We start from the raw sequence: 144179 nt of genomic DNA, 5'->3' as shown, positions 1-144179 counted from the left end.
GTGAATTCTAGAATAAATATGAGATCACGATTAAAACAAAATATTAATTAGATTCATAACAGTTCCACATCGTAAAGATTCAATTATAAGTTACGAATAGATAAAAAAAGACAAACGTATGTGATTCTTACCTCCATGATGAATAAATGTTGTTTCACACCACTGGTCGATCTTAGTAAGTGTTTAATAAGTAGACTTTTAAAACACTGGGTTGGATACTAACAGTCTGACACTGAATAAACTTATGCCTTAAAGACTTTTAAAACACTGGGTTAGATACTAACAGTTGGACACTGGATAAACTTATGGCTTGTATGGTTGAGTGAAACGTTTTATACGCACATTTTTATAATACAAGTTTGTTCTTGTCTTTAATTAATCATTTAAACTACCGTTGCTGTTTATTGCATGTAACTAGGAATGGACAATAAAAATACTTTGACAAAGGAAAGGTTGGGTTATTTATTACGGTGTTTCGTATAGTTAAATAAAAAAAATTCTTTAGATAATGTTCCAACGAACAATATATATTTTTTTTTTTGAGTTGAACAAGTAAGTTCTTGTCTGCAATCAGGTAGGTTTATTGTTTGTAACGAGGAATGTGCAACAAAAAATACTTTGGGAAAGGTTACTTGCGTGTTATTTATTACAGTGCTCCATAAAATAGAATTAAAAAAACTTTGGAATCTTTCCGAGACGAAAATAATTTATTAACAATACATTGTCTTATTTTAAACGATGCTCTACTAAGAAATTCTCTGTTTTTTGTTATAAATATTCTAATGTTTCAAACATGATGTGCATATCCTTTGTCAATAAGAATTATCGAGTCTTTAATACACTTAATCAAACCAAAATCATTTTGATAATGCTGTAATATGTTAAACCTATCGTAATATCAAATATAGAGTTCTTAATAAACTTAATCAAACGAAAATCCATTTGATAATGCTGTAATATGTTAAACCTATCGTAATATAAAGTCCTTAATAAACTTAATGAAACCAAAATCATTTTAATAATTCTGTAATATGTTAAACCTATCGTAATATCAAATATAGAGTTCTTAATAAACTTAATCAAACGAAAATCCATTTGATAATGCTGTTGTTAAACCTATCGTAATATAAAGTCCTTAATAAACTTAATGAAACCAAAATCATTTCAATAATTCTGTAATATGTTAAACCTATCGTACGTAATGTTTTCATAAATCTATTTTAATAAGTTGTAAATATTCTTATTTTCCAAATATTATCTGCATATACTTAATCAATATCACATATTGAGACCTTAATAAACTTAATCAAAACGTAATTATTTTGATAACGCTGAAATATGTTAAGTTTATATATTTTGGTTTCATCTTATCAAAGTATGAATTTACTAATTGAAATTACGATAATTTGAATTACTAATTTAAAGTACGAGAAAATCTAATAATAATTAGAATAATAGCTTTGGTTTTAGAAACTTGTTAGAATTCGAATATACCTATATCGAATAGTAAAGTTAATAAAAAAAGTTATATCTGCTATAGTGTAATGCGTATTGGAACTTATCCCAATACGCATTACACTCATCCAGGAACTATATTCCAATATGAATTAGAATCCACAGACTTAGGTAAAAACCTGAGGTAGTGAGGTAGAGTCGGCGCATATATGAGTGCTATGAGATAGTATTTTGACCTATATAACGCAATTGGAATTAGTTAGATTTTCATCAAAATCCAATAAGAATCTTATTAGAATCCTCAAAAAAATTTCGAAACCGGGCTCCGCCCGGTTTCAGGATGAGGGAAACCGGGCTTCGCCCGGTTTCAGAAGTGAGGCAAAAACGGCATTCTATACTACTAACAATGGAAGTTTGGACTTTGACTTTACTCTCTATGTACCTATTTTTAATTTTTACCTTTTGAATTTTGTCTTTACCGAGTACGATTTAACAAGTTTCGATTCAAACTTGTCTTTAATGATTCTCAGTGATTTTTAATTAAAGCAACCATAAAGTAACAAAATAAGTAGATACAATCATGCTTTATGTAAACACTATATGTAAGTATTCAATAAGAAATCCAATAGGTAGGTAAATATGCCATTTACGCAAATCAATGTTTACAATATTGTGAAATAAGTATGTGAGACACATAACCAATCATTTATACATTATTACATCGTCATTTTCAATTTTATAAATAAACCTACTGTACTTTACCTTCACAACATAAAGCATGGCTTGAATACCCCTTTATTTTCATTTGAATGGAAGCGTTTGACTATTAGCGTGGCAACGCAGCGTAGGCGTAAAATCAAGGAACTTGTAATTTGTACATAGCATAAAAAAAATGTTCGTAAAGAGGTAATTCGTAATACTCGTACATGAGAACGGTATCAAGGAATGGAACCCGGTTAAAGAAAGATTTCTTCGATAGTGTTTTCTGGGTTGATTGACCGCTCGTGTTCGATTTCGCACTTAAGCTGCAACGCGATCCCGTTGTGCACGTTCAGGAACGTTCGGTTCAAAAGCGGTATCATTCCAAAAAAAGTTATACAAACGTTGAGGCCGGTTTAACCGAGATTAATATGGATTATTTCGAATCCGGTTTCAAGCCTGCCTAGGAGCTTCTCCTGGATTAAAAACGATTATCACCAGGTATCCAATGATAGCCATTAATTTTATAAATTAGTACCTACCCGAAAATAACGAGATTGTACGAAACAATAAGGTTACTAAGATGTGTTTTTTTCGCAAAATAACGCAATATATTGAAAGAAATACCTAGTGGCAATTCCCAACTAAAATTACTAACTTGGACTTATTTTAGGGTTTGTTGTTTTTACGCGCTTTTTATTATTAGCTTCCCCTGTATACAGTATGTTTGTATTTTGTAACCAACTCCTTTGGACTTGATTTCACGCTCAAACGTTGATTGCGTTCATACTTTGTAGACATATCGACAATGCACTATTTTGAAACTATTATTCCATTTTTCAAATAGTAAAATAATATTTTTGTTAATTTATATAATTGTCATCTATAGTCGATATGGCAGGAATGACGTAAATTTTAATTTACAACCCGATTGTAACCTTTAACAAATTTCTCTAATTAACAAATTTGATGGTGAATGGGTTACCGATTAATTCTGCCTAACTAATAAAATAATTTAACCAGGTGAGATTGCCGTCAAGTGCAGTGCAATAAAAAAAATTAAAAAAAAAAAATGTTACCATCCCTACTGCGGCGCGTACGCTACGTCGAACGAAAAGCAGCATCCTATTAGCTAAAACTACCATCTACTCTAATCAGCACACTGGGCAAATGGGTTGGTGCCATCTGCCCAGTGTGATGATTAGAGGCAAACCCTCTTGTCGGACGACACCTCTAGTCCAGCAGTGAACTAAATACTATTGATAACTTGTAGACCATTGATGAGATTGCAATTTGGGGCTAATTTGTAGTGGAATACTAAAAATGTCTGTGTAATGTGGTTTTTGTTGAGTCAATATTTATCTGATCCCGGAAGTGCCAACAATCCCACTTTATTATTCGCAAAAATGTGATAAATTATCAGCAGCCATTATCGGCTTACGAAGATAAGACCGGGATAGCACTTTTGCGATACGCTTAATGCTTTAATACATTAAATACTTTTATCTTTGGTAAACAATTAGCACATTACATAGTATCAATACACTCTAGCAGTACTTCGACTCCTTGTTATTGAATGTATACTGCCACCTCTAAGGTTTCGATATCTACAGGAGCTCGTTCAGGGAGACCGGGTTTTCAAAGTTTAAAAAAGTTATTAAAAGAGGATTTATTTATGTAACTGCTTACAAAATTGGTATGTCTTATAATGATTGCAGAGATGGCAGCCATGCCTCAGTGGAAATATATATATGCGATCGAGACGCGTTTTCATCGATGTTTTAAATTTAAATTCAAGTGGCCACTTTTTGACTAAAATATATCAATGGGTAATCGTTGGCGGTGAACATTGAATCATAATTCGAGAGTCAGCTATGTATATACGAATCTACATGAGTTTATAAAGTTTGCCTGACCTATATTTTATCTTTAAATTTCACCTTATCTTTTGCTACAAAAACACAAATAACACACAGCACACACCTCGAACGTTACTCGCCTTCGGAGTTAAGATATTTCTCGCCGATCCTTTCCTCGCATATTAATATGTACCATGATGATCGTTCACGTAGTTAGTGTTAGTCGTTAATAATAATAAAACTGTAATTAGTATGCGAAATACATTACAATAAGACAGGTGCATAGCTAGGTACACAGGAAAACAGCAAAGCGTGTTTTTGTTACAACCAATTTATATAAAAACTTCTGAACAAGAAGATCTTACTCTTAAGAAAAGTTTCTGTTTAAAATGGTCATTTTATTCAGAAACTAAGTATCATTAAATTTAAATTACAAAAACTTCGTATAAACTAAACAACGTGTAAATGAAAACCGAAATAATACTTTACTTCAGGCTGTAGAGGTACATTATGTACTGTTTCTGAGACTTATCTGTGAAACCGCAAACCTAATAGTTTTTAAGGAAACCCTAACATCACATGAAAAATTAAAATCATGTGACACCTGTCACTTCATTAGGTACGCATCGCGTAGCGTAGGTACTATGCGCGTGACGGTATTTTATCTTTAACAGGGTTGTCATAAATAAACACTTATTATATATGCTTTTTTGAGTTACTATTTTTACAGAGTGAATTCTTATGAAATATACTTATATATCCTTTAATATTATTTCGTAATTCTTTTACACGTTGTATATTTGAGAACAATTAGGTAGTTCTAGGTACATAGTTTGTATCGCTAAAATATATGTAATGATATAAATATTTTGTAAATAAGCTAAAGTGAAATGGTTGTGATGTGTCAACCCTGTGCCTCTAATACCCTATTGTATTTAAAAATCACGAAAATTTATAATTATAGGTACTTATTACCAAATCGTAAACACAACTATTATCACGACTATCGTGAGTTACTTTATATAGGAGCTAAATCTGATCAAGATAATGTCAGTATTAAAATAAAAGGTAATTAAAACGTAATATTATGCTTGTATCATGTACATACTTAAGTTAATATTATTATAAGTAATTGAATTAAAAAATTATATAAGCTTGCAAATACCTCATCTATGCAAGCCGCTTTAAGGGATGTTTTGCATGCCATTCCCAATACTATACTTGTGACACTATAAAATTTTACAAAATTTCTTCAAATTGTACCTCATACAGGGGAAAAAAGCATGTGTCGAACAGTTTATGGATCCGTAAGAAATAATCGATTAAATTCAACTCCAACTTGATTAAATTTAACTACAAATTTTCAATGATTAGATTTGACTTTGAAAATTAAAATTATTGAATACGAAAATTTAATTTAAAAATGCAATTAAGTAACCTGAAAAGTATTGGTCATCTTGTGTACTGTTGAAGACAAGGATAATTGAACTAAATTAAAACTAGATTCTTGTAGAGGCTTCCTTCTTAAATTTTGATATTTATATATAATATAACCGGTAACGTATATTATAGAATACTGAATTATTTATATATTCAATATTCTATAAATTCAGTATTCTATAATATAATACCTAGACAATGTATAGACTACCTAAAACGTGTGGCTAATGTATGTAAAAGACGAGAGGAAGGAAGGAGAGGACGAGCGGGCAGGCATAACAAGACCTAATTTAACTACATTATATTACTTATAGCCAGAATAATTTTTAGTTTCATGTTAAATATATTGTGATTTTACTGTTGTAACAGAAAGGTACTTTTAGGTATCATTTTTATTAGGATTATTTTTATGGAGCTCCTTAATTGTTCATTTGAATAAAGTCAATTTTACGTAATAGAACCTTTATCATTTGCCTATCATTTTATAGGCAGGCCAGTTAAGATTGATCAATACAGAAAATGATCTATTTTTTTTACATTACCGGTGCAAAAGCAGTTACTTTATACAACTACTAGGAATAGTAATAATTTTCATAATATTTAATACATTGCCTGGGCGGCACAGGTGTTCTTTACATTGTCTAGTTATTGCATAGAATACTTGAATTACATAGATTGCCGGTGACATAAATACAACCGCGTATACCTAATACCTACTTCAAATCCGTCATGGAATAGAAGGATCGACAAAATTCTGTGATCAGAATTACAAGCTACTTCGAATTTACCGTCTCGAATAAGAATTTAAGACAGGTAGAGTACGCCCTGTGAATTTTACCACTGCGATTTCTGCATGGCATACTCAATTTTATACATTTTCCGCAGTATGACGCACTCCTGTTGGGCCTTTTTTATTTTACTTTGTCGATGCAGTAGCGAAAGTAAGAAATACCACAATATTTTCTGTAGAATTTTGCCCAAACATGCCACAGGAGCTCCTCAACTATAGGTACATTAAGTATCCCCTCTCGTTTGGGCTTATTCGTCTGCATCACTTGAGTCTTTCCCAGACGTAAACTCTTTGCTAACTGTACATCGAAATTGCTACTCCAGCCATCCATCGTCGTTTCGGAAACCTAGCAAAAGTCAGGGTTTTCGAGGAGTCTCGGAAACTTTGCTTTTGGAGATCCCAGGTATACATTGCTGTACATCGCTTGTTGGATTAAATCTTGTTGATAAAGTTTAAAAAAAATATACCGTTTGTGGTTGCAGTAGAGAAAGTTAGAAATACCGTAATATGAAAGGCTGTGAAAAAAAATTGTTGTTCTTTATTTTTTATAATATCAGTTCGAGCAATGCTCAATGATTTTGCTCGTGGAAACGTAATGGAAAAGACAAGGAGATTAGTGATTGATGGTGATCAGTCCATTAATTACAAAAGTTTCTCATTGCGATCTATATTAAACGATTTTTTATTTATTTACTAGTAAGTACCTACATCGAGGGTTTTGGGCGAGATTTGTTTTTTTCATTAAATGACATATTAGGTACACTTGAAAAAATGTTAATATAAAAATCCTAAAATAATATTTTAGGATTTCCCCCGATATTTTTCCCTCATCCTGAGTTCTTCACTTGGTGACACTGGTATCATTTCGAGATCTCTCACCCTTTTAAATGAAATAGAATTTTCATAATCAGCACTCAAGAAGTGATCAAAAATTAATGAATACGTATGGTCGAATATTCAGTTATATCCTGTAGCAGACTTAGGTTTTACTATTGTACAGTTTGTGATCCATTTGGTATGCTCTGCTACGACTTCAAAAGCGACTAAAGTCATAAAATAAATTTTATTCGTAAGCGTATTAAAGTCAAGTCATCGTAAATTCGTCGCGAGACATCATAATATATACCTACTTATATATATGTAAAAATAAATTCCAATACTTCGCCATCTGAAGTGAAGCAAATATATTTTTTACCATGATCGTTCAAGTGTTATAGGAATAGGCGAGTAAAATAGCGTTAATTTGGTACCATTGTTCTAAAGTAATTTACAAAGCAAAATTCCAAGGACTTTCAACAAATTCAAACTAATGCAAATAATCTCATTGTTTGGTGGCAGATTTTCGTAACGCGCTACGCAGTTTGTTCGGAATGATGTCATTCATACTCGAAACCGATTCGATCCACATCAACTATCGAGCATTGTTCTAATAATGCCCTTATGAGTGCTTCTTATCAAGATTTTTAGACAAATCTCAAATTCCAAAAAGAAACGAGTGTGTTCTTATGTACACGCGTTAGAAGTTGTACTTCTTTGGCGTAATAAGAAAAAAATCTTTTCAAAAATTTTATCTTTCGCCTTATTCTACGTTTGTAGAAAAAAACGACACGATATGAAAGTCAACTGTCGAACCTTTTTTAGAAAAACTAAAATGTTGACTATAGCTAACTTCATGGTGTCGGTTTTTTGTGACGGTGTGCGTGCGTGCGCATCGTAAAAATTTGCTCACACCATTTTACCCTAACGCGCCAAAAGAAGTATAACTTCAAAAAATGAAAGTTCTTAATTTTGACGTGTATCTTTTCTTATTGACTAGCTGTTTCCTACGGTTTCATCCACGTTACCTTACGCTCGTAACGTAAAGGTCACGCGGATACCTTACTTATACATGAAAAACCCTCCCGTATGCCTCGTAAGCTATTATTATCTCTTAAACTTAACGACCAAACATATTTATTATTTCAAAGCAAAGTGAATTAAAAACATACTGCAAAGAATGCTGTAAACATTGATAAAAGTTTGAACCAAAGGTTTATAAAATACATGTACAGAGTAAAAGCCATTGCAGTTACTGGTATTTTTAAATATATGAATAAAACTTTTACGAATAAGACTGATAAAAAAAATCTAAGTATTGACTTTGCAAGAGCGAGAGCTAGCAAATTTTGTACTAAGGCGACTCTTGTTGCGTGGAAAGAACAAACACAGCTTTGCTCTTATAATATAAGTAAAGTTTAATGTTCGTCACATTAAAAAAAACATTATATTAATTGCACTAATTCTACCATTGACGTTCTCTTAACGTGACCCTCAATGATATTTGTTGGATATTTTATTACCGAACATTATTTATGTTAAAACAAACTGGAATAAGTTTGCAAGACTCAATAATATTAAATGAATAACTTATCTCGGTGGTATCTTGAAACCTGTCAACATAATTATAAACATTAAAATTAAACTGATCTTGTAAGTATTGACAAGAGTTAAACTCTTATCGGAAATCCAATACAGTGTGTGCAATCGACCAAAAAAAATTATGAATACTGAATTCCGAAACGAATCATGTTAAGTACATGATTCGTTTCGGAAGGCCGCTCTCTCAAAAAAAAGTAAAAGAGTTCAACTGAAACAGCTTTTTGTCGGTACTTATGAAGTAATTACCTACTTGCCAAGAAAGGATAAATCAACAAGTGATATATATATCAGAAGTGACTTTGTGTTTTTATTTTAATCTTCCTTATCATCATCATCAACAACAGGGCACGGGTCTTCTCTCAGAATCGAAAGGCCCAATGTCCACCACACTAGCCAAGTGGGGAGTAGACTTCGCACATCATGGCGAACTCTCAGACATGCAGGTTCTCTCACGATGTTTTCCTTCACCATTGGACCAATTGGTATGGCGTTGCATAAAACACACATAACTTCGAAACGTAAGAGGTGCGGGCCGTAGCTCGAACTCGGTCCCCCGGAAAGGGCAACGGAAGCCATACCCATTAGGCTGTCACCACTTCTTACAATGCCTAACTAAAATTATAAATGCGATAGCCAATAAGTGCATATAATGTCCTTGAATCACGCCGACTGCCGTGCTTGTGGTGCTACGTCACTCAACTAGCCCAAAAAAGCTTAAAGGGATTATAAATCGAATCATTTTACCTGTGATGAAAAGGGGACCCTGTACGATAATCGGAAACGCTCATCGCTTTCAAATGGCTGAACCCTGGCGAACCAGCCATATCCTGCCCTAAGCGAAAGTAGTGTATGTGTAGTAGTAAGTGAAAGGACCGAAAAAACGCCAATTTCATATGTAAGGACCAAAATATGTGCTTTATAAAGCTAAATGACTCGTGTTCATAATTTTTATAATTACTTTAAATAACGTGAAAGTGATTCGTCTGGGGTTAGCGTGAGGTTTGTGTCTTGGGTCAAGAAATAATTTGTAAAGCATTTTATGGTCGTAAATATAAGTATTATTAGGTATCATTGGTTACACATACATTGATATTACTACAATAATCTTGTTTATCTAAACTTATATTACATCGCGTAAGACGTCACTAACACGTATTATAAGTAAAACTGTATTAATTATATTTATAAGTCGACATATACCCTGTATTATTTATGAGCGCTGCGAACTGGCATGCATTGTCGTAGGTTTTCCTGTCTGCAACATAGTTATGAGAAAATAGCATAATACGAGTATTTTTCCATTCCATGATTAAGATCATTTATGCATATACCCATCCTGAGAATGTTAGTCAAGGTATGTTAAAAATAGCAAATTAGTGGATTTTTATCAGTGCAATAAGAGCATCTACGCGGCTATGGGCAAGACTAAACCGCGGCGTTTTACAGCGTTGATTATTGCGTCCTCCATGGGGCCAATATAAAGACACGCTCTATAAAGCAAGGGATGCTCTATAAAGCAAGAGACGCAAACATGGATGAAAGTTTAACTCTGCTTCGTGAGCTTAAGGTGGCACCTTAAGCAAATGTCACAAAGTCCTGCTGAATGCGGCTGAATCTAGTGCATATAACTTGTAAGTAAAGATAAACTAAAGAAGCGGTAATAGCCTAGATTTAGGGGCTTCGGTTTCACTTTCTGAGTGCCGAGTTCGAATTCCAGCTCGAACCTCTAACTTTTCTAAGTTAAGTGCGTTTTAAGTAATTATATAATATCACTTGCTTTAACGGTGAAGGAAAACATCGTGAGGAAACCTGCATGCCTGAGAGTTCTCGATAATGTTCTCATGTTCTCAAAAGTGTGTGGAGTCCACCAATCCGCACTGGGCCAGCGTGGTGGACTACTTCCTTAACCTGTAGCTCTGTAGTAGCCGGTAAGTTGATATGATGAAAGATATACCAACTGAATTCGACATGAAACAACTTAAAAACATAAAAGAAATATGTTAAGCTCCTAAACCTGTATGGTTCAATTTATTATGCCTAGCGATCATTTTGGTGACCTCAAGTAGGTACAGCTAACTTTAAATGACCAAAAAATAATGATAGAACTGGCTTAGTTGTAAAAATAATTTCCCGCGACTTTGTCTTCGTACAACTTCTGAATACACGATATACCCAAACCCAACGCGTCGCATCGACCGACTAAGTTTTTGACTTCGTTTGCCCACCTCCTTAAATTGAAGTGCGTAAAAAAGTTTTATTATTAGCTTACTTTGTAATAATAATATTAATTATTATAATAATATTGGTTTGGTTCCTATATTAGACCATATACGTACTAGAGGTCAAAGTTTTTGTGTTAGGGTCCAAAGGTCTAAACATTACCACCATGGTAATATGGTAATATTAACAAAAGTTTTATAACGTTCGAATGCTGTCAGTTGAAGTATGATAAAACACTTTATATTATAACTATTCTCACACACCTCGTTTACACGGGGGGTACAGGTTTACAAACATATTGGATATATTACGAATTTAATATCGGTCATACAATGATAGCATACTTTTAATTCCTCAGCTTCCTTACATAGCAAAATCCACACTTCGTGGGAAAACCGGTACGTACGCTAATGGATCGCGTTATTTGAATTCCTTCATAAACGTCAATATCGTCATGTGTAAACAAATGCTATGCTTGATTTTGAACTATTTATAATACAATTTGTTCTTCTATATCATCATCATTATCATCATTTTAGGTCCCACTGCTGGACACAGGCCTTATCATAGGAGATACTTTAGAAGAGCATAGACGTTACAGTATCAATGCGGGATGGTGGGTTCTTCTAAATACTTTGTTATTTTTAACACCCCGAAATAAGAGGGTTATAGCGTTTCAATTAAAAGCGGTTACTTAATTCGAAGGTGTTTAATCGCAATGATTGTTAGCTATGTTTTACTCGAATATCTTCTCAGCTGTTAGAGAATTATGAGATATTTCTCAACGAATGTAGCGATACTACAAATATAAACTTAATTTAGGTACCTAGTTTGTAAACTAATGTCACTTAGTGTAGTTTAAGCTCAATCCCGGCTTGCATCCTGGGGACCTAGAGACTGATATTGGATACATTTTTGGACCGGAACAATAACGACTACGATTTAAAATAAAACAAATCGGCCGAAGTCACTGGCAACAGCCAGTATAGGTACAGATAGTATATAAATAAAGCAACATACTCAACCAATTTGTGATTTATTTTATATAAAATAAATAATATAATAAAATTCCACACGGATGGAATTTTGCGCAGTAAACAGAGTCGAATGAATTTAACCACCCATGCACACGATAATGAATTTAACCAATTCATCGATCTTTTAGCGACTTCCAAAAAAGGCGCCGATCCTCAACTAAGGGCGTTGTTTTTAAAACGCTTAAGGCTTGTGATCACGCCAATAACCTTGAGAGTTCGTACTGTACTGATTTTAAGGCCGACAGCGGGTTTTTAAAATCGTAATCCAAATCAGGCACAGATTTTCCGTTTTTTTAGAATATTATTGAATACTAGCCCCGTATTCGCGCGGGTGCAATGTTGATACGTGGAATGTGGAGAGTGATTACAATTACTATATATCAGCTTTCATGGTGATAACAAAAAATAACCCCCTATTAAGTTTGTTGTGGGCTTATTCTTAGACCAGGAGGCGTAACTTTAGTTTTAAGTTTACGAATATGGTTATCGCCATCATCTCACTATCGTGTACACGTTTCTCATGTACGCATCATAAGTGCCATCTATGTGCCTACTTTAATAAAGATATTTTATTTTAATTTGTTATAATAATTGTCTTTGGGATATGAACAATGTAAAAAAAAAAATATATATATCCTTTATAATAAAGTATAAAGGATATATTTATTTTTGTTTTGAGAGTTGAGAGCTTGCGATCGTTACGCTAAACCCAGGCCCAATGGACCTCTTCCAACCCTTACGGCCCACCCGCGCCAGCCGCTCTCCTCGCTTTTTGAATCTCTGATATCCTCTAAGATACTAATTTTAATGATCAAAATTGTCCTTAACAGCATAGTTAAGGACAATTTTGATCAACACGAAATGCACATAGTATCTTATGTATTTAACACTTCGTTTGCTTTAAAATAGCTTGTTAAATATTTTTTTGTAAAACGTAAATGATAAAACTGGTTAGTGGGTTATCCTTTGGATATAAACATATATATACCATTACGGACTTTCTTATTGTTTTTTTTATGATACACAATTCTGTAGTACATTCATTGAGTAGTTTGTAACGTAAAGCCTTCTACCAGATCCGCAATTCCCATTTTGCTTTCCGCCGAGAATCAAACCCAAGACCGTGACCTGCCACTGGCCTCGAGATCCGAACAAGCTCACTACTAGACCAATGAGGCAGAGACCTTAAGTTTACTCGGTCCTAATGAGATTCAGGTCGTATTCAAATCGGCGTTCGAAGTCAATGTCATGCTTATATTAAAACTGGAAATTATATTATTGAATATCGATAGAATACATGTTTTGTAGTAAAATAACTTGTTTTTAATTATTTATAATGCAAATACGTATAACTCGTAATTGTTTACATAAAAAGTCTTGTTTTAGATAAGAACAAATATGTAGGGGTGCCTCGTAATAAAAATACCAATTTTGATCCACATAATATGCACGACGTATCTTATGTTTTACTTTGATTCGGAATAATACTGTTTTGAAGTGTGGGTAATCCTTTGGAGAAAAACTTATACCATCGTGGATTTTATTGTTGATCTTTATAAGTTACCTATACAATCCCGTTGTACACTGATATGATATATCTCGTAAGGTTAAGTGTTGTGCAATTTAAAAGCACGAAAATATTAGGATATCACATTACAAACCTCAGAATTTCTTGGCTTTTCTCTTCTATAATTTGCATTTATACTATCAATAAACCTTTCTCTTGAATCACTCTATCTATTGCAGAAAACTGCATTAAAAATTGAGTAGTTTTAATTCAATTTCAGAATTCATTTCATTATACTATATTGTTATAAATATATTGTGAAGCTACTGTAAGTATACCTATTTCTTTAATTTTTTTACAGACGAATTCGCGTGATTTAAGTTTATATGTTGACCGGACAGCTCTTTTCTGCAATATGAATATAGTTTCAATGTTAGCAGCTTTGCTCCATAGTAAGATCCCGTAAGATTTTACACTCTGAAAGTACGCAAAGTAATCTAGCCTAGCTGTTTCTACGTTAATCTGTCAGCCGAGCTTATTTTACGCGCTTATGTATCTATATGGGTACCCCCACTGAAGTTTAAAATCCAAGGTCATCCCAGAAAAAGTATGTGAGTGTAGCTCTAAGTGTAGACATAAATTGAACTTTCTGGACGGCCGATGTTTTTCAGTGTCTGGGTGTTTATATGTGTATTATAAGTTTTTATGTATATTAGTCATAAAATTATGCATCAGTTATCTTAGTACCCATAACACAAGCTACGCTTACTTTGGGGACAAGATGGCGATGTGTGTATTGTCGTAGTATATATTTATTTATTTATTTATTTATTTATAAATGGTGCGACGGCGGGAGTGATTTCGTTTTGTAAAATGTAAAGATAAAGATACTTTAAACGCGCTGGTTATAAAGATATGGTTACTAAGTAATGGAATGGGTGAATTGAATCATAATTACTTAAGTCTATTAATGCCCCAGTGCTGGGTACGCGCCTTCTCTACCATAGTAGAGTTCCCAATCATTCTTTAAATACGCAACACCAATACCAGGTTAACTTATCAAACGTAGACAAAACACCTCTGAATCGGCCGACCGCCACAAACGCATAGCGTTTTCGCCTCGACCATTGCCAAGTAAATATATTTGCATTCAAATGACGAAACAACACTCACGTACGCGGTATGGATTCAATGTATATTAGGGTTTATTAATAAGGTTGGCATAAACCAACGGACTAACATTAATGTATTGTTTTCTATGCATCTTTAATTTGTTGCTACTAGGCAATCATAAATAAAGCACAGTATAAACAACAGCGGTGATAACCTTGTGGTAAGGACATCAGCCGACCTACAGCCTATAACTTCTTTGCAGAGTTATGTGCGTTTTGAGCAATTAAATGTCAAACATCGTGAGGAAACCTGCGTGCCTTCTCCATAATGTTCTCGAGGGCGTGTGAACTAAGGGCTAAACCTTTCTTATTCTATGAGAATACCGGTGCCCAGTTGTGAGCCGGTACAGGGTTGATAGTGAAGATAAGGATGTTTATATAGTCGTTCGATGATTATCGTGGTAAATGCCGACGTTGCATCGTTTTTTTTAGACTGATGCATCTGTTTGGCTAAAGAAGATTGACACATTATTGTCACAATTCTTATTATTTAGTTTCCATTATATATCTCTGGGCCTACCTTCGAATAAGATTAGTAAAATTTCTTCGCATTTGAAAGCCCAATAATTGAGGAAGGTTAATATAATCAAACATCAAGCTACGACTTGGGGCCGATTAAAATCTTGGTCGGGCGATAAGACGCGTAGGGTAGGAGTATAGGTTTTAGAAAGGAAAGAGGAGGAAAGTTTGTAAATTGACTTATCAAATGTGTACGCGAAAATGTCCGATTGGAATAAATAAAAAGTATTTTACTATTATATACATACTATATTATATAAATAAAAACGAACATTGCGATACAAATGTAACCCACTATTGTTACTACTGGCGATCTATTAAAATTAAGAACGCAACATCTGCGATTGCGACTTAACTATAACAGTTAGATGCATTCCCTCGCGGATTTTTTTTTAGATAATTATTATTTAATCATGTAGTACATATTTTCTATTTTTCAGCAAAAGTTTTTGGAAAGAACGCTTCGTGTTACATTAATATTGGGTTACATTATTGCAATTTTCAGAAGGTTCTCAAATGGTTTAGAAATAATTTATAGCCTATGTTCTTTAGGAGCCTATTGGGTACAAACAAACAAAAAAAAATATCTTTCCTCTTTGTAATATGAGATAAGAGAGATGATAATCATTATTAAACAGCTATTCTTTATGTTATAACTAGTTTTTACTTTTAGCTTACGTATTTAAAAAACATTTGAGAAGCACATTTCACGACTGATTTTCGCATATATCGCATGAAATATAAAGAGAGATGATAATCATTATTAAACAGCTATTCTTTATGTTATAACTAGTTTTTACTTTTAGCTTACGTATTTAAAAAACATTTGAAAGCATTGAAGCACATTTCACGACTGATTTTCGCATATATCGCATGAAATATATTTAGTAATAAAGCAATGTATTATTTAAGGTCATTTGTGTGATAAATAAGACTAATTACATTTTTCTTTATCTATAGGTTATCTTTATATAGTCAAAAGGGTATATCAACAATCCTGGAACTTCAGTTGACCTGTACATTGCACAATGATGAATAAGTAGGTACCTATAAATTAAATCAGCTTATAAGAGTGATTCTACAATAAATGTATAAACTAAGGTCTTAAGATGCAGAAAAAGATCCAAAGTCTCAAGAACTTACGGTAGACTGTAAGTGGATATTATTATCACAACTTAATAAAAAAAATTACTGAACACATTTTATAGTTATCGTTTTTACGGTTTTTTTTAAAGTCAAATAAAAAGCAAATGGAGTGGTAACTTTTGGGTTTAAGTACATTACTTAAATACGTTTTTATGATATGATGTACCTTACACGAATACTGTTCAAAATTCGAAGCAATACGTTCAGGATTATTTTTACCGGCAATGTACAACAGCTGACCTTTATACACTAGATGTCAAGTTTACTTCTTAATTGATGTTAGTTAATTGACGTTACTTAACTTGGGTACACGAAACACTTATGTATCCTCGAACATGTGTTGTAAGAAATATATAGAAATGTATTCGAATACAAGGTTAACATATTAGATATAAGCCTTGGCTTCTTAACACGAGATCACGTAATGATCAACCTAGAAAGAAAGAAAGAAATAATTTTTTATATTTGCTTACAATTGTATACAAATATGTAACTAACAAAAATACGAACGGAAGCCATGTGGACAAATAGGGTCTCGCCTGATCACGATGCCGCAGCGAGCTGCAGCGCTAGTTTTCAGGAGGACCAAAACATGGTACGAAATATAAAATTTACAGAGCTAAACTAAGAACTTTTTTTATTTAGGCGCGTGATTTAAAACAATTTAGTCCAATTGTCTGCCGATATTTTTTATATGGATATGCAGAGAAACTTCAGGTTACTGCTTGGCCCTTAATGTAGTGTACTTGTAAAATAACCTTCCTTGTTCTTCAATAAAAGTCATAATATAATGTTGGGAACAACGTACATAAGAACGTCACATTTCACGATGTTTACGCTGTGCAGTTTTACGTTGAAGTATAAAAGTGCTTTTTAAAGATAAAAAGTAAGAAAGTGTGTCACAGTATAAAGCCAAACGTACACGCCGTTTAATAGCAGGCCGGTCTTTACGACGGTAATAACAGTAATGATGGAAGTGTCTTATGTAACAAAATTCGTTTTATTATCTCCATGAGGCGAAGTCGGTCGTTTACGATGTATTTAGGGATACGTCCGTACGTACTTTAATGCCTTAATTGAACCTCCATTTTGAGAGAATTAATCCTTATTGCATATAAAATCGCTATGAGTGTGAGCAGTTAATCTAATGGACTTATAATGTCCAAATAATCTTACTGCATTGTTATATTCCTCACGATGTTAATACTTTAAACACTGTATATCTTTGAAAAGCTAGAGTTGTGTGCTGGGATTCAAACTCGGCCCCCGAAAGTGAAGCCGAAGTCCTAACCACTGGGCTATCACGGCATGCTTGTTAGTTCTCCATAATGTTCTCAAAGGCGTGTGAAGTCCAACAATCCGCACTGGCCCAGCAACGTGGACTACGGCCTAAACCCTTCTCATTTTGGGATAAGACCCGTGCCCTTTAGTGGGCCGGTAAAGCGGTTGATATGATGATGATGATGATGATGAAGGATGACATAAACCTAATCATTACAACGGTTCGATTTCGGTCTGATCAAAAATGTATAGCTATAAGGGTTTTTTTTTGTCAGGGCTGGTCGGGTGACAGGCTTAAGAAGGTGGCGTGCCGGGTAGTGCACGCCTCTCTGAAGGATTCGGCAGCGATCAGGTCATTGACGATGGGGCCCGCCATGCATTGGGGGGGTCAAAACCTTGGCGAGAGTGCGGTGAATACGCAAGTGAACTCCGTGCTCTCACTTATAGGTCTATCGAGGGACACATTGAGTTTTTAGTGGGTGGAAGTCCAGTATTTTTAAAATGGTTAAAAATTACGTCGTCTCTTAGCTGAAAGGCAAGCTAGTATATACCACTACCTACTAGTAAGTACTACTATACCTACATATAATCCGGAACAAAGCCGAGCCTAATATATCTAAGTAGAGACAACTCTAAATAGAGGATGAGCAGCAGCGATGTAGAACAGTGGATATAAACAATAGCCATCGCTGCAAATAGAACGCACTGAAACAGAACAACTGTTGTTGGATTTGAATTAATATTTATTGCTCGGTACAACAAGGAAATGAAGCAAAATTCTCCAAACAAGTTAGCCCTCAACAGCAATATCACGTTGTGGTAAATGATGGTGCAGTCTACAATGGTATGGTAGGAGGTTCTGCCATACGGCAGTTATAAGCCACACCCCTATTCCCCTATTCTACATGGTACCGGAACGCCGAAATCGCTTTACGACACTTCTATGACGGTAGGATGGCAAACACGGTCAACTACCGGCAAATACGGTCTCTGAGGCTCACATCGAGCAACACATCACGTACGAATGAATAAAAACGAAATTGTTGTGGCACGTTAAAAGTAAGCTAATTAGCCAACCTTAGCTGTGTCTTCCCTTGTAGAACGTCACGATGCGTCGCGTTTATAGTATTCGATTGTAGAGCGCTAAAGAAGTGTGCACTCCGTACGGTGTGAGAGGTTTTTCTTTCATGCTGAATTTACGGTTTCGGTAAATAAAACAAAATTACAGAGGACAAAAGCCGCAAAAAGGAAGGTGAGACCACACAAATACATTGTACTGTTTTATGAGCGTAAACAAGACTGTAAATTATTATCAGGCCGCATGACGACGCAGGTACAATTAGGTAAAACGTGCTAGAGTATGATGTGAACCATGTGATAGTAGTGCAAATAGTTAACGTAAAGAAAAAGAATTACGTTTCATATTTAACTTCTTTCTCAGTAAGTAAATTATATTCAAAAACATAGACTACGCAAGCAACTTAAAAATAAAATAAGTAATCAATTAGATTTTTTACTTTTATCACTAATTCAATTTGGTGTACAAATCAAATTGACAAGGACATATATTATTTTTTAAAATCAAGAAAAACATATTTTTACTTTTGACTATTTTGGTGCAAACAAAATTTATTTCGGCTCTTGTCATTTCATAAAGTGGGTAAATAAATAAACTTTTGATAAGTATAACTTGATAAGTACCAGATATTTTATTAAATTCATTGTCATTTTCACAAATATCTTATTTAATTAATTAATAATTTTCAAAAGATAATTAAAATTATTTTTCATTCACAACCAATGTTCATGACATTGAGCAGGTAGGTATATTGATAAAAATGCGGTTGCATTTTCGATACAATGTAGTCTTGCATGAGACTCTAGACGATGTAAAGATATGTCATGTTGCCTAAGTCATTATCACTCTCTTATTTAAAGTTGACGTCTGTATGGCACAACCACCGATTTTGACGAAAATCGGAAGAAACTCCTTGCATCCTGGAGACCGACATAAGATTTTGTCTCTATAAAACTACAAATCCAGTCTGACAACATTTTGCATTGAAAGATCCTGTGTTTTCGCAAAAATAACGTGCATTCTAAAGAAAATCCCAGGATATTTTAGGAAAACAAAAATCCACGTTTCCTGTGGGTTTTTTAAAATAAGAAACAAACGCTGACGAAGTGACGATTATATTAGTAGTATTTAATGCAGTAAAACACCGAAAATGCAGTCAAATAACTTTTCGAGAGCTTTCCGAATGGGAAAATAAATAACGCAAGTAAACAAAGAAAATCTATTGAATAGGAAAATACAGTGCTAATATGTAATTTTATTGTATAGTTTTAAATATTTAGAAATGGTAAATAGATTATACTATAATAGGTTTAAATTAAACTATCTACCTCCCAAGCCTACAGACAAGTCCATACCAGTAACACCATCATACGAATATCTCTAGTAAAAGATCTACCTATGTACAATATAGACTGAAATCCATGGGTTTAGAAGATGTATATAAACAATACAATACATAAGGATATATTATACTCGCACAGGTATACATGCGCACAGATAATTATACTCGATTTATTTAGCACTTTTTACTGAAAAATCTGGGTGGTATGACGAAAAAATTCACACTTAAGTAGATGCCTACTTCCGTGGCTTCGAAATAAGGGAATAAATGTTTTGAACCGTTATTAAAAAAAATGCATCACGACGTAGGCTTCTTTTAATTTTCTTGTAGATGTCCGCTGTTTTGGGAAAAATCTGTACTGTCATAAATAACTGAAAATATTGTACTATTTTATTGAAATCCCAAGTAATATTACTATCCAAATTCGATCCGAAATAACATCATTTCCCTGCGACATCTCGTAAAATATTATTGAAAAAAGCTGACCCGAAAACTCTATCACGGCCAACTTTTATGAAAGAAGATATGAAAAGTAATCTTTACACGCGGGGACAGAAAACCAGCCCGCAGCTTTTTCGAATAACGACCTCAATCGTTATTGGTAGTACTCGACCTACTTACGTTTTTATCGCAAAAAGTTCGATAAAGTTATTTGAAAACCACTGCATCGTATGTTTAATTCTTTAGTTATTGGCATTGGATCGATAATGTACTAGATATATCCCATACATAATCAAGGAAAAATTGTGCGAGACTTTTATTTTTCACTCATGCATATTTGTTGTTGTTATCGACATAGCTCAACGAGTCGCGAAACTGAACTCGAATTGGACGGAACACATAGCTCGGAAAACCGATGGATGATGGGGTCCCCAGGAGCTAGACGGGGACCCAGAACTGGAAAGCGCAGTGTGTCCCCACGAGGTGGAAAGACGACTTAAAACGCAGGTAGTAGCTTGATACAAGCGGCCCAAAACCGTAGCGAGTGGAAATCCCTACAAAGGATATATGTCTATATATCCTGCCCACTGCGCCAATCGGTTGTCTAACCGATTGGCGCAGTGGGCAGCGACCCTGATTTCTGAGTCAAAGGCCGTAACTTCTATTCCCACAACTGAAAAATTTTTGTGTGATAAACAGTGTCTGTATAATATAACTATTTATATAGATATGTTATTCTTAAAAATATTTATCAGTCATCTTAGGTAGCAATATCAAAAACTACGCTCGGGTCTAGTTGACTTTACAATGAATAATTATTGTTGTAATTCTTAACAATTATTCACCATCAAGTCAACATCTCCTTAGGATGTTCCGGTTTCGGAGCGAAACGTGTGTAGAGGGTTCATTGCCGAACATCTGTTTGGTGTGGAGTATAAGGATTGAAGAAATAATAAATTACACCATACAGTTTCAACTGTTTTTCGCGAAGTATAGCAAATTATGCTTAATTTTCTTAATGTATCATGGAATTCCGCAAAGTAACGCGTGCTTCTATCCAATATATAAGTACTATGTTTACCAGGATTACTCATTTATATCCAGTTAATATTTTTGAGTCTATGTAAATGTACTAATTAACGTTATATGTTCACAATCTCACAGTTGTCTTGATAAGTGAGATTATAATGGACTAGCTTTGTCCGCGTCTTGACTTATTACTTTTTATACTCAATCTATGCTTTACATACTTCTAAACATCTATCTTTCTATAATTGCACTCGGAGAACGATTTCTAGGGATGCCTGCACAACGGCCTTCCGGGACTCTTGTTAAGTAAATACAGTGAGACACCCTGCGCTCTCAAGAGGATTTTTGACTACCAGAATATGTGAATATTACCATTCTCTACTCGCTGGTCTACTAATGGATATCATGATATAACTACGGATCAAGATTTCCTAGATTGGAATCCCTGGTTGTACCAAAACTTGTTGATTATTGGGATTTTCTGTTAAAAGAATTCTCAGTACATGCCCGAAGTTATGAAACGTGCAGTTTCTACCCGTTATAATCACTAACTTGTGATAATAGCTGTAATGCTCACCCACCCGCATTTAAGTAGCGTGGTGGGTCGGCCCGGAAACCATCTCTTCTATGAGAACTAAACTCAGCAGGTGAGTCTGATAGCTTGAAGGGCTTACTCTATGTAAAATAATAATAATAAATATACTCACATTCAAAACCACGTGGAAAAAACTTAATATTGCGTTGATATTGAAGAAGTTATCAGCAAATTACTTAACCGATTGTACTGATAATATTAATAATTACTGGATGCATATCACATATTTTCCTACGCACGTACTTATTTACATATATTATTTTTTTTTTTTTTTTTTTATTATTATATTACAGAGTTTCTAAACAGAGTTATATACTCTGGGCATAGTAGGCGTTGCTAATAAACGTAGTATATTTTTGTAGGAATAACTAGCTGATACCCGCGGTCTGCGCCGCGTTAGTATGTTTATTTTATAAATCCTATGGGAAAATTATGTTTTCCTGGGATGAAAAGAAGCATATATATGGCTTTTCAACTAACTCTATGCCAGAATCAAGTTGATTGGTTGCTTAGTCAGGGAGTAACGGCAGGACAAACAAACAAACAAACTTTCGCGTTTCTATTATTAGTAAGGATTGAAGGAACAACAGAAGGCCAATTGATGGTAAGTGGAATCCCATCGCCTATAAACAAAACTTAAAATCCCTTTTTCAATGTTTTTATGTACTCAACTAAACACATAATTATATATTTTTTACTTAAAATTATTACAATGCGTATAAGGCTTTCTTACAAACTTCAATAGGGTAGATATTCCTCCATTTTACTTATTTCTTTTATACTCGTATGTACTAACAGATCACAAATGGCGACCCTATCGACATTTAATATAACCACGTATAATATTACCACATTATATATTATAACATATTATTTAAAGTCTTTGTTTGTCCATTATGAAGACAATGACCTTAAAGTAATAAATGAATGAATTGTCGACTTTGAAATAAACTGCCACTACACAGTAGGTAGGTACTTTAATATTTCAAACAGGTTTACTTTGTTTTCTCAACCTAAGTTCAAAATTATATTCATATGTAACATAGTAAGTTGAAATCCAATATTAAAACAATACCTGTAGCTTTGTTTATAATAAAAAAAATATATACTACAACAATATACACAACTAGCTCCAAAGTAACCGTAGGTTGTGTTGTGGGTCCTAAGATGACTAATGCATATTTTTATGAATAAGATCCAAAAATAATATATATATAGATAAACACCCAGACACTGAAAACAGTCATGTTCATCAAACGAACATTTTCCCATTGTGAGAATCTAACTCACAGCCTTGGACTCAGAAAGCAGGGTCGGTGCCCACTGAGCCAATCGGCTGTTTATCATACAGCAACGGCCATAATAATGTAGTCATTGATACAATTATATATCTGTTGGATAGAAGCAGGTGTTACTTTGCGGAAATCCATGATATATTATGAAAATTAACCTTAATTTTCTATACTCCGCGAATACCAGGAGAATCTGTATGGTGTTATTTATAATTTCTTCAATCCTTATACTCCACACCAAACAGATCTTCGGCAATGTACCCTCTACAGTCTACACACGTTTCGCTCCGAAACTGGAGCATCCTCAGGTGATGTTGACTTTACAATGAATGATTGTTAAGATCTTACATCATACAGATTCTCCTGCTTTTCGCGGAGTATAGCAAATTAATCTTAATTTTCATACAATATATCTGCTTATATTTATTGTTATATGACGAGGTATAATTCGTTTTACTTCGTAAATAAGAGGTATTCTGAAACGCCTGAGGGCTGTACCAACATTCAGTTCGGTAAGACAAGTGCAATGATAAATATTACCGTGCCCTGTTGTGGACTGGTAAAGGGTTGATGTGATGATGTTGATGATGACTTTCATTTATTTCAACTGTATAAATGAAGTTATTTTTTTTTTTTTACTACAATACACACATCGCCATCTAGCCCCAAAGTAAGCGTAGCTTGTGTTATGGGTACTGAGATAGCTAATGAATATAATACACATAAATACTTATAATATACAGATAAAAACCCAGACACTGACAAACATTCAGGTTCATCACACCAACATTTTCCAGTTGTGGGAATCGAACCCACGACCTTGGACTCAGAAAGCAGGGTCGCTGCCCACTGCGCCACCAGGCCGTCAATTTTAATTTTGTATATATTTAATATCTGTTTTAATATTTTTTTTCTGCATTTTCTTTTCGTGTTCATTTCATTTAGCGTCGACTTGAGTAGTTATTAAGCATGAAGAAGCTACTTATCAGTTGAATAATGTGGCGTAGCGGTGAGCGCTCTGGTTTTAATATGAAGGTCTCGGTTTCGATTCTCGCCAGGGGCAAGGGCATTTATTATTTCTGAATTGTTGTCTGCTGGTCTAGTGGGAGGATTCGACCGCTGCTAGTTACCGTTACCGTCAAAGACGTGGCATAGAAACGGGTTTAATATAACTTATGTTAGACTGCATCATCACTTACCACGAGGTGAGGTTGCAGTAAAGGGCTAACTTGTAATGGAATTTAGTCAAAAGTTAAAGTCAAATATTTCTTTATTCAAATAAGCACATAGATGGCACTTTTGATGCGTTATTAACGACATTAATATACAAAATGTGTACATAGCAGTAAGTAGTGATGGCGATAACTACAATCGTAAACTTAAAACTAAAGCTACGAGGGTTCCAATCGCGCCCTGGTCTAAGAAGAAGCCCACAACAAAATTAGCCGGGTGTTCTTTTTGTTATCACCATCTCACATTGTCATTAGAAAATATTTAAGAAGCAACCTGGTTAGAGCAATTGTTTACACCCAAGCTTTTTTATCGTTTACGTAATCCTTTATACTATAATAGGACTTTTCTATAAGCTTTCGCTTAATACAAACTTTGAACTTCTTTAGTGACATCCCCAAGATATCAACCGGTAATTTATTGTAAAATTGTATACAATTTCCTTTAAAACGGACAGTTCTCAAAGCTAGCTAAGATTTTCTATTTCTTATAATCCGGCTCCTCGCAACCGTCGGAGGCTTTTCGCAAAAATTCAATGGATTTGTCTAATTATCCTACAACCCACGCAAACATAGCAGGCTGACAAAGCCTTCCATTGCTTAGTCGTAGCCGGGTAAAAATAGAGTGCCTTGTTGAGAAGTAGACACTTTGTACGAACTAAATAATATAAATGCTCACTGTCACCTAAGTACACTAGAACTATTGAAATAGGTCATGTCAACCGCAACTGATGCAAGTTCCGTAAATAAAGACAACGTTTGTAGATGGGAAAATGTTTTGTATTCTAGCCAAAAGCCGCAATAATGAGCGCGTTCTATGACACGGTCTGCGAAACAAGATAGAATTCAATATTCGTAAAAAGTTGGCGCTTTGTCAAAATATAGTTACAGCTGTCCAGGGACCAGAAATTTTCTTGCGAACCTCGTCCCTTGTTAGCTCGAGAACGTCTATAAATCGACGCTAGCGAAAAATAGAGGATTTTAAAAAATAAAAACAAAATCGATTTCAAAATATTTCTTTGATGATTGTAAGCTATGAGGTCTTAGTTAACCGATCGTGAGGTAACCGTATTACTTGTTGAAAAATACCGTACGTACTTGTGTACCGTTCTGAACTCTTTCTTGAAAAATATATTTTCTCTCTTGCCTTGAAAATAAGTTACTCAATGTAAGAAAATGGGCAATGCTGCCAGCATCTTAGGAACTGTACCTCGCTGCGGTGGTTTCGAGGACGTTTTAGTTTTTATTTAGTTTTAAATAGTTTATTTTAGGTTATATTTATAAAACAATTATCGTAAGAAATACATTTTATATCCCATATGTTTGAAGGTAATAATCTTCTGTTAGCAAAACTACCTTTGCCTAATGCTTGTACGTTATATATAATACAATGAATCTTAGACCACGACTGATGGTCAATATTATTTATAATCTGTGATCGATCTGTTGGAGTGGGATTTTTTTAAGAAAATAGCGGGAATGTCAAAGTTCAAAGTCAAAGTCAAAAATATCTTTATTCAAGTAGGCATAGGTGGCACTTTTGATGTGTACATAAGAATTACACGGTAGTTAGATGATGGCGATAACCACGTTCGTAAACTTAAAACTAAAGCTACGAGGGTTCCAAAAGCGTCCTGGCCTAAGAAGAAGCCCACAACAAACTTAACGGTGATACGTACGTATGGGATTGAAGTCACTACTCACTAGGTAAGACCTCGACTTCGCTTTCGCGGGGCAGAGTTTGAATCCCAGCACGCACCTCTAATTTTTTAAGCAATTAAAATATCACTTGCTTCAACGGTTAAGGAAAAATCGTGAGTAAACCTGCATGCCTAAGAGTTCTCCATAACTTTCTCAAAGGTGTGAGGAGTCCATCTATCCGCACTGGGCCAGCGTGATGGACTATGGCCTTAACCCCTTCTCATTGTGTTTGATATGACCATCGTGATGATTAGTGTTTAAACCTAAACCTTATAGAGTTTACTGTTGCAACAATTGCTCTGATTGTGATTAATGTGAAGCCGTCTTTTGAGAAGTTCCCAAGATTTTACTGACATTTAAATGGCACCAAATAGACCGCTTGAAGCCTCCATTTAAAAAAACATTATTCGGTTTAAGATAGATATATGGAGTTGGTAATAAAACCAAGAAAATAAAATCAGATCGATATATATAATTCTCTTCTTTTGAGAGTTGATTCGAAATTAATGGATCAGGCTCGTATTTTCTTACTCTTCTCAAAAAATGTTGGCCATCATTACTTAAAGTTACGAGACAAGTTTTTACAAGCTATAACTGGCTTTATAATTAACAGAAAATTTTACTTTGGGAGACGAAGTTTGCGAACCGATTATGAACCTGTACTTCTTTTTTTAATAACCCGTGAATTTTGAGGAACAAATCAAGGATGTTAATTCTCGAACATTAAACTATTCAGGCGTAATCGCAGATGTCTGCTTCTGTAGAGAATGCCGCCAGCTTTAGCATCATACTCATCTCTACAATAAAAACCAGCTAAATTGCGGGTTGCGTTGTACACGGAAGGTTACTGTAATGTAGGTAGTTTAATAATTAGCCCGCACTTCATTATGTTGTTCTACCAATAAACCATTCTGCGATAGTCCGTCGTTTTATTAAGTACATTACATTTTGGCGCAGTCGGTTATTTTAATTAAAATCATGCCTTTTGGTAAAATCGAGCCTTTTGACGTTAGTTCCCACAACTGGGATGCATATTGTCGTCGGGTGAAGCAATTTATTGCGTTAAATAACATCAGTGAAGATTTACACGTGGCCACGTTGGTAACACATGTCGGCATTGCATGTTACGAATTGATGTGCGACTTGTGTTCCCCGGATTTACCGGAAGACAAGAAGTTTGAACAATTAGTGAAGATTGTCAAAGACCACTTGGAGCCACAAAGGTCGGAGATCGCAGAGAGACATATGTTCCGGCAAAGGAAGCAAAAGCAAGGGGAGATAGTGAGTGATTATTTGAAAAGTCTAAAACATCTCGCCAAACATTGCAATTTTCGGGATTCTTTGGAGGTAAATTTGAGAGACCAGTTTGTTTCTGGCCTTCAAAGTGAAGATATGAGGTCACGATTGTTTGCCGAGCGGAACATCGATTATAAGCGAGCAATAGAACTCGCATTGGCGCTCGAGGCAGCGGAGAGACATGCAGCGGAGGCAGCGTCCGGGGCGAGTTCCAGCGCCATCTCGGAAGGGCTGCATCGCATCAGATCCTCACCAGCGCGCGCGGAGCGCGGGCGCATGAAACGGCGCGAGGGAGCGGGTGGCGTGCAGGCAGACGCGGCGGCCAGGGCCGGTGCGCTGAGCCTCGAGGGCTCACGGCGCGGCTGCTGGCGTTGCGGGCGCAGCGGGCATCCGCCGTCCCGGTGCCGCTACAAGTTCTACAGCTGTGATTCGTGTGGGCAGAGGGGCCACCTGAAGGTCGTGTGCGGTAATGTTGATAAGTGTAGTGATGCGGTTATACGGAAAAACACAAAAGGTCAGTTGTTTTTTAATGATTCCGATGACAGTGTTTTAGATTTTTATAATATAATTTGCGAGGGTAATGACGGCCCTTACACAGGTAGTGTTATTGAACCTCTGGGATATATTATGGTAAATGTACAATGTAAAAATCGTTTGTATAAATTACCGTTGTATGTTGTTGAAAACGGCGGCCCTCCTTTACTAGGCCGTGCCTGGATAAGAATTTTACAAATCGATATCACAAATTGCCATAATTTATCCGAAAGATGCGAAAATGATAATACTATAGAATTATTAAGGAAAGAATTTCCCGAGGTTTTCGCTGATGGGCTTGGGACTTTTAAAACTCGAATGCAGTTGCATTTAGCTGACAAGACTCCAATTTTCGTTAAATCGCGCCCGCTTCCCCTCGCACTTCGCGCGCCGGTCGAGCGCGAGTTGGAGCGGTTGCAGCGAGATGACGTCATTTATAAGGTAGACCGTTCTGATTACGGTACGCCTATTGTTCCTATAATAAAAAAAAATGGAGACATTCGTATTTGTGGAGACTTTAAGGTCACTATTAATCCGCTATTAAAAGATTTTCATTATCCTCTTCCACAAATTGAAGATATATTTGCTACCCTTGGGGGAGGCGAACAGTTTTCTAAATTAGACTTGTCCCACGCCTATCAGCAAGTGTTATTAACGGAGGACTCGCAACCCATGACCGCTATAACTACACACATAGGCACCTTCGTTTACAAGCGAGTACCTTTTGGAATAAAATGTGTTCCTGAGTATTTTGAAAAGTTGATCGAAGAAACTCTGTGTGGCTTATCCTCTACTGTAGCTTTTCAGGACGATATTTGTGTGACTGGCAAAGACAGAGAGACTCATTGTAAAAATTTACGTGCCGTTTTAGCCCGATTAAAAATGGCCGGGTTGCGAGTAAATTGGTCTAAATGTGAATTCTTTAAGGACAGTGTAACATACTTAGGATACAAAATTGATAAAAAGGGTCTACACACTGATGCAAATAAGATAAAAGCTATTGTTTCGGCGCCATCACCGAAAGACGTAACGCAATTAAAAAGTTTTATTGGTCTCGTTAACTTTTACAATAAATTTTGTGTTAACATGAGTTCTGTATTAAAACCTTTATACGATTTACTAAAGAAAAATGTAAAATGGTATTGGAGTTGCGAATGTGAAAGTGCCTTCAAAAGAGTTAAAAACATTCTCAGTAGTTCGCCTGTGCTAGCACACTACGATCCCAAGTTACCGTTGCTGTTGTCGGTGCGCGTATGGACTCGGCGCGGTTCTCACGCACCGCTACTCCGACGGATCGGAACGTCTTATCAGTTGCGCCTCGCGTACTCTTAATGAGGCCGAGCGTAATTATTCGCAGCTAGATAAAGAAGCCTTAGCCATAATGTTTGGAGTCAGCAGGCATGATAAGTATCTGTTTGGTCGGCATTTCATTTTGCGCAGCGATCATAAGGCTTTAAGCTATATCTTCGGTAAAAACAAAGGTATTCCGCAAACGGCGGCTAGCCGTTTACAGAGATATGCAGTTCGCTTAGCTGCGTACAACTTTGACATCGAATTTATTTCTTCGGCTAGAAACTGTTTCGCAGATGCGTTGTCTCGTTTGCCTTTAGAAGAAAACGTTAATCGTCAAAGTATCGTTTCAAGTAATAATAACGGAAATAATAGTTATTTATTTTTTATAGAGGACAAATTGCCTATAACGTTTCACGAAATTAAATATCAAACTGCTAAAGACACTACTTTAAACAAAATTGTAGGGTATGTTAAGTTCGGATGGCCCGAACAAATTGAATCGGATCGTTACAAACAATATCATTTAAGGCGGGAAAATATTTTTTTAGAACAGGGATGCTTGGTTTGGGGATATAGAGTAATTATCCCTGCCAGTTTGCACTCCGCTGTGTTAGACGAATTACATTCCGGGCATATAGGCGTTGTTAAAATGAAACAGCTGGCTCGGAACTATCTGTGGTGGAGCGGCTTGGACGCCGATATTGAGCGCGTGTGTCGCGAGTGCACCGCATGCGCCGCGCTGCGCGCACAGCCGCCGCCCGCGCCGCTGCACTCGTGGGAGTGGCCGGTGGAGCCTTGGTCGCGGTTGAATGTTGACTTTTTAGGTCCGTTTCGTAATAAATATTATTTAGTTATTTTAGATGCTCATTCCAAATGGTTGGAAGTGGAACCAGTGCCAAATACTTCGGCAGCTACCGTTATATCTTGCCTGCGCAAAATATTTGCCCGGTTCGGTCTATGCAAGGTCATTGTGAGCGACAATGGTCCACCATTTTCTTCATCCGAATACTTACATTATTTGAATAAGAATGGAATTAAGCGAATATTAGTCGCCCCATATCATCCATCGAGTAACGGTGCAGCTGAAAACGTTGTTAAAACTGTAAAGCTAGTATTAAAGAAGGCTATAATCGAAAACGTGAATTTAGAAAAAGCGTTATGTACATTTTTATTTACATATAGAAATACAGAACATTGTACCACTCAAAAAGAACCCTCCGTAGCACTTTTGGGACACAGGTTACGCGGCAGGTTAGATCTTTTACGACCGAATACCAGAGATGTCATTCGCGATAAACAATCAAGTCAAGAAGAACGTCGCGGTGGCTCATTGCGAGAAATGAGCACTGGAGACCGGGTTCTGGTCCGGAACTATAATAATAATTTAGTAAAATGGAAGGAAGGTGTAGTGTTGGATAGAACCGGTCCCGTCTCCTATGTTGTCAAAACAGACGATGACAATCGTACTAGTAGAAGACACGTTGATCAAATACTTGACAAAAATTATAAAAAATCTAGGTATACTTTAACAGGCATGGTGGATAATGAAAACTCGGGAGAAAGAGAGATGAATGATGAAGCGTTCAAAAGTTTCGATAATTCTGTTGTCGGTTCGTCTCCTGTAACAGATACAGAAAATCAGCTAGTAAAGGCACCTTCACCTTCTCAAGCGATTCCCAATACGAATAGTCCTCTTCGTATGGCATTAAGACCGCGGGTCAAAAAGATGATGAAATTGTAATTAATTAAGTGATGTAAATATTTAGTTTTTTTTTATTGGCTTTTATGTAAATCCAATAGTTAAATTTGGAGAAGAGCAGTGTAATGTAGGTAGTTTAATAATTAGCCCGCACTTCATTATGTTGTTCTACCAATAAACCATTCTGCGATAGTCCGTCGTTTTATTAAGTACATTACAGTTACCAAGGTACAATATGAAGCATTACAACTGTATAATAGCGGTAAAAAAGGAGTAATAGCCTAGTGGTTACACCTCTGGCCTCTCTTTCGGGGACCGAAAGTTCTGAGTTCGTTCCCCGGCCAGCACTTTTAACTTTTCAGGATATGTGCGTCTTTAATTAACGCAATTAAATATCCTTGCTTTAAAGGTTGCCGTGTGGTGACGGAAGATCGGAGATGACGAAGGATATTCAAGGGAGAACGGGAAGCATCGTCATCACCTCCCAGCGTAGTGATTACGGACTAAACCTGCCGTTGGGAGAGCCATTTAGTCCATCAGTAGATGTCCATCATTAGACTATTATATCCTATTGATGTTATTTTTTTTTCTTTTATTACACTACAAGTTAGCCCTTGATTGAAGCCCCGCCGTGACCCGGACCCGAGACCTCCCACTTTTAAGACGTAGAACCAATGCGACATGGAGGTCGTAGATCATCTTATTAGAGAATGCAATCTAGGTACACCACTGCTTTAAAATTAGCTGAACTGCCCCCTACCGAGAACAACCATATACCTCGAACGGAATATAAATCTCAATAAGCTAAGCATTTATTATTATGCGAATAAAAATACCAGATACCTATAGGGTGATATGAACTTGATAAAACATAATACCTACAAGCATCTGTTCAGGTTGAGACAAACAATTTGATTGATGAAGGCTGTACAAATATTTATCAAACAGGTAAATGTTAGTTAAAGGTACAATCAATTTATAACGCATCTTTTATGGGTGTATAACCACACATTATCTCACACGAGTATAAACACTTTGTTATACATGTATATACCTACATACTACGTAGTATAAAGGGGTCTATTGACAAATTTCTATTTATTATCAATAATATTGCTGTGTAGGTGGATTGTAGGTGTCGCGTAAAAAGAACATGTGTCGAGTGTCAAACAAATGAGTGCGAAGCGAGTGGGACATTAATTGGGAAGATAAAATAAAAACGAATATATGAATTAATGGATGTTTATTCAGTGTTATAAACTTAAGATACTAAAGGTAAGTAGGTCGTATGGTAGGTATACATATTGCTTGTATTATTTACTATTGAGTCAAATATGACATCGATATCGAGCATGTATTGTGATTAATTGCGTAAGATTTTCATTCAATAGATATTGTGGATATTGTGGATTGCGGTGAAAGTCTGTCATATTAAATTAGCGAGCCATGTGTATTTGTGACACACAAAATATTGACAATATTTTGCATAATTTCAATAATATTGTTTGAGTGCGAGGCATAGAGGACTGAAATAACGGAAAAAAATATTGACGATAATATTAACGGTGTGAGCAGCCATACACTTAGAAATCGACTTATAATCCTCAATTCTTGTTATCTCTTAAAAAGATAAAAATACTTATTACTATTAGTACACTTCAAGAACACTTCCGTGTGCAAGTTTAAGTAAGCGCCTCAGAGTCATTCATAAGCAGATACTGAAGTCATAACACAACACAGCCTGACGCAATTGGTCTAACTTATGATTTTCTGCTGCGAAAATCAGCTACAAGAAACGAGTTTTAGGAGCTGCAGCCCTGTTTGCTTGTCTTAATATTTGAAAAAAAAAATCCTAGGTCCTAGTTAATTTTTTTCTGACTTATCTTATTACGTAAACAACAGATTACTTCTTAATGTAAATAGGTAACACACATTAATAAACAAAGTCCTTTTTTATTTTACTTGATAAAACCTACCTATTCAACTTAACGCTTTTTACGAACTGGGATTCGGGAAAATTAGGAAAACACGTATTGTATTGCTGGTGGTAGTATAATACTAGCTACCTATCTAACTGAAAAAACAAAAAGAAAAACAACAACAATAAAAAATTATTAAAATTTGTAATTCTCTGTGAAGACCTACAATGAATAGTTAGGTACAATATCGTCAACCGAATGTCATCGAAAACTCATTATCAGCAAAGCGATTAGTTCACTACGTATTAATTAAAAAAAAACGTGATAAAAACTTACCTTACTGTATAGTCACAGCAACAAGTTCACGGTCTACACACACACAACACAAAACCAAACAACAATGCCAACTTTGTAAACACTTGCACACACACGCGGTTGCAACTGAGATCCCGTTTCGGGAAATAAAAATCTAAAACCTGAATTAAAAATGGATAAGATCAACGTTCACTTTTACAACAATCACTTAGTTCACGCGTATTTACAATTTGCCAGTGAAAGTTTCCCGATAGCAACTAAACAATGAGGTTATGTTATTGTTATGTTGCGAAGTAGCGTCGACACTGCACGAGCTCCGCTTTATTACTGAACGAACGGATCAACGGACTGAAGTGGATTGCGATGTGCGGCCTGCGAAACGATTCCGAACGAAAATGAAATAGGATTGCGATTGCCGCGCCTCTTTTCCCGCGTCATTGCGACATTATCACAGATAAAATAAATAATGAATTAGCAAAGCAATAAACACATAATGTTAGTAAATAACTATTTCTCAGTACTTAGTTTAGTCCTTCAGTCTTGTAAAAGTGCAGTAACCCTTATTCTACCTGTTGCAATCACCATCTGCACAGTATATTACAAACAGCAGTTTCTCTGGCCAATTTCGTCCACGGTCGTCCTTTAGTGCGCAAGTGTGGGCGATGCACACAGGTGCACTCTATACCTACTCCTTCACTGTCTGATGGGACGGTAGATCCACGACCGGGACAGTGATGAGGCGCAGGAACAGGACAGCTTAACGTGCTCTCCGAAGCACGTCACTGGGTTGAATCACCGCTATCAAACTCCGGGCTGGTACTTACAATTTTTTTAAAGAGAAACCCAATTCTAACAACTTTGGCCTTGCGGTTAAGAGAGGCAAATATACCGAATTTCATGTATCTGAAGAAGTAGGTGTAAAAAGTAACATAACAAACATACTAAATAAGTAATAGTACTCATAAAAAAGACTTTGCAAAATGTACAAACAGCACTGTTTTATAAAATAATTATTGGATACCTAAAGTTGTAACAGTACGGCGATAATTCAAGCGTGAAAGAAACCGTTTCATGGTTTGCCAAAGCCAAATAAAATAAAATAAATAAATATACTACGACAATAAACACATCGCCATCTAACGCCAAATTAAGCGTAGCTCGTGTTATGGGTACTAAGATGACTGATGAATATTTTTTATGAATAATACACATAAATACCCAGTCACTGAAAAACGTTTATGTTCATAACACAAACATGTTCCTGTTATGAGAATCGAACCCGCGGCCTCAGAAAGCTGGGTAACTGCCCACTTTGCCAATCGGCCATCAAAAATTCAACTTAAGCACTTGAAAAACACTGAACTATTTGATTTCATATACACAGATAACGCGCGAGAGAACTTTAAGAGTTTCGCACGAAACGTTGCTGTCACATACTTTACACTAAAGGTAATAAAAAAAAGTTATGGTCAAACGGCAAACCATAAACGATCTACTGAGAAGCGAATACTCAGATAAACAAGTAGGAAATTTCTCGACACGCGCGCCAGTGTGAGAAATCACCAATTGATTATGCCGACATCAAGCTGCGCCACAGTGGGTTTATTCTAAACTCTTCATCATATCAACCCATTACCAGCGCACTACAGGGCACGGGTTCCTCTCACATTGCGAAGGGGTTAATGCCATAGTCCACCACGCTGGCCCAGTGCGGATTGGTGGATTTGTAACTATAGTAACGAAAATCAGTTGATATAAGCGGTTATAGCCTAGTGTTTAGTGCTTCGGCGTCCCTTTCGGGGTAACGGAGATCGATCCACGGCACGCACTTCTAACGTTTCGGAGTTATGAGAATTTTTATTTTCAGAAATAATGAAATATCTATATCTAACGGTGAAGGAAAACATCGCGAGGAAACTTGTATGCCTAATGGTTTATTTTATTTTATTGTACAGGAAAACTTACAGCTAATAACAGAAAATAAAAAATTAAAGTAAAGTAATCAAGCCATGTCATATCATAGCCACAAGTTTTCACAAATAGAGTTCTCCTAATGTTCATAAAGGTGTGTGAGGTCTACCAATCCTTACTTGGCCAGAATGGTAGACTATGACCTAATCTAATTCTGACCCATGCCCTATTAGTGGGCCCGCATTGGGTTGTTCATGATGGTGATGATAACCGGATACGGTATTTTTTTCAAGCAGACCGCCGCGCTGCCGTTATTTACAAACCTGCAGACATTACCGCGACTTTACCCGCACATATTGTCTTTTCACGTTCCCGCAGTGGATATATTATAAAGTAAAAATAAAACTCTTAAAATTGGTTTCCGCGGTAAAAAAAAAGTCTTTGTTAGGTAGGCCTTGCGGAATACATGATGTGACTGAAAAGTCCCATGAAAATTGGCTAGGCCTTACAAACAGAAATTAAATAATCTTTTAACATATTAAGAAGCATCTATCGTCCGCAGTAAATTCATGTTTAACTCATTTATTGTATCTTTCTGTAATTTATCCTGTTACAATGATTATTTCTGGGTAGTCATCAATCAAAATCACCTCTTTTGCGTTGACATATTACCACATACAGCCTACAGGACATACAATAAAATAATCGTCCTTAAATCCCTATCCCCACTTCCCTAGCCCTATCCCTACTAATATTATAAATGTCAATGTAAGTTTGTTTGTTACGCTTTCACACAAAAACTACTAAACCGTTCCTCATGAATCTTTGTACATATATTCTTGGAAGTGTTAGAAGTAATATAGGATAATTTTTATCCCGACATTGAGCTCGGTTCCTTTGGGAGAGGGGATGAGTGTTTGACGATTTTACACCATAACTCCGACAAATTATATCCGATTTAAATCATTATTTTTACTATAGAGATTATAATATGTGTTTAATTTTGCCCAAACTGTGGTTGGAGGCTTAGTGATACTGAATACTTTAATTTTTTTTAGATCTACAACTAAATTTAATGCCACATCAAAAAACAAAATCAAACGCAGACGAAGTCGCAGGCAACAGCTAGTAGTCATTTAAAACTTGAAGAGTATATCAATAATAGTCACAGAATATTATGATAGATAGAACGTTTGTACATAAAATTATAGGTATATAAATTTGTTACCTTGTCCTTATATTGTAATATAATTTAGAAAACTAATTCATGTGTAGGGAAATGGTACTATTTCTTTTATTACAGCTGCTTAGTAATGACTATTGAGTACTTACAGGGTTTTAGCGATGTCTTCTGGATATTATGAATTGTACCCTCAGTGGCACCTACTTAGTATCAATTTTATAATTTAAATCAGTAACATATTAAAACAAGGGTTTAAATATCAGCAGGTTAAAATAGTGGTCTCTCATAAACACAGTCGCTATTCCTGCTTATTTACTTTCTACGGCGAGTATTTCTTCGGTCGAGTGAAAGCTATTTTTTCTTCTTTTTCTAATTAACGTGCAATTGTAAAAGCGGCTCATTAACTTTAACTCCGAAATAAGTAATAGGTAGGTACTACAGTTGACAATGAATATTACAATTTTACCGCTATTAAAGATTTGTTAGAACGTAGCTAGATGGCGCTAGTATCACATCATAAAATTTACAGAACTGCAATCTAGAATTATTATAGATCTTCCAATATTCCAAAATTATATATGAAAATTCCGAAATTATTTATATATGGATGTACTTTTTTTAAGAACATAGTAAATTAAACCATTTACCATGTTCCCAGAAAAAATATCTGAGTTGGCCTGACTTTAGTACTATTTACTGGTCGGTGCTGTGTATTCAAGACCACGGTCGTTTGTCTTTGCTCCTCTACAGTTGTAACTTGTCGTTGATGATGATGGTACTAAATCGATATCTACATCGATTATGTCATCAATGTACATGTTTGATTAAATAAAATCTATTCTCAACATTAATCGAGCAAATAATATTATTATCGTTGATATTTATCCATAAAAATATAAACACCTTAAGTAGATACTAACTATTAAGAAAAAAATTAAAAACTTTGATATTCAAATGACAAAAAATAAATGATAATAATCTTTCATCAATCAATATATCTTTAAAGAGGAAATGTGACTACAATAATTTGATTAGGAGAAAAATTAACTTGCAGTGCAATAAACTAGCCTAAATAAAATAAGCAATTCATTTGAAGAAATTATTATTACCTATAATTGACCTTGATAAATAATTATAATAAAAATAGTTTAATAATGTATTCAGGGGCTGCCAAGCTGGAGTTGGAGCAAAACTTTTCAACCAGTTTTGCTGCTAATATAGTGTTGAGCTAGTATTTGTTTAGAACAACTCATTATTTTTATATAATTCAGTAGCAATTTTGCTCGAAGTTAGTCACCGGGATGTCATCTTGACATCGATGTTTACATTATTAATCTGTTAAATTTTTACATCGATGGTTATTGTTGCATCCCTAAGATTAATAGTCTGTGATTTTCATTTGTCAATGTCATATTTGGCCGTTGTTCATTTTAAATTGTTTGTTGACTGTATTTTCATAAACAAGCTCGTTTTATTTCAATTTAAACAATAACTGGTGAATTTAGTAAAATGATCAAAACAGAACCTTGGACTGGAGGTACCAACGAAGAGTATGAAACACAACATTTCGGTTTCGGCGCTCAACGCTTTAAGATTGCAGTGCGTCAAATGGTCGAGCAGAAAATACAGTCTTGTATTAAAGAAATGGAGTTATTTCTTCAAAAATCCGTGAAAGTTACCGATGAAGACAACCTTGCAATAACAAACGCTTGTAAGAAACTCGTGCGTATGTACTGCAATAGGGCTGGACCCTCTCTTGCTAAAATAGACGAAGAAATAGCGCTTATGTTGCAAGTGCCTCATAACGTCTTGTTACCTGAAGATGAAGTGCAGCTGGAGCAGATAACCGATGAGGAATATGACAAGCTTCAGGAGGAGGTGGTTGGTTTACGAAGAAGGGTTGAACAAAGTACCCTTATGGCGGCATTACTGACGGCAGAGAATGAGGAACTCTCATCCATTGATAAGGTATGTGAAATAGCCAAAAAAGATATGGAGGTGCTTGATGTGTTGCAGAAGAAACTTGATGGCAGTGGGAATCTCAAGAATCTTCTGAATGAACTTCAGTTTCTTTGTGCTAGTTTGCCTTTTGAACAGGATTTTGATAAAGATGTTAAATTTGATGATTAGTTATAAAGCCGTAAGAAAGTAGTTCTTCCATTCAAGCAACAGTGTTTAACAAGTCTAATTTGCTGAATTTTATGAAGTAGTTATGACTTTGTATAAAAGTAAGAAGTTGTTAACTATAATATATGTACCTGCAGCTTTGCCCATGTTCTCTCTACTCTACTGTTCTATGCCCTATAAAATAATTGATTCAACAAATGTTTTTACAAATTCTGTAAGTACCTTATAAATACAGATTTAAAAGCAAATTTAAAAAAAAAAAAATCCTTTCACTCTGATCTTGCTTGATAGTTGGTGCCAATGCTGTTCATGTTCACTTACTGCGAAGTAAGGCAGTTCATTAAACCTTATATTTGGTTCTATAAGACAATGTGCTCAGGTGTGGTTTTAAACTAATTAATTCCTTTAATAGAGAATGAAACATAGGAAAACCTGCATGCCTGAGACTTCTATTATGTTCTCAAAGGCTACCAATCTGTACTTGGCCACAGTGGTGGACCTCAGCCTAAACCCTTCTCATTCTGAGACCCATACCCTGTAGTGGGCCTGTAATGGGTTGGTGTTGAATATAAGACGATAAATTAGTACCATTCAAGAGAACATTTAACTCTATAAGGCTTAATACCTATCAGTTATTATTTTTCTTTTTTTTTTTTTAATATTAACAATGCTTAAAAATAAATTAAAAAACACTATTAAAAATTCATAAAAAAATAACTTCCACCCTCCGCTTGCGGGGCTTTTGAATACCCAAGAAACCGGTGGTCAGGGCTCCAGAGTGAGGAACCTCCTCACAATACGCGCCGTTTCAAGGACTACTGCCTTCTGTATCCAACAACTTGATCAATGTGGCGGAAATCTCGTGAGCAAGGTCCAAGTATTTAGATACTTTTTCCTTTTCAGCTTTCACCAGATTATCGTCATGTGGAATAGTTATGTCAACAATTATTGCACGGCGCACTGATCGATCTACTAGCACTATATCAGGTCTATTAGCTGTAATATACCTGTCAGAAATCGTTCGATCCCAGTAGAGCAATTGATACCTTATTTTTACTCTCTGCGGATATGTTACTGTAATAAAATCGTAACTTACCTGGAGTTTTGTTAAAGTATAAAAGTTTTACTTAAATAAAACACCTTCATGTAAATAAAACAGCTTCACTTGGTATATTTGTTTCTAATTAGACAACAATTTTCTTAATTATATTTTCCCACACTGATTTTGCTACTGGAAAATTTCAACATAATGTTTAATCACAGGAAAACCAGGTTCTACATCCAAGGTAGTGTTTCTGCCGAACCTACCTACTGTATTTACCTACTTTACAAACTACTAACCAATTATTATGGAAATTGTAAAGATTTGAGGGTACACCAATTTTCTTTTTTTCATAGTATGCACCTATCAAGTGGGTAACAATATCAACAAGCCAAGCTTAGTATAATCTTGATAAAGTCCAAATATTGGAATAGTTTCATGGGTTTTAGCCACTCTCCCTCTTTTATTATTTTCCACTGGACAGCTGGCTGCCATTTTGATTTGTCTGCAATTGACTGAAACTTTGAACTAATAGTACTATATTCTTAGCTCAGACATCAGGGTGTCAGCCAATCTTGTGCGTTCTTAATAGACAGAGCTCAATGGTCATTGCTTTCTAGGAGATTAATAGGTTGCTGGCTTGATATATCTTGCCTCCTATTATAGTTGAAAAAAAATCCAAACAGTTATTATTTTAATGTAAAAACATAACTTACAGAATATTTTTTCTAGAACCATTTATTGGATGTCACATCAAATTTTTTTTACATAGTATATAGTCTGTTTCAGTAAAATTGTTCAAGTTTATTTGCATGTATAAAATTGTAAAGATTTTTGATTATTAGTAGAAATTAAAATGTAAATAATCAACTTATAAAAACAGATTGATAGGGACATTTTTGAGTCATAGTAGACTTTATTATGCAAGAGTATTTTAAGTTTTGGTGTTAGCATCTGAGGAAATAGGTACATATGATAATTTTCACCAAGAAAGTGAAGTGGAAAAGATGTTTTATAATATTTCATACTCACATGTAACAGACTTCTTCTCTACTAGCAAAACCTCTCACATTAAAATGCCACCTTGATTAATATGCAGGTTTTAGATGTGACTGATATTTTCGAAATAAATAAAAATGGCATCAAGTAGGCAAGCCAAAATATTGAAATCTGTTAAAAATTTAGTGCAGAAATTTGAAAACAAAATTAATTGTACTTACTTTTATATAAGTCTTATAAAATGTAAGCATTATTTTATTGAAACAGATCATAAAATACGCATAATTTGGGCAGGTGTATTCATTTAACTTTGGTAATATATCTATCTTGTAATGAGGCCCGGCGCACTTCAACCCTCCAGGATCTTTTGTGCTCCAATGCCCTTGGTAATATATACATTTTAAATTAAAATATTGGCACAACAGATCTTAAACTATCCACATTTAAACATTAAGATTTTAAAAACTAGGCATTAATAACAGATAATTATTACAATTTAAACTATAATACCTATAACTATTCTTTACTTGATATCACATTTAGACTTAAAACTAATATGTTTTGGTATTAATGAGCATGGCTTCGCCAGAATTTTAAAATACATTTTATAACAAACAATAATGAATGAGTGTAGGTTATTTGAATTGCACCAAAATTATATTATTTTTATTTTTATTACATTCAAATATTCATGTCACAAACATGTCACTGCAAATTATGGTGTTGTAATTTCCTGTATGAAGAGCTGCCATCTTGTGGCACTATGAAGACCTGTCAACTTGTGGCTTTGATTGTAATAGAAACTGACACTTATTTAGCAGTATGAAGTGTTATTTTAAAATTTCATTTTTAACAGATTGTAAATGCATATGAAAAATTCTTCCACAGTTCCACAACCACAGTTCTCCTATCTGAAATTTTGATAGATATTGTACCAGTCAACAAGTACATAAATATGTGATATTTTGTTGCCTGCACTATAATAAGTTGATTGATGGGTATTGCACATAAAATAATTTGATTTGGATAAAATTGCATTTTTACATTATTTACAATTCACAAAAGCTATAACAAATGCAAACAAAATTAATAAGGTACCTACAGGAGTTTCTATAATATCTTATATGTATGAAATACATTCATAACAGTTACTTATAAGTTATTAACAAGTAACATTTTCACAATAGTATAATGCTAGAAAAAATAACACTAGCTAGGTATTCCTATTAGATTTAATACCAATATTTACTGGAAGTTAAAACTACACATTCATAATAATTTTAATATCAGGACAATGGTGCAGAGACATTCAAACTCAATTCCTAATCCATTCTTAGCTAAACAAGACTATTTCGAAAGATTTGAAATAGATAGAATTTGTAGACTTGTCTCACTTTTCAAAAGTTTGGGATTTGTGTATATGCTGAATAAGCACAACTTATTACTAGTGATTAATTTAGAGAGCTTTTATTTATTATTTTATTATAAATAAATGCTCCTAATATCTATGGCATTACTTGTAAACAATAGTTAAATAAAATAATTCATTAATTAATTTTAATTAATTAACGTTTAGAAGTAAAGCACTAAGAATTTACCAGGAATTCAAATAATTAAGTACTAAAAGCAATGTTTAAACAACAATATTTATCACAGAAGAAATAAACAAAAGCTAACATCAAATTTTTATATAAACATCTCTTTAGAATTTATGCTTTGTGATTTTCATTTACAATTTATTTTATTAATATCTAAATATAAAATATCATGTAATTATTATTATTTATAAATAACTTTTATAAAATATAAATATTATGTAAATGAAAATTAAATATACTTAATAAATCTATCACTCCGACAATGCCTCTATAATTTTAAACATAACAATATGTAGGTAATAAATTACTACATACTAACGTTGACTACCTTGCTCAAAATACTCTCCTGCGTACTCAAAGATAGTGAATTAGTCAAGAAATGCAGGAGAGTATTTTATAATATTCTGAAACAATTAGCTTGGTGCTCTCAATGTTTAAACAGCCAGTTTTAGTCAACTTATCATCATCAATTCATATGTATACAAATAAACTAAGTATTAATGAAAGAATTATATAATGTAGTAGTAATTAACATTTTGTACAGTGCAATTATAAAAATATTAAATTCACTCGAATGCGGAATATTTATATACATATTTGTCTTTCACTATTTTTATCTCTATGGAATTCAAAAAATATAATTATAAATATAAGATTATGTAAATAAAAAATATTTTAAATATCTGGCGGTGTGCTGTCAAAACTTGAATGGGTAATTTTTTTGAAAAAAAACAATGTGAATATCGTATAAAAATGGCGGGGATTCGAATAACCTACTCATTTTTACGGCGCGCGGCGTTTTACATGATACGCGTATGAATGACAATGTTCTTTTTTTTAAATTTATACCACACATCCATCAGTAGCTATCTGTAGGATAAAACATTTGCGCTGAAGGGATTGAAAAAAAGTGTGTAAAAGAGTGTTGAATGAAATTCAGTACAACATTACACATATATCAAATGATATAATTGTTATTAGAAAATTGGGTGTTTTAATGTTGACAATAAGCTAATTGTTTTAGAATTTTTTATAGACGATATAAAGTATGGGAGTAGATAAATATACTTATATGCATCATTTTATGAAGTTTTGGACACCCGTGTATCCATCAATGTGCATATATAATATGAGTATATTGCTGGACATGACTGCTTTAGCATTACTCAATGATAACAATGTGTAATTTTATTGTCTGTTCTAACATGAACACTTATGAAACATTTATATTTTAATGTATCCTAATATATTATAACAAGGGTATTTAAAATAATAGAAGTTAACAAAACAAAAAAAGGAATTTAAATTTTTACTCCTAAGGAATTTGTTTTATAATAATACTTTTAATTCACCAATCTGTACCAAACTATCGTCTATAACATACTTACTATGTCTTATATTATTTATCTTGTTTTGTTTATTTCATTGGTATTCATAATAATCATCTGGAGACAATAAAAATAAGTAGTAAAATGTAAACGTTTAAGAAATCTGTTTGATATGATTTACTCTCTCACATCTACATACCTACTAATTGAATAGGTCGAATCTCTGTACCTTTTTTAAAGAAAAAGATTCTTAGTTAACATATTGACGCATATATATTATTATTTGATGATTGATGTTATAGTGTACATCATTGGTAATATTCATGTTTAAAACTAATATGTTAATATCATACAATTTAAAATGTAGTTATTAAATTACAATAAATATAATTACAGACATCAGCATCTATCTATTTAAAGCATTATTGACTAGAATCAGTTTAAGTTATACAGAAAACTTTTGCTTTAACTTCTGTTCTATGTTTCTTCTGTTTTCATTTTTTCATCGATTTACATTGACGCATAGTCGAAACAGTCGGAACAGTCGAAAATTGTAAACTTATGATTTCGTTTACCTATTACATATTTGTGCATTATTTTCCGGAAATGGAGAACACAATGTTAAGTAAGATTTTGTAGTGTCGAATAAGCGTCAATGTTAATGGGCCGCTAGGGTGCATTCAAATTAGTAGCCATTAGCTGTGCAATTAAAATATTGTAAAACAAACAGTTGATAGATTTTAAAAAAAATACATTAAAAAGTATAACGTTCATAATTTCTTCCACTCGGAAGAAACTTTGCATACTGTGTCACGTAAACAAGTCCATCTATCACAAACACAATTTCACATTTTAATGTTTTAATATGAGTCGAGTCGATATGATGTGCGAAGGCCTTTAAACTTTGTGGAAAAGCGATCAATCTTTTAACATAACAATTTATATTATTAAAATTTCCGATTTTTTGAGGCACTTCTTAATAAAGAATTTCTTAACGAGACATTGTTATTGTACCTCAGGATAATTTTGCAAAATAAATTCAATATCTGATTTCGCACGCATTGAACTTTTACATAAAAGTTATCGACGCAAGTCGTATTATGCCATATCTTTGGCTAGTCTGTATTTCACTACGTTCATAAACTTTCACCAAATATATTATTTAATTACATATAAGACTAGGTGCATACTTAATGGGTGTTTGGCTTCTGTATCACCATATAATCTAGATATAACGTTCTGTCTGAACTATCGTGCGGCAGTCCTATGTTTAGAGCACCTTTGTTTTCAATAGATATCTTTCAAAATCCAATTATAAAATTCGTATAATACTCTCAAGTAATCTAAAATAAATAGTATAATAATTTTTGATTGGTTATGATAATAAAGTTCATATATATAATTTGGCTGTTAATTTTATTTGTACGACGGCTAATCAATCTTTATAAACGTTCTGAAGATAAATTATTAATAATATTGAAAAAATTCAATAAGTGACTTTTAAACACCACAAGATCAGCATAATATTGTTGTAATATCATCTCAGATACTTAGTTGTGCCAGAAGTCCGAACTTCGAGATAGTAGATAATGTAAAAAAAAACGTAGGTAGGTAGGTAGGGATAAAAAAAAATGATTTTATTTGTGTGTAAGATACTGTGCAACCAAAAAGTAAAATGGAAATAATGGACATAGTTTGAAAGCTCAAATTCATTCTAACATTTACATACAGCAATATTGGCAGAATATTCTTACTATAAAAATCACTAATACAGAATTATGCAACTCTAATGTCTTTGTCATAAGGTCTATTTTACTTTGACGTTATAGTATTTCAAACTCTGAAATGACTACGATTGCGAGCATACTAGTCTCATACTAAGGGTTCTGTACAAGTTAGGAACTACTTATAATTGCATTTTCTTCCTCTGCTTGAGTTTTACTAAGATTTTACTGCTTATCAGATACATGTTTCTATAAAACAAGCTAGACAAGAAGCACGGGAATTACCATATCTAACTATTCATAAAAGTGAAACATTTACGTGTTTGCGTACCTAACAAATATTTGTATGAAAATATGCGAATTGCCCTTCATTTGACGTGTTATGATTTCCTGGTCCCTCATTCGCTATTACATTTAAATCGTATTTCATTCTTAATCGCTGTATGACCCTTATGTATTAGGTATGACTAGGTATTAATTGTTCAAGTATAAAACAAAGCTGCAGCCGAACAGTGCACGATCTTTACGTCCGATGGGACCTACATAGTTTCAAGAAAATCGCTAATGAGGTTTTCAGGTTCACATTTTAAGTGTTGATTTCTTAGTACTCCGGTAAGACGAGGTAAGGGTGATAATACTATTGTAATATAGAAATCATAACAAATCATCATGCGATTCATTAAATAATATACGTCACAATTTTTGTTGGCTCTTTTGTCAAAATTGTTATTATAGTTCGATTTCAACGTTAGAGAATCAGGTGTCAGGACCCTGGCATTTTCGTGCCTATGCACAGTAGTAGGTTCCTTTTTTACGCGCTTTAAAAGCTTATCATCGTAACCAAGATGAGTCGAATACAACGCAACCTGTTTTAGTATTATGTATTAGGTACCTATTGAAGAACGCCTTTGTATTAGACGTAAACTCTTTAGTATATCAGTTGCGTGGTATATACAAAAATACGCGATAATTCAGTATTCGTATCGTAACATTTGAACACTCGCAATCGCAAAGTCGTTTCCGAGTGCCAAGAATGGGTGCACGCGATAAATTGTTATTTGATTAAACAGGGATAATTTATCCTTCTCCCTGTTGCCGTGTTTTGGCAGGTGAACAGTTTTTTATGCCTTGTCAGGGGATAGAATTTTTATCTCCTGCCCATGCTAGCCTTGTTGTTTTTGTTTGCTGGCTTGCTTGTACACAGGCCTCCCCAACGCTGCTTTGTTAACTGGTTTACTTTGTTCCGATACTTGAAAACGACTACGATTGCTTGCGTAGACAAATGAAAACGAGCGTTGTTTTTCGTGGAGAATACTTAGTCTGCATAAGTCCGAAGTCGTAAATAAGTTAATTTAAGCTAAGTAAATACACACAAAGGCTTAGTTACACGAAGGCAGGCGAACGAACATCGACGGTGGTGACGATACGCTTCCCCGCCGGCCCCGGCCAGTGCCATCCGCTATCGCTGAGAGCCACCCGTCACACGGGCCCTGACCACTCTGTGGTTTCCTGTAAAACATAAGTTACATTCAATTAAACCGCAAAGATCCCTCGATACTACTTACCGCTTCTTTATTAAGCCCTTCTACTATTACCTAATTGATGATGACCTAAAATGCAAGTAAGTCGATGTACCTATTATTGTTGTCGTTAGCCTATTGATGTTCAAGGCATATCGGGCTCCTCCCATAGGAGATAATCATGTAGACCAGACCCTCCATCGGCTGGGTCGAGTTTTCACCGGTGAGGTATCTTAAAATCTGGACCGACACGACTATGACTTAACGTGCTCTAAGCAAGGTCACAATAAGCAGAAGGGAAACGATGAAAAAACATTCGAAACGTCACATCACACATAAATGCACGAACCGACGAGGCCCTAAAACTATTCTCGTAGGATTTTAGTCGCGGGTACTAGCTTTGGCGCCTCGTCGCGCATCGGTGCGTGGGTGGTGATGCGAGTGTGTTCTTTCGAACGTCTATTCGTAGTTTCCATACTGTTTAATATATTTAATGTGGCAAGGTTGTGGATATTGCTTTCCTATCCTTGAGAATTTTAGACAGAAGAACTCTATACTTGATCTGATACTACTTGATCTGGGAATCTTACCCAGTCATTTGGAATCCGTAGATGCTATCTACGGATTCCAAATGACTGGGTAAGATTCCCAGATCAAGCTACATCAAGCTAGCTTTCTACTACTATTACTCAGTATCTACATGACAAACGGAATCATTTGCAAAGTGTGCAATAAGCGGTACGCGCACTCTTATAATTTAAAATATAATAGTAGATTTAAAAAATAAAAAAAAATAATTAATCTATGACATTACACACATCACTATCTAGCTCCAAAGTAAGCGTAACTTTTGTTATGGATAGGTACTAAGATGACTGACGAATATTTCTAAGTATAATATACATAAATACACACATAGTATAATACATATAGTAACATATAGTAAGTATAATATACATAATTTACAGGTAAACACCCACTGAAAAACACTCATGTTCATCGCATAAACATTTTCCAGTGGTGGGAAGCGAACCACACCAGCCTTGGATTCAGAAAGCAGTGTCGCTGCACACTGCGTCAATCGGTCGCCAAGATATACTCAAGTTCGCAACAGACTGATTGCTTTCGTTGCAACCGACGTTCATAATGAATAGGTTCAATAGGCAATTGTTGCGGACGAATGGCCTCTCCCAACGGGAGGGTTGGCCGATAATCATCACGCTGGGAAGACGGGTTCGTGATCGCAGTAGATGTTACTAGTTACATTCCCTTAGTCGCCTCGTAAGAAACCCGCGGGAAGAGAAGACATGATGGGAACTGTATTCTGATCTGTCGCGATATCCTCCCTTCTTGATAGGTGATGCTCTGTCATTCTACTTACTTGTGAAATGTTGACAGTCCTCGCGTGCATTGGACTCGCAAGAGCGTTGCCAGCGGTGAAGTAGCCACCAGGTCGCGGCTTCAGGTGACGATTGTGCATCTCCATTTGCACTATCTTCATAAACTCGATCTGCGCTGCCAGTTTCTGCACTTCCTCCTGAAATTAATCATTTCAACAGACTACAAATAATAATAAAAACTTTCTCAATCTCAAAATAAAGCGATTTTGAAGAAATCTTCGCAGAAATAAGATGGATCTCCTCAATGGTCTCTAGAAAATTACTCGGGATTGGATCACTAATTTATAAATAAACAGTAAGATGGTGAAGCCATTAGCCAATAGTTAGTATGATAGGAAACCTATCTACCTCAACATTTTATAGGGTTTTTTATTTTTTACTGAATGGAATTGGTTTTGTCACCTTTCGTGTTTGTAGGTACCAATTCTGAAAACTTTCTTATAATACTCGAAATCACCTGATGAAACTTGAGGAGTCAAAAAATTGTATTTTCTGATATAGAAACACAGTGCAAATCTCGGTAATTTTAGCTTTGACGTGGCTATACATCTACCCGCCATTACACCCTAGTTTCGCTTAAAGGTTGTGTATGTATTATGTTTTGGTATGTAAAAAAGAATTTTTATTATTATGATTATCTGCCATAATTTCTACTTATGTTAGACACTTTCTTAAAGTTAACCCATGGCTAATGGCTTTAGCATGAGTTTGCATCAATGAACGCCATTTGCGAGCACATTGATTTAAAACTCTTGAGTTTCATATAAACAAAATAATTATGGATAACATATTTTACTCTAAATTAAATTCAAGTGCATCCTAATCACTTACTAAGGCTATTAAATATTTGTGTATTTCGTACCTTAAGTTCTTCATTTTCCTGGAAAGGATCAGGCGGCTCATCGGGAACTAGACCTATGCCATTGAGCGAGGAAGACGCTGGCACGCCCCGAGCACGCGCCCTGCTATCCCAGGTATCGCCCGTACCACGGACTACTCGCAGGACCTAAACACCATATATTTTATCAGTACTACATTTGCTCCGAAAGTAGCTTATAAGCAACACAATGGACATTGTTTAATATTATATTGTGTATTATACCGGATGTTTGGTGCATCGTGTGCCAAATCGAATCTGATGATTGGAGGGGTCTTTGGCTATCTCTTCAGCCCTCGTAAAAAAATCTTGCTCAAACGGTTTTTTTTATACTGATTTTAAATTGTTTTTTTAAAAATTGTAAAAATTCTACATTTAAATTTTAATAAAAAATAAAGTTGTTAAGTATTAATTAATTTTCTTTTTAATCTTTAATTTGTAACGTTTTACGCTTCTTTTGAAACTAGAATTACACGCCAGCAACATCTAGTTTTTGTTTTACAGCCCCGCAAAGTTTTTTTTACGTAAAAAAATAAGCTTGAACGTCAACTTTCGGTTTTAATAAAAAAAAAACTAAAAGTGATCATGTTCTTCCAATTTTTTTAAAACATCTCTGGACTGTCCCCTTTCTAATGGTGTGCAATATGCCATGAAAAGTAATTAGTAACATCACTAATTTTCAAATTTTCTAAACTTAGTCACAATTTTCTAATATTCAACAGATGAAAGAAAAACAAGTTTTTGCGTAAATAAAACTCACAAGCAGGTAAAATTTTTAAATTTCGTAGGTTTTACTTGAAATAAAAATAATACATTGCATTTGAAACATTTATTTCATAATTTTTACAAATTCTGCTCAAATTGTTCACCCCTGTTTCGAATGCAGGCCCGACATCTTTGACGTATTGTTACAGTTGTAGTCCGAAGCCGTATTTCGTTCTTAATTGTACCGAAGGCCGCTTCTATGCGTTGTATTAGTACCTCCCTCGTTGGGACTTCTGTGGCGTATACTAGCTCTTTGGCACGTCCCCAGACATAAAAATCTAACGGAGTTAAGTCTGGGGAACGTGGAGGCCATGCAATAGGCCCATCGCGCCCAATCCACGAATTGGGGAACACATTATCGAGGTATTCCCTCACAGTTAAACGCCAATGCGCGGGACAGCCGTCATTTTGAAATACTATGGGCACATCTTCATTAAACACGGGCACCTCGGCCAATAATTCCGGCAGATCATTTTGCAGGAACTCTAAATAATTATCGCCATTTAAGTTATCAGGCAGGTAGTGCGGTCCAATTACCTGATTCCCAATCACTCCTGCCCAAACGTTCACACTAAACCGTCTTTGAAAAGATTGCTGTCTTTTGGCATGTGGGTTTTGCCGTTTCGGTGCCCAATGGTGTAAATTGTGCAAGTTAAGAATCCCTTCTCTGGTAAATTTGGATTCGTCAGTCCACAGTATTCTTTTTAAAAAATCAGGATTATCCACATCTGTGTGTAACAAAAACCGACAAAAGTGCATTCGTCTGTCAAAGTCGCCACCCTCAAGACCTGCAACAACCAAAAATCTTTTTAATTCCCCTTGAGCAGTAATTAATTGCACTAGAAGATTATGGATACCTGCTAAACAAAGGCAACGTCAAACAAAGGTTTTAAATTACGTACCTTGAACCGGAGTCTCGTGGAATGGATATTTTTCGTTTTGTCGAAGGACTTTCCACACTTTCCATATTGAAATATCAAGTTGTGCCGCCACATATCTAATGCTTCTTGTGTCGTCTTCCTCAAAAAGTGCCAGTATTCTCTCGTCCACTTCAACATTATGTCGCACAACATGTCCCCTTGGTTCATGAAAATTGACACTCCCAGTCTCGCGTAAACGTCGGTATGTGTCTTGGAAGACTCTGCGGCCAGGTAATCGTCGACCAGGAAAGCGTTCCTGGTAAAGTCGTTGCGCTGCACGAGCGACACCACGGGCTGCACCATAAACCATTATGATGTCCGCATATTCCTCGTTAGAGTATGTCGTCATTGCAACAACAAAAAAGTCAACAAAGTTTAACAATAACACCAAAAGTAAATAAAACGTAACAAAAAACAACAAAACTTAACGAAAACTAAATAAAAGAATCGTGGAGTACAGTAAGCTAGCACACACGTTAGGCAGCAGAGGCAGTGATGTCTCGACTAAAAAATAAGATGGCCGCCGTGTCGACGCGACGCGGGGCCCGTTCGCGATTGGTTCAAACAGGTTTGCACTATGCAAGAAAGGAATAGAAGATAGATTTCGCTTCACTAGAGTGAAAAAACTATTTTTGCCTGTTTAAACGAACAACGGGCGTATAACTTTATGAAAGAGACAGAAAATGTCATCTGCCTTGTGAATTGTGAGTGTTATTTACGCAAACCCTTGTTTTTCTTTCACCTGTTGAATATTAGAAAATTGCGACCAAGTTTAGAAAATTTGAAAATTAGTGATGTTACTAATTACTTTTCATGGCATATTGCACACCATTAGAAAGGGGACAGTCCAGAGATGTTTTAAAAAAATTGGAAGAACATGATCACTTTTAGTTTTTTTTTTATTAAAACCGAAAGTTGACGTTCAAGCTTATTTTTTTACGTAAAAAAAACTTTGCGGGGCTGTAAAACAAAAACTAGATGTTGCTGGCGTGTAATTCTAGTTTCAAAAGAAGCGTAAAACGTTACAAATTAAAGATTAAAAAGAAAATTAATTAATACTTAACAACTTTATTTTTTATTAAAATTTAAATGTAGAATTTTTACAATTTTTAAAAAAACAATTTAAAATCAGTATAAAAAAAACCGTTTGAGCAAGATTTTTTTACGAGGGCTGAAGAGATAGCCAAAGACCCCTCCAATCATCAGATTCGATTTGGCACACGATGCACCAAACATCCTGTATAAGTAAGTATACCTACATATAAAGCTGAAGAGTTTCTTTGTGTACTTGAATACGATGATCTTAGGAACTACTGGTCCGATTTGCAATATTATTTCAGTGTTGGATAGCCCATTTATCGAGGAAGGCTATAGGCAATATGTCATCACGCTAAGACTAGTAGGAGCATAGCACCAATGAAGAATGTTACAAAATCGGCATTTTGTAGGACGTATTCCTTGTATGCAATATTGATTTGTTTACAGGCGATAGCTTTCCAGTTACCTTCAAGTGAGCCATCTACTTGGTCCGTCAATTTTTAATCTAAAAAAAAAACACTGTCACGGGGTGTTTCCCGTGCGGGTGTTCCAAATACCTACTTAAACTCATAACGCTCGTTTTACCCCGATACCGGAGAAGGAGGTTTTTGCGTGACAGCGGTGAGATTGTAAACTTATCTTGTAAGTAAGTGGAAGGGCGGGCGGATGAATCTTTATAATCGGCTTACCTTTGGTAGAAACACCAGCAATACTGTGGTTGAAGTGGACAACTGTGTTCTGATGAACCCGAGGAGATACTTTATATCAGGCCCAGCACGTGGTAGGATTAGTAAGCTGGAAACAATCAATAATTATAGCCAGAGACGAAACCTATCTACATATACTACGTACCTACCTACTACTTTGCAGGTACTTATAATATCTGAGCCTTATAGTTAGGTGTGGTATCAAACATATTTTCAAAATGAAAATTGTATGAAGATTTAGTAGTCTCATAGGTAGATTACGGACGAAGTCAAAACACACATTTCTGTTTTGCGCCAGTCTGTATCATCACGTTAATTAATAAATGCTAGCTGAACTCTGAATACTAGGTGTATTATATATTTCTCAGAAAATAAAGTACCTAATAAAGCCTTAAAATTATATCCCGAAATATGGGTAAGATTCTATTATCAAAGAAAAGCAGCAAAAACCGAAGGGTACCGTTTCATCTATCAGCTGTCCATTGCAGCCTTTAAAGCCGTTTTTTTATAAACATTCGACGTGGATACTTACTGAAATGCAATCATTAGAGAATTAACTGTGAATATGTTGTAAATGGCGATAGAGATGAGTCTCGCTTCATTGTAGAGGCTCTCTGCGTGTCTCACTCTGTAGCATACCCTCACGCCCCATAAGAGGAACAGGATTTCTCCTGAAAAAAAGGAAACTTACTTAGTACCCACTTATTCTAAAAAATAATGTAAGGTATATAGGTAGGCGGTGATAGCCTAGTACCCACTAGGCTTCGTCTTTCTTTTCAGGGGGGATCGAGTTCGATCCCGGACACGCACATCTGACTTTTCGGAGTTATGTGCGTTCTTAATGTAATGAATTAAATATTACATGCTTTAATTGTGAAAAAAACATCGTGAGGAATCCTGCATGCCTTAGAGTTCTCCATGATGTTCTAAAGGGCATGTGAAATCTACGAAACCGCACTTGGCCAGCGTAGTGGACCGTGGATTATGGCCTAAATCCTTCTCATTCTTGAAAGAGACCCGCCCCCTGTAGTGGGCCGGTATAGTGATTATGATGATATTTAGGTAGGACCTATTCTTTCACCCACTATGAACCCGCCAATACGATCGATTAGGCTGGAGCCAAGCTAAAGTGAACATTGTCCTTTGGAATGGAGATAGCATATAATATATACTATGTCTAATGAAGATAGTTGTCCTAAATAAACACAAAGGCTTTATCACCGAAAATTCTAAAGTTACCGCAGGAATAATTATAACCGTATTGCACGCAGGTGATGTTACGGGAAGAATCTAGAAATTAAAAAGATTCTAGAGATGAAATGATTACCTATGGCTAAACTATGGTCCCACCAGTTGTACGTGCACTGTTTGAACTTTAGTCCTCTGTTGTCTGTAATCTGGAAGCAATGGAAATCAATAAATACAATACCGTTAAGTAACTAAGTAACTAGTACAGTTTGGTATAGTCGCTATACTCCGCGAAAAGCAGAATAATCTGTATGGTGTAACTGTGTACATACGCAATCCACAGCTGTGGGAATATATTATAGAGTTATGTAGAAGTTAAGTACCTAGATCATCATCCGGACCATTTATGACGGATCCATGGTGCCAATGGTGGAACGAGTTCGTGGCTCCACGAGTAGTAAGCGGACCTAAGCAGTAAACTTGTATTTTAACGTATTTATTTTATTTTGTACAAGGCTATTGGTACATAGTCTACACCTATAGTCATATATGAGATTTTGAGATTTTTTCACAAACATTTTTTTATCTTACGTTATTTTATTTTTTCAATGAAATTTATACTATATTATTTCTAATACTTCCAAGAATATGTATAAAAAGTTTCGTGAAGATCGGTTTAGTAGTTTTCGCGTGAAAGCGTAACAAACAAACTTACATTCACATTTATAATATTAGTAGGGATAGGGATGTAAGGAAAACTTACATCGGATATAAAAAGGAAGGAGAACAAATAAAGTAGCAGAGTCATAGCCAATTACAAGTTTTCACAATTATAACATAAATAGAAAGGAGGGAAATGCTCACATAGGAATGATAGTGTTAATGAACAAGGAGATAAATCTTTAAGAATCTTAGACCTATGTACCAAAGACGAAGAGATACCTACTTGGATTAAGTAGGTATTGCAAGGAAAAGCATGATTTTATTTACTTACTATAAAAAACGGCTTTTTTGCTACAAATTTTGAGATAGAAGTCCTCGCTATATCTATTTAGACGTGTTGCAACAGAAGGTTAATCAATTACATTCATTCTCATTCTCCTAGTATTTTTAATAAAATAATTATCACGCAAGCCCCATTGAATTAAACTTCATATCATCGCACTTAGTACTATCCTCTGAACAGTACGTTTATACCCCAATGACTCTAAAATCCAACATAAACTTGGAACACGGATTAGTTACCCAAAGAATGCAAGATGACAAGTAGTTTAGGTATTGCAGTGTATTGTTGTAACAATTGCAGCGTTACACTTGGATTACAGGCAATTGCAGTTACACGTATGTAGGTATGTGTTTTTCACGCGCTAAATAGTTGTCTTAAAGCTAATACGACTAATAGCACTCTTAAAAAACACCACAACAGAAGTTTAAAATTCAAGTTTTACTAACCTAACTGTCACTTGGTTTACATCGACGAAAACTTTTCTTACGCACTTTTAACACTAAACTATTAAATGTATACTACTATTTATTGTATAAATTAGGCGATTACATTGGATTTGGGCTATTAAAACACACTATACAAATTAAAAATACATATTAAATAACAGAGATCTTTGAATAGCTGTTATAGGCGGTGTTGCCACACCAAAAATCCAAGAAAACTCTCGGATCGCCCACTGTGATCTAGTGTAGTTATGTGAATAAACTGGGTTACTATAACTCAGACGATGAAACTACAATTTACTTACAACTTCAGCGTCAGGCGGTGCGGAGAGTGTCCAGGTGCCGAGATACACCAGCATGATAAGGAGTATAGGAGCCATCCACTGCAGCAACTGTTTGTCTGTCAACTTAAGCTTGTGGGCTGACTTGACGCGGTACGTGAGTGAAACTCTGAAATATCGAAGAAGATTTTCTTGGATTATTAATCCCACGTTGATCTATTATCTTCCTTTTTGGTCTATTAGCTTAATTTTTTATGGATCAGAATACAGTGGTCACCCTAGAAAAAATCCTACTGTTTTAATTTAAAATACGCACCTCCAAGTTTTCATAAGAAGAGCAGTGTAGGTAATGCAGAAGCCCATATGTCGCGTCCATTTAGTAGCGATACAAGAATAACGGTCCAATACAGGAAATATAGCTGCCATCTGCAATAGTAGATAATATTATTTCTATTATCTTAAAATCTTAATATTAGTAGCGTCGAATGTTTGACGCTAAAGTTCGAAAATAATTTGCTTTATTTGTGGTTACGCGTCCTTTAAGTAAAAATATTTCCACTCTTAAAAACTTTTACCTTCCACTGAACAAAGTAGCGGTAACGCTGCTAAATAATACCTACCAAATAGTACCTACCTACAGAAGGTACATTTTGTCATGAGATAGTTACTCTAAAATGCTTTAAAACTAAATACATCCGCGTGTAGGTCCACTATATTTCGATATTGCGATTCAAATACAAACTAAATACAACACCGCAAGGTTTCCAATATAACACATTAAACTAGCCGAATTTTTAAAGAATGTATTAACATAGTGCCAGGGCTAGCTCTCGCATGGCGCTGCTAACACCATTTAAAGTACAGCGCTGGCCGTTTCCCGCTATTAAAATCTCTTTTCTTTGTGGTCAGAACGTGTGGTTATACCCTGAGGAAAAGAAACACGCCATCAAAGAACGTATGTGGCGATTCGACTTTGTATTTAGTGTTATTTAACTAGCAACATTATTGTCTATGCTTAGACAAGTTCAAACTCGTTGTTACAAATAGGATTGTTATTGAGAGTTCCCCAATCCTATACCGTGCATCACTATAAATAATCATCATTTGACCAAATTAGCACCTTAGTGGGGTATTGTCGCTGTAGGTATGATTCTGCGTATAAAGACTTTACTTGTTTACTTACCTCCATGTACATAATGGCGCAGCCAAGTAGCGTGATAGACAGAAAGACGGGGCTAGCAACGCGAAACACCTTTACTCGTCGGTGATGCCGAGTGTATATAGTCAGCAGTACCGTCATCACCGCACAGCTCACGGAGATCACCAATAACGATATCCTAAAAAAGATTGTCCAACAAGTGCATCAACAAATAATTTTATCCGAGACTTTTATCGACCCAGTAAGACGATTTAAGTGAGAGATAAAATGGGCTTTATGACAGAGTTATACATTTGCTTTTAACTTTAATTAAACAATGATGTTTACCAGAAGTTGTACACAGAATAGATAGGTAGGTATAGTTATCTACCACTACTACTTTAAGATAAAAAAGATTGAATATAAGAAAGTTTTTATCGAACGCTTATGCAACGTAATTTGCATAGCGTTTAAGAATTGTATACCTACTACAAAAAAAATACTTTCAAAGAAAAACAAACCATTTTGGTTGTAACTACGGCACAGTTAGTTAAATATTTAATCGTCTGCCATCTTGCTTCATGTTTACCTCTTTCCATCTATACTGAAAACTAATTAGAATTCACACAGCTCGATGGTAGAAACTACACGTAGGTACCTAATTGCTCTGTTCGTTGTGACTATAATAGCGTCATAGGAAATTCGCAACGGATATTAATTTAACGTTTTAAATAAACAACTTTGTATACGTAGCCGCGCGCCAAGTAATTGCTAATAAACTTCATCCAACAGGGAATTGTAAAGCACAAGGGCGATATCTAATAAAACCTATTATTGCCTTGTATTACTGCGAATCCAATCAAGTTAATTAAATGGCTTCTAAGTAAACAGCTTTCAAGGCAAGTCTTGTTGGTGTTTCTTTAAAGCAGAGTGTGTTTTCTGAGTTCAATATTGATAAGAATTTTTAAATGGCGGTCGCATTTCAAATCCAAAGCCACTTCGATGTATTTATATAGAAATTGCTGCCATAAAAGGGTTTATTAAAACACAAGTGAGGTGTTATGCGAGGTTTTTGATGCTTAATTTCGTGTTGCTAATTCCAAGCTATGTTTTCTGGTCGGCACCACACATCTCCAACTTGAAAACATATTGTAGTGGGTTTGCCTGTCCTCAAACATTCCTAAAGATGGTTGACGTCAACTCTCATTCGAAACTTTTAGTATCTGGAATAACCACCATTATTATTTTCGAGAGTAAGGTTTTAATCAACTTTAAATCGCAGAAGTGGGGAACAATATTAAATCATCTGTTCAATTTAATAACATTATCCACCTTGTGAGTTTTATTTTATTCTTGCCTAGTCTTTATTTTACTAAGTCTAGTATTTTTAAACCGGGGAATAGCACGGTGTTGTTTCTATACGTATTACCTACATTTATAGTATTTCTATGAGTACTAATAATATAATAGTAACATATTTTGTGCAGGTATTGGTATTTTGAACGCACTAGATAATTTGAACTTATGTAATAGTAAAAACATTTATTAGTTTTGTAATTTATTCAAATTCAAAGTTTATCCTGAGCATATAACAATCATTATTTGCGATGCAGATTTTTTTTAAATGTAGATCCTATGCATACCTAGAAAATTGGTTAAAAACCTTAAAAGTGACTACAATAGTTTTTGTTATAATCACCGAAAAGGCCAGTTGTATGTAGCTAGACAAGGCTCCGGCCCCCGACAAGTCTCGCATCCGGGTTGACACATCAAACAGTCGTATGGCTCGCTCCAATTTTCTAACCCGTTCTCTTCGTATTCTTGATACGCAACTATAAATACAAGAAAAAAAAGATGAAAAACGATTTTCCGCACCGCAACCTATTAGCTGAAAACCTGCCCATGAAATTACTACAAAACATATGATGCAAAATTCCATGTCATGGAAAATATTCCGAGACAGACCGTTATTACCGACCGGTGCAGACCGGTATTCGGGGTTTAATAAATCTGTCATACTGGTTTTCCTTCTAATATAAGTGTGTTTTTTTTCATTGCAAAAGGGGCTGAAACGAAATGGGGAAATTCGAAATTTTTAAATTTGGCTGCGAGGTCGGTATCGTATTAAATAAAAGTACTACATTTGTACGTTCTAAAGTAAGTTTTAATGAAGTATTTAGTTTCACACCTAAACATCTGAGATGGCCCTTAGGTAGCTCCGAAGGTTGTAAAACGATAAATCTATAATAATATATACAACTAAAGGAAAAATACAAATAGCTAGGTACTTTTTAAAGTTTTCGTAATTTTGGCTTACCTTCCACAAGTGATCCATTGAACCCTTCTGGATGGTGAGGGGAGTAATATCCTGGTCGACATCGGCAGATATAGGAGCCACGAGCCCAGCCGCCGTAACGGACGCTTATTTCCCGATTCGGTTTATAGTCACACTAAAAAAGAACACTCAATAACATTTGATGGAATTAGGAAACATGTAGGGAACTAAATATTGGACACCTTGTTCTCGCACATTTATGTCCAATCATAAAATCTAGACGGGATTACCCGTATAACTCTAGATACCTAAACCAGAACGTGAAATACTTTGCGGATTTTCATGTTATATTATGAAAATTAAGCTTAATTTACTATACCTACTCCACGAAAAGCAGGAGCATATGTATGGTGTAATTTTGAATTTTTTCAATCTTTACACTCCACAACAAACAGATTTTCGGCAATGAACCCTCTACGCACGTTTCGCTCCGAAACCGGAGCATCCTCAGGAGATGTTGACTTTACTATGAATAGTTGTTGAGACTTAACAATGCCTTACCCCCTTGAATGATCAGAGGCATAGCAGTATAATAAACAATATCATCATCAGCCTTACAAGGCACGGGTTTCCACTCTCGTAGTAGATGTATAAACACTTTAACTACCAAACCGGAACCAGACTCTCTTAATATTACACTTTCAAATGTCAATAAATCAACAAAATTGTTTTGACAAAATTTGGCTGAGATCTGAAATTACTATGACCAAAATTTATATAAGAGTTACTTAGTCGAATGAGGAGATTTCTTACTAAGTTCATAAGTGCCTGTGATAGCCGAACATAAATAAAGAATAGTAGATTTGATTTTATTGGTGCGTGCCCGGATTTTAATCCACCAGTATGATAATAAACACGAGTAGGTAGGCATTTATTCGGGAAAAAGCTCATTAAAATATCATTCAAGACATTCTTCATGTAATTTGCTCAAGTTAAAACTACTGGGACTTCTTTAATATAACTAAATTTGAATAACGTACGAAAGTTGTTTCATTAGGACATTTGTGGGTTCCATGGAATGAATAAATTTGATTGTCGTTTTCCTCTAGGCTATCCATTTCGCACTGATTTATCTCCAGATTCGATATGTCAACGTCCAGCGAAACAACGCCTTTTAATCTGAAACAGAAGATTAATGCTGTATTTATCACTTAGTGAAAGTCCCTTACGTTCGTGAATCTTATCTCAGTCATGCTGAAAGCTTGAAAGGAAAGTTTCTTCGAAGTTTGAAAAGGTAAGTAAGTAGGTGACTACATCAAAAGAGGATAAACTTAGGAGCTGGGACGACGATGGGCCGCGTTGAGGCCGCACTATGCTTTTTCAAATTAAGAATGATATTTTGACTCACATACAGTAGGGATGAGTAGTGTAAATACCATGTAATTAACCTAATTGATTATCAATTATTACTCAGTAAACTCGGCAACGATAGTTGCATAGTTTTTATTTACGAGTAGGTTCGTGTTATGTAATCTTAAAAGTTCACATAAATACGCAAAAAGTTTAGAGTTTTTTACAGAATATTTCAGAATTAACGTACAAAGTAAAATTAACTTTTGTGCGAGCGTCACCGACGCCTCTCGGACCACTAACAATAAACGAGAGAATCAGTTTTCGCAGCTTAACTATATATTTTCCACTATTTAATAGTGGAGTTAAGCCTGTTATAGAATTAAGTAGAAACATCATATCAACACATTACCGACCTACTACAAGGCAAGTCTCCTCCCACAGGGTTTAGTAGTCCAACACGCTAGCCCTGTGCGTATTGGAGGACTCCACACGCGTTTGAGATCATCATGGAAAACTCTTAGTTATTCAGGTTTCCTCACGATGTATTCCTTCACCGATTCCTACCCACTAGGCTAAGACCGTTTCATAAAGTAGAATAGCGGCACTGAATTATGAAACCTAATGAATAATTCAGCCTTACCCGCGGATGGTTGACACGGGAACAGTGTAAGACAGCAGCCAACGTTTCGACTCGCAACTGTAGTAAGGGTATGTCCACCATCCTTCCATAGTTGCTCCGGGTGGTGATGGCATAAACTTGGGCGACCTCACCGATTCACTTTCTTGGGCGGATACGTACCTGCAATTAATCTTATAGTTAAATGGCCTTTCAAATTAACTTCCAAACTGCAGAATTTATCGCGCTAGTAAATTGTTATTTCGCTTAATTGAAAAAAAATATATTTAATTGAAAATCTCACTATTTTCTCTCGAAAAGGAGCGATGCCACTAATCTTATATGTAGAGTAGTACTAGAGCTCATTGTGACAGAGCTCGTCCTGGAAATACCTACTACCGCCATACTTATTTCTGCCAAACAGCATTGTTGCAATGCCTTTGGTCTTAACAACGCGGTTGCTGGTGTAATTCGTGGTTGATGTAGGCACGATTCAGGACGTGTTCCTTGCATGCCCTGCGGAGTGTTGTTCTATTTATAAGCGATGGTTGTCCATTTTTGGTGGTCCGAATTATAACTATAAAAAAAGGCCCGTTACGAGCTTGCTAGTATGAGCGAAGCATCGGATTCTGAAGCGTATATTTAGCCACTTACCAACAAACTCCATTTAAGTTGCCAGCTTGCCTCAAGCTAGTCACAGGGAATCCTTAGGCACAGGCGACAAATTACCACAATAGTATAGAAATTCTTACAAAATACCTAGTTGTCTAGCAGATGAGCGTAAGCATAGTATTTTTGACAAAACTTCTGGAATAATTACTTTTGATTCAGCTCTATTCTCACCACATCATAGGAAGAAACTCACCACGGATATTCAGGGTCGGGGGGTTTTTCTAACTGTGGAGAAACAACAGCTGCGGGTTCTGCAGCCCCAAACCTTTCCCACGCCACTGCACTGTTCACCAACCCATCGGTTCTGAGGGCTATCGCTCTAGCCCCCACTGCGCGTTCTGATGCACTTGAACCCATCACCAAGCCTTGAGAAACTGCCATCAGGACTTCTGCAAGAAAACATTTTCTCATCCCGATTACCTATTTATTAGTTTTATTAGAAACTTTTTCCGCGTTACGTTAGGGTATTTTACACACATTTATGTTGACAATTTGTTCATCCATGTAAACCTGTTTTGGCTATTTCGCTATCGTATACAGGCAGCTTTCTAAAAAAAATAAAAATGTTTTAATTACATTACTAAACATTTTTATGTAAAGTAATTCGACGATTACATATTTGTCATAAATTGTAAGGACAGTATTTGTCAAAAATTGCTTAAATTACACCATCACAGTCAAGCACCAATATATTACGAATATAAGCTCGAAAATGCAAAACAATTGGAAACCATGTACAAGATCCCCACCACTAAATTAAAGTAGTTACTGGTGCCATATTGGTGCTTACCAATGCATCGATGTATAGGTACATATATCGCAAGGTTGGGGTTCTTATTAATAAACGTGACATAATATAGGGTGGGAAAATAATCACATCCTTAATAATAATCTAGCGTAAGGTCGAAATATTATTCAAATTTAATTAAAACTAAATTGAAAGCACGTTTAGTGTGAACGTTTCAACTCCATAAGGCTTTGCATATTAAATGTAGCTATTTGAGCGCAACTATGCCGCATTCAAATCTAGTCTAACTTTGACTGCAAATATGATTTGTGGTAAATTTTAAACGAAAAAAGGTTCACTACAGAGTCACTACAGAATACAAAGATGGATTATGGAAGATTTGTATTAAAATACTTACATATTCTCAACTACATTCCATAAATGAATTGTTTCAACTACGCAAACATAAGTGTAACGCCACGTGTATAGAGAGGTAACGCTTTCATTAAAAAGAAACTTTTGAATTTTCCGGGATAAACATTATAGCCAAGGTCTGAGCTGAGGCTACTAAGGTTCTTTGTCTCACCCCGATACAATGCCAGATTCTCCATTTCTTTTTTATGTCTTTCTGTCCACATGAGATCTATGAGATCAAAGGAACGTCGAACTTCTATATCTCTTCTTTATAGTGAGATATTAGAGAGATATTTGGCGATGCATGTTAAATGCTTTACATATTTAAGTTTAAAAAATATTAACAACTGAAGGTTGATATTTAAAACACCACGATTGATGCACCAATCATTCGACTGTTATTGTAATTGTCGATTGAGTAATGTATGGGTTAGAAAGCTGATATGCTTAAATGGGATAGCCCCATATCTCTAGGGGTCTCTGGCGTTTGGGTCCTATAGTGGTAGAATGGTGACCAGCCAGCCTTCATACATTCCCGCCATAGATAGCCTCCCCAGAAAGTGGACATCGCATAGTATTAACAAGGAACTCGCTGATATACCCCACAGGACTGTCCATTGCGAAAAACCTTATAAAAGACGTGTCTAGTAAAAGATATCCATCATCAATGCCATATCAAATAGAATATATAAGATATAATGCTGTAAAATAAACTAAAATAGGCCAGCCTTCTAGTTCTCTACATTTTTATAAGACAGCAGAAGATAGAAAGAATATTGACTTTATTGAGTTAGAAGAAGTCAGAAACAGTTTAATAAAGATAATATATTATTCTACTCAACTATAAAGAGAAATAAAGACAGATAGAAACTTAATTACATATGCCTCGCTGCGGTGGTTTCAAAGTTATTTTAGATTTTATTTAGTTTTATTTTAGTACATAGTTTTTTTTTCCTAAATATTCATTAAGTTGCAAAAGGGGATATGAAAAGAGCCTCATCTTAAAGCATCCGGCATCCCTGCGTCAGGCATCTCTGGAAGCAGCAACACAAATCCACCACTTTAAACCAAGCTCGCTAAAAAGGGCCCTATTTAGATCCTGCTTTCGTTCCATCTTCACGACGATGAGCTTCACCAGGCTTCCTGTATTTGAGGTGACCGTCGACTCGAAAAGAAGAATCAATAATAATTTTATTTGAATAGTCAGTATGTCATACGGCAAAAATAGATAACTTACATATCCTCCGCCACTAATCCTAAGATTAGCTGTTTTAAAATCCTACAATAGTGTGCATAGCATCGCTTTTATCTCACTAATTAGATGAAGCCTTTAAAAGGCTCTGTGTTCCTGTGTCGCATTAATTAGCTACTCCGTTAACAAAGACCGCTATCTGCGAGCAACCTGAGGAAGGTATTTTCAAAAGGCGTCTGTATAAGCTGTTGCTTTAATCCGCCTCTGTTGTTTAAAATTAGCTTGACGAAACGTTTCGCAACAAAAGAGTAGTTATTAATTAATTCTTCATCACAGGCTACTTTTTTTTAACTTTCTCGAATATTATTATAACACGCTGGCCAAGTGGATTGATAGATTTCACACACCTTTGAGAACGCTATGGATAACTCTCAGGCATGCAGGTTTCCCCGCGATGTTCTCCTTCACCGTTTAAACCAAGTGATATACAAATTGCTTAAATAAAAAATGCACAAAACTCCGAAAAGTTTGTGGTGTGTGCCGGGGCTCGAACTCAGTATCCACGAAAGGAAAGCGGAAGCCTTACCCACTAGGCTATCACTGCTTTGGCTTTGCTATATTTGATGTTTAATAGAATAGAATAAAGAATAGATCTCTACCTATTTGCTTTAGGTACACACGTTTACATAGGTGCCATTTAAATATCTATGACGAAGTCACAGTATTGCCGTGCAATTATTAAGAAAATTGATTGCGATTGACACATAAAATCAATTTAAAAAACAGGCAATGTTATTAGGTAGGTACAATACAATAAAGTGAAATTAATAATTACAGTCAAAAATTCATCAAGAAGGAAAGAAATCTCCCGATCTGTCAACAAACTGCTGGCGCCATATTGAATTCATAATGACAGACAGGTAGGTACTTTAAAAGTTTTCATTGCAAATCACTCATGTGATTTTTAACAAAACATGTTTCTGAAGAACAGCTTGGGAGATATAACAAAGAGAGAGAGGGTATATTTAATACTGAGCTGAGTGTGTGGAAGGAATTTTCTTTGAAATAAATGCTTTTAACTAGAAGATGAATATCGCCATTAGAAAGGAATGATAACGTAGCGGCGCACGAACTGACAGTGTTGTATGCCGTTTGATGGATGAGATTTGCGGTCGTATTATGTTATGTGTACCTTGTTTGTACATGTCTTATAACTTTCAGTGCTTCTGTTTTCCTTTTAAATGAAGTGTAAAAACTGTTTTATAATGCTATTCTCTTATAGGTAACAATGTTATAGATGTAATACGTGAAAAAGGACACACGGGCATACAATGGTCTCTAATATGCTTGGTCATCTCTAACGACGCACAAGCTCACGTAGCTCACAAGTTAGAAAGTAACATAAGCCAAGACCGCACCTCGGTCTGCGTCTTGCTTCTTTACCGGCATTCAAGTCTTGCGTGCGACCACAATCACAAGTTCATAAGAAACAAAACTTGCTCGAATGAGCGCTTTTGAACTTTTTCTGAACTCTTCTTCTTGAACGCAGGTTGTACGCTATACGCTGTTTCGCCTAGCGTTTAACCTGTCTTTCTTAAGGTTTCAATTTAAATTCTAATAATCTTTATCCATGTAGGCCTATCACAGGCGCTTATGAAGCGGTCATATGTTTACATAATTGTAAGGGGATGGTGATAGTTTCGTTCGCTAACTTAAACCTAAAGCTACGATGGTTCCAAACGCGCCCTGGTCTATGAAGGGCTCACAACAAACTTAGCCGGGTATTTTTTTTTGTTATCACCATCTCACAGTAATATTGAGCTATAAAGTTAGAGCAATAAGATAGGCCTATATGTGCCGCAAGCTTCAACGCGTCATGTACATGGGCACTAACACCATCATCTTCATGAGCAGCCCACAGCGGACACAGATCTCCTCCAAGAATAACAAAGGTTTATGCGATTTGCATCATGTAGTCCACACTGCCCAAGTGCGGATTGGTAGAGTTCTTCATAAAATTTCCAAAAAATTTTTAGCGTGCAGTTTACTCACAATATTTTCTTGCACCATTAAAGGGAGTGATATTTGATTGTATAAATTATAAAAAAAACAGCGCGTTCTTCGTCTGTGTTTATTACGGTTTTTTTTATAATTTCCAGTTGAACCGTTCTTATTTCTGAGATAAAAAGCCTATATATGTGTACTGTAATCTCTCTGTCAAGTGTAAGTCAAGTTGATTGGTTGCTTAATTAGGGCCTGAAGAATGTACAAACATACAAACAAACAAACGCACTTTCGCATTTATAAAATTAGCAAATCCAAGTATACGTGACATTGGCGAAATAGAAATATGCCGATTTGGCACACCTAAAAGCCAAAGAAAGCAAAAGAAGAAGAAGAATATTAGTTAGGGAAAAATAAGTCCTTACCAGCGGTTTCTAAGCCGACTTGATGTAGAATGCTTGCGGCGAGATCTGCTCGAGCCCTCGCGGCGTTCCAGCGCGTCGTGTGCATTGGGGCCCGCAGACGGCCGTAGCGGTGCGTGACGCAGAGCGCTCCGGTCGCACCTGTGGCGACTGCGTGTACGAGTCGAAGTGACGACTCCAGTTTCTCCTACGAAAGGAATAGTGACATGATTTTTTTTCTGTTATCGTAATAATTGATGCACCAAGTAGATGGCCTACCTGATGGTAAGTGGAAAAACATAGCAAGACTTCACAGGGCATGCAAGGAGCACGTCCTGAAAAATGCTGTGGCCATCAATTTGAGGCAAAGGTGTTAAGCCTCAGGTGCCTGTAATTCCGCCGAAAGAATGAATAAAATGGAAAATTTAAAAAGCCCCGACACAATAACTATTTTTTAGTTTTAATTTATGTAGTTAGTAAGGTAGTAATATAGTAGTAATATAACGTGTAAGTTAGTAATATAACTTTGGGGTTTAAATACGATTTAAATTTAAAGCAGTTTTTTAATGACGATTGTTTATAGTTTAAGAAATGTCAGTGCATTATGTTAGGGGTTGCGGGGATTTCTGTACTTTTGGTTCTTTTATCGTGGTTAATTTCGGTTAGCTAAAGGTAAGGTAAGTTAAGTCAGCCGGACCTCAAATTTTGCTATGTTAAGTGCGTTTTAATCAATTAAAATATCACTTGCTTCAGTGGTGAAGTAAGTAAACTTGCTTGCCTGACAGTTCTCCATAATGTTCCCAAAGGCGTGCGGAGTCCACCAAGCGTGGGAAAGCGTGGCTGGCTAAACCTTTCACATAGTGGGTGGAGACCCGTCACTTGTAGTGGGCCGGTAATGAGTTAAAATAATAAATAAATAAAAAGCCTCGGAAAGCACGTTAAGTTCCGGTTATTCATAATAACAGGGACTTAACGTGCTTTTATGATTATTTTAATTTTTTTTGTATCGCTAAAACTTAGAGTAAAACAATTAACGTAGCTCACCTCGTCTCAAACCACACAGGGTTTATATGACAAGGTAAAGCGAAGGCATAGCAAGGTAATATGCATTTTTAAATTTATAAAATTGATAATTCCTCCAAGTGTAGGTAAAAACCGTGTTAAAAAAATCATAAAAAAGCAATGTGTCATTTCTTGTTTCAAACGTGTCTCATTGTTTTACGGACCTTTGAAAAAGTAGATCGTAAATGCAACGTTACGTGCAACCTACTAGATGACTACAGTCGCTATGAGACTGATGTGAAAGGCATATACTATATTCGGCATTTACGGTAGAAGAGCCGTAGCTTAGTTGGAGAAAGCGCTCAGGCCGCGATTGCCAGAGAGTCGCACGTTCAAGTCCTGTCGGTTCATATTAAAATTTATAAAAAGGTATAGTGAGATAATTTTTAAAGCCCACCAACCCGCATTGGAGTATCGTGGCGGGTCTATGCTCTAAACACCGTTTTTGGAGCCCAACAGTGGGATGTGAAAAGGCTGCGGATGATGTTGATGATGACAGGCCTAGCCTAAGGTATAGGTTTAAGGCATGAAAGTATATAGTATTTGCCAATCTAGCTAGCCAATAATTACCAGTCAACCAAATCAGTTAGTGGTAGACAATTATGTTCAATTTGGCCATTTATTAGTTCGAATGCAATTACGCTACAAAGCTCTGGACCGTTGGGCGATGAATAGAAATGCCGAATCAATCTGAATACGTTGGACTTAAATCTATGTGTGGCATATGATTAATTCCAAGTTTAGAAAGCGTTTTTGTTCGTTAACTGTTATAGAGACAGTATTGTAATAATAACTCTAAGGATCCGTGTTAAACCTATTGGAAGGGTAAACTAACATTGCTCAAAGCATTATAGTGACTTAAGCGAATTTCTGCCTTTTTGCTTCGTCCAAAACGGCCATTGTTTTGAACTTAGAATAATGAATTAATTGGTCTTAGATTTTTTTTTTAATTCAAACTAAAAAGTCTTTCATTAAATTGTAATAATAGGTGGAAAAACTTGCAGCTGTTACGCCACTGATAAAAGGCCGACAATACCGAGTTATATAACCTTCTGTCTAGAGTTGCGCCTTACTTGGGAAATTACTTAGGCTGATTATAATGAGTATTAAAAGATATTAGTAGTGTCCACAATATCACGCTTTCCGCTTATTTTCTCGATCGTCATCCTGCTAGCTGGCTAAAGCTAGCCTGTTAATGTCCCACTGCTGCGCAAAGGTTTCCTTCCTGACAGGAGAGAGGGATACAGAGCACATACCCTTGTCACATGTTAGCGTTAACGAAAACTGCGACATGTAAGCATAAAGGAATACTGCCACATGTGAGCGTAAAGGATTACTGCAAAATATTAGCGTTAACGTTTACTACCACATGTGAGCGTTAAGGATTACTGACAAATTTTAGCGTTAACTTAATTTACGTTAATTACTCCCACATTTTAGCGGTAACGATTACTGCTAAATGTTAGAGTTAACTATTACTCCCACATTTTAGCTTTAACGATTACTGCCAAATGATAGCGTTAAGGATAATTGCCACATGTGAGCGATAAGGATTACTGCCACATGTTAGCGTAAACGATTACTGCCAAATGTTAGCGTTAACTATTACTCCCACATTTTAGCTTTAACGATTACTGCCAAATGTTAGCGTTAAGGATTATTGCCACATGTGAGCGTTAAGGATTACTGCCACATGTTAGCGTAAACGATTACTGCCAAATGTTAGCGTTAACTATTACTCCCACATTTTAGCATAAACGATTACTTTAAAATGTTATAAAACATTGGTAGACTAGTGGTTGGGAATTCAAACTCATTTTTGAAGGCCACACATCCATGATATTTATTAGCTTTGTGCGTTTTAATAACTTCCTCACTTGAGTTCTCCGTACTGCACTCAAACGTGGATGAAGTCTGTCAATATGCGCTTGGCCAGCGTGGTGGACTGGAAACTAAACCCTTCTCATTCTAGGAACCAATAATGGGTTAATAATGATGTTGATCATGATCTCATGATAATAAAAAATAAAAAAAAATTTAAAAAAAAAAATCCTTTTATTATTCCTTGATTGAAAATATAAACAATAAATATAAAAATAGATAAGAAGTAGATAGAAAATAGATATAAGCTTTTGCAAAATAGTTACGTTAAATAAAAAAAAATCATATAGTAAGTAATAATAACCGTGACCTAAATTGGTTTTCGAGGCACGGTCTTATGCATACCTTAAGCATATTTCAGGCAAATGTGCATGCATGTTTTATTTATTTATTTATTTATTAGTAATCCAACAGCAACAGCAGTTAATTTCTTTCCGGTCCCGTTTCTAATTATGACAAAAGTTATATAGTCCCATGCCTACGCTACATTCAGGGTGCTCTAAATACGTACCGGCCACTCACTGGCTCCTCATTTAGAAGGGCACTTCACTATTTGAAGCACCCTTTAAGCTGAACGGGGTAAATATAAACGTTTAGTATTAACGTACTTTTATTAACACAAGCCGGAGGTTATGAGGTTATAGAACGTAGAAGTATTAAATACACCCTATTTTATATTGTACGGTTTTATTTCAAAATGGAACTTTGTATTAAGTTTTTAATACTTTAACTTGGAAAAGTTAGACGGGCTAACTAAGAGCTATTATGGCGGATATAAAATACACCAGTTACCTGTGATCCTCGTATAATTTCTAATTTACCGTGATATTTTATAGTTTTCCCGCAGTAAACGTTGATCAATTCCCGTCTATTATAGAATAAAAACTACTATTTATTGCCAAATTCCTCAAGATAGGTTTAGTAATTTTATACGAACATAAAAAATGGTCGCAAAAACAAGCAGAAGAAACAAAAGGCTGCCATATTTCTAAAAAGCAATCTCACAACTCAGTAAGGCTAATAACTGAACGTTAAAATTAAATGAATGTTCATTCATACTTCCTACCTAACATTTTAAGAAATTGTATCTGTTTGTTTGTTACACACATCCCAGCAAAACCGATCCTTTTGACATGACAACATTATGCTTAAGTAGATATAGCTTGCATCCTGGAGATAAACATAAGATAAAAAATAAAGAATATAAATTATACTCCAAAAAATCAAGTTTTAACATTTGGAGTGTTACCCGCCGAAAAACAAAATGCACAATGTTTTCAGTTGTTGTTACGGATCCACGGATTATTTGCGCTCATATATTATTTTTTGTCATGAAAATCAGATGAGAATAAATCGCGCGCAGATGTAATTCACTCAGACTAAGATATTTTTAATAATAATTATTATATTAAAATAAAAATTATTATTTATGTTGAATATTATTTTTATTTTTATGTGTAGTATTTTGTGTCGTCTATTTAATCTAATATCAGGTTATGTACTCGTTGCATTTTGTAATACTTACCATTTTACGTTTAAATCGTTGTAATCCTATATATGTTGTAGGTACTAGCTAGTTATAAATTTTTATATTATGTGTTTTATACTTTTTACTCTGTAACAATGACTTTTGTAAGTCTATAACACTCTTTTCAGTAAAATAGCTGAGGTTTCACAATTAATCGCTAAAGTATCGCTTGGATGATACTTCAATTAGCTCTCCGAGCAGACCGACACAGTCGCGACGTACCCTCCGTTTTATACCACTATACAGGTATGCAATCTTGTCATTAACAAGGTTGCACACCACTCCCCTTCTATGTCTCACAAGACAGAAAAATTATTGTAAAAATGATGAGGTCGGAAAAGAGCTGCTGAGTTTCTTGCCAGTTTCTTATTGGTAGAATTTGCCTTCTGAACCGGTGGTTATAATGAGGCCTACTAGACATAAATGTAATTAGTAGTTTATGAGACTAATCTGAGACCATCTTCTAAAAGTATTGTAAAACTAGCCCCTGCAAAAGCTTTTTACAAAACCCATACGCAGTGAGTTTAGAAAAACTTGAGTTCTCTAGCTATTTCTCTAAAGCAACAATAAATTGCTAATGACTCACTCTGTATGTCGTGGCGTTGGCCGCATACGCGTGCGGGAGTGACAGCAGAGCAAATGGTAACAGCAGCGCACTTGTTATGCGCCGCGGCGCTATCATCTCCGGCAACCATTCGCGCGAACACGCGCTCTTCTGGAACAACAGATGCCATATTTATAAAATAAAAACAAAAATCTCCCCACGAAAATTAGGAGCAGGAGACAATTATCTCCCTCGGGAAAGGATACAGATTTTTCTTCTTCCACTGCTTTATCAACTCTCTGAAATAATATAAAAATAATAAATGTGTAATAATAAATGGGGTTAAATTTCTCCTATTCTCCGTTCCCGGGCTTTAGCAGGTGGACACGTTAATTAAATCCCCTGTCAGGGGATATAATCGGGGGATATAATTTTTGTCTCCTGCCAGTGCTACGTAGGTTTAAAACGTAATCATATCGTCTTCGAATAATTGAACGATGAAATAATCCATAAACCTACGTTTTAAAAGCTGAAGCAGATCTATTTGGTGGGGAGTATAAGGATTGAAGAAATTATAAATTACACCATACAGATTCTCCTGAGTATAGCAAATTAAGCTTAACTTTTATAATATATGATTGATATCTGAAGTATATTCAAAGAATCACCCAATAATTATGTATCAAGAGTTAAGCAGTATCAAATTCTGGATACCTATCTATCCATAGCTAGTGATTGTATTCAGAATCTTACATGGAAACTTCAATAATCGTATTACGTTTTAAGTACTGTTCCGTTTCGCGAAGTTTGTTGCTGAATATATCAAAGTTTGAAGCTGAAAATCCTATACTGCAGGATTTGAAATATGATCCACATAACGCATTCTAGCTTAGGAGTTAGTTATAAAGTGCAAGGTTGTAAAGTGTTTCGTGTATAATATCTAGGCGTTAGCTGAAGACTAAAAACTCTGTTTTTCTTTTGATATCTGGAAATTTTTGAAATAGCAAACTAGCCTTTCCCTGCGTGTATTTTTATGTGTAAAAATAAATAAATGTTCAATAAAATTAAGAATTTATTTCGTCTCTGCATAAATATAATTTTTCTGGCACACAGTGCACTGTAATAAATTTTGTACATCGACGTGTTTCACAGTTTCTAAAATTTCCAACCCTCTGCACGACTACCATGGTATAAAACATTTTCTCCACGGAGAAAGAATATGAAGTTTATCTTCTCCCACAGGTTTTATCCACTCTCCGAGACGCGACAGTGAAATTTATATTAATATAAGTATCTAAATATAATTTTCAACGGACTTAAACTTTACGTTTTCCCTGTGTAGTGCTCTGGCAGGTGGACAAGAAAATTTTATCCATTTTCAGTGGACATGGGCGGGGAATAAAAAAAAATGCCTGCTAATGCTATAGCCGTCACTATGATAGCATTATAAGGTGTATTAGTTGTATGTCATAATCAAAAAAAAGTCTGAATTAATGTTTAGTCGCAAAGAATTATTTTACAGAATAATAACACTTATCCACCAACCAGTCGTGTAATTTATTTAGCTTTGAACTTCAAGAACGGTAAATTATTTCAAGTTGTTGGTTATTTACTTTAAATCATTATAATACATGATTGATTGACAAAAATTGTTATCATACAATGATAACAATTTTTGGAACAGAGCGCTTTTTCTACTTCGATTTGCTTTTAGCTTTGCCTGTAGCTTTTTAAAGGTGGGCAATAAAAATTCTACACAAAGTTTCTGGCATCTTTTGAGTTTGTGCAATATATAAAGATAATGCTAACGTTGCGATACTAGTTATACTGAATAACATAATGTGTAGGTATTTAAAGTTGTTGGTGCCAGAATAGAGCAACTGTTGAGTTTCTTGCCCGCTTCTACACCGTAGCGTTTGTCTACGAAACCGGTGGTAGAGTCACTATAAACCGTCCTACCAGACGTACTTAGTACTTATAGAGTAAGCCTACTTTAAATAAGTAAATGAATTTCGTTTTTTTTCGATAATTCATTTTAGTTATATGCTTCTATGCATAAAAGCTCGAAAAAGTAAAAACGAGTGCAAGAGTTTTTGTTTCAGTGCGCAATCATCGCCGCGTAGTCGAAATTAAAACGTGATATTCAGTGGCAAATGGCGGTTGGAATAAGCACGAAAAAACAGCCAGACCTAATTGCTTGGTGGCTACAACGTATACGTACGATATGTAATATGGGTACGATTTACCACAACACTACAGTAGTTAGGGTCCCGTATTCGAAGGGTGCTAACAGAACAATATTACCTTAGCCTTCTTTACCCATCTGTTAGCGTCCGTATTTCATGAACTGATATAGATATCTGAAGAATTGAAATTTTTACACACAACACTTTAACAACATATCATAGAAAACAAAGTTGGCGAATCTCAATATAGTCACTATACAAATAAAAAAGCGATTATTCTGGTATTGTTGAAAAAAGTACCTCTATCTCGCCTCAAGTTCAACTCACCATTGCTTGAATTTGTGAGAGAATAAGACGCTTGCATAGATCATACAGAAACTACCACGAAATAAGATATGTTAATACTATAAAGTTATAATATAACTGCTATAAAATGAAATATATAAGAAAATTGGAAAATCATCATTAATTATTGATTAAACTTATATACAAATTGTTTCCAGGAATCGTTGGTCCCAGGTGTCTTGACAGCATACTCATATCATATCATTCTTGTGCACACGATAGGTAGCTAATATGTAATGGTAGATTGTGGTGCAAGGGCATAAAACAAGCCATTTTATACGAGATAGTTGATATTTAATTTGAGCATAAAATGGGTTTTATGACCGACTTACACACTCTGCTGTTCAGTTCGATTGAATGATGAAAAGATAATAAGCTTTTCACTTCGATTGCTAGGAAAACATTGTATGCACAAGTGCATTAAATTGATTTTGAGTCCACCTACACAAAGCCTAAAAAATCGATTTTAAGAGCATGAGAAGAATCTATTTCTCCTTAATTTCTTATAATGCTGTTTACATTTTCTTTTTGTTACTTTTTATTGTAATGTTTATTTTCAAATTGTTAAGTAGTTTGTTTTGCATTTTAAAGCCGAGAGTGCAATAAGTAATATATCAAGGGTTTCATACGACGATTTTCATCACACATGTGAGGAAAAAACGGGATAATCTTTAATTTACGTTTTGTAGGCTAGATTTTGGTTGAAACAGGTTATTCACTCGCGATTCGTGCTCTACTTTCCTATTTAAACTGGACATTTTAAATTATTAATAATAGACTAAAAAGCGAAAATAGTTACAAAATATTAATTACGGAAAATGGTGCTACGGTTTGTTCTTCGCGCGCTGAGGTATACGGATAAACAGCTAGCATCGTTATTAAAGCTAGGCAGCCTATGTTGAAAATATAATAAAGTATATTTTCGTATTCAAACCATGTTTATACCAGTTATGAATTGTGAATAATTTTTACTCAAACTCTACTAGGGTTGCAGCTGTTATTTGCATCGTACGCTTCGCAAGTGATTGCACATTTCGTGTTTTACTCAGGCCCGTAATAAGCGTAGATGCATTTTCAGGTCGCTACGCTTCGTAGCGATGCCTACAAGCTTCATTAAAATCATTTATATTCAGAGCTCATTCATCTTTATTTTTTACATGATCTTATTTTATAATATTTTTTTTGGAATATATATTTATTACATCTATACTTATAATAAAACTGCAAGGGGTCAAATTCTGTATAATAAAGATATTTAAAAAAAATTTTTTGGAGGGCACTCTATAACTGATACTGAACCCAAAACTTTTTTTTTGTTCGTGTATGTCTGTCTGTCTGTATCGGAGCCTTGCATCACGATGAAAGTACTCAATGAATTGAAATGAAACTTCACTGATTTGAGGTCATACTACAAGGTACAAGGACATAGGATACTTTTTATCTTGAAATTCAGTTCTGTTCCTTTGAGAGAGTGAATGAAAGTGTTTGACGAATTTATTACATAACTACGCCAAATTTTATCCGATTTAAATAATTATGTGTGTACTGGGTAGGTTATACTATAAATTTGTCTTAATTTATCTATCGTTTTGCCTAAATTTCGTTAAGATATTTGGAGATAGACGACAGAACTCCTCAGCGAACAGCAGCAAACCTCTCACTAAAGACTTAACAATACTGAATACGATAAGAGTTGCCACGTTTATGAGGATTTCAGTGCTAGGACTAAGAAAAATGTTAGAAGTTTTCTTGGTTAACCTTTAGCATTCGAATCAACTAACAATGCGATTCCGATATTAACGATTACTATTTTTTGTTATTTATAGGAGGAGATTTGACGATGGATACCAAATTATCTTTCAAATTTCCAAAGTAGAAACCATCCATCCATTTACTGACATGGGTCAACGTTGCTTATGCAATGATTACGTGATTGAAGGTTTCATATAGCATAGGCAATTAAAGCTCCAAGAGAGAGAACAAGTTAAGCATTTGGCCACACCTCAGTTGTTTGTTTAAATATATTATAATACTATCCGTACTAAATATCATAGGTTTGTATATTTGGCAGTTCCAGTTTTATTGAGTCTAAACCTATGTAGAATATGCTGAGTCCCGTACTTTACGCGGGCGAAGCCACAGGGCACATCTAGTCTTAATAAAAATTATGTTAGAGCCAAATTGTTTAAAGCAAACCACAAATCCTTATGTGTATTTTGGAAATGATAACTAGAAGAAGAACGTTACTTGCCAATTCGTTCTCGAATTAGGTTTTAGAATAGGTGGAAGCAACAAACTTTGCATGGATTCAAAGTACAGCGATAATAATGAAAATTTTAACTGAAAATAAAATAGTATGCTGACACCTATTTGATATTTCCTCTTAATGTAGGTATAAACACTAATAAAAACTATAAGTTCCAGTTATATGAATCGCACAAAATATTTAATATTGTTACATAAACACTGTTACTTCATTACTGTATACCAGAGTAATACTTGCAAAGAAGGTAAATTTAGATAACATAATGTGTGACATTTCTATGCAGATGTTATGTACCTACATAGACAATTTTGGAAAATCTCATTTAAAATGAATTTGCATGAGCTCTTGCAACACATTTTCGGAGGCGGCCGCCACATTAGCAGCTGGATTTGAACGTTTGAGGCGAAGAAGAATACTCTTGCAGTTGTTAACATTAATTTCTTTGAAAAATGGCATCAAAGGGATTAGCTAGCTAGCTAGCTTCATTTAAGATTGTAATCTTGAATGAATAAACGAATATACTTTTATTACAGGATAAATTTAAAGAAGTTAAAATAATGACGGTGCATAGTCAGTACATATAAGAAAATTTTAATTAATGTCCATAAAAATATAACAAAATTTAAAAAGAAAATGGACTGTAACAATATACTCGTAAATATTAGAAGCAAAAATAAACTCGTTGGGCAGTTTACTAGGCTACACCAAATTGCAAATTCTTTCAAGGGCAATTTTATATTATTTTATAACAAATTACTAAATTAAATCTTTGAGATGTCTCTCAATAAGTTCAAAGTTTATATAAAACGTAAGCTTACAGAAAAATCCTATTATAATATTAAGGATTACTTAAACGTTAAAAAAGCTTGGGTGTGATTTGCTCTAGCTTCAAAGCTGAATATAAATTTACTGTGAGATGGTGATAACAAAAAAAAATTTACCCGGCTAAGTTTGTTGTGGGCTCTTCTTAGACCACGGCGCGTTTGGAACCCTCGTAGCTTTAGGTTTAAGTTGGCGAACGAAGTTATCACCATCCCCTTACAATTATGTAAACATTTATGTATTAACGCTTCATAAGTGCCTGTGATAGGCCTACATGAATAAAGAAATTTTGAATTTGAATTGTACCTTACAGCTGTGATAGCGCAGTGGTTAGGAGCTCGACTTCACATTCGGGGGGCCGAGTTCGAATCAAAGCACGCACTTCTAACTATTCTAAATTTTGTGCGTTTTATGAAATTAAAATATCACTTTATTCAACGGTGAAGAAACACATCGTGAGCAAACCTACATGCCTCGGAGTTCTCTATATTGTACTAAAAGCGGTGTGGAGTCTACCAATCCGTGCTGGGCTAGCGTGGTGGACCACGGCTTAAACCCTTCTCTTTGTGGGAGGAGGAGGATGTATTGCATCGGTAATGGGTCGATATGATGATGATGATGATGTTAGGCTACGGATCAAGTGGTCCTAAGTTCGATTCCTGATCCGTCTTAGATTATAGATATTAAATGACATATCTCATAATTATGTAACTAAAAAGAGTACCAAAACATCTGTTAATAGAACCTACATTAGTCCAGACGAGTTTAGATAGAACATTTAAAGTTAGATAATACTGAAATGGAAGTGTCGACACTGGGCATTGTTCCAAGCGACTTTGTGAAACTACGCCTTGACCAGATATCCTGCATTACTCTAAGCTTTGATTTAACATTCTGATATTTAAAAAAATTAAAACTATTAGGGCTTGAAACTCAATATTGATTCAAATCAGAATTCATCAAATTGTAACTTTGTAAAATAAACCTGCGAAACAATACTTACTTACTTAAATGACGTTCTATTATAAATGACGTTATATTATCACTTAGATTCAATTTGTATGCGATTGTACTAAATACGGCCGAAACATACTTCGGTCGGCGAACTCTTCCAGCTATTTATATTTTCTTTCTTCCTATTATTCGGTTAAAATTTTTAGGCAACACGACATGACACGGTAATCGCAAATGAATAATATGAAAGCAATAGAGGAATATTTATTTCAATATTGGATAATAACTAATCATCATCATCACATCAACCGATAGACGTCCACTGCTGGACATAGGTCTTTTGTAGGGAGTTCCAAGTTCCACGATTCTGAGCCGCTTGGATCCAACGGCTACCTGCGACGCGCTTAATGTCGTCTGTCCACCTCATTGGGGGTCGACCAACGCTGCGCTTACCAGTTTAAGGATAATAACTAATAACAATGTATTAATTTTATGTAATGTGTGTAATAAGAGTAACGAAGAAATGTATATGTTAGCCACAAATATTGTTGCTATACATAATTTAAAATTTAAGGAAGACTGGGGAAACGAGATTAGCACCACAGCTCTGCGAGATACATACACGTTCAATTCGACCGTGCTGTTGCCTATTGCCTCGTTGGTATAGTATTCAACATGATTTATTACGGATCGCGAGATTCAGGGTTCCATTCCCAGGTCGGGTCGGCAAACTTGCTTTGTCTACCCCTGTGTCTCATCAAGCACGGGCTATTAACACTTGTGATAATTAGAATCATCAATAGCCTATAAAAGTCCACTGCTGGACTAAGGGCGTCTCCCCGGGGTTTTCCGTAATCACCACGTTGGGCAGACGGAGTGGTGAACGCAGTTTAGTGGTAGTAAGAGCACAGAAGCCGCTGCTGCCCGTTCTTCGTTCTATTTCCACTCCTCATAAGCGAAGCGTTGAGGTGGGTATTACTGTCAGTTTACGTACACCGAGTGATTCTCCAACTTAAAATGTCATTTTTTTATTCATTATTGCTTTTATAAGTGAATATAAATAGACACATGTTGAGAAAAAGCACTATATTTAACATTCATGATATTTTTAAATCTATTCTTATTATTTAAACTAATTAAAAAATTGTTTAAAAAAGTTCTGTCTTGGACGTCCCGTATCTTGTGGTCACGATATTTATTTTTTATAGGCTTCAGTATTTTCCGGAATAGAAGTCTATTACTTTTCACGGTATAATTAGATGTATTTTAATTATTATTTGCAAATAATCTCAATTTTATTGTAATGAATGAGATTATGAGGCGTGCACGTTTGGATTTTCCAACTATGTCCCAGATTCGCGTCGTACGACATTTGCTGGAAGAGGAGAGAAAGTGACAACAGTATTCTGATCTGCACTGCATGAATCTCTTTTTGCTTTGAGAATGAGCCCTGTGCCCAAAACTAGAACATCGTTAATGTGTGAAAGTGGATGGATATTACTTGAACCAACTAAGTCTATATATGGTTTATTTATATAACTACTAAAATCAAAAACCTTATCCTAGCCGAAGTTAGGTAAGTAAAGCTCCATGACCTAGTTTTAATTGAATACGTGTATAATTTACGTTCTAGTTTTGGCGATTGTGGTACCCGAAATTTTTTCATTATAATCATATTCCTTTAGGGCGTCGTATCTCGGAGTTATTCGGTAGAATGTTTGAGGAAAATGGAATAATTTTCCTCATTATTCTCGTTAAAAATTTTGTGAGTTATAATATTTATGAAGGTTTCTTTCCAATTTGCCTGCAATATAGCACAATATTTTAAAACTCCTTATCGTTTTAATTTGCTCTCGAACTCAATTACAGCAATATCGGTTTTTAGTTCGAAGGTACACTTCTTGCCTTTAAGGAAGGCTTTGGGCTTGTGTCCAGCAATAAGATATTTATAAGCAGGTTAAGAACAACACAAAAATATTTGTACTACTTACTTTGCAGCAGTGCATATTAAACAAAGAAGGTTAAGCTGAATTAAGATAAGGTAATTCTTGAGAACCAATCAGACTATGTTATATATTTTTTAAGCTCGAAAATTCTATCGGGACTCTATAACTATATGCGCCCTCGCTCTCCGTCAATTAATCCGTATGTCTGTCAACAGGCTGAATGTGATGAATCGTAATAGGCAGAAAGATAAATTTTCAAATAATATGTATGTATATATACATATTATTCGAAAATTTACTTACTATATATACCTAAGGCTGCGCCTGCGTATTTGGTATGAAGCAGTACCGTTAATACTTTTTTAAATTTTTTTTTTTAAAGTATTTTTTTTAATTATCCAGGGTGCAAAATTACGTTAAGAAAATTCAACGGTTGAACCAGACATAAGTAACAAACAAACAGACACACTTCCATATCTATAATATTATAATGGACACTTTAGCAGCGTATAATATTAATTAAAGAAGAAGAAAATCAAATCCCCTAAAAACACCTTTCTTGCAATAAACGTGTTATTGTATATACTCGATCTTTATAATGTTAATACTCTGTCATCATCATCATAATTGTAGCCTGAGTTAACTGCTGAACATAGGCCTAGAAAATACAGTTTTAGAGTATATTATACTTTAGCTAAAGTGGCTTTGGTACTATACAATTTAATAAAATTACAGTGCTCCTTAAAACTGCAAGTACATCCATTGATCAAAAGAATTGCACAGACCAGAAAAGGCTTGTCCATGACCTGTCCAACGATATGCGACGACCGTGAGCAAGCACGCTTATATTTACCGAACACTGTTTCACAAAAAAGTGCGCCGTGGACATGTCAAAGAGCTTTACAACCTCGCTGTCTTCACTGAGGCTTGGGGGGGGCTTAATACCGCATCTACTTCCACACAAAGAGATTTAAAGCCAACAACCGTAATTTTGTGAAATTCTCCGACAAAGAAGTCCGTACGTTACTACTTGATAAAAGAGGCAAATCGAACTTGCAATTACCATCGCGGTTGAACATAACCTAAAAATGTATGAAACTGATTGAATGTGTGTACTATAACCTAAAAATTTATGAAGCTTGCTTTGATATAGCACTGTCACACAAAACGAAACATACCAATTCGATTAGTCCAGTAAATTTTTCAGGACAAACGTAACAAGTAATCAAAATCCAATTTTTTATTAAAGTAGATTTTATCGAGAAGAAGGCTGTAAGAAACTCTTCTCCAACAGCAACAATTGTTATTTTAAAATTATTTTTTATATCTTTTTAGGGATGAAAGCTAGCCGGATGTTTCTAATCAACGTTGTCATTAATAAATTCATCAATTGTATAATAAACGCACCAACTCACTGCTTTGCTGGTTCACTGATTTAGTAGCATGTTCAAAATTCTAAATAATTTTTTGGTAAGCCATCATGCGTCTATTATCGAATTAGGTCAAATCGTTAAAACTCTTTAACCTACTCTGAAGGACAGCAGAGACGAGAAAGAGAGAGAGCGCTTACAGAGTATTGATAATCATTTCATTGTTTTAGTATATTATGTTGTTTAATTATTTATCAAGCATTTATTTATATGCATTTTTTTTAAATTTTCAACAGTTCAAAATTATAACTATACAAAAAATTATAAAACTACAACCACAACTCGGATTGCGGAGCTTTTGGGTATCCAAGCAACCGGCGGTCAGGGCTCAGGAGTGATGAACCTATTATTATTATTCATTATAAGCTTCATATTTTAAGGTACATACAATACGTGCCGATTCAAGAAAAACTGCCTTCTGTATACGACTCTTGATCCATTATATATACTTTTTGCGGAGTATATAGCTAATTAAGCTCAATTTTCATAATGTATCATAGATTTTCGCAAAGTAACGCCTGATTCCATCCAATATGACTCAATATGACTAAACAACCAAGCGAAAGCTTCTTTCGCTTGGTTGGTGAAGATGTTGGTCGAAGCTTTTCGCTTGAAGACCATTGACAACTATCGGAACAATAACTGCTGACTCAACACTCAACATGGCGGTAATCTAGTGAGCAAGGTCCAAGTATTTTGAGTGTAGGTGAAGTTAGCAGAGCATTTGCCAGCAGATCAAAAATAAAACGGGGTTCTCTTCGCATGCAGCTGAGTTCTGGAGTTCCTGATGATTTTTACGAATAGTTCTGGCGTTTTTACCCCCAAAAAAAGGGTGTCAAAAAATGATCTGCTAACTTCCGATAGCAGATCATTTTCGAGCAAATCAAAATTTGATGCTTGTTCTGGACGCATGCAGCTTAGATCTATAGTTCCTGATACTTTTTAATAATAGTTCTGTCGTAAATACTGAAAATAACCCTAAACATCCTATCGTACACAAAGACCTTTGAATAAAACATTTTTTAGACCCGTACTCTCTCGAAACTCTTTTCTTTCTCACACATCAGTATATAAACTATAATAAAAAAATATTAAAGTTCTTATAAATCAAGTTTCAGAGGCACCACAACAAACATGAAAATTTATTTTCTTAAATAATTACATAAAATAATACAAAACATTTGTTTTTGAAAACCCTACCTATTAAAGGGGTAAGAACTCTTTTGTTTCTGTTGAAGCATCATAACGCCTGAAACATAACATAAATTCAAGCCTAGAACACACGTACTTTAGACTGCATATCACACGTCAATATTTTAATATCGAAAAAATTACATAACAGAAAGTTTAATTATTTTTGGCAACCCTATATTCCCCACAGCCTAGAACTCTTTGGTTTCCGATAGAAAACTACTAACACTATAACATAATTAAAATTCAAGCCTAGAACACTCGTACTTTAGACTGCATATCACACGTCAATATTTTAATGTCTAAAAAATTAAATAACAGAAAGTATAATTTTTTTTGGCAACCTTATAGACCACACAGCCTAGAACTCTTTTGTTTCCGATAGAACACTTCTTACACTATAACACAATTAAAATTCAAGCCTAGAACACACGTACTTTAGACTGCATATCACACGTCAATATTTTAATATCGAAAAAATTACATAACAGAAAGTTTAATTATTTTTGGCAACCCTATAGACCACACAGCCTAGAACTCTTTAATTACTGATAGAACATTTCTTACACTATAACACAATTAAAATTCAAGCCTAGAACACTTGTACTTTAGACTGCATATCACACGTCAATATTTTAATATGGAAAAATTAGATTACTTGGTTTGTTTTTTTTTTAGATACCCATCCTACAGCCTAGAACTCTTTAAATTCCGATAGATAACTACTAACACTAAAACATAATTAAAATTCAAGCCTAGAACACTCGTACTTTAGACTGCATATCACACGTCAATATTTTAATGTCTAAAAAATTAAATAACAGAAAGTATAATTTTTTTTGGCAACCCTACAGACCACACAGCCTAGAACTCTTTTGTTTCCGATAGAACACTTCTTACATTATAACACAATTAAAATTCAAGCCTAGAACACACGTACTTTAGACTGCATATCACACGTCAATATTTTAATATCGAAAAAATTACATAACAGAAAGTTTAATTATTTTTGGCAACCCTAAACATTCCACAGCATAGAACTCTTTAGTATTTAGTAGAACACTTTTAAGACTATGACATGCCTTAAAACAAAGTCTAGAACACTTGTATTCGAGACTGCATATCACACGTCAATATTACGTTGCCAAAAATAATTAAACTTTCTGTTATGTAATTTTTTCGATATTAAAATATTGACGTGTGATATGCAGTCTAAAGTACGTGTGTTCTAGGCTTGAATTTTAATTATGTTTTGGTGTTAGTAGTGTTCTATCGGAAACAAAAGAGTTCTAGGCTGTGGGGAATAAAGGGTTGCCAAAAATAATTAAACTTTCTGTTATGTAATTTTTTCGATATTAAAATATTGACTAGTGATATGCAGTCTAAAGTACGTGTGTGTTAGGCTTGAATTTTAATTGTGTTTTAGTGTTAGTAGTGATCTATCGGAATTTAAAGAGTTCTAGGCTGTAGGATGGGTTTCTTAAAAAATAATACAAACCAAGTAATCTAATTTTTCGATATTAAAATATTGACGTGTGATATGCAGTCTAAATTACGAGTATTCTAGGCTTGAATTTTAATTATGTTATAGTGTTAGTAGTGTTCTATCGGAAACAAAAAAGTTCTAGGCTGTGGGGAATATAGGGTTGCCAAAAATAATTCAACTTTCTGTTATGTAATTTTTTCGATATTAAAATATTGACGTGTGTTCTAGGCTTGAATTTTAATTATGTTTTAGTGTTAGTAGTGATCTATCGGAATTTAAAGAGTTCTAGGCTGTAGGATGGGTATCTAAAACAAAAACATACCAAGTAATCTAATTTTTCGATATTAAAATATTGACGTTTGATATGCAGTCTAAAGTACGAGTGTTCTAGGCTTGAATTTTAATTGTGTTATAGTGTAAGAAGTGTTCTATCGGAAACAAAAGAGTTCTAGGCTGTGTGGTCTATAGGGTTGCCAAAAAAAATTATACTTTCTGTTATTTAATTTTTTAGACATTAAAATATTGACGTGTGATATGCAGTCTAAAGTACGAGTGTTCTAGGCTTGAATTTTAATTATGTTATAGTGTTAGTAGTGTTCTATCGGAAACCAAAGAGTTCTAGGCTGTGGGGAATAAAGGGTTGCCAAAAATAATTAAACTTTCTGTTATGTAATTTTTTCGATATTAAAATATTGACGTGTGATATGCAGTCTAAAGTACGTGTGTTCTAGGCTTGAATTTATGTTATGTTTCAGGCGTTATGATGCTTCAACAGAAACAAAAGAGTTCTTACCCCTTTAATAGGTAGGGTTTTCAAAAACAAATGTTTTGTATTATTTTATGTAATTATTTAAGAAAATAAATTTTCATGTTTGTTGTGGTGACTCTGAAACTTGATTTATAAGAACTTTAATATTTTTTTATTATAGTTTATATACTGATGTGTGAGAAAGAAAAGAGTTTCGAGAGAGTACGGGTCTAAAAAATGTTTTATTCAAAGGTCTTTGTGTACGATAGGATGTTTAGGGTTATTTTCTTTAAGTATTTTTTTTCAGTATTTACGACAGAACTATTATTAAAAAGTATCAGGAACTATAGATCTAAGCTGCATGCGTCCAGAACAAGCATCAAATTTTGATTTGCTCGAAAATGATCTGCTCGGTAGTTAGCAGATCATTTTTGACACCCTTTTTTTGGGGGTAAAAACGCCAGAACTATTCGTAAAAATCATCAGGAACTCTAGAACTCAGCTGCATGCGAAGAGAACTCCGGTTTATTTTTGATCTGCTGGCAAATGCTCTGCTAACTTCACCTACACGTATTTTGAGACCTTCCTATTCACCTTTCACTAAATTGTGCAATTGAATAAAATAAATTATTTATTATTGTTATGATATTTATAATTTCTTTGTTATAAATTCCTCATTAGTTCAGTAAACTGGGATATAAATTTAGCTATTAGTAATTAAACATAATTGATATTCTAATATGAATTAACATTTAAATAGTATCAGAATAATTGAATACCGTATAATAAATAGGATATCTACAAATTTATTATTAGCATATTATGTAACTGTAGTTGCGAGTATATTCGATTACAGATCACGAGGAGATCGAACCCAGTTCGATACCCAGGTTAGACTAATGAATAGTAATGTGTTTTTCTATCAAGAAATTCAAGAAGTTCGAGCTCGGAGTTAGGAAAATGGTGGTGATTCACCTCCGTGCCTCGAATAGCACGTTAAGCTGACGGTCCTGCGCCTGATTTCTACCGGTTGTAACTGATTTGCTCTCCCATTGTACCTACTATAAGAATAAGGGGATCGAGAGTTCACTTGTGTTCACGCGCACAATTGTGCATAGTGCAAAATCTCTTTGGATATCAATCATCGTGGTCGAAATTGGGAAGGGAAGCTGTTGTTTTTTATAATGTAATAAGAATGCATTTTAATGCGTCGTTAAAATTTGAAATAAAGTAAGTAATAATTAGCGGGGCGGGCGATGGAGAAAGCTATGCTCGTAGTATCTCTACGTGAACAAATCAGAAATGAGGAGATCCGTAGAAGAACCGTAGAGTTACCGATATAGCTCAACGACTCGCAAAGTTGAAGTGGCAACGGGCGGGGCACATAGCTCGAAGAAAGGATGGACGTTGCGGTCCCAAGGTGCTGGAATGGCCGCACTGGTAAGCGAAGCGTTGGTCGACCCCCAACGAGGTGGGCAGACGATATTAAGCGCGTCGCTGGTAGCCGCTGGACCCAAGCGGCAAAAAACCGTGGAATTTGGAACTCCCTACAAAATACCTATGTCCAGCAGTGGACGTCTATCGGTTGATATGATGATGATGAAGAAGTAATAATTAAAACAGCGTATGGCGGTCATTATATTTCTCATAATTCAAAACTCATTTCTGGAGCGATTGTCAATGAGCACTCGGCGATCCATCACATATGTTCTAGTCATGTAGTGATAGGTGAGATATCGGACATCCCCATGTCAGAGTAAAAATTATTAGATAATTAGAGCTTCGAAGGAAGGGCCTTTTGGGGGACCGAGTGCGATTTCCGGCACGCACCTCAATCTTTTCGGAGATATTTGCGTTTTTTTTATTTCAGGATCTTTAGTGCAAGTTTTTATGTTACCACGTTACATCTACGATAGCGTAAATCTGTCAACAACTTTCTGACGAGTTTTCAGACAGTTGTTGTCAAATTTGACAGATGTACGTTACTTCTAATTTAAGTTATTAATAATAAGTAATTGTTAAGTTATGGTACTAAAGGTTCTGGTATCACGAGAGAGAGAATAAGAACATTAAAGCGCTGACTTGTAAAATGTTATCGAATTAATAAAAACAAGCACGAGCTCTGAAGTGATGGTTTTTCTGGCTGGCTGGGAATTTACGTAGAAACTTTATCAGCATTTTAATATGATTACCGGTAGGTTAAGCGTTTGCTTTCGCTCAGAATTACCTTGCGGAATCTATTTCCTTGCTCGTCTGCCTAACCACTTATTGGCTTCAATCTCATCTTTATTGAAGAGCTAATTGAATTTAATGAAGACTATAACGCTGGGGCTACATAGCTCCTATTTTATTCTATCACAGTGTAAATGGAGAACGGGCCTTCATTCATTCTTCTATCTAAATTTTTGAATTTACGCGATTCCACTTTTTTGTTAGTATAGTGAAATGTTAGGATTTTCATTTAACTAGCATTGTAATTTCCACTTGTTTTATTTTTATTTATGAACGCGACAATCGGTTGCCAGTAGACGCATAATGGCGAGAACCAATTAAATTGCTTAGATCCTACCTGGACGGCTGTCAGTTTAGTTTGGGTTGTTGTGTTCATATTGTCATTGTTTATAAAGTAAATTAATAAAGTGATATTTTTATTGTACGTTATTTGCATTTTTTCGTGGCCTCATCGCTATCCTACTACAGTTCTTATAATAAAAAAAATTCTATTAAATTTCTAGCTTTGAGACATAATGTTTTCGCCTGCAGTGACCTTACAAGTTATTGAATACCGAATAAGAAGACTATTAGAATTAGAAACATGATACAGAGAGTAAAAACTAAAATCTGGTAACTTACGTAAAATACATCCTTTTCTTTTATTTCGAAACCCTTTTATTTATTTTTAATGCATGTGGTATATATAGAGATAAACTTGAAAATTAAAACATTATCTCAATAATAAAAAAAGTTGTATAAAGTTGATAGAGCTTTTGGAAATCAATCCATAATTAAGGCTATTGAGGCTTATCGAGGTTGTCAGACTAAAGTAAGCAAATAGATGATAAAATTTAATATTTAATTATAAAAGAAGCTCATATATACAAGCTCTTTGGTGGAATTATAAAGGTCCTTTTTTTGCATACTATGCGAAAGCGAGTTTGTTGCTCAATGCTCTGACTATTTTTTACGCAACAACGTAATGTGAATTGAACTTTGAATTTAAGCAGGCAATTTAACGATAGATTTAAAGGCAAGAAAGTCACATTAACGAACTCAGCTTAACCTAAAATGTATTTAATCAATCAGAAAATAATTAACTTTTATGTTCCAAAGAAAAGCATAAAGCAATGACACTCCTGGGACATTTCATGAATCTCCGCTGTTACGGTAGTATTATGGCGTGTTTATGGATGTCGACAAGCCTTAAAGACAGGAGCGCTAGACTTTATGGCGCATCAAGACGTAAGGGTTTAACAAGCAACAACCGTTCTACTTAGCACAAGTTAATTGAAGACATATTTGTAAGAGGCCCGTTGGATGATGCACGAACAACTTTGTAAAAATAATTAAAAAGAAATATTGTTTACTACTCGAACGATCGGATAGTTTCTAAACTTTATAAGCTCTTTTAATTTTTTGTCTTCAACTTGACATTAGCCCAAGACTGCAATCTCAAGTAGTAAGTGATGATGCAGTCTAAGATGGTAGCGGGTTAACTTGTTAGAAGAACGCTAAATCGCTGAGAGTCATTGCTTTTTGCTGCACCAGACCACATTAAAAAAGTAAATTCAAAATTAAAAAAGGAAATTATAAATTCAAAATTTTCTTCGGTGGAGATCGAACTCGGTACCACATATATTTAAAGCACTATGCTTACCACTGGGTCAGGGAGGTCAATAGATTCTCGTAGCGAAGCTGAGTTCCGAATACTTATGGGTTTTAACTGATTCTAGGGAACTAACAGTCCTACACTACGTCCTTAAGGAGACGAGCAAAAAGAAACATAATATTTTTCCGTAAGAATAACCATGAATCTGGTATGATGCAGAACCGTGCCATGGTGGTAGTTTACCATCATCATTAGTAGCCCACATCGAGTATAAAATCCCTGCTCGAACGCAGATCGATCGCCAAACGTCATATATCGATTTAGTTAGGTACCTACTTCTATCTTATACATATTATTATGATGAATTTTTACTTGCATTTGCTTTAAGTTTTGTGTTGTTGGTTTTGTGTTGTTGGTGTTGAAGGTGGTGTTTTATTAATGCCAACAACAAATCTTAATAACTAAAGTAGATGGTAGCAATAGATCTGGGGACTCTGTTGCCCGTTCTCTGTTATTTTCCCTTAGTCGCCTCGTACGACACCCATGGGGAGAGGGGAGGGGTGGTGACATCCGTATTCTTATCTGCTGTCACCACCCAGCTCCTTATCCAGTACCAGGAGTTTACTTTATGCTCGGTTATATTATGATTAAAAAGTCTATTTATATACTCGGATTAATCAATTTCTATTAATAAGAGTGACTGATTAATAGAGTATGGGCTCATTAGTTTAGTCTCGTGAACAGTGTCCAATAATAGAGCCAGTATTAAAAGCTTGTTAAAAACCTTTTTAATTATTTCAACGTATACACTACACCCTGCGTTGGTTGACGTTAATAAATTAATTGGAGCGTAAACCAGGTTGTGACGTTATAAAAATAAACGCCGTCCACGTATATTCAACAACGCAGTTACTTACTTTATACTTAGAAATAAAGCTTTTTTTAATTCTTACTGACTGGAGCATCATAACTAGATCCAACAACAACTCTCAAACAAAAAGTTATAGTGAAACCTTTATTTATTTTAAAGCTTTGTTGCTATACTGCAAAACTGAATTTCACGCTGCATAAAGCTTAATGATAACATTAATTACCGTACGCGTACCTAATGTCAACTGTAATAATAGGATATGACAGAATAGGTAGAGTAGTGTCATGAACATTTTTACAACTAGGTATGTGATTTGTATGCTCTATTTTATCTAACTTATCTTATTATGCGAACCATCTTTCATTACTTTTTAATGTTAAGGATATTTAAAAATAGACCCAAAACAAATGTGTGCTAATTATTTAAAAAAAAAAAGATATTCTATATGAATGTAGAATTTCATATTTTCAAAACCATCTTTACGTTAAATAGGGATTCTAAGATTGTAGAGATATTAAGATAAGTTAGAATAAACAGAGTATACAAATCACAGAACCTACTTATAAAAATATTCATGACATTACTGTACCAATTCTATCATATCCTATTATTACATTTATATTAAGAAAAAATGGTGTATAGCTAGGAATTTTGTATAGATAGCTACTGGTTCGTAGATATTACAGCATTTTTTATTATGTGCGAAGTGACTCGAAAAACCATGATAGTACCCGATGGAACATAATTCACCACTTGATATATGTACAAGTTCTAGGTGTTACACACTACTATTAGGTAATAAGAGTATGGACAATGTATGTGCTTATTTGCATAAGTCAACTACGCTCATTATGCTAACTATCATCGCTTGAAGCAGTATTTTTTAAAAGCCAGTTTTATACAGCATACCTTGACTTCTCTAAAAAAAGAATTATAATTCTGAAACAAAATCTTTTAGGTAAAATCTGCCTTCCTAGTTCAGTTGCTAGTGCCCTAGAAAAAAACTACTTGCCAATCAAAAAGTGCTTATTCACTTATTAACTTAATTTTAAATTAGATTTAAGACTTACTAATTACTTAATTAATTATTTTTATGACCCCTTACATGATTACATACAAGCCTAAACGTATAACAATGTCCCATTTTCCAACCACTTAATTACATTACCTTCACGGAAAATCGCTAAGAACGAGTACTTGAGATGAGATGAAAAGTTGGAGTAGCTAAATGGAGGGTCTATTATACTGAAATTTACCTTTATTTTTTAGTTGAAGGGCATGTAATATAAAGGCCGTGTAAATGTCGTGGTAATTGTTACAGGGTCAAGTTATTTTTAAAAGTGATCGCTCACCAGAGTTGAGCACTCATATCACATCGCTAAATCGATGTCGAACAAGATTAACTAATAGCGAGATCTATTTAAATAAAGAATAGCTAAGTGAAAAAAAACTTTTAATTATTATCCTTATCAGCTTTAGATTATTATTAATACCCCACTTCAGTACACACGTCTTTCTTCTGAGAAGAGAGACGTTACGAACGTTATTAATAAAGTATAAAATCCCTGCTCGATCGCAGATCGATCGCCAAACGTCATATATCGATTTAGTTAGGTACTGACTTCTATCTTATACATATTATTATGATGTATTTTTACATGCATTTGCTTTTAGTTTTGTTTGTTACTTGTAAAAGGCATCGTCAGTAGCGTTCCTAGGGTAAATTCCAAATTTGGCGATCCCAAAATATTTATTGAAGGTGTTTAATTAATGCCAACAACAAATCTTAATACACTTATACTATATCCTATCCTATTTCCTATTCCCGTAAATAACACTCATTGCGAACCTTGTGAATTCACTCAGTGCAACAATACAAATCACATTGATGACATTGAAGAACATAATTTATTAGAATGAGAGCATCAAACAACTCAACGATTTTAATTGTTGGATTTGTTAAATATCAAAATTGCGTGAAACATTATTTCATGAAATAAAAACAGTCACTGATTTTATGTAGGTCAATGATTCGTCACTCGTGTTAACTGAAATGACGCGTTGCCTTTTAGCCGAGGTCAAAATAATATACAAGAGTGTTGACTATTTTGCATTCCGATTAATGCACAAGTAATTAGCGACCCGCCCATGCTCCGCATTGCATTGTACGTATGTAATTTAGCGGGAGTTTGAATGTTGCGCCAGCCTGCCGCTCTACCGCCGCTTTTTAAATCCCTTATATCCTCTAAGATAATCATTCTAGTGCTGTATCAAGATGGTAAATGGAAAATCATTGTCTATAAACAACATCTCATCCAATCTCAATTTTGGTAAGTGCATCGAATCTAAAGCCAAAGTGGCAACTAAAAAACTTGGTATCCTTAATAAGGTTAGACGGTACTTCACGCCAGGTCAACGCCTCGCACTGTACCAGGCTCAAGTGCGTACAAGCATGGTGTACTGTAGTTACCTGTGGGATGGCTCTGCCAAGTACCAGCTTGAAGCTTTAGATTCGGTGGATCGTCGCGCCAGGAGAATTATAGGCGACAATTCATTAACGCAGGCGAAACTACATAGTCTCCAGCACCGACGCAATGTTGCCTGTTTGTCGGTTTTTTACCGGATACACTTCGGTGAGTGTGCTCAGGAACTTCACAATCTTGTTCCTCCTTCCCCGTTCTACCACAGAACAGCGAGACACCGTGAGCGGTGGCATCCATAAGTGATTGATATTCCATCAACACGCACGAAACGTTTTTTATCCACGTTTCTGATACGTGCCGCTAAGATGTGGAACGCCCTCCCGGCAACTGTGTTTCCTGCCACGTATAATTTGAGTACCTCCAAGGCTAGAGTGAATAGGCTTTTTCTAGGCAAGCGTGCTCAAACCTAGACCTCGTCATTGCTTTCTAACGGGCATGATTGTCGTCAAACGCTGGCATATCGTTAATAATAAAAAATAAATAAAAAAAAAACAGCAACACTTCGCAGGGCATTCAATGAACTCGTCCTATTGCCCATCAACCTGAGGCGATAGGTGCTAAGCTTTATTTGGTAATAACCCCGGCAACAACATCTCAAGTGACAGAAATAAGCATTGCTGTAGAACTTCACCACGCGTTTGTTGGGATCAACCACTTCACCGATCTTTATGAAATTTGAGACAAATAAATAGCTTGTGTTAGCGGTTGATACCTACGCTACGCCATAAACATGTTGTGACGTCACTACAAGATTCATTAATATGGAATTGCTTTAATAGTACTATTTTGCTTTATTTAATTCGTAATAATACTTATCTAAATATTTAATGTTTTCCAAAAAGAAAAATAACAACATATTTTGTGAAATAACTTACCGGTAACTAATATCGTAAAATTATTATTATTGGTTCGTTTTGTTGTCACATTGTAAACGGTCCCTGAGCCGTATAAAAGTAGAAGCATTACCTTCTCAAGCATTCATTCTCTCTGGAAACTCTGCTCAATTATATGTCAAATGTAAAAAGAGAAAAATAGTACTATTCCAAGTCCTATCCCCACGTTCTCCAACACTTGCATTTTTGTGATGAACTAAGAAAACTTTTTATCCTTGAATAGTAACAGGGAAACATTTTCGCTGGTTTAAAAAGTGTTACTTATGCAGGGTTTCAAAGCTAAACCGATCCTGGTGGAAATTCACGTACAAATTTTACCCGGCATCCTGAAGGCAGGTTTTTTTATCCTGGGGATCGGGCCTCACGAATTTTTACAAAAACTGGAACAATGGGGCATGTTGTAAAATCCCATCATACACGTAATTTACGTAAAATTTTTAAACCAAGTTCCACATAAAGAATATTGGTGGTTTTTGACAATTTATTTATAAGATCACAATAAAACCTTCTAAAAATTTAAAGTGAAAATACAATATTTGCTTTTTTCTGCTACAACAATTTTTTTCTATTCATAAAAGAATTATCCTGGGTATATCATCAGTTCTCACGAGTTTTTAAAAAACCGAAACAATGGGGCATAAAGTAGTAGTAGCCAGTAAAAAAAAATCATTTTATACTTTAGAAACTTAACATAGAAATTTTATAAAAGTTTGTAGATTTTTACCTCAATTTTGAAATATTTTTAAGTACCTATCATCTTAGTCAAGGCTTGAATGAAAAGTTGAATCGAATATACTTCACAATACCAATGATCTCGGAAAAATCTGTAGGTATAAGTACAAACACAAAAACACTCCAAATTTAGAACCACGGGTTAAAAATCAAAGTGATAAAGACGACTAGTAAAAGCAAAGTTTAGTTCATAGCCCTGGCTCATGATTTTTTTTTTATTTTAGCAGCCATTTCCTGTCTGCTTGGGAGGCAAGTAATAAAATAAGATGTAACAAAACCTGGACGCGCTATAAATATACCTTGGTGTACAATTTTCACGGGGAAGCTGTTGAGTTCGAGATAACCTCATTTCCTTCCTGAGCGCCGACGAGCCTATTTCATCCTGAATAAAAGCCCGTACATAAATGAATTTCTTTCCAATTCGATAAATAAATCCTGTTTATCACCTTATTTGCATGTACAGTACAATATTTGATGTTCAGGTTTTGCTCTAGTTGAATACTGTTTATTACCTTATTGGAAGCCCAGTATCTATAGATTCGGCTGCCTAGACTTGGCAGACTTAACTTAACTTTTCGGAGTTATGTGCATTTTTAATTTTAATATCACTTGCTTTAACGGTGAAGGAAAACACCGATAGGAAACCTGCATGCTTGAGAATTTTCCATAATATTTTAAAAGGAGTGTGAAGTCTACAACCCATGTATGGTGAACTACGGTCTAAAAACTTCTCATTCTGAGAGAATACCCGTGTCATGTACTGGGCTGGTAAGAGATTTATAATGATGATGATGACCTTATTAGCATGTACAGTACAATATGTCGTGGTCAGGTTTGTTAAACTTTTGCTCTAATTATATATATACTGGTATAATAGTAAGGCATATGTCTATACTGTATTGATACGTAAATTGTAGACTACAATATTATTAAAACATTTACATCCCTCCCAAACCAAAAAACCAACGGTTGCCAATCTTTTTCCTGTTTTAAGGTTTCTCTAGTAAGCCTTAATTGAATGATGAGCTTAGAATTCACAGAATCGGCAGAATCTATTTAGGCGTTCTGGAAAAAGTTCCCTACAGTAAAAAAACAAACAATTATTTATTAATACCGCGCTCCAAGGTTGTGATGTGAACTGCTTATGGCAATTCCCCTACGCAGAATTTCCTTAATATACACAAAAAAATACAATTCAAATCGGTCGAATCATTTCTTATTTAAAGCGAGACCAACGAACAGCAATTCAATTATAGCTAAAAGTGATTGATTATTTTTTTATCCGACAGACGCAACGTCAGGAACAAAGAATGGATTTTGACAGGTTGGTTTGCTGAGGCCGTTGCGGCCGTAGCTAGTTGCTACCCTTTTGACAAAGACGTGCCGCTAAGGGATTTAGCATTCCAGTACGATGCCACGTAGAAAACGATTAGGGTGCTATATCCAAAACAGGTTAGCCCGCTACCATCTATGACTGCATCGTAACTTACTACCATGTGAGATTGCAGTCTAGGAGTATCTTGTAGTGGAATAAAAAAACTTCCAACGCTTTGCGGCGGTCGGATTATGTGTGTATCTGCCCATGCCATAACCATATCAACCAATTGACGGCCACTGCAGGACATAGGTCTTGTCCAGGATGTCCACAATCCTGTCCTATTGGTCATTAAAATGTGACTGTGATAAGACATTACATATTTCAAGAATAGAGTAAAATATTTATAATCCCAAGTGCCAAAATAAACGTCTCGGTAGAAGTGCTTCCGTTGCTTCCGTGTTTGCGTTGTTTTAAAACGCCTATTCAATGGAGCTCTTTTTAAGCGGTGGAATAATCTAAAACGTTGGGATTTTTAAATTGTCCTTGGAAAACGTTCTACTTTGTTTTATTTTAATTCATTGTATACCGTTTTATATAAAGCTACACTGTTAGCATATTTCTTTCATCTGAGCAATAGTTACATAGCTCAACGAGTCGCAAAGCTCAAGTGGCAATGATCGGGCACAGGCGGAGAGCTGGGACTTCTGATAAACGTTGGACATCAAGGTACTGGAGTGGCAAGCCCGCACTGGAAAAAGCCCTTAGTTTTAAATTGAATTGCTTTTAACGAACAGTTGGTACGTATATATAAACATACACACACGTGTATATATATATGTATGTATATTATAATAGGGTTTTTTACTGTATTAAACATATCACTTCTGGTAGTGTTATCCTTAAAGATAGCTATTTTTAAATTATATTTCTTTTCACAAAACTAAAAAGGGAGTATAAAGAATTTCTATAAATTGTACAATAATATTTTTTTTTTCCGAGACTAGTTCAAGTGATCACAAACACCATTGATTGGTTGACGCAATATGTACAGTTTATGACATCACACGACTGTAATCAATGTGTCATTGCTATTGTTATAGAACTTTATTACTAGATAGAGACTTAAAGATTACGATCCCTCGTGACATAGGTCTATCGGAATCTCGGAACAAACTTCATATTTTTTTATAACTTTCCTCTTGTATTTCAAAATAAATTTTAATTTAAACCATTTAAACCACTGTTTCTCTTAAATAAGCCCTTAAAACTAGATTTGAACGCGCGACACTGCAGTTCACTATTATTAGTTATATAGACTTTCTTACAGACTTGTATCGCTATTGCAGATATTTATTTGAATGAATTTGTACATACAATTTTATACTGAAAGTTGCGACGAAATAAACATATAGTTAACTTAAAAATAGCATAATGGTTCATTTGAGACGATAAAAAACAGTCAAATACCCTAGTGGCTTGGCTCGAAAAGCATATCCAAGGATCTCTCCAGATTTGGTACGTATATGTAATAAAAAACAGCATTTAAATCGGTCCATCCCTTTCAGCGCTACGACCAGCAGTTCGGATTGAATTCAAAACTGCTATTGCATTTAACTTTCTTTGCTTATGGGTCCAAAAGAACAACAAAAATCGCTATAAGAAAAGTTTCTTTACCCTATTTAATACATCAATGACCAAGTTACCCAGTTTATCTCAACTAATAGAGAAACACAAACATGTAAAGGAGTTGAAGAGCTTCCCCACTCTGGGAAATAAATTAAAAAATATATGAAAACTTTGCCACGAAGCTCTTAGGAGTGAACTCTAGTGGTAATTGGAGTTTGAAACTGTAAAGTCGATTACAGCTAGTGGCTAACACTAACGTATTTTCAACAACTGTTATTTAATTTAATGTTTAACTTTAGAGGTTTTTTTGTTTTGTTATTGGAAGATTTAGTAACATGTGAAGTATGAGAATCTCAAATGAAAAAAGGGCCTTTAATCCTCTATCTCTCCATCTTATCTTTTATTTCATCATCATCATAATGTTAACTAATGGAACTCCACTACTTGGCATAGATCTTTTATAGGGAGATATGTCTGCGACTTGTTTAATGTTATCCTTCCACCTCATCGGGGATCTACCAACGCTGCGTTGATCAGTGAGAGGCCGCCATTCCAGCACCTTGGGACTTCAACGTCGGTTGTTCGAGCTATGTCCCCCTTCTCTTGCGGGTGTCAGCCGATTATGTAATATTGTCTTATGCTTAAACGGTGAAAGTATCGTGAGGAAACCTGCATGCCTGAGATAACTACACACTCCTTTTTTTTTTTTTTTTTTTAGATTTCTACCAATCAGCCTTAGTCAGCTTGGTAGACAACGGTCTGAGCCCTTCTCATTGTGAGAGTAGACCCATGCCCTGTAGTGGGCCGGTAATAGGTGATAATTATGATGATTAGTGAGAATTTTGCCTTACGAATCTACTTCACGGCGAGAGTAGCGGAGCAAAAATAAGATTAAACGAGGGCGTTTGCGTTTAAAGGCTCGCTTCGTCTCACATCAAATTGACCTCAATTCCTGCAGGTGCGGTGCGTCATTAAAAGGCGATCTGAAAAAACGGATATGTATGGTACATACCCGTTTTTAAGGGCTTAGTTACTAAACTCCAGACGCAAAAATATTATCTGCTGACGCGCAGCAGCATTGCTAAGTTCCAGTCTGAAGGGCCTGGTTGCCAGTGTAAATTCAGACAAATGAAGTTTATTATCTACACCTCAACCTACAGCAAGAGATGAGACTACAGTCTACAGCAGACGCGTCCGCCTACCGGCGGATTAATAGGCAGATCTCTAAATCACAGACTCGTGATATGCGGCACTTCAATACAGAGCGTATTAAAAATGCCATCGAGCAAAACAGAGGCTCTAAAGTGTTCGCTAGAGATCTGTCTATCGGTCAGAGCCAGTTGATGCGACTGAAGACCAATAATGGTAGTCTTGTCTCTTCCAAACCTGAGATCTTGGGTGAGGTTGAGAACTTTTATGGACAGTTGTACACCACAGTACAGACGCCTGTTGAAGATTTGGCTAAGGATCCTAGAGCCAAATTAACTCGACACTATACCGAAGATATCCCAGACGTCAGCCTATACGAGATTAGTGTGGCTCTCAAGCAGCTTAAAAATGGCAAGGCGCCGGGTGATGACGGAATAACGGCAGAACTCCTGAAGGCAGGTGGAAAACCGATACTGAAAGTCCTTCAGCGATTGTTTCATTCCGTTATTCACCAAGGCACAACGCCAGAGGCATGGCACAGGAGTGTGGTGGTTCTGTTCTTCAAAAAAGGTGATAATACCTTGTTGAAGAATTACAGACCCATCTCGCTGCTGAGTCATGTCTACAAGCTGTTTTCGAGAGTCATTACGAATCGTCTCGCTCGTAGGTTTGATGACTTCCAGCCTCCCGAACAAGCCGGTTTCCGTAAGGGCTTTAGTACCATAGACCACATTCATACGCTGCGGCAGGTTATACAGAAGACTGAAGAGTATAACCGGCCACTTTGCTTAGCGTTTGTGGACTATGAAAAAGCCTTTGATTCGGTGGAAACTTGGGCTGTGTTTAGGTCACTGCAGAGATGCCGAATTGACTACCGGTATATCCAAGTGTTGCAGTGTTTGTACAAAAACGCCACTATGTCAGTTCGTATACAGGATCAGACTACGAGACCAATCCAATTGCAGCGAGGCGAGGGAGATGTTATCTCCCCGAAACTATTTACCGCTGCGTTGGAGGACGTCTTAAAGCTTCTGGATTGGAACGGACTTGGCATCAACATTAACGGCGAGTACATCACTCAACTTCGGTTTGCCGACGATGTAGTCATAATGGCAGAGACTCTGGGAGACCTAAATACGATGCTCAATGGCCTCAGCAGAGCTTCTCAACAGGTTGGCCTACGAATGAACATGAGCAAGACGAAGATTATGTCTAATGCTCATGTTCCGCTTCAACCAGTAATCGTTGAGAACACTGCACTCGAAATTGTTGACGAATACGTATACCTAGGACACACGATCCAGTTAGGTAGGTCCAATTTCGAGAAGGAGGTGAACCGCCGAATCCAACTCGGATGAACAGCGTTCGGGAAACTTCGTGCCATCTTTTCGTCAAAAATCCCTCAGTGCCTGAAGACGAAAGTCTTCGAACAGTGCGTGTTGCCAGTGATGACCTATGGCTCTGAAACATGGTCGTTAACTGTGGGCCTCATAAGAAGGCTTAGAGTCACTCAGCGGGCGATGGAGAGAGCTATGCTCGGAGTATATCTACGCGATCGAATCAGAAATGTGGTGATTCGTAGAAGAACCAAAGTTACCGACATAGCTCAACGAGTCGCAAAGCTTAAGTGGCAATGGGCCGGGCACATAGTTCGGAGAAAGGATGGACGTTGGGGTCCCAAGGTGCTGGAATGGCAGCCCCGTACTGGTACGCATCGTTGGTCGACCCCCAACGAGGTGGACAGACGACATTAAGCGCGTCGCAGGTAGCCGTTGGATCCAAGCGGCTCAGAATCGTGGAACTTGGAACTCCCTACAAAAGACCTATGTCCAGCAGTGGACGTCTATCGGTTGATGTGATGATGATGATGATGTGATGATCTACACCTCAGATTGATGGAAACTGGATCTGTTCTAAGACTTAGTATATTTAAAAAAAAACTAAAGGACCGCTTATTATCGCAATACTGTGGTACTGTTTAAACTTAGTTATTATTTTTTATTTTTTTCCTTTACTCTTTTTTGTGTTAGTTCAGCTAGTTTTGTTCTATAACAAATACTTAAATATAATTTAAGTATTTGTTTTTTTAACTTATTCTAAATGTATGTTTTTGTTCGCGGTGCTAGATTCGTCAAGCTTATGTCACAGCCTGATGGATCTTACAGCTTATAAGTACTCTCATACAAAGTATGAGATCTCTCTCTCTCTCTCTCTTAATCGTTTTTTCTCCTTCTAACTGACAATATAGTTTTGTATTTGCAAGTTGTGGCAGTCTTTAAGTTGGTCTACAATATTACATATACATGTTTTTTCATTTTTTTTTTAGTTTTTAAGAGTTATTGTTGTAACCTGTTGATTGTCCCTTAAATAAATAAATAAAACTTCTAGAACATTGAAGACATAAAAGGCTCTTTGATACATGTCTTACTTCAAGTTTGTAATGATCATATCAGCTCAGAGTGAAGCCAATGCGTCGTTATTGGAAATTTTGTTACTGTATGTGTTAGTGGCGGAATGACATAAAATTTAGTAAATGAATGTTTTTCGATATTCGATAGTGTAATTATTGCATTAATTCTGAAGGTCACCGGAACTGTATTCTGATCCGTCTTCTAGTGAGAATACAGTTGTTACCACCCTACCTCTTTCCGCGGTTTTCGTACGAGGCGACTAAGAGAATATAACGGACAAGGTTCAGCAATGTCCTACTCTACTCTACTGTACTACTCCCACCAACCCGTCTGCCCAGCAGTGGGCTGTTAAAGGCTATAGACGTAGCTTAAAATATTGCAGTTAGGCAATATTATTACCTCTGTATAAACTAGTCTATTAAAATAATCGGTTTCAACTTCACTCTATATAAAAGAAATTGTGCTAAATTTAAAAGCGCTTAAACAAAAGATTACTACAGCTTTATGCTGGGTATTAAATCCCGCGTCAACCTCCCTTCCATTCTGCAGCCGCTTTACGATGCAAAATTGAACCAAACTCGACAATCTCCTTACTTGTTTCATTTTTCATACATTAATTACAGCGTTTATTATACATAGAGAATTTCGCTTTATTAATCATTATTAAAATGATCGATTTGAATGATATTGCGTTAAATGCGTTAAATGCATTAATTTCGTTAATCATTAATGCTGTTCTTATTTATGTATAGCTTAACATTCTTAAATTTTACATAGCTGTACGTTTGTTCACCTACTGAACCGATTTTGATTAAATTTAGCAAAGAAATATTTCTGGTGTGAACTATGCTTCCAGGATCGGAATAGGAAGCGTTTGAGATGTGGTCAATACGAAAAATTATTAAAATATCATGGAGACAATGCATCTCAAACGCTCGAGTATTACGAAGGGCGAAATGCCAACGGAAACTAATGACAACCGTCATACAACAGAAAGGTTGCGTTTTTTGGACACCGACCGAGAGGATCCATTTTCGAGTTTCTGAGGTTGAAGTTTCCTTGAAGTGTAGTGTAGTGACCGAGGAAGAAGTGTTTCGAAGATAAAAGAGAGTGGACCGGACATGACATTTCCATCAGGTGACCCACTTTCTCGTTTGCCCGCTATTAATATAAAAAAAATATAAAAAAACATACCTATTCGGTATTGAAGAAGCACATCATCGTTCGATTTTCCACCGACTGAGCTCCGAACTTCAATATGAAGATGGCACCTAATGATGATTGGATATTGGATAGAAGCAGGCGTTACTTTGCGGAAATACATAATATATTATGAAAATTAAGCTTAATTTGCTATATGGTGTAATATATAATTACTTCAATCTGTATACTCCACACCAAACAGATCCTCGGTAATGTAACCACGTTTCGCTCCGATCCATTTCATAATACCTAATGATAATGATGCTCGGAATAAAACACGAAGATTGCATACAATGTCATATAATGGTTAAATCCACCTCGTGTACACAATTTATAAATATATTTAAGGGTAGGTAGTGCTTTGTTTCCCGGGCGTCTAACAAAGCCAACAATAGGGACAGGCCGTGGTAATTTTTAGTTTGGGTATACACCCTTTAGAGTGCAACATAACCTCCGTCCTGCCCAAGGTCGGAGGTAGCAATAAAGCTTTTCCACCACAATAAAAAAAAGGGTGGGTAGGTTCTTTGTTTATGAATACATGCCACTGCATCCTACAATAATCTGAAATATTCTTTAATTTTTTTTTTAATATACTACGACAGTACACACTTCGCCATCTAGCCCCAAAGTAAGCGTAGCTTGTGTTATGAGTACTAAGATGACTGATGAATATTTTTATGAATAATATACATAAATACCTATAATAAACAGATAAACACCCAGACACTGAAAAACATTCATGTTCATCACACAAACATTTACCGGTTGTGGGAATCGAACCCACGGCCTTGGACTCAGAAAGCAGGGTCGCTGCCCACTGCGCCAGTCTGCCGTCAAATAATGCCGTAAAAGGCTGTCAATTCTATGGCATAAGCTTTTATATCCTTTACTTAATATCGTTTATGTCCCAGAATTTCAACTGAGAATTACACAATTTTCAATATTGGGCTTTTGAGTAATAGTAGATCTGTTCGTGGAAGTGCTCTACCGGGGAAGTACTACTAACATGTTTACTTAATCTGTCGCCAAGCGGCATTGCTTTGTTCCGGTTTCAAGGGCGTGGAAGCCGGAATAATTACAGACATGAGGCTTAACATGTACACCTCAGATTAATTTTGCATGACATGTCCCTCGCATACCCATTTTTTTTTTCTAAAATGTCTAACGCATACCACTTCGTTGGGGGAAACGGAGTAGTTATGTGGGACTACTAAAAACTTTGTGTGTCCCTCGACAGACCTATAAGTGAGAGCACGGGATTCACTTGCGTATTCACCGCACTCTCGCCTCATCAATGGCCTGATCGCTGCCAAAACCTCCAGAGAGGCGTGCACTACACGGCACGCCACATTCTTAGACCTGTCATTAGTTGGATGACAAACTTCCCCTTTAATTCGCCACTGCGGGTCTCGCATACCCTGCGAAGTTCTGGTCTGTTTATAAGCGATGGGTTTTCTCTTACCATCAACTATCACGGCCATCTGCTTAGTCAATTATTACTATTAATAAAATACCTATACAGGGTTTAAGCTAACACATAACAATTTTGCATATATTTTTGCCCCAATTCCCTCTTTACGAGAGCAGGCCTGTGCCCAACAGTCGGACATAGAGGCTGAGGCCTGAGGAGGAAAAAATAAATATTTAGAAAGACAGTGTCCACCACGGTAAGAATCTCGCAGTTAAAATGTATCCCTTATGCAGAACTATACATAATATAGTCTTTTTGAACAGATCAATAATAACTTCAACAAAATTATAGTTTTATGCATACAAATTTAAACTTACCGTGAATATTCAAATCATCCTTGTACCTGAAAGCATTAAACACCCAATGTTAAGTTGATAAGAAATTTAATCTGACATAATATTTGATGTTACTTAAGTATTTTAAAACCGATTTAAAACTGATTTTTATGTCGTTCATTTTATGGAATACTAGCCATCCCGGCGAACTTCGTACCTCGGATATTTTTTTTTTGATGGCTGTTATATTTTAATACTTATTATACTATTCTGGTCTAAGAGAATTCCAAAAAATCTAATATCCTAAAAATTGGTCCAGCTGTTCTTGAGTTATAAATGGTGTAACTAACACAACTTTCTTTTATATATATAGATGTAAAAATAAAGAACACAATTAAAACACGATCGCAGTGCTTATTTGCGACCTATTCCCGTAATATAATATCTAAGGATCAGTTCAAAAGTAATATGTGTCCATGTACAAAACGAGAATTAAAATCAATGCATTTTCTATTAGATTCAATTTAAAATTTCAAACGAACGCTGTCGTTGCGATTGCTATAGATTTTGCCCTTATCCCACGTTCTGTGGCTTTGTCACCTGTCTTCTTCCTTGAACATATATTTTCAACCTGTTCGATTTTAAGACACATAAACTGCCTCGTTGATCTAGTGGTTAGCATATGCGACTGCAGATCATGAGCTTCTAGGTTCGATCCCCGGGTCGGGTCAGTGAACAATAGTGGAAATATTAATAGTATTAAAAAATTCTTAATACCAGCCCGGAGTTTGGAATTCGGCGGTGATTCCCCCGTTTCTCAAATAGCACATGAAGCTGTCCTATGAGGGTGAATAGAGAGTGTACCTATGTTTGCGTACACACTCTTATTCTATAACATTTCCTGCGTAGTCAGAAGAACATTGTGGAGAGTTACCATCGTGGCCGAAAACTGCTTATCGGGACCCAATTAGTACATAACATGATACCGAAGGTAAAATTAGACCTTTTACGTTTACATAAGTTTAAAGAATATATACTCGTAAAAACAAATTTAATGCATCGAGATTACTATACTTTTGACGAATTTCTTCGTGACGAGGTTGCTTGGAAGCAAGCCGCTCCGCTTACATCTCACACAAGAAGGAACAATGATTGTTAAATTGTTAAATTATGTTGGAAAAGAGCAATTGCTGAGTTTATTGCCGGTTTTTTCTCAATAGGATCTGCCTACCGAACCGGCGGTAGAATCACTACAAACAGACATACTTGACGTTTCAAAAGTGCTTATATTGGCGCTACTTAAAATAAATGAAATCTTAATGGAATTGGATTTTTTTTTATTTTGTAAAATCACAGCTTAGTAGGTTACTGGTCGGATGGCCAACTTTAAATGTCCGAATAGTTTGTTCACCTATCTCGGAGCGGAACAGCACGATAAGCCGAAGGAAACTTTAATTTTCACTAATACCTGGATAATATTATCGCTCTTTATAAAACGGATTACGGAGTAATAACCTAATCCAGCTCATCCTAGCTGTCTCACATATGACGTGTGTGTGATAAAGCTTGTTATGACTGACAATGGTAATAAAGAAATATCAATAGTACTAGAGCTTATTGTGACAAAGCTGGTCTGCAGAAGTACTGCGACCATGCTTATTTCAGATCATTGCTATGTTGTGGTCTGAAGGGCTCGGTTGCCTGTGTTAATAATAAATAAATAAATATGCTACGACAATTCATACATCGCCATCTAGCCCTAAGCGTAGCTTGTTTTATGGGTACTTAGATGACTGATGAATATTATTAGGAATAATATATAAGATTACTTTTAATATAATAAATACTCAGACACTCAGAAATATTTATCGGCCAAAGTTCATAAATTGTATTGCTTTGGGTATTAATCAGGACAAACAAACTTATACCACATCTGAATACAATGGTCTCTTTTCTACTTAACTTTTAGTTAATCTGACAAGTGTATCTAGATTAAATACTTATCTTTTCGCAAGCGCTAGTAAATAGTCCAACTGCGATTTTATCTATAGCCATTTAGGTTTCGCTCTGGACCGTCTTCCTAAGACGAACAACAACTTAGAAGATAAAATGTGTACAAGGTTATTTTCTACCGAGCAGGTTGGGTAACTGAATGCAAACAGGGTTGCCAGATCGATTCTTCCTGTTATCGGGATCAATAACCGATTTTTCGGGATTTTAGGGCTTTGGTCGGGAGAAGTAAAAAGATAAGTTAATAATATTAATAAAACATAATATATTAAGTAAACAAAAATATTTTTGCATTGCACTGTAGATATAGGAAAAAAAAACATTGTAGGTATTTGTGACACATAAGATAAGAACCGTATGAGCATGTTTATTGTTTTTTTTCTTGCCATAAGTATTTGTAATTTGTCTGGCAACCCTAAATACATAGCCTACCGCGTTTGTCTATATATATTATTTAAGATTTTATATCACGCGAATAGCTCGCGCACATCAAGCAACCTTGTCATTAAAAAATTCATCAATTGTATAGTAACCTCGCTGTAATAAAAGTGTTTTAACAAATTCTTTAAACTTGTGCATTGGCAGGTCCAAAATAACCTTAGGAATCATATTATAAAAGCGTATACTCAATCCCACAAATGATCCCTGTACCTTACGCAGACGATATGCAGATGACACTAATTTATGACCAATTCTTGTAAGTCGACTGTTTATGTCCACTTTTTGTTTATAAAGACTAATATGTTGCCTTACAAATACTATAATGTTATAAATATATTGTGAAGCTTCAGTAAGTATGCCTATTTCTTTAAACTTCTCACGGAGGGATTCGCGTGATTTAAGTTTATATATTTACCGTACAGCTCTTTTCTGCAATATAAATATAGTTTCGATATCAGCTGCTTTACCCCATAACAAGATTCTATAGGACATAACACTATGAAAGTACGCAAAATAAACTAGCCTAGCTATTTATTAATAGGTAGTTGAAAAAAAAGATGAGACAAAATACAATAAATTGTCTTTGTTTTATTTAACTTATGATTATAATTTAAATGTAGAATTAACATATAAAAGCGAGATGTGATTTTTTTCTGTTTTTATATTATTCTACTTTTTGTTAGCGGCTTAGCGCCATCGTTTTAAATAAAAAGAGTGGGAAGCGTTATAGCGAAACGGTTAGAAAATTGTTCGTTTTTTAAAATCGAACTGACAGCTTCGCTGAGTTCCTTTTTAATTTTTTGATAAGTTGTCTTAACTCACGTGTCCATGTTTATATATTTATGAGGTGCTTGTATTTGTTAAAACAAATGATCTACTATTTAGATATTCTAACAACGAACGTAAAATGAATCAAAAAGTCATACCCATCATTATACAAAATTTTTCGGCAAAAGTATCTTTAATATGGCACCTATCTTAATATATAAAAATCTCCTGTCACGATGTTTGTCCGCGATGGACTCCTAAACTACTTAACCGATTTTAAATTAAATTGGCACACCATGAGCAGTCTGGTCCAACTTAAGAGATAGGATAGCTTAGATCTTTAATTATAGTCACAATTTTATTTTATTGCAAATTATTTGTCTATAATTAATTGACAGTCACATGTTATATATATATATACTACTATACTCATTTAAGGCTTAGCAATACTGAATACTTTAAAAAACAAATAAACGCAGACGAAGTTGCGGGCAACAGCTAGTTATTTATAATAAGCTACCAGTCTCAATGGCGGACAGAAACGTAAATTCAAGCGTAAAATTAAAGACTTCTTACTTAATAAGCAATATTATGGTATTAAAGAATATATATATGACATTTTATAGAACTTGGACATATATTCATTAATAGATTTGTTGTATATTGTTATTATTATTTGATTAAATACTTGATAAGAATTTAATTGAATGAGCATTGTAAAGACATAGTTTTTAAGAAATCAAATTTGCGTGCCAATCGATGGCGATTGTAGCACTATTATATTAAAAGAAATTGAAATTGAAATTAAAAATATTTAAAATACGGGTGTGTTCTATTTTTAAATTACGAGCATCTCAAAACTTTTTGTGTGAACGTATGTAGAGGCTACTGAGAAAGTTTTGTTATCTAGATTGCAATAAATCCTAGTTGTGCTCATAGTTGCGTATCATAGAACTAATGTTATAGCAAGCGAAAGCCGGCTGCAATATCGCGCGATTATTATAAGTTATCATAATATTATACCCGCTGCGTTTCACACAATTATGCAAATAAAGCGACGTGCGGTCGTGGCTTGTTCTCTCATCAACGATAGCTTTGTTGTTTATTGAGGCGATATTTCATTCAAATTGTTTGCCTATACAAAATCGTTTATGTTCTAACACGGTTTCATAGAGCTTATTAACTTCGCTTAAAGCATTGTTGCTTTAATATTGTATTATGAAAATTAAGCTTAATTTGCTATACTCCGCGAAAAGCAGGCAAATCTGTATTGTCATCATCATCATATCAACCAATAGACGTCCACTGCTGGACATAGGTCTTTTGTAAAGATAAAGATAAAAAAAATGGCTTTTTAAAATATTACTGCTTCAATCAGGGCTAACAACCATTAGCCCTAGTTAAAGTACAGTACAGATCTTTTGTTAAATATTTAGTTTTATGGTCCAGTTTATTGAAATAAGTATTTATATTTACATTTAACGAGCGTAATTTGACCATAGCTAAGTAGAAATGTTTACACTAGCAATCGAGAGTAAATAGGCATCTTCTATGCTAGCGCGCTCCACGTTAGGCTACATCACTTACCATCAGGTGTGATTGCAGTGAAACCCTCGTCTATAAACATAAAAAAAAAATAGTGTCGAGTAATAATGTTTATTGCTCGAAACATACTTTCTTTCCTTTCTCTCTTTTAAGTAAGAAAAGACGCCAACGCCGGGTTGTAAAAGAAAAATATGAAATAGGGACACAAGTAAGTAGATATTACTTCGGAAAGCACTTTAAAAGTTTAAAATGGAACTCGCCTATTGAATACTTATAGGTTTTTAAATCCCTGAAGCAGAGGCGACGTAGAACTCTGGTGGGTACAAGGGAAAAAGATTGTAACAAGTAGCGACAAGTTGTCAACAAAAACTAGGTAAGAGCTGTACGCAGAGGAAAGGTTCCGTGGATATAAAAATCAGGCAATCCGACTTGGAATCATGGACCGAGAGGGAACCGTTTAATATTCAACTCTAAAGGTTTATTTTTCTTATTCCACCACAAGTTAGCCCTTGGTATCTCACCTTTTGGTACGTGAGTTTGCAATCTATGATGGTAATAGGCTAACTTGTTAGGGGTATACTTAGCAGTTATATTATACCTATACTAGGGGTATAGGTATAATATAATATAATTTCCGTGTCTAGGCGACATTGTACCGGAACGCTAAATCCGGCACGACTTTGTACGTAGGGTGGTTACTAGGCTCGGCCGAACTAGACCAGACCGAACAGAGAAAATTCGGTAACTTTAAATTCTCTAATTGCCCCTGCCGGAGGTCGAACCCGGGTCCTTCCACTTGAAGCCACAGCGCCCACCGCTGCGCCAGGAAGGTAATAAAAGGCTGGAGTAATTTTAAGTAAATATTTTGACAGTATTGGTTATTCAAAAGGATGGCACTAAAGGAACTAAAGGATAGAATTATCTAAGTTTAGTTTAGAGATTTGTCACAATCATCATCATCATCAATCCATCACCGGCCCACTAAAGGGCACAATGAGAAGGGATAAAGCCGTAGTCCACCACGCCGGCCCAGTGTAGATTGGTGGACTGTGAACAATATGCTCTACGAATATTTAGAGAGGCGCGTTAGGTTTGATTAAATTAACACGCACAAAGACTTTCAATCAGATGTATAATAATTATATAATAACAAGAAGAGTACATGATACAGCAAATTAAAGACGACACGAAATAATAATATAAGGGACGGTGCGCACATAAAAAGTCTATCGGTAAGTAGTATGCGCATACGGTCGAGCCGTTGCCGGTGTAATTACAGGCACATGAGGCCTTACAATTTGTAGGACGTGTTATTTGTCACTCTGATTACAGGCGATGGTTATCCACCTACCATGGTGACTCATCGGCTTCGTCGATATCAAAGGGATAAAACAAAAACAAAACATTTTTCAAACCGCTGATCGAATTAAGAATCTGATGACAACATTGCGTGCATTGGTACATTCGCGAAGGTTGTGACGTCAGGTGTTGTCGGTCGGAGAAACGGCAGCGACGCGAGGGGTGGAGCAATTTTGTAGTAAAGTTAGATCGAGTACAGTCGACGAAATATTGCATGAAATTTGCACTAAAATTATTAATAACACCAGTTTGCTGATTATAATTGGAGATGAACTTAAGATCGTGGTTTCGGCGTAATTGCAACCCTGTACGGACTAGTAACTTCCACCGGCTTCTATCCGAGGCCAGGCTAGCAAAGGTGTACAATTTTCACTTGGAGCCCCTCAGGTGGCCCATCTGGTGGGTGAATGACCCCTTCGTCTCTCGTCTGCGGTGCTTCTCTCTATAATTTCCACGTCTACAATAAGAAGGGGTTCACCACGCTGGCCCAGTGCGGATTGGTGGACTCCACACACCCTTGAGAACATTATGGAGTACTCTCAGGCATGAGGCATGCAGGTTTTCTCACTATGTTTTCCTTTACCGTTGAAGCAAGTTAAGCTTAAAACGCACATAACTTAGAAAGTTACAGGTGCGAGCTAGGATTCGAACTCGGCCCCCCGATCGACGTCGAAGTCCTAACCACTGGACTATCATGATATGTCCGAAATAAGAGAGCAAGCGTTCGTAGCATTGGCGTGCATAGAGGGTATGCACAGGGTATGCAGATGATATAAAACGAAGAAAATCTCCAGTACGAGTTATTAAAAACCTAAGGATAGGCATTGTAAGAGTTATAAAAGGCCTATCCTTAAGTATTTATAAATCGTACTGGAGATTTTAATCATTTAATTTCATCTGCATACCTTGTCCCTCTATGCACGCCACTGGTTCGTAGCATATGCAGAAAAGTTGAGATATAGATAGATATGAGTTGAAGCTAATGTGCCAGCGCATTTTGCGTCTGACAAAAGCGTCCCCGTTCACAGGCATACAGCGTCAATCCATCTGTCCTCTAACCCTTATCCCAGCTTATTCCTGATGGCTCAATGAGAATAGGAATTTCTATTGATAGAAATTGATAGAAAGTGTTTTGTGGTTTTGTGTTTTAAAATAAAAATACAATATAACTATCACTGAGTATTTTGGTTGTTTTTTTTTAACGGCACTAGACTGTGTTATTTCGAACAACCTACAAAAGGCCTATGTCCAGCAGTGGATATCCGTTGGTAGATATTTTTCAATCACTTATTTACATCTATATTCTACTGTTATTACCTTCAAATGTAGCTAAAACACTTTTTGATGAATCGAAGACTACCAAGATATGACAAAAAGTCTAAAAAAACTGTAATAATTAATAATTGCTTACAGAAATCGAATCCGATCATGGCACGATCTAGCTGCTACGTTCAGGGAACCTTAAGGGTGGAGCCAAACGAGCGTTATTTTATGAGTTGTCAGTCGCGTTATTTCGGTCGCAAAAATTCTGTTGGGATGCCAGACATGCGCATTTTATTCAGTTGCTATCCAACGATTATACTTTTATTAGCACTGTTAAAGTTAAGTTGTAATAACATTTTATGTCATTAATAATTTTGTATCAATAAAAATATGTATACGCATACAAAAGTAACTGCATGTGTATGCATACATATTTTTTTATTTAGTAATGCATATGGCCAGCGTACCTTGAAATAAATGCTTCCATCACTTATCAATAAGCTTCCAGTTGATTTGTTTAAAAAGATTTAAAACGCTAATAACATTAAATATTTAAGGGAAACCTTTTTTATATAAACCGGAATTTTACACTAAAATAAATTTATCAGTAAGAATGTTGCGTGGGGTAAGGATCTGGCATGTCATCTATGTACAAGTTGTAATCATAAACTTGCTATGTTGACTGACTACTGGTAGGGTTGTGATTGCAACTTATATAATAAAAAACATTTAAAATGAATATCACTAATCTATACCTTGTCACATAAACTCTGTGTGGTTTGAGATGAGGTGAGTTACCTAGTTTTCGTTATTTGTTTTAATCTTAAGTTGATTAATAAGAAAAAAAAAACTTATTTTTATCATTTTGGTCTTTTTTGGTCAAATTATTCCAATCCTCGAAACAATTCTCGGCAACCTCTTCCCATGCCTCTTATGTTTTAAAAACTTGTCACTTGTCATGCCTTCTCTGGCAAGTTCCATATACATGGCTGTTATTCAACGCTACTGATAACTCACAAAATTACGCTCGTTTGACCTCACCCTAAACATGAATAAGTTACAAACAACGACGTAAAGTAGATGGCACTATGAAGATGAGATTGCTCTTTCAGTGAGTAAAGGTGCATTTACATAATAATGGGAATCCAATTACGTAAAGTGTTAGAGCGTTACAACATACGTACCTACATATGTAACGATTATATGAAAAATGCTACTATTTTTATTACTATAATATATTATTTCTAATTATTATTTGGACCATCGATACAATATGTTACTTAGGAAGCTCAATGATTTGAACTCGTGACTGATTTTCATCAAACAAAGCTAATGTTTGATGAACATCGTTCCAAAATGGCCACCGTCACAAAATGACTGATATCATATTTTTTCACAACTCCCTCAATACGGGTATCAAATGAAAGGGCTCTATTACTATTAGAATAATGTACACAATATTGAAAGTCGGGGTTTTTTTTTTAATTTCTAATTCGTATATTATTTTCTAGGCCTTTAATTGTGACGCGGATTGGATCCTATTCGTTTAACCATTTCCATTTCATTCTTGAAAACATGTTGTAGCTTTAATTTTGAGTTCAGAAATTCGGAAACGTTCGTAAAGCCGGTATTTACCTTGCTATCTTCGTCTTGCGAGGTATGCAAAATAGAGCAATAATACGAGACATAAAAATCAAGCCTAGTATAAAGGCTAATCCCTACTTATATATATAAATATTATAAATGTGAATGTAAGTTTGTTTGTTACGCTTTCACTTTGAAACTTTTTATACATATTCTTGGAGGTATTAGAAATAATATAGTATACTTTTCATTGAAAAAAAAATCTTAAAATCTCATATATGACTATAGGTGTAGACTATGTAGCAATACGCTGCCTCCCAAAATTACGCGGGCGAAGCCGCAGGGCATATCTAGTATTACAATAATTGACTGACTAATTATACCTACTGTATACTAGATTTTAATAGTTTATGCAGTTAAAATACCACTGCTATCGGTATCATTCCTCCAGTGAAGCCGAAGTCGTAACCACTAGGCTATCACTGTTCATTTTATTTCGGAACACGCTATTCTAAATTCTCATACTGCACCGAGAGAAGCCTGTACCTGGCAGCAATTTAGTTACCTCAACCACGCCTCAACTAACATGAATTTATTTCACGGAGCTCGAGCATACATTTATAGTGTAACTTTAAAGCAGATATATTAGCACAGAAAAAATAGGAGATATAGCAATTCGACGCCTTTGATCTTATAAGAAATGCCGACATCGTATAGACAGCTGATCACAAAAACTAAAGAGGCTATGTAGGACCCTTACTACGGAGGCCAGTATGGGATTTTTCCTGGCCCCGCTCCTATCGTACGATTACTTTGTATAGACAGCTTCGTCTGGAGTTTTCGTATTTCTGTGTGACTATCCTTTCTGTGAACGGTGTTAGCTTAGTGATAAGAGCTTCTGCTTCCCTTATTGGGAGACTGTGTCAGTGGTGTGCACTTCATACATTCACAAAAGCGCTGCCTAATCTAACAGTTTCATATAAACTCCAATTAATAAGGCCACAGTCGTCACTGGATTTAGTCAATTACACTTTTAAAAACGCTGAAAATACCAAACAAACAAAGAATCATCAAGAGCTATTCAAAATTATTATTGACGGAGTAATAGCGTAAAAACAAACTATTCTTATAACTTTTTCTGAAAGTCTTTTAAAATATACGTCGAACGGTTGCAATAGATTGCAGCATATTCTAAGGAAATTTAACAAACTGACAAACATATTTTGTTATAATAACGGAACGGATTATAATAACGGTAACGGAGGAGGATTTTGGTATTTTATGCCATTTTACTTCAAATTCAAAAATTCAAAATTCATTTATTTCAAGTAGGCCTAATATAAGCACTTTTGAAACGTCAAGTCTGTCTGTTTGTAGTGATTCTACCACCGGTTCGGAAGGCAGATTCTACCGAGAAGAAGCCGACAAGAAACTCAGCAGTTGCTCTTTTCCAACATCAACAATTTACATTTTGCATTTTAACATTCATTTTTCTATCTTGTGAGAGCTGAAAGCGGAGCCGGATGCTTCCAAGCAACCTTGTCATTAAAAAATTCATCAATTGTATAGTAACCTCGCTGTAATAAATGTGTTTTAACAAATTCTTTAAACTTGTGCATTGGCAGGTCCAAAATCACCTTAGGAATCATATTATAAAAGCGTATACTCAATCCCACAAATGATCCCTGTACCTTACGCAGGTGATATGCAGATGACACTAATTTATGACCATTTCTTGTAAGTCGACTGTTTATGTCCACTTTTTGTTTATAAAGACTAATATGTTGTCTTACAAATACTATATTGTCATAAATATATTGATTTATAAATATTGATTTATAATATTGATATATACATATAAATATATACTTCTTTATGCTTACCCTGGTCCAAATTCCTGTGCACGCCACTAGACCGAGTTTGATCCTCGGCATGCAACACTTCCTAATCTGAATCTTTTCTGAGTCATAAATATCATGAGATAAGTCATATATATTTTCAACTTACCTATCTATGAGTTATAGATATCACTTGCTTTAACGGTGAAGCGCTATCGTGAGGCAACTCGCATGTCTATAGAGTTCTCAAAGGCTTGTAAAGTCAACTAATGCAGAATTGGACAGTGGACTACCGCCTTAACCCTTTCTCGTTCTGATAAAATACCCGTGCTCTGTAGTGGGCCGGTATTGGTATTTGAATGATGATAATAGTGAAGAATTGCATCTAAGCATGTTTATTAATATTTTAAATTAAATATGATTGAAATGCAAAAATATCATATTTATTTTAACTAAAAATAAGCTTTTATTAAGCTGAAAAAACAACTAAGTGTGTGTAAGGACAGTAGTTGATAGTCACATCATGCGCACTTAGAAACTTTCTTTTTATTTGATCATCATAATAAACGACTGATCGGGTCACTATAGGGCACAGATTTCCTCTCAGAATGATTAGGTTTAGTTTATACTAAGGGTGTTGCCTCTTTATTCAAATCGTGCCTTATATTACAAACTAGGTACTACTTCCACCTAAAGCCGTGATTGACGATGAAAAAGGCAGCAAACTGACTGCAAATTGCATTTACGTCAACCACGTCCAGCCCAGCTTCAGTTAGTTAACCCTATTTTATTCTTAGTTCACCCCGTTTCGCGGAATATATTTTTAACTAGTTGTTGCGCTTATTAAGGTTTTTTACCAATCCTCTGGTAACCATTTTTCCTGGTGTAAGGGCGTTAAGTAAGGACAAACAAACACACTATCGAATTTATATTAAGTCCTAAAGTAAGTAATTAAAATAAGTCCATCGTGAGGAAAGTTGGATTTTATAAAAGGGTTACATTAAAGTTAACAAAATTGTCTGCATCCTTAGTATTTAACCTCTTAACACAATATTATGAACGACGTAGAAAAAACATTTTATTGCATTGTAAGTAGAAATCCATTGTCAATAACAAAAGATATGTGCCTGTGATACTTTTTGCCTTATCACTTGCCAGGTGCAAAACTGTATATTTTAAGTTGTAGTTACTTTACTAGTAACTACAACTTAAAATATTAACTAAAACTAAAAATATTATTTAATATTAACTAGTAACGATAAATATTTTTCCTAGAGCAGTTCGTTCTCTTATCATCTCAAATGCTTTTTCGCGTTCTTTCGCATCACTTATTATGCAATCCATAAAGTTAGTTTCACAGGATAAGGGTTAATGGTATTAACACGAACCTTGTAAAATGATCCAGTGCTGCTTTCGACGTGCAATATGCAAAGTTATTTGGTGCTATGACTTCCATAGAGGCTATATTATTAATATTACCATTACTTTGAAAGGAATGGATTTCAACTATTCTTCTATATTACTTTCAAAAAGATGTGGTGCAACAAGACTCTTAGATTAACACCCATTACTTTATCGAATGCTTTCATAGCATTTTGATCGAATCTCCCCATTCCAGTATAATTAACTAAAAAGGAAATTTTTCTGAAATTGTTGAATGTGATATCTACCACATTTATAACACCTGCTTCAGTTGACACCATGCTATAATTATGGTGGGTTTGTTGCCATTTTCTTCACATATTTTCCACATAATCTAGTTTTCGGTAATTCCTTCCAACGATAGCGACCTTTGCTCCTTCTTTAGCGAATTTAAGAGCAACTGCGGCACCTATTCCTAAACTAGCACCAGTCACAACTATAACCTTATCCATATAACTCATATCAAGCTATTGCTCACTATTTTCTATTAGATTAACATAAAGAAACATATAAAAATGCATTTGTATGTACTCAACAGCAGACAGTAATCGTTTCAAAGTGTTATCATATGATGCGATAATTTTAGATAACATAATAAAGGAGTTATGTTGACGCCAGTGGAGTTATCCAGTTAATTGATTGATACTTAAGTAGGAACAATATACAATAATATGTCCAATAGTTTTCTAAAAAATTCTAGAAAATTAGCGCCTCAAATGTTCTAGACTTTTATAAAAACTATACTACTGCACGAACCGTTTGGTTTACCTAAGGGAAAAGTAACCTCTGTTCTGGACGCAAGCTACGCTACATCTATGCAAATTTTTACCAAGATTGCTGCACTTAGCCGAAAATAGAGATCAACCAAACACTTCCTCATTTATTATATTAGTAAGTTAGGATAATTAGAACTAAGATAAAATATGACCCTTGGTACCAAAACACTTACTTGTGTACCATAACTTATAATACTAATATTATAAACAGAAAAGATTTGTTTTTGTTTATTTGTAATTGATAAACTAGATGGTAGGAAATGGAAAAATTGAAATCAGGTTCAGAAGTTTCAAAGATTATTGAAACGATTTAATTCAGAAGTAACTTTTATATTTAACTTCGGAAATGATAAGACAGTAATGCCTGAAATAATAGTATTGCATGGTAGACTGCTAGGTCTCATCTGAATGATTTACCATTTTAGACCAGCATGGCCAAGGGATCAAGATAGCTCAATCAAGTGCTATAGTTCCACTCCTCGAGGTTATTACAATCTCACACACAAGAAGTATGTGAAACATCGTGCGGATACTAGTGTATTTATTAAACTAACTAATTTATTAAAGTAACTTCTACATTTATTTGTAAACTAAGCCCTAAGAAAAACCGTTTGCAATCTGTTTTAACCGCGTGCGCTGTTTAAATGGCCAGCCATACAGAAATAATATATTCTGCAGAAATACTGGTCTAATAGTAGACTAAAAAAAGTCAGTTAAAGTTTATACTTACCTATCTCATAATGATAAGCTACATAAACATATTACTTGTGCAAATAAAATGGATGGATTGATAATAATTCTTAGGCATAGAATATTAATTATTAAGAGTTTTAGTATCAAGAAAATCTTAAGTAGAAAAACCTTGCCCTTTACAGCATGTTTGGTCGCAGTTAAGGAGATAATGAAAAATTAATAATACGAGACGCACGGGAAGGCTCAATATAATTTTACATATTACTATACATATTTACATACATACATAACATATTTACAAAAAATATTTTTAACACGTATGTACCTGCATGATAGGAGGCTTATACCGTGACTAGTTACCACGCTACCGACAAAGACGGGCTGCTAAGCGATTTAGCGTTCGGAGTCGCGTAAAAACCGATTGTGTGATTTGGGTTTGATATAACTGCAATCCCGCCAACAGGTTAGCCCCTTACCTTCTCAGACTGCATCATCACTTACGAGCAGGTGAGATTGCAGTCAATGGCTAACTTGTAGTGGAATAAGTAGAATAGGTGTTTATTATTCTCGTTTCAATGTCTTGTCTGCAACATTAACGTGATTTATTATAGAAATAATCTGTTATAGACAGCTGCATTTAAAATAGTATTTGCTGCTCTTGAAACAAGATTCAGTTACGTAATGAATTTAAAAGCATTCTGAACAGAGTGGATGCTTTTTTTAGTACTTTCCCGGTTTTTAAACACGTCATCTGATGTTTTAAAACTTTTAAAGAAAATGTGGATATATTCTAAAAGATAAAATCTCATTTCTTATGCTTCTCACAATATTTATTATAAATATCACCATACGCATAGTAATAAGATATATGGTAAATGAAATACCTACCTACGGTACCTAGCGACTGTATTTAAACACCAAAAATATAACTATGATTCAATTATGATATTTTTATAGCGTTACCGCACTATTTTAACGCCATAATAATGTACACAATAACGTTTGATAGGTAATATCTAATACTCCAATTTCACATGTTTGCTGTACACTATTTATTTAGCCTTTAAGAAGCATTCCACCGTCTACAACAAACGAAGATCCTGTGATACTCGTAGCTTTATCACTGGCCAAGTACAGTATCATATCTGCTATTTCTTCAGGGTCAATAAGTTTTCCAAGAGCCGTCCGTTTTGCCATAGCATCCCAAACATCATCATGCTTTGTTTTATCTAAAACGAATGTATCTATAAAATCGGACTTCACTGGTCCAGGGCTAATGGAATTCACGCGTACACCGTGAGCCGCCAAATCTAAGGCGACAGCTCTCGTAAAATGATCCAACGCTGCTTTTGAAGTACAGTACGCAAAGTTAGCCGGGAAAAGAACAGCATGTGCACCAACACTAGATATATTGACAATATTCCCACCGCACTTCTTGAGATGTGGTACGCTGAGACTGGTCAAACATACTGCAGCTCGTAAGTTAATGGCCATGATGTCATCGAATTTTTCCATAACATTTTCTGACACTATATCCACAAAAGCGCATTTACCGGCATTGTTCACCAAAACGTTCAACTTTCCGAAGTGGGATAGAGTAGTGTCAATAGTTTCTTTTAAGCCCGCATCGTTGGTCAAATCAGCTACAACGACAAGGGGCTTATTGCCAATTGCCGCACATTTTTCTGCAACACCAATCAACTTTTCCTTATTTCTCGCGACAATAACTACATTTGCCCCTTCTTTCGCAAACTTTATTGCGGCAGCGGCACCGATACCAGAACTAGCACCTGTCACAATCACTACGGTATCGTTAAAAGACATTTCAATTGTTAATGATCATACATTTGAAATGTATTTATACGAGTTGCGTTCTAATCTAATCATAATGACGAAGGTCATTTAAATATACTCTGTAGGGTTTCGTGCTAAAATGGTAAAACGAACTGTTACGGCTTTTAAAACTTTTTATTATTGTTTTGAAATCATAAATGGATTTTACAGAGGTTTATGTAAATAATATGTAACCACAGTTTTATGCAAACATTACCAAAATTAGGTTATGCTTGCCTAAAGAATACTTATTTAGATTTGAGGATAGTTTACTTCCCACCACACATACTCCTCTTACTTAAGAAAAAGAAGTTAAGAAATTGGACCCACTGCGCTCCTGTAGTAGGTACAAATTGGCGCGTTACTAGGTTTTAAAATAGTTGTCTGATGGACATATATAAAAATGGAGCATCAGAATTTACGTGATGTTAAGTAATTATTTTGGGAGCTTTAAAGTGTCTTGCAAGCAATATGGCCGATGGAAAGTGTCTGGGAGTATTAGCGACTTATTTTTAAGGATATTGTCTAAAAAATATGGAAAATTCAACTCGGAGAATTTAAGTGAGGTAAGTATTAACCTAAAATTAGCCCTTAAACCTCTAAAATTTAAGATTACCTGATACCTGAAAGTTGGCCGTCTAAGCAAGCTAGCAGGTAGGCATGCGTTCTTAGTAAATACTAATACTACTCAATCGTCCACATTTCCTTCGTCAGAAAATACGTGACGTCTGGTGACCCTGGGATCTTACTCTAAAACCTACGTTATAACAAAGCGCATTGCTATCTTTAAAAAGAGCATTCATACAGTATTGTTTTACACTAAAATTTTACACATTCCTACATCTACTATAAGGTAGTTTATAATACATTATTTATAAAATTAAATGCAACCATTTATCCCAAGAACTTTTGGTAGTTGTCCCCCTCATGAACGTAGAAACAAATTGATTTTACGGAATTGAAAAGGCAAGAAACATTGAACCTGAATTAAGAATAAGATGCAAGACAGGAAAAAACTAACACCGGAATGCGTAAATTGCTTAAGCAAGTCTTCTGAATCACCTCCTAAGTATATCGGATAGATGAGACTTTTGTCCCAGTAGGACTAATGATGATAAGCCAAAAAAGCCCAATACCTGAATAGATTCCGCCCGATCCAGGAATTGAACTCAGTACTGCGTGATCCTTAAAGTAAGTAAATTGCAAATCAGAGAGCCAAGCAGATAAAACCGCATGAAAACGATTAAAATTGAATGGTATTCTTTTATTGTCTTTCGGCGTCGCGTCGACGAGATTTTACCGAGTTGATTAAAATGAATTGTATGACTTTAATGAATCTAGCTCAAACCAATCATCTCCCGGAAAGCGATATTTACTGCGATGCGCAGATACGATCGTAAATTAAGCAGTTTGCGCCATTTGATGACTGTATTTTTATTTACGTAATGTTACGTAAATATAAATACAGTGGCACCTAGTATTATATAGTACGTAAGTAATGATAACGTAGAATATAACATAGCTAAAGAGTGATACAGTAGTTTGTAATAGTGTGTAACACACATTATGAATTGTCAACTTATTTATTTATTTATAATGGACAACTAACAGTTAATTAGTAGATACATTATGACTTACTAATTTTTTTTGTAATCTGTCACATAGTAATTGTTCAAATATATACAAGTTATCACAGCATGCATTAAAATATTAAATTTACAAAGATAAAATTATTTAAAGCTAAGTTTCAATGAATAATTTAATTTTATCAAAACTTCTTTAAATATAAATTGGTGAATACTTCAGCAAGGAAAAAATATTAGGAAGTAGGTTTAATACACTGTCCCCTATATGCTTAATAGAACTGAGAAAATATTTTCTATGTGCCTTGTCATGTTCATTGAGCAACGTAACGACCTACGAGAGAGATTTTGGCGTTTCTGTCTTATGTAAGAAATCAGGACTCAGATTATCTATTATATTAAAATCCTAACTAGACAGCCGGTTGGCGCAGTGGGCAACGACCCTGCTATCTGAGTGAAAGGCCGTGGGTTCGTTTCCCAGAACTGGAAAATGTTTGTGTGATGAACATGTAAGTTTTTCAGTGTCTGAGTGATTTTCTATATATTATAAGTATTTATGTGTAATATATTCATAAAATATTCATCAGCTATCTTATTACCCATAACACAAGCTTCGCTTACTTTGGGGCTAGATGGCGATGTGTGTATTGTCGTAGTATATTTATTTATTATTTATTTATTTATAACTTTTTGTCACTGCTTTGAAAATGAATGTCACACATTGTGGTAACGAGTGTCTAACGATATGAAAATTGCAGCGAAAACGGGCCTATGGAGTTGGGACTCGATGGTGTATAAAAAGACAGTGATAATCTGGAAAAAATCGCAAGGATTTTTAATTAACTGTATGCCAGTCTATTATTTACTTGTTTAAAGCAACACATACTTTCGACAACGTCTGTAATAATTTCTATCACACTGTTTATTTGGTGTACATTGTAATTCAAATGAACCAGGGTCTAAATCTTTGTAAGATAGACACTTAGTGTAACAGCCCAAAGCCCATTAGTGCAATGCTAATTGGCTGACGTTAGTAAATTTTAAAGTAGATTACACACTTAGTTACAAAACACATCAGTATAATTATCAATCAATTATTATTATCATTAGATTATTTGACATAACTCAAAATAGTTCGATATTCACACACATATTCAAAAGAAGATATAAATTTTGGGAATTCAGTGCAGGGAAAATCGGTCTCCGATATCATTAACAACGCACAATTGCTACGTGCGTAGATAACGTATCAATGCTATAATACCTCAGTGTGAGCTGAGTATAAACAAAAACTATCTAAAAGACAAAGGCTATCACAAATTATAGCAAATTTAATTTATTGCAATTCACACACACTTCGACGACCAAATGGTCCTACATTTTGGCAGAACGGAATTAGTATGGGAATAACCCTTCTTCCGCGAGGGGTTGTGTTGCTTTTTCCACCATGATGCCACACATCACTGTGAGAGCGTTCGGGGTGACAGGCGACGACAACCCTGACGGAGGGCGAATATAAATAAACGGAACCCTTCTCCGGTTCTGACCCAGTTTACTAAATATTTAAAACTGTAACAGCCCGGTTAAATTCTTGGATGATAGTGTAACTTATGAGACACAACATAGAGCGGAACGGCGCGATATAATCTTAAGTAATGCGTCTCTTTATCATATTAAGTGTGTAAACCGATATGCGTCTGTCGCGTCACGACTGACGACTCGCTACGACTTGCTAGTATGTTTCCAGCGTTAAATTCCCGGGTTAAATTCTTGGTATCAGCGCAGCTTGGCAGAGTAAGGCTGGTTGCTTTTCCGTTCTTCGGAGCGTCATGCCGATTTTTTTGTAATTAATAGATAATAAATGACGGACCAAGCAGATGGCCCACAAAAAATATTACACCAACACCAACACCAACTTTATAAAAAAATTGAAGATCAAAATGTCCATTTAGGAAATATTAAGTTACTAAGTGCTCGCCACGAGACACCGCCTCGTGCGAATTTTTGCGCGATGTCAATAAATACTTATTCTGGGTAGCCGCGTCGCCGGTCGTCACGCCGCGCCGCTGCGCGCTTTTCCGTGGTATATTTCCATACATTTGGTTCGGGTTTTTCTAAGTCTATCGCGCTGAGCAAGTCGCGTCGCGCAGTTTGTGGCCAGCACGTTAGACATTGTAGTGCATTAAATCCACTATTCTCAACAAGACTGAGATGTTCGGCGGAGCGTCTATTATCTAATTATGAGGTCGGTTAGGTCTCGTGACCGTTAATAAATTATCGCTCGGGGGAAAATAATATCAATGGAATATAATAGAGCTAATATTATATTTATAAGTAGGTATTATTATAGTAGGTATTATATGTATAACTATAAGTATTGGAATGTAGGTTACATTCCAATTCCATTCGTGCCTACAACAGCTCGGTATGTCTATTAATCTATTAGTTCGCAGTTCTAATCAAATTATTATCACAAAGGGACGGTCGGTAGGAAGTCATTATGTGCTATTATTAGGCCTCGTTTGTCTAGTCACCTAGTGGTCAGCATGACCACCTATAGATCACGACGTCCTGGATTCGATTGCTGATACGGACCAAAATTTGTTAGGCATTGAATTATTCTTTTCAAAAATCTGAGCAGTTAGTTACAGCACGGAGAAAAGAATTTTGTGGTTTTCACTGTCCATCCCCGTGCATCGAAGAGCACGTGAATCAGCGTCGGTTCCGGTTATTTTTTAAACATAAAGCCGAAAACGCCCACCAACCAACACTAGCGTGGTGGGTTTATGTTTTATAACCTTCCCCCCTGTAGGACAGGAGGCCAGTGGTGGGAAGGAATATGGACACATGCAAGGCATGCCAGAAACACGGCCTTTAAAGTGCAACCATGTGTCCATCAACCTCAGGCGTTAGTGTTAAGCCTTTTGTGCCTGTTATACCTACCATTACGCCCTTCAGACCAGAACACAGCAATGCTGCTTGGCGGCAGAGATAAGCATGGCCGTAATACTTCCCCGGATGAACTCTATCACAAAAAGCTCTGCTACTTCTAGTTGCATCCTGGATACATTTGATCCCGGGAAAATAAACGATTCAGCTAGTAGGTACCTTATTAATCTACATCCGAGTGCATCCAATCGGTACCTACTTCTGCATTGCATTGTTGGTATTGCAATTAGTTTCCAAGTTCAAATCTATTTGTATTCACAATTGTATGATTGATTTGATTGGATTCACCACAAAAACACTGCGCACAGGTTTTAATCAGCTGGTGACGATGATGGATATGACGATGTTTTTCAAATAAACTGTATACTGATTGTTAGTAAGTTATTATTCTTTATTAAAGATAATTTTAATAAAAGACAAAGGCTATCACAAATTATAGCAAATTTAATTTATTGCAATTCACACACACTTCGACGACCAAATGGTCCTACATTTTGGCAGAACGGAATTAGTATGGGAATAACCCTTCTTCCGCGAGGGGTTGTGTTGCTTTTTCCACCATGATGCCACACATCACTGTGAGAGCGTTCGGGGTGACAGGCGACGACAACCCTGACGGAGGGCGAATATAAATAAACGGAACCCTTCTCCGGTTCTGACCCAGTTTACTAAATATTTAAAACTGTAACAGCCCGGTTAAATTCTTGGATGATAGTGTAACTTATGAGACACAACATAGAGCGGAACGGCGCGATATAATCTTAAGTAATGCGTCTCTTTATCATATTAAGTGTGTAAACCGATATGCGTCTGTCGCGTCACGACTGACGACTCGCTACGACTTGCTAGTATGTTTCCAGCGTTAAATTCCCGGGTTAAATTCTTGGTATCAGCGCAGCTTGGCAGAGTAAGGCTGGTTGCTTTTCCGTTCTTCGGAGCGTCATGCCGATTTTTTTGTAATTAATAGATAATAAATGACGGACCAAGCAGATGGCCCACAAAAAATATTACACCAACACCAACACCAACTTTATAAAAAAATTGAAGATCAAAATGTCCATTTAGGAAATATTAAGTTACTAAGTGCTCGCCACGAGACACCGCCTCGTGCGAATTTTTGCGCGATGTCAATAAATACTTATTCTGGGTAGCCGCGTCGCCGGTCGTCACGCCGCGCCGCTGCGCGCTTTTCCGTGGTATATTTCCATACATTTGGTTCGGGTTTTTCTAAGTCTATCGCGCTGAGCAAGTCGCGTCGCGCAGTTTGTGGCCAGCACGTTAGACATTGTAGTGCATTAAATCCACTATTCTCAACAAGACTGAGATGTTCGGCGGAGCGTCTATTATCTAATTATGAGGTCGGTTAGGTCTCGTGACCGTTAATAAATTATCGCTCGGGGGAAAATAATATCAATGGAATATAATAGAGCTAATATTATATTTATAAGTAGGTATTATTATAGTAGGTATTATATGTATAACTATAAGTATTGGAATGTAGGTTACATTCCAATTCCATTCGTGCCTACAACAGCTCGGTATGTCTATTAATCTATTAGTTCGCAGTTCTAATCAAATTATTATCACAAAGGGACGGTCGGTAGGAAGTCATTATGTGCTATTATTAGGCCTCGTTTGTCTAGTCACCTAGTGGTCAGCATGACCACCTATAGATCACGACGTCCTGGATTCGATTGCTGATACGGACCAAAATTTGTTAGGCATTGAATTATTCTTTTCAAAAATCTGAGCAGTTAGTTACAGCACGGAGAAAAGAATTTTGTGGTTTTCACTGTCCATCCCCGTGCATCGAAGAGCACGTGAATCAGCGTCGGTTCCGGTTATTTTTTAAACATAAAGCCGAAAACGCCCACCAACCAACACTAGCGTGGTGGGTTTATGTTTTATAACCTTCCCCCCTGTAGGACAGGAGGCCAGTGGTGGGAAGGAATATGGACACATGCAAGGCATGCCAGAAACACGGCCTTTAAAGTGCAACCATGTGTCCATCAACCTCAGGCGTTAGTGTTAAGCCTTTTGTGCCTGTTATACCTACCATTACGCCCTTCAGACCAGAACACAGCAATGCTGCTTGGCGGCAGAGATAAGCATGGCCGTAATACTTCCCCGGATGAACTCTATCACAAAAAGCTCTGCTACTTCTAGTTGCATCCTGGATACATTTGATCCCGGGAAAATAAACGATTCAGCTAGTAGGTACCTTATTAATCTACATCCGAGTGCATCCAATCGGTACCTACTTCTGCATTGCATTGTTGGTATTGCAATTAGTTTCCAAGTTCAAATCTATTTGTATTCACAATTGTATGATTGATTTGATTGGATTCACCACAAAAACACTGCGCACAGGTTTTAATCAGCTGGTGACGATGATGGATATGACGATGTTTTTCAAATAAACTGTATACTGATTGTTAGTAAGTTATTATTCTTTATTAAAGATAATTTTAACATCTTTACCTCTAGGGTGTCATCTATCGGGCTTTGAAACGACCAGTACATTGAAGGTTCTTATTAGAGTCTAAATGAGGAAAAAATCACGACGTTGATTTGAGATCGCTAAAAAGTTAGCCCGGCACACACCTCTTAATTTTTCTGAGTTATGCCAAACGGCAAACGCGTTTAAAGCTTAAAGCCTAAATTATTAATATCACTTGCTTTAACAGTGATGAAAAACATCGTGACGAAATCGGCATGCCTGGAAGCTCTTTACAAAGTTTTCGAAGGCGTGTGTGTTTCTATGACCCCATGACCCCTCTGTTATGGGTTGACATTGAGGATTCCAGATTTTTTTTTCACACCACATCAAGTTATCATAGCCCGTTAGGGGTGGGTTTGGCAGTTATATTAAATCGGTTTCTACGCACATTGTACCAGAAAGCTAAATCGAGTCGTAGTGGCTCTTCTGTGTGTCAGTAGGATGGCGGCAAAAGCCTCCCACCAAACCAGACCAGATAAAATTCAAAAAAATTAAAAATTTCCAAATGTACGCTAACGGCGATCGATCCCGGGACCTATGTACTTAAAACCAAAATGCTCACCGCTGCGCCAGAGCGGTCATTATAAAAGATTATAGAGAGAGATAAATGGCATGCTCTTCTAGTTCACGATGGAGCTGAACAGTTCAAGACAGTATGCTTGTTGACCTTCAACTAACAGTTTATAGATCTACTCCACTTAACGCCAGTCTCTTATGAATAACAACTACCAACAATGAACGGTTCCTAAGTGATATTCATTGAGTTAATTGAGATGAAAATCTTCATTCATGATTCAAACGGATAAGTGCAGCGCGTTTTATGTACGACAGCTAGCTTCCGTTCAGCTCGGCACAATTTATAAATGATTTATAGGGTGGGTTATTTATAATAAAAAATAACGTTTAGCCACAGCGAAAAAAATCTCATACATTTCGAAAGGAGAAGATCCTTTGAGCCCAAACCCAACACGATAGAGATGTTTTTTTATTTATACATGACTGTGATGATGATACGGTTTTCAAAACCCGTGGGATCCGTTTGTTTACCTGGAATGAAAATTGATATTTGTTGTTGTTTGTTGTGTTGTTGTTGATGTTAAATTGATAAGATGCTTCATCATCATCATCATATCAACCTATTACCGGTACACTACAGGCCACTGGTCTCCTCCAATAATGAGATCCCCTTCTCATTGTTGGAGGAGACCAGTGGCCGTAGTCCACCGTCCACCACGCTGGAAGACTCAGTGGCGTGCATGGAGGGTATGCACAGGGTATGCAGATGATATAAAATGGAGAAAATCTCCAGTAAAAGTAATAAAAAACTTAAGGATAGGCATTTTAAGAGTTATAAAATGCCTACCCATAAGTATTTTTAGCTTGTCCTGGTTTTCTTCATTTTATATCATCTGCATATGCTGTGCATACCCTCTGTGACCGCCACTGCTGGCAGTGCGGATTGGTGGATTCCACACATCTTTGAGAACATTATACAGAACTCTTCAGGCATTCTTCTCTTTCAGGCATGTAGGTTTCCTTAAAATGTTTTCCTTCACCGTTGAAGCAAGTGATATTTAATCGCTTAAAAGTCTTAAAACGCATGTAACATAGAAAAGCTAGAGATGGGAGCTGGAATTCGAACTCGGCTTCCCGAAAGTGAAGTCGAGGTCCAAACTGGGCTTGGTTATCACCGCTACCACAAGATCTTAATCTTATCTTAAGCACAAGATAAGCATCTGCTTAGTTTATGCATAAAGCAAGTACAGACAAACAAACAAAAACAATTTCGTTTCGATAATATTAATAAGGAGAGATAAAGCGAGCAGGCAAGTCCTCAGAATGATTACAACCGCCAGCAAACATAATCCGGTTAAGGTTTCTGTTCCGTTTATTTAACCGGTTAAGTAGGAAAACCTTTTCTAATTCGATTTCGTTCAATGAACATGTATAAACCGGTTTACCATTTACCTGTTAACTAAAGTAAATTTAACGATATGTATTATATTGGTTCCATAAAAATCGTTCAATCGTGTAGATTTAATTTTAAATATTTATGTCTAATATTTTGTTTTATACTCGTACGTTCTAAATTTTATTATTTTAGTTTGAAGCATTAAATTTCATAGGTAGATTTATATTTTTATCATGTGTGGAATTTTTTCAATGTCGTATTATTTTCATTTTCAAAGTATTAAAATTATTTAATATCAGAGTTCCATCGTCTGCATACAATATAAGAATGGTCTGTTAGGTTCAGCAGGTTATTAACATAAATGTAAAAAAGCTGAGGTTCTAGGATGCTTCCGTGAAGCACATATATTAATACTCCTTTACCTGAATTTGTTTTAGAATTTTTCATCAAAGTTTACTCAGTAGAGTGCACCCTTTCAGCCAAAGAAGATGCCGTATGTTCTAATAATAGGTTATATTATTTGAGTGACAGTCTCATCTCGCAAACATTTTTTGTGTTTTCGTCGGCCTTTGTTCTTTGCAAGTTACCGAGGATATGGGCTGGACGCGTTCGTATCCACGGCCACAGAATGAAGACCGTAAAGAAACCGTAGATATGACTAATATTGAAGTATCATAAACCACTCCACTTTAGTAGTGTTTCTCATCACACAAACATTGTCCAGTTGCAGGAATCGAACCCAGGGCTATCCTATTAATATTATAAATGCGAAAGTTTGTGTGGATGGATGAATGGATGTTTGTTACTCTTTCACGCTACAAACGACTGAACCAATTTTACTGTATTTTGGAATGGAGATAGATTATATCCTGGTTTGATTAACACATAGGCTGCTTTTTTTCCGGGAAAATATACGGTTCCCGCAGGATTCATGAAAAACCGCAGCTGATATACAATATGGGTAAGGCGAACGTTATTTTGTTTGGTCATATTAGGACGTCTTTCGAATTATGATATATATCAAAACCGACGAAGAATGTAAGCTGATTGCATTACCTATTAGCTACAGAAACGAGTACTTAGAAAATCTAAGCATTTTGACGACCTACCAGGCGCAGCGGTAAACGCACTTGGGAATTTATAATTTCCGAAGTTTTCTCCGGTCAAATCGGGTAGGAGGCCGTAGCTAGTTACCGCCCTACCGACAAAGACTTGCTGCTAAGTGATTTAGCGTTCCGGTACGTTGTCGCGTAGCTTATAAACCGATTAGTGGTATGGCTTTAATTTAACTGCCATAGCCCAAACGGGTTAAGCCCGTTACCATCATATACTGCATTATCGCTTAGCAGCAGGATCTTAGCAGCATAGCTGAGCTAACGCGTATTGGAATGAAAAAAAACAATTATTTTTTTGTTTTGTCGGCAGAGTTGCAACACATTGGGTTTAGTTTTCAAATATGAATAGGGCACATTATCTCCAAGGTATCTTGTACAGTGTACTAATATATAAAGCTGAAGAGTTTGTTTGTTTGTTTACATGAACGTGATTATCTCAGGAATTAATGGTACGATTTGAAAAATTATTTAAGTTTTAGATAGCCTTTTTATCGACGAAGGCTGTTAGGCTTCATATCAACACGCCTAAGTCCAATAGGAGCATAGCACCAATGAAGAATGTTTCAAAATCTAATTCGCTGCGTAAATCATGAATGACAAAGTTGGTCCTAAAAAGCATATGTCTATCTTTTAAGGTGGACTTATGGATACTTCTTTAAGATGGGTGACGTCACGAGGGACCGCTATTGTAGGTGTATAGTATCAGTGGCGTGCACAGGGTTTCGGACCAGGGTATGCATAAAGCAGGTACATGGCATAAAATGCAAAAATGCCCCTCCAATACTAGTTACATACAATAATTTGGGTATGCCGTGCTTTTGTGCATGTATGAAGTGCACGCCACTGTATAGTATGTACCGTCACAATAATTTAAACTAAAGCGATTATCAACAATCAGCATTTTTTACATAGATATTAAGAAGGGAAAACTTATCCTCTTTCAAAATATGACTAAAAGAACCAATATATCTGCTTAAACACAACAACTTTTTATTCTATGCTCTCCACTTTTGCCTGTTATGACGTAATAACATAAACAGCCTAGGTATGACACGCGGAAAGCAAACACAAAGCCAAAGACACTTCATTTATCAAACTCTAATGAGTACTTTGGAAAATATAAAGAAAAATACAGCTGAACCAACATGAGTCCGCTAAAATCACCCCTAAAAGTAAAAGGTATTGGAAAGAGACTATACCACAAACTTTGAGGGCTTTATTAACAAACGTGACATAACTTTGGAATAGTTTTGCAATGCTGTGTCACGCATTTGAAAGATGCTTTCTGTTGAGGTGTGACAAAACACTGCCTAACAAATACGACGCTATTCTACGTTTATTAATAAGGCCCTGAAAGTCTATCAGTGTTTTTAACCGAGCAAGCCCGGGCCACAGTATAAAGAACATACAGAAATCGTGTACACGACTAATATTGAAGCATCAAAAACCACTCCACTTTAGTAGTGTTTCTCGAACAGGCGGTTAGTCATTTCATTATATTTAGCAGTTGACAGTAATTATTTTACCTCTAATGTTCTAAACGTTTACTAAAATGGGGAAAATGGGAAAATTTGTGAGCTTGCAACCGTCCGCGGATGTGAAGTCAAACGTGAAGCAAGTGTTTTTTCACTGTTTTTGGGCACAATGCACTTCATGCAATAATAGCTGAATGAGGTTTCTGTATGTTCTTAATTCTATGTCCGGGCCCTCAAATATCTGTAGTGTCAATGATGAGAATAACGGTGAACGAAATTTTAGAATCTACAAATCCGGGCTCCTTTGTTGAACTAGAACTAGGTTTCTACCTATAGGTACCATTTAAAAGTCTCACCACCATAATGTATGTATTTTTATTTGGGTGTTTATCTGTATATTATAAGTATTTATGTATATTATTCATAAAAATATTCATCAGTCATCTTAGTCCCAACTAGCTACGCTTACTTTGGGGCTAGATGGCGATGTGTGTATTGTCGTAGTATATTTATTTATTTATTTTTGTATTGCACGCCTTGTAAGCGAAGCGTTGAAGTGGGTATTACTGTCAGTTTACGCACACCGAGCGATTCTCCAACTTAAAATGTCACTTTTTTATTCTTTATTGCTTTTATAAGTGATTATAAATAGACAAATGTTAAGAAAGAAAACAATTTTTTAACACTCATGATATTTTTAAATCTCTTTTTATTATTTAAACTAATTAAAAAATTGTTTAAAAAAGTTCTGTCTTGGACGTCCGTGTGTCTGTATGTGCGGATCCCGTATCTTGTGGTCACGATAACAAGCGAAATACTTCACTTATCGAGTTGGTTTTTTTTCATAGGCTTCAATATTTTGAGGAATAAAAGCTTATAACTTTTCACGGTATAATTAGATGTATTTTAATTATTATTTACAAATAATCTCAATTTTATTGTAATGAATCAGATTATGAGGAGTGCACTTTTGGATTTTTCAACTATTTATTACATTAAAAAACATTGTATGATGTATGTTTAAGTAGGTATATTGCACCTTCTAGTGTCAACTTAACTTCTAGTTTCTTACGCTAAAGTTAGCTTTAAAAATCACTAAGTGATAAGCCCGCTTTTGGACCCTAACACTATCTACGTACAGTCTTTATTTTCTTTTATTATTTCTTTGTGTTTTGTTGCAATAAAGTGCTATCTACACGTAAATCTGCCTTGATTGGTAAGTATTTATATTATTTTCGCTTTTATTGGAAAACGTTTCAAGTTAAATTATCATCAAACGGAATGTTTTTCATAAATGAAATCGAATATTTCATAATAAGCAAAGAATATTCATAGTCATCGCGTTTTCAGCAATCTTTTCAATCCCTCTTCACTCCCGGACCAGCTCCGAGACCATTTGAGTCCCGGAACCCGTGAAACAAATCAAGGCCCTGCCATCAGTTATATCTTCATTTACACACATTTTATTATTATCAGGGAAATTAGCATCAGTACTTTTAGTTTGAAAGAAATAAACATAGAAAGTTTGGTTATTTGAGTACAAAAATTAATAAGGAAGTAACAGTTAGAAGGTAGAGCAAAAAAAAAATCTTGATAAAGATAAAAGGTGTGTGGTCCCAAAATAGTCTCTATAGAATTTAATACACCTGTTGAGTGTTGAGTAACCAAACTGATACACGGGCAGATATATTTATATTAATTAATGTGACAGTAAAATAAAACATACTTAAAAAAAATTTAATAAATTAAATGTAATTCGTTGTTCCAACAGTTTATTTTTCTGAAAAGCCGTCTATGCTCCGTATTCTGTATTTTTTATACCGGTCAGCTTCATGCAAAAGGTACGCAGAATGACAGCGCCGGGTGTGCACTATATAAGGGAGATGAAAATTCGTTCATCGCTACCGAAAGTGGCGTCAGAATATTTCTGTCTGTAGAAAGACCTTGAGGCCACGCGGAGCACTGAAACGTGATATAGAATCGCAGATATTGACAAGAAAGTTTATAACAACTGTACCTATGCTTGACTTTTTTCCGGAAGAGCCTGATGTAAGGTAAACCAAATGCCTGAAATAAATAAAAGAAAATTCGGGCATTCCAATTGCAATTGTTATTATCATCTACCTACGTCATTTAATAAGTGTATATTGGAAGTTTAATAATATTGAGAGTACAGTTTGATTTTTATCACTCAGCGTGAAAGTGAAAACATTTGTTAGGCTATTTTCAAGTAATAAGATTTTAACACAAAGTGTATCGATGTCTGTATCTACATAAAAAGGCTGTATATAAATCATCGATTTCAGGTCTTAAATATGGGAGAACGGGTAATTACCTTTTAGTGCGAAGGACGTAAAAGCAGGAAATGAAATTTTTTTATGAGGTTTTTTTTTAATTGCTTATTTTGTTTGTGTCAAAATGAAACACGTTTACAATTAACACCCATACCTTATTAAATATAGGAATAATAGGTATATGAGACACAATTTCCAATTCCAAGCCAGCAGTTAGATAACTTCACACAGGCTCCCTCCGGCGAAGGGTCATAACCTTTAACCCTCCACACAGTATATACGTCGAATTTATTCATATACCAATCAATATATCAATTAAAATAAAATACTTACCGCGACGATATATCACGCAGCTTTACGCTTTTGTGAGACTAATCTTGAATCTTGGTTGGGGCTCGATTTCCGCCAGCGCAAATGTTCATAAACAACCACTATCTCTATTCAAAACAAACAAATACATATCACTGAGTTCATCTTAAATTTTAATTTTAACACTCGTACATAATAATTATAAGATCGGACTGTGATGTGGTTATTTAATCATTCAATATTAAACCGCTTGGAGGGAGACAACGCGAACACAGCTTTCAGTCCCACAGGTTTCAGTCAACTAAAGGCTGGAGCCTACGGGAAAATATCAAGCCTCGACTGGGAATCGCTGTGAAAACAGACTCCGCGAGATCCAGCGAACGTTGCCTCACTCGCTCTAAACGATGCGTAAGCCAATGAGTCAGAAAAGGTCAACAGGTTTGCACTCCTTGCTCTTGATAATTGTGTGAACCATGACGAGTTTTCACGATAACTAACGATGACGCTCTACCGTCGGAAAAGCTTAGCCGTTAACGATAATTTTCTAGATTTACGTTAGCAAAAGGACATTTTAATTTAAAACTTTCAATTCATGCATTTCTTTTTAATTAATTAAAAATAGGAAATCTATTATCTTGCATTGGATCACATGTGAGAATAACTGGCAACGAAAAAGCTGATCTATCAAAAGAAGCCTAAGGTAAGGTTGCCTGGAAGAGATCGCTACAAAGCGATAAGGCCGCCTTTTGTATACTTCTTCTGTCTGTGTTTTCTTTTATTCTGCTTCTGTATTTTTATTTGTGTGCAAATAAAGAGTATAACAAAAAAAAAAGCCTTTACAGATGGAATTAATGTATTTGTACGCTATACTGACAACAGTTATTTTATCAAATAACTTTGCTATGATCTCTCAAAAGAGAAGGGTGTATAATAAATATACTACGACAATATAACATCGCCATCTAGCCCCAAGTACTTATAATAAATCTGTTACTGGAAGATATCTGTACATTTAATATATTTTGAAAATTTTGACCGGAAGATGTTTTTTAATCGATACTGAGTCAAAACAGATTTTTATTGAATTTTTGTCCGTCTGTCTGTCTGCCTATCTGTCTGTTCGGGCATCACGTGAAAACTACTGAACGGATTAAAATAAAATTTGGTATACTTAGTTGTACCTGATATTCCGGGTCAACCGGAATCGGGGTATAGGATACACAGTAAGTTTATCCCGATAAACAATAAGTTTCCTCCGGGAAATACGATGAAATTTTTTATCAATTTTACTTCATAGCACCGTTAAATTTGAATCGATTTTAATAATTCTTTTTTCTTTGTGAAAGTGTGTACTATTAAGCATGTTTTGTCTTATTTTAATGAAGATCTGATGAATATTGTCGGAGATAAAGGACAAAACTCTTCACAGATATATTCGTATGGGACAACGATCGAATGCGTATCCTGGAATAGCTCATAGGTTTATTATTATCCCGGAAATACCAACAGCTCCTACAGGATAACATCGCATTTCCACTTTTGTGTTTCAAAATCCGCGCAACGGAGTTTTAGATTGACGTGTTATTTTAGATAGGCATAGTTGAAATATTTTCAAGCTATTGAGTTTGTGTGGTTGACCGCGCTAATCTCAGAAAATGCTCTAACGATTTCGATTTTTATTGTATTGGTAGTATCAATTAAGGCTATATAACATCACGCTACGACCAATGGCTACCATCATTAAAAAGTAAACCAAATAAAAGATATTGGCGTAATTATGGATAGTAAAATAAGTTTAATACCACATATGGATAATATGATTAAAAAATCTCTGAAATTCTTAGGATTCATCATTAGAAATACAAAGGACTTTAAAAGGTCTTTAAAAGGTGTGTAAAGACCTACTAATCGTACAAGTAAAGCCTAGTAATTAAGACTTTGGCTTCCCGTTCAGAGGGACCGAGCTCGATCCCCGGCACGCACCTGAAACTTTTCAGAGTTATGTGCGTTTCTAATTCGATAATATCCAGTTTATAAAATCATCTTAGCAAATAATACATTATTTTAGAACAAATTTAATACCTTCTAAAATGTTATAGAGAGTCAATCTTAAAGATGGTCATATGCTGTCGCGGTATTTTATGTATTTAGAACTTTAAAAGGAAAACAGTTTCGTCTTACATAATTTTTGCGCAACTTTAAACGTTAACGTAGCGCAGGCAAAGCAAACTCTCTTAAGGAATATTTTTTCCCGTTTTTGCAAAATTTTTCATTGACACTCCGCTCTTATTATTGGTAGCGTGATGTTATATAGCCTAAAGCCTTGCTCGATTAACGGACTAGCCAACATAATAGAAAAATAATTTTTCAATTTGAACCAGGACTTCCGAAGATAAGCGCGTTCAAGCAATCAAACAAACTCTTCTATATAATCTATGCTTATAATAAAACTGTAACTGGAAGATTTCTGTACATTTAATACTTATATTTTGAAAATGTTGACCGGAGGATGCTTTATAATCGATACTGAATACAAACAGATTTTTATTTAATTTTTGTCTGTCTGTCCGGGCATCACGTGAAAACTACTGAACGGATTTAAATTAAATTTGGTATAGTGGCAGCTGATATCCCGGGTCAACATATAGGATACTTTTTATCCCGATAAACAATAAGCTTCCTCCGAGAAATGGGATGAAAATTTCATCAATTTTACTTCATATCTCCGTTAAATTTGCACCGATGTTATTAATTCTTTTTTTATTTGATAGTGTGTACTACTTGTCACACAGCGGACGAAGTCGCGCGGATGCGCTAGTATAAAATAATATTCTTTTGCATAAATAGTGCTGCCAACAAACAAATATTGTTGATATATTAATAAATGAAAGATCGTTACTGGTTAGCAACGATGTGGATGAGGAAGTCAAATACAAACCATATGGACGACTCTGCGCCTACCTGCGGGTGTAAAAAGGGAGTGTTTAAAACACCACACGTCTTTTGAGTTTAGTGGAATATATATTATGGCCACCGACTACACCTATTTGTCACTTGGTTGGAAATGGAAGCTGGAAGAGCATTCCAGATTCTAGCAGTGCGGATCAGAAACGATTCTGATTACGTTCTTTACTGTTGGTATACCATAAAGATTTTATTATACTATAAAATTCGTGTGTGTTCGGAATAGGCCAATGAGGGACCAATTAATATGTAAATTTAAAATAAATCTTCATGATGTGGGGATTTGGCAAAGTCCTGGCGGCACCTTATTCAGAGGTAGCCAGAATGCTATTAGATTTTAAGTTAAGATAAAAAAGGAAGTATCAATTTTTGTAAAGGGAACGATGGGGCTGACATTCTTATTGTTAAGAAAAGTCCCGAATAAATAAAGAATTAAAAAAAAAAAGGTACTTAATTACGAAATAAAAAACGGTGTTATTAAAATACAAAGATTTTATTGGCATACATAATGGTTTTGTACGTTAATTTTTGACGCTTGAACTTATTGTCAAATAGATTAAGTATTTACAGTGTTGATGTTTGAATGTGAATTTCGGTCCCAAAAAATAGGTACTTTTTTTTATTTACGAGCTATATGATCATCTGCATCAAAGGCAAGGTTGCCCACGGTATGGATATGAAAAAGTACAATAGGGTGGTGGTAAAAGTACTCACGTGTACTCTGACCTATACCTATGTACCTACTTACCACCACATGTATGTGTCCGTATGTCACTAGCTGCTCTTCAAAGAGATTCATTAATGGCGTTTTAATGCAATTGCTTGTATAAATATGTAGAGCATGTCACTCAATAAACATTCTGGTGATGGCGACCTTGAAATTACTTCATATTATGAAACAAAGTCAACTGTCTGAATGTGTTAAACTCAATAACTACATAAAACTACACAAAACATTTTCATATGGTGGTACCAAGATGAATATCACCTAAACGTTTCGACTGTTATATTTTATTTAAATTATAAAACTAACTATATGTATAGTAATTAGTATATGTTATAAGTTTTGTTGCAAATTATGTATAAGATATTATTTTTTGGACGGATTTATATTTCATTAATATGCTTAAACTAAAGATAATTACAAATTATGTTAAATAGTAACATTCGGCAGTAATATATTATTTATATAATAATAAAATTTTGGACGGATTCATAAGACACAAATATGTTTAAACTAAAAATGCGAACGCGTCACAATATATCCCTGACGCGTCAAAAATGTAGAGTAATGTAGTACCCCATGAATATAGGAAATATAGATAGTATATTATTAATAAACCGTTAACAAAATTACGGTTTTCGGACAAATTAAAACAATTTTTATTTAAATAAACACATGACGATCACACAGTAAATAGCCTATATAGACAGATTTATAATAAAATATTATTAATGTTATATTCCAGTTACTCACACAAATCCTTTTCCTGACTTCAATTAGCTCATATGAAACAATTGAACACTGGCTATGACCTGGTAAGAATAAAAAAAATATTGTGTTCATATAATGTTCATATAATTTTTTTGTAAGTATTTAAAATTAGTGCAAATTTTTTTTTTTTTGTTGACGTAATGTCATATCTTCTTCTTATTCATTCGTTACTAAACGAAATAGACAGTAGAAATTCTTAAATCTTAAATTCAACACCATTTTTTTATAGTAATAAGACCTGGTGGCAAGATGGCCTATAAACAGAGCAAAACTTGAAAGGTACGTAAGGGTCATAGCCTGCAAAGCGAAGCCCTGTGTGAATCAACCTGAGGTGTAGGTGTTAAACCTTGTGTTTAATTTTGTAATACACTGGCAACCCACCGTTCAGACTGAAACACAGCAATGCTGCAGCATTGCAGTAGTACTTCCCTGGATGAGCTCTGTCATGAAAAGCTCTCCTACTACCAAAGTACTTTAAAGTTACATATTCCATTCAACCTGTTGGATACAAATTCTTTCAATGGCAAAACTTAAGTTCATAATGTGAAAGCATAGTTTTAAGGCACAATTAGTAAAGATCAATTATTAACTTTAACACTGTCATTATCAATAATGTTTGCTTACATAATTACTTAGTCACTTTGTACATAAATAGAGATTCAAATTGGAATGGTAAAAAAATATTAGAAATGTTTTAGTACCACTGTCAACACATTCATTGGAGATGCAAGCATGGGTGTATCCAGCTTGTGGTCTAGGGGCGGCAAGTGAGATATTTTTAGGTTGTCTATTGCTGCTTTGTGAAAACTTTTTTAGGGGGTCCTCTAAAATTTATACTGTAGCCAAAACTATATATTTTTTATAGACTTCACATGCCTTTGAGAACCTTATGGAGCTCTCTCGTACATGAATGTTTTCTCATGACAATGTCCTTCAAGTGATATTTAATTCCTTCATTTATAAACACACATTACTCTGTAGAGTTAGAGGTGCATACCAGGGAACTTGGTCACCCTGCTTGTTTTCCAGTGTAAGCTAACTATATCTATGTATCTATTTGCAATACAGAAAGAATGATTGCTCTTACATGAAGAGCAATAGCACTTCCCAGAAAATATATGCTAGTATTATATAAAAAAGTCTAACAATGATTTAAACACTTAAACAAATTGATTGTGAACTGAGAATATTAATCCAACAGCACATGTTATTAAAGTAATAGATGTATGTGTATAAGATGAGTGATTGCATTCATCTGAAGAGCAGTAGCACTCTTCCCAGTAAACACCATTGTCATAAACTCCCCAGTTACATACACCTGTGACTCCAGTTTCAGCAACAGATGCACAACGTCTCACAACCTGCCTCCATCTGCCATCCCCTGAAAAGCAAGAATTCTTTCTTCATTAAACTACTAAAAAAACTACCATATTGTTTAAAACAGAAACAAATTGGCTGTTTGTCTGGTAATATAATTGCACATAATGTGACCCGCTTGCTCTTTTGCTTTCTACATTTTATATTCACCTGCAATCTGCTTGGGTTCATCAATGCATACATTTAAGCAATTTATTCAAACTCAATTTTAACATGAAAGGTTATGGTCCAAGCTACATATTTATTATTAAGTTATATATTTTTTTTTTTACAAAAAAACAAGTTATCAGTATTTTCCCCAAATACTAGATAATGGGCCCGCAGAGCATCATTCGTATAATAAGGTGTGACTAACATATAAATCCCTTAGGCCCTTGCTGTGTGAGTTTCATACAAAATGACCCAGGCATGTGAGATTCATCACTATTACATTCTACCGCAATGTGACTGTCTGTGTCAAACTTTTTATATGCTCCACAAGTGTCTTCTTCTAAATTCTGATATGAGGCACACTGGTAGCATCGTACACTGAAAACTGAAACATATAAACATAGTAAATAAAATAGTTTTACTCTTGAATTCTCACAGAATATTTTATGCTCCTTTGGGACTATATTGTATATAGCTGTAAGTGAACATTCAAAATGATCTATGTAATCTTTTGAAGAATCAATTTGCAGCAATATTAAAAATCATTTCGTTTGTATAATTAATATTGTTAAGTATTTTAAAAGAATTCTATTGATAACATCCATATGTAGTTCTTGGTTTTCTTTAAATGTTCTAAAGAATTACTGCTAACTAATTCTAAACTTGTTCCAAACAAAAAAAAAACTTTGTTTACCTGTCGGCAGAATGCTCAGCACTATTAAAAATGAAGCCTTTGTTAACATTGTGTGCAGAAAATCTTACATAAATAAAATGATTTATTCCAAAATAAATAACAGTTTATGTTTGAATACAATATTCACATGACACACCCACAACCACCCGACATTGCCAAAACAACTGTCACAGAGTACAGAGTCACAGAGTACCAGTAAAGCCAAACTATAAAGTATTCAAATAATCTTTCATATACCATAAGTAAAATCTTAATTTGTAGCACAGAACACTACAGATTTTACAGAATAAGAAGACGAATTTTAATTCTTAGTAGTTAGTAGTACATATTTATCATAACTTGACTCATGAATTGAATGGCAGTATTGGAGCATTCAGTGTTCTTATTTTAACATTTGTTTCGATTATCTTGTTGCTATTTATATAGACTATTTGTAATATAATAACAATTTCCCAGTTAAAATTTTTCGTAAATAACAATTATTAATAATTTTTAAATAAACAAATAAAACTTAAAAATAATCGTTTATTTTTAATCTGTTGTTCACCATCATACACAAACGTCTTTGTGGGTAAACAAAATCAAAGCAAACATTACTCACAGCTTTCTTTCAACAAACATTTCCTTTGTTACACTTTTAAACAGATAAAATCATTAAAACTGTAAAAAACGATTTAAAGATAATAGTAGTACTAAAAAGCAAATGATCCTCACGAAAGTAAATCGGAGAAGTCAAAGATATTCCTTTGCTATTTCTTTTTGCCTAGTTCAACTTTATTGTTCTCATTTTGTGGAACATTACAGAATATTATATTTGAATCAGTAACGGTAGTAGTATTTGTAAAATGCGGTATTAACCCGTACGTGTGCCTGAGTACTGTGGGTCCATTTTGATTCGTTTCGGAAAAACAACATTAGGGCCGGTGCATCCCGGAAACATCGGTTAACTATTTGTCTTATGAGATATAGTTAGCCGATGGCTAATGACCCGATGATGGACCCTGGATGTGACTGACCTCAAGCGGAGGAAGGTTCATCTAGGAACTGGCAGACAGTCGTGGGTGTCAAAACTTATGCTGCTGGAGGGTGGAGCTGGGGATGACTTGGTTAGTTACCCGCATCAATTAATCAGGGTTTGTGGCCCGTCCAGGAATCTAGTGAACGATCGCCGGGGACTAACAAGGTAAATTTCTTTTCTTTTTGCCAGACTATAATAACAAGGTAGCAAATAAAGAAGAGCATAAAACAAAGCTACCTACTACTCTCGCGTCAAGTTATGTTGAACGAACAATACTGACCTCTATGACATTGGTGCTTAATAATGACATTGGGTCTGTGTGGGCCTATTTTAAACAAAACCGGTAATTTAGAATTAGAACCAGTATTTTACCGTCAGCCAGTAGGAAGTCAGCAGTCACGTATTTACAATAGCAGTACTCAGTGAACACTGGTTGAACAAAATTTAACAAGTATTATTCATCATCAGCTTGATAGTAAAAGTCTTTTGAAAAAAATAGACCTAATTTTTTTTAAAAAAGGCATTTTATATTCTAATTAAAATATATACGTAAACTATACACCATACATATTTATATATTTTTACAGGTTTTAATTTGATAGAAACAATGATTCCATCTTGCATCACAATAAGTGTTTTTCTTGTATTATGTTTCACAGCCAATGGTGAGGGCAAATATTATTGAGATTGTGGTGACATCCATATTAGCATAAACATCATAAAATAATCGTTGTTTTAACAAATATCTATATATAATTTTACTAATTGTTTTTTTAGTATTTGGTATAAAATGTTGGAGCTGTCAATCAGATACTGACCCTAAATGTGCTGACCCGTTCGATAACACGACAGTTCCAATAACTAATTGTATGAAAGAGGATGGAAAATGGCCCATGTGCCGTAAGATACGACAAAAGGGTAGGTACTTTCACAGTTTTACCATCCATTAGTACTCAGTTAAGGCGTTGGTTCCGCTAGTATACGTACCGTGTACGATTTGGGACCAATGTATAACAATTTCACTCATTAGAATATATTTAATTATTTTACTATGATAACAACCTATAACATATCGGCTTAAATCCCGGTGCTCTTGGCGTTAAATAGGTTTAGAGCCAGCAGCGACCATAGAATAATATCTACACGCGCATTACATGCGATTAGTTTTAATTTCTCGTGTCAGAAGTAACAGTTTTAAGACTAGTCATATTTTTACCAGACTTATAAAAAAGGAGGGCTTTCTTAAGTCGGTAGTTGTCACTGCTCAAAAATGTACAAAATATTAAGTTGTCAAACAAAGTCGGTTCTTTTTTGTCAAAAGAAGACTAGACCAGAGGTTTTACACAAGAATTTGATTTAAATACTGCCAGATGTTTTGAATGACATGATAATTATTTTTAAAGTGTTTATTAATTTTTAGAATTCAAACTTAGGTTCAAATTTAAAAACCAATTGAAAACTTGTGGATTACGTATTTTCATCCATGAAAATACGTAATCCACAAGTTACGTACGTAGTCGAAATTTCTATTTCATAGCTAAGCATCGTCAAAAGGGCCCAGCAATTGTCTCCATTAAAGTGTAAGATAACGGGTGCAATGAGACTATTTTTTTTATCATTTTATTCAAGTCCCACCGCACCGTCCCCATTAGCGGGGGTGATGGGACAATTCATAATTTTATAAAATTTTACCGACCCCTTATTACCAGGATAGATAAAGGGGACAATGAAACTCTTTTTAAATAATTGTATTCAAATCCCGGTGTCCCCGCCAACGGAGACGCGATTAAGGGGAATGTTGGGACTACATAAGTAGAAGCATCGGCTCAGTTCACTTCCTTGTTACAGCCAGGTTGCTTTTGATAGCTCGTTGACAGTTAACAGTTTATTATATTCAGATGTGATTATACGCATTATGAGCTTAATAAGAGCTACTTATCTCATATTTACATATGTACTCACGATGTATTGAAATATTATGTCAAATTACTATGATAACTCATCAAATCATATTGTTTTGTCACTTGAAATATTTTTTCCAATTAAAACTAGTGAGACAAGCATCGGTCAAAGTTCATTGATAATATTCGGTGCCATGGCTTACATTCCACATAAAATTACATGTAGTTGCCAGCGTACAGATAATGGAATAGCCCTATCTTTTTGGGTCGAAACATTGTATATCCTGTAGCTCATACGTTTTACACATTTTAACTTTAGTACCTACCGTTATATAAAAATCTAATAAAAATGCTCAACCATTAGCGACCGACCGGCAGACCTTTGAAAAGAAGAATTATCACAATTGTTTTCACTGGATCAATTTAGTGTATTGTTATTCCTCGAAAGCTCATCTTTAAACCAACCATTGCGATCATACCGCACACTGCCATTCTACGACAAATACTCCCAACCCAAGTGGGAGACTGCACTTACGCTAGTTATAGTCCTACGGGGCCTGAGCGCATTGAGGAACTCGAGCCATTTGTTAAATCCATTAGTATGCCGCGCATATACTACATACACCTTCTAGGTTCAACTGATTTCCAGTTTGCATGTTCGATGCATACCATCACTTGAAATTTCGGTCAAATACTTACCCTTAGTCAAAATTACAAGCCAAAATACCCCCTGATATTGTAATATGCATCCATATTACAATTTTTTTTTAATTTTTATTTTAGTTGATGGCGAATGGCGAATTTCCAGAGGCTGTGCACTTTTGGATAGAAGTGAAATCTATGGCGACAGAAGGCTCTGTTTGAAACAAACTGAGTCGAATGAAACCATTATTGAAGACTGCTCTTGTCTGGACAGAGATGGTTGCAATTCTTCAGGAATTATCAGACCTATGCCTTTCATGATGTTGATATCTGTTAGCATTGTGTATTATAAAATGCTGAACTAGAATTTTTAGTATGTGTTTTTTTGCATGCCTTATAACTTGGATATTTTTTTTCGATTACACTGTATTTCAATATTTTTGTCTGTTTATTTCTCTTGGGAGGCATTTTCCTAAATTGGGTTGAAGTTTCATTTTCATTAGATATTGTTAGAGATCTAGTATTGTTTTCTCCGTTTAATTTATCTTACAAAACAATTATTTTACAATCGGTTTGGACCCTTGACAGTAATACCCATTACACTACCAACAAATATTTCTGTGCTGTAATCTATTCTTTTGAAAATATTTTAAATTTGATCGATAGGAAACATTTTGTGATCCAGATTTATATAAAAATTTAATGCTAAATTAAATGTGCCATTTACGGGAGTTTGATTTGGATAATCCGGTACCTCTACGAGAATAAAATAATCACTCAACATAACATCCGAGACTACATTTAAAGAAGTCCGTGAAGTAGACTAGTAGAGTTTCACACCTTTCTCCTAGCGGACTGTATGGTTGATGACGGATTTCAGTTTTTTGTAGCGACGAATCATGTAATCATTTCTGAAATGTAATGAATATATTGGTGATGGTCAATTTTCTAGCTGTCCAAGCCCTTTTAAAATAACTATAATATTCAAAGTGACATGAAAAGTGCAATAGAGCGTTATTTTTGCCCTTGCCTATGTACGTAAGTAAAGAACTTAATATGTTCTGTATAATTTATTAAAGTTACAAATACCACTATTCGATTTGATGGAGCTAATGCATGGTGTCTCCATTTTCTGGCTGTAAGAACAGCCAGGAAATTGAAACCAAATGGACCAGCTCCAGTTTCGTAGAGGTATGGCCTATTATATTTTTGCACTGACTAACCCGATAAATAACGGCGTAAATCTTCACTTCATCTACACTTCCTCCAGAAGCTACCAAACCAGCTTCGTTGCGTAGTGTAGTATGTCAAACGATAACACACTAACTATGTCATTAGTATATATAATGTGTAAAAAATGTATCAAAACATTGTACATCGAAAAAGGTTATTTCGAAAAATATAATATAAGCCCATTTAGAGAATGGTGTTTTAGGTAGGCGTTTGTTGTTCAATGTTTAACTAGCC

The 144179-nt window shown here is 35.4% G+C and overlaps 8 protein-coding genes across 8 annotated transcripts in view; 3 read left to right on the top strand and 5 right to left on the bottom strand.

Moving 5' to 3' along the window:
* Positions 1-685, bottom strand: part of LOC120630798 — a 1244-nt gene extending 559 nt beyond the window's left edge. The window contains exons 1-2 of the mRNA XM_039900082.1: positions 132-685; positions 1-7 (exon numbers count right to left, since the gene is read on the bottom strand). The exon at positions 1-7 is cut by the window's left edge and continues 559 nt beyond it. Of these exons, the coding sequence (XP_039756016.1) occupies positions 1-7; positions 132-137 (13 nt within the window). The 5' untranslated portion in view covers positions 138-685. The remainder of the gene's footprint in view (positions 8-131) is intronic.
* A 26497-nt stretch (positions 686-27182) lies between these two features.
* On the top strand, positions 27183-29412 carry LOC120631247 (uncharacterized protein K02A2.6-like). The gene is made up of 2 exons (XM_039900729.1): positions 27183-29106; positions 29206-29412. Exons 1-2 carry the CDS (start codon positions 27229-27231, stop codon positions 29410-29412), a joined length of 2085 nt encoding a protein of 694 aa, XP_039756663.1. The 5' UTR covers positions 27183-27228.
* A 610-nt stretch (positions 29413-30022) lies between these two features.
* On the top strand, positions 30023-31114 carry LOC120631246 (uncharacterized protein K02A2.6-like). The gene has a single exon (XM_039900728.1). The coding sequence runs from the start codon at positions 30023-30025 to the stop codon at positions 31112-31114; it is 1092 nt and encodes a 363-aa protein (XP_039756662.1).
* A 6706-nt stretch (positions 31115-37820) lies between these two features.
* Positions 37821-38669, top strand: LOC120631299 (protein MIS12 homolog). The gene has a single exon (XM_039900785.1). The coding sequence runs from the start codon at positions 37910-37912 to the stop codon at positions 38528-38530; it is 621 nt and encodes a 206-aa protein (XP_039756719.1). The 5' UTR covers positions 37821-37909; the 3' UTR covers positions 38531-38669.
* A 7497-nt stretch (positions 38670-46166) lies between these two features.
* Positions 46167-132822, bottom strand: LOC120631195 (probable G-protein coupled receptor CG31760). Its single transcript, XM_039900675.1, has 18 exons — positions 132496-132822; positions 102845-102870; positions 71213-71341; positions 66180-66363; positions 61611-61806; positions 60770-60928; positions 59817-59955; positions 58819-58951; positions 58201-58333; positions 56547-56700; positions 55680-55789; positions 55388-55532; positions 53773-53842; positions 52978-53116; positions 52428-52533; positions 49001-49144; positions 48120-48275; positions 46167-46727 (listed from the first exon to the last, which is right to left on the bottom strand). Exons 3-18 carry the CDS (start codon positions 71306-71308, stop codon positions 46698-46700), a joined length of 2094 nt encoding a protein of 697 aa, XP_039756609.1. The 5' UTR covers positions 71309-71341; positions 102845-102870; positions 132496-132822; the 3' UTR covers positions 46167-46697.
* On the bottom strand, positions 114689-115493 carry LOC120631245 (dehydrogenase/reductase SDR family protein 7-like). The gene is given in 3 exon segments (XM_039900727.1): positions 114689-114727; positions 114730-114799; positions 115351-115493. Coding segments are annotated over 3 exon segments (252 nt in total).
* On the bottom strand, positions 117379-118325 carry LOC120631196 (uncharacterized oxidoreductase TM_0325-like). The gene has a single exon (XM_039900676.1). It carries the CDS (start codon positions 118323-118325, stop codon positions 117558-117560), a length of 768 nt encoding a protein of 255 aa, XP_039756610.1. The 3' UTR covers positions 117379-117557.
* Positions 132823-135909: 3087 nt separating the features above from the next.
* Positions 135910-139306, bottom strand: LOC120631127. Its single transcript, XM_039900575.1, has 3 exons — positions 139152-139306; positions 138663-138842; positions 135910-138311 (listed from the first exon to the last, which is right to left on the bottom strand). Exons 1-3 carry the CDS (start codon positions 139198-139200, stop codon positions 138091-138093), a joined length of 450 nt encoding a protein of 149 aa, XP_039756509.1. The 5' UTR covers positions 139201-139306; the 3' UTR covers positions 135910-138090.
* Positions 139307-144179: the final 4873 nt, after the last annotated feature.

This window comes from Pararge aegeria, chromosome 17 (assembly GCF_905163445.1).
Source record: "Pararge aegeria chromosome 17, ilParAegt1.1, whole genome shotgun sequence".
Taxonomy (NCBI): Eukaryota; Metazoa; Arthropoda; class Insecta; order Lepidoptera; family Nymphalidae; genus Pararge; species Pararge aegeria.
The sequence above is the reverse complement of the archived record's forward strand: the minus strand, read 5'-3'. Positions and strand labels throughout refer to the sequence as shown.

What these genes read in the sequence shown, in the direction of transcription:
- LOC120631195 (XM_039900675.1), bottom strand. Translation starts at nt 71,308, where the DNA reads ATGATAGCGCCGCGGCGCATAACAAGTGCGCTGCTGTTACCATTTGCT. An exon ending in CCAACGCCACGACATACAGA is followed by an intron (nt 66,364 to 71,212) that starts GTGAGTCATTAG and finishes TTCCTTTCGTAG; the next exon opens with GAGAAACTGGAGTCGTCACT. An exon ending in CCCGTGTCAACCATCCGCGG is followed by an intron (nt 59,956 to 60,769) that starts GTAAGGCTGAAT and finishes CTTCTGTTTCAG; the next exon opens with ATTAAAAGGCGTTGTTTCGC.
- LOC120631127 (XM_039900575.1), bottom strand. Translation starts at nt 139,200, where the DNA reads ATGTTAACAAAGGCTTCATTTTTAATAGTGCTGAGCATTCTGCCGACA. An exon ending in GCTGAGCATTCTGCCGACAG is followed by an intron (nt 138,843 to 139,151) that starts GTAAACAAAGTT and finishes TATATGTTTCAG; the next exon opens with TTTTCAGTGTACGATGCTAC. An exon ending in AGGGCCTAAGGGATTTATAT is followed by an intron (nt 138,312 to 138,662) that starts GTTAGTCACACC and finishes CTTGCTTTTCAG; the next exon opens with GGGATGGCAGATGGAGGCAG.
- LOC120631246 (XM_039900728.1), top strand. Translation starts at nt 30,023, where the DNA reads ATGAAACAGCTGGCTCGGAACTATCTGTGGTGGAGCGGCTTGGACGCC.
- LOC120631299 (XM_039900785.1), top strand. Translation starts at nt 37,910, where the DNA reads ATGATCAAAACAGAACCTTGGACTGGAGGTACCAACGAAGAGTATGAA.
- LOC120631196 (XM_039900676.1), bottom strand. Translation starts at nt 118,325, where the DNA reads ATGTCTTTTAACGATACCGTAGTGATTGTGACAGGTGCTAGTTCTGGT.
- LOC120631247 (XM_039900729.1), top strand. Translation starts at nt 27,229, where the DNA reads ATGCCTTTTGGTAAAATCGAGCCTTTTGACGTTAGTTCCCACAACTGG. An exon ending in CGGCGCCATCACCGAAAGAC is followed by an intron (nt 29,107 to 29,205) that starts GTAACGCAATTA and finishes GATTTACTAAAG; the next exon opens with AAAAATGTAAAATGGTATTG.